This window comes from Mobula hypostoma, chromosome 4 (genome assembly GCF_963921235.1).
Source record: "Mobula hypostoma chromosome 4, sMobHyp1.1, whole genome shotgun sequence".
NCBI lineage: Eukaryota > Metazoa > Chordata > Chondrichthyes > Myliobatiformes > Myliobatidae > Mobula > Mobula hypostoma.
In genome coordinates, this window is record NC_086100.1 from 132,808,315 (window position 1) to 132,952,493 (window position 144,179).

The window sequence follows — 144,179 nt, forward strand, 5'->3', positions numbered from 1 at the left end:
ATGCATCCAACCCACAAGAGGTCCGGAGAGGTTCAGGTTGTGGAGAATGGGAGCAGTGATGGAGAGTGGTCCATGGCAGTAGATCAGTTTACCCTTGAGATAGGTGATTTTGTGAAGGTTGTGAGAGGAGCAGCAATTTGACTACAGTTTCTGATGAAATGGCAGTAGAAGTTGGAGAAGCCCAAGAAGTACTGTAGCTGTTTGAGGAAGTTCATTCTGGGCCATTCAACGATGGTGTGCATTTTCCCTGGGTCCATAATTACTCCTCAGGGTGGAAGGACATAACCCAGGAAGGAATTGACTGGAGTGTGGAACTGGCATTTCTCTAACTTGCAGTACACTTGGCTTTCAAGGAGACACAGAAGGACTGAATGGGCTTGAAGTGGTCTTGGGGAACCTTGGAGAACATGAGAATGTCATCAAGGTAGATAAAAAGATACCTGTATAGCATGTCTCATCGGATGTCATGATGAGAGGCTTGCATAAACAGCTGGACTGTTGGAAAGTTCGAACAGCATCTTCAAGTATTCACAGTGGCCAGTGGGTGTTACGAATACCATCTTCCGCTCATCCTCCGGCAGATGTGGAATCAAGATGTACACGCTCCATAGATCCAGTCTGGTGAAGATCTGGGCACTTTTTAGTGTTTCTAATGCCCAATCTATCATCGGAAGATGGTAGTAGTTCTTAATGGTGATTTTGTTGATGGAGAAACCCATCTTTCTTTTTGACAAAGAAGATTCCAGCACTGGCTGGGGACTGGGATGTTCGAATGAAGCCTTACTGTAGTACTTTGGTGGTTTAGTCATTAATGGCTGAGGTCTCAGTAGGGGATCAGGAGAATAGGTAACCTCAGGGAGGGGTGGTGTCAGGAGTAGGTCGAGTGGTCTGTGAGATGGCTGGCTTCCCTTTTACTAAAGGTAATGGCTAAGTTGTGGTACTCCTGTGGGAGATTGGTGAGGTCAGGGGTTTCCTCCATCTCCACGGATTTACGGGGTGAAGTCAACTGTGTATTCAGTTAGGTGATCCAGCAGGTTGGTCCCCAACTCAACAGTGAATCAAATGACCAGGTGAAATGAGAGCTGTGAGTGGAGATCCAAGGTCACCTAAGATGAGAGGCTTGTTGGGTGAGTCGATAAGGAGAGATTGGACGGACTTACAGTGCTCTCTGATGCTCATGTGTGGCTGTGTACTGACTATGACCATCCCAGACCCAAGAGATGCCCATCAATGGCCGTGATGCAGAAACGGTGAGAGATAGGTTCGGTAGAGAATCCAAGCTGCGCACATTGTACTCAGTTTGGAAAGTTGCCTGTGGCTCTGGAATCCACAGAGCCTCCTGTGCATGTAGAGCTATTGGGCTGTGGAGGAGGGCAGAGCGGGTGAGTCGGGCTATGATGTTATAATGAGGGGCTGGAGGGGGCAGAGAGCTTACGAGATAGATGGCCCCTTGTCTCTAACTGGTGGTACTATTTCTCGAATGCAGTAGGCATTTGATACATGAGTGATCGGCTACTTGCGGTAAGAGTACAAGTTGTTTCTCCACCGATGCTTACACTCTTGTGGGGTTATGGGTGTTCTGCCTGACTGTATCAGTTCTTGAGAAGATCCTACGGAGGTTCTGCAGTCTGAAATAGAACTGGAGTCATGGAGAGTGATTGAACAGGTTAGGACTTTATTCACTGGAGCATAAGAAATGAACGATGGACTTATAGAGGTGCATAAGATCATGAGGGGCATCGTCCAGGTAACTGTTTCTGAGGGTTAGATAACCAAGTACTAGACGACATAGGTTTAGTGTGAGTGGGCAGAGATTTAATGGGAACCTGTGAGGCACTATTTTTGCGCAGATGGTAGCCTTCATATGGAATGAGATGCCATAGGAAGAGGTGGAGGCAGCTCCATTGAAAATATTTAAAAGGCACTTGGACAAGTGTATAGATAGGACAGATTTAGTGGAACGTCAGTTAAATGTGAGCAAAATGCAACAAACTTAGAAGGGAATCTCAGTCGGCAGAGACTTGTTGGGCCAAAAAGTCTGTATCCAAGCTCTATGACTCAATGAGTCTAGACCGATTTTTGGTTCATTGCCATCAATGAGATTGAATAACCTGGAGGGAGAAAGACTAGTATTTGCTAATGTATATACTTGTTTGAATTATTTAATTAACAAATGTATTTAACTGAAATATATTTAAATGTATTTAATTATTTCAGTTAGGTTTAATCATTTAAAATATTTAATCACTTTAATATTTTAATTACATTTTAGTATGATTATTTTGAACTTTTATTGAATATTCTTCAATATTCATAACATTTCTGGATATGTCTTTTGACTGTTTTAACAGCCAGTATGATTATGGTATGGGTTGCATATTTGAGTTCAGCAGCACACACAAAATGCTGGAGAAACTCAGCAGGCCAGGCAGCATCTATGGAAAAAAAGCAGAATCAACGTTTTGGGCTGAAACCCTTCAGCAGGACTGAAGAAAAAAACCTGAGGAGTCGATTTAAAAAGTGGGGTGGGAGGGGAGAGAAAGACACCAGACAACAGGTGGAACTTGGAGGGGGAGGGATGAAGCAAACAGCTAGGAACTTGATTACTGAAAGAGACAGAAAGCCATGGAAGAAAGAAAAAAAGAAAAAGTGGGGGAGGAGCACCAAAGGGAGTTCACTGGTAGTTCAAAAGTCAAGAAAGTAAACTAAAAACATTACTAATAACACTAATAATTGGTGAAGTAAATTGTGGTAAAGTATCACCGCAAACAATGAAGAGGCAAGTGAATGTGAAGCAAATTTGAGGGAATTGTAGGCTAGACAAGGGAGATGCAGTGGATGTTATATATTTGGATTTTCAGGAGGCCTTTGACAAGGTGCCACACATGAGGCTACTTAACAAGATAAGAGCCCATGGAATTACAGGAAAGTTACATACGTGGATAGAGCGTTGGCTGATTGGCAGGAAACAGAGAGTGGGAATAAAGGGATCCTATTCTGGTTGGCTGCTGGTTACCAGTGGTGTTCCACAGGGATCAGTGTTGGGGCCGCTTCTTTTTACATTGTGCATCAACAATTTGGATTATGGAATAGATGGCTTTGTGGCTAAGTTTGCTGCTGATACGAAGATAGGTGGAGGGGCTGATAGTGCTGAGGAAACGGAGAGGCTGCAGAGAGACGTGGATGGATTGGAAGAATGGGCAGAGAAGTGGCAAATGAAGTACAATGTTGGAAACTGTATGGTTATGCACTTTGGCAGAAAAAATAAACGGGCAGACTATTATTTAAATGGGGAAAGAATTCAAAGTTCGGAGATGCAACAGGACTTGGGAGTCCTCGTACAGGATACCCTCAAAGTTATCCTCCAGGTTGAGTCAGTAGTGAAGAAGGCGAATGCAATGTTAGCATTCATTTCTAGAGGAATAGAGTATAGGAGCAGGGATGTGATGTTGAGGCTCTATAAGGTGCTGGTGAGACCTCACTTGGGGTACTGTGGGCAGTTTTAGTCTCCTTATTTAAGAAAGGATGTGCTGACGTTGGAGAGGGTACAGAGGAGATTCACTAGAATGATTCCGGGAATGAGAGGGTTAACATATGAGGAACCTTTGTCCGCTCTTGAACTGTATTCCTTGGAGTTTAGAAGAATGAGGGAACACCTCATAGAAACATTTCGAATGTTGAAAGGCATGGACAAAGTGGATGTGGCGAAGTTGTTTCCCATGATGGGGGAGTCTAGTACAAGAGGGCATGACTTAAGGATTGAAAGGTACCCATTCAGAACAGAAATGCGAAGACATTTTTTTAACCAGAGGGTGGTGAATCTATGGAATTTGTTGCCACGGGCAGCAGTGGAGGCCAAGTCATTAGGTGTATTTATGGCAGAGATTGATAGGTATCTGAGTAGCCAGGGCACCAAAGGCTATGGTGAGAAGGCGGGGGAGTGGGACTAAATGGGAGAATGGATCAGCTCATGATAAAATGGCGGAGCAGACTCGATGGGCTGAATGGCCGACTTCTGCTCCTTTGTCTTACAGTCTAATTGTGCTGGTACATTGTAGAATCGATGCAGATAGAGTGAGCTTGAAGAGGAGAAGCTGAGGCATTTGGAGAGAAGAAGCCGAGGCAGAGGAGTTTCGATGCCCGTACAGTTGGCTTGGGTGTGAGGTTGGATTGCTTTGGACAACGAGCCAATTTGGAGAAATTAAGAGCAGCTTCAGGCTAGGCAGCGAAATCAGGGCCTGCAGTGGTGCCCATGTCTTAGTGCGAGGTACGATACACTGGTTGGACAATTTAAACAATATACTGGAAAGGCAGGGCGTCAGGATTGGAGCTGAGAGTTGATTTCACTCGCTCTCCTACAATGTTCACTCTTCTCTCCATTGCACTGAGGCTATGAGGACTGCCCCCTCCTGCTGTGCTCTAATATGATGGACTGATACTGAGGCTTGGGCCTACTCCGGACTGCTCCGGGGGTCGGATCTAAAGACTTCACTTTGGTTTAGAATGTTCTTGCTCGCTTCTATTGCTTGCATGATTTGTGTTTCTTTTTCTCGTTCTCTACACATTGGGTGTTGGCTTTAATTTTTTAAAATTGGTTTCTTCTGCTTTCTTGCTTTGTAGCTGGCTGCCAATATGTAAACAAATCTTAAGGTTGTATAGTTTATACATTCTTTGATAATGAATGTAAAAATAGAGGACCAGTGCCCCACAAGACTGTGTACTCAGCCCCCTGCTGTACTTACTGTACACTCATGATTGTGCAGCCAAGTTTCCATCAAACTCAATATATAAGTTTTCTGATGACACAACAATTGTAGGCCATATCTCGGGTTATGATGAGTTTGAGTACAGAGAGGAAGTTAAGAACCTGGTGGCATGGTGCGAAGACAATAACCTATCCCTCAATGTCAGCAAGACGAAGGAATTGGTTGTTGACTTCAGAAGGAGTAGCGGACCGCACGACCCAATTTACATCGGTGGTGCGCAAGTGGAACAGGTCAAAAGCTTTAAGTTCCTCGGGGTCAATATCACAAATGACCTGACTTGGTCCAACCAGGCAGAGTTCACTGCCAAGAAGGCCCATCAGCGCTTTACTTCCTGAGAAACCTAAAGAAATTTGGACTGTCCCCTAAAACCCTCACTAATTTTTATAGATGCACCGCAGAAAGCATTCTTCTAGGGTGCATCACAACCTGGTATGAAAGTTGTCCTGTCCAAGACTGGAAGAAGCTGCAGAAGATCGTGAACATGGTGCAGCACATCACACAAACCACTCTTCTGTCCTTGGGCTCACTTTACACCGCACGCTGTTGGAGCAGTGCTGCCAGGATAATCAAGGGCACGACCCACCAAGCCAACACACTTTTCGTCCCTCTTCCCTCTGGGAGAAGGCTCAGGAGCTTGAAGACTCATATGACCAGATTTGGGAACAGCTTCCTTCCAACTGTGATAAGACTGCTGAATGGATCCTGACCCGGACCTGGGCCGTACCCTCCAAATATCCAGACCTGCTTCTCTTTGTTTTTGCACTACCTTACTTTCCATTCTTCTGTTTTATATTTATGATTTATAATTTAAATTTTTAATATTTACTATCAATTTGTAATCCAGGGATTGGGAAACGCAGAATCAAGTATCGCTGTGATGATTGTGCGTTCTAGTATCAATTGTTTGGTGACAATAAAGTATAAAGTATAAAGTACTTTGAATCTTTACTTTACTTGTTTCAGGTCTTAATTAATCAATTAGACCATAAGATATAGGAGCAGAATTAGGCCCATCAAGTCTGTTTTGCCATTCATTCATGGTTGATCCTTTGTTCCACTCCTCAGCCCCACTGCCCGGCCTTCTCCCTGTAACCTTTGAAGCCATGGCCAATCAAGAACATATCAGTCTCCACCTTAAATACACCCAACTACCTGGCCTCCACAGCTGCCTGTGGCAACAAATTCCAAAAACACACCAGCATCTGGTTAAAAAAAAAATCCACATCTCTGTTTTAACTGGACACCCCTCTATCCTGAGGCTGTGCTCTCTTGTCCTAGAATCCTCCACCTTGGGAAACATCCTTACCACATCTCCTCTGCCAAGGCCTTTCAACATTCGAAATGTTTCTATGAGAGCACCCCCCCCCCCCATCCTTCTAAGTCCCAGCGAGTAAAATCCAAATTCTTATATTCAGGTATTAGGATTGCAAAGTAGAAATTTCCAGGTAATTTTTCCAATATAGGTGTTCAATCATCAATAAATCTGCAAAATGAAATTGCCCTAGCAACAATGCCCACATGACTCTAATGATCATACACCATATAACAGCTTTACTATTATTTAAGGTATATAATCCAGAGTTCCTACAGAGTGTTGAATAACTTAAAATCTGGCCATAAATCCCCAAGGACTATCTTGTAAAGGAGACTACTATGTGGTTCCTTGTCAACAGCTTTATAATTAAAATTATGTTGATGAATTAATTGAATCATAGCAAATATATATCCAAAGGGATAAAGATTTTTATGGTGTAATACACAATTGACATGTTGAATTTCTGAACTATTGCAATAAACTGAAAGTTTGTGGAACTATTATATTCATTGACAAGCAAGCATGCCACATACCTCTGCTGTCAACAGGCGGACCATTAGAATGTTAATTCTTTTTCTATTTGAAACCCATATCACGACATTCTGACAATCTCTTCTCCATCAAGTTGTTATACCGTGCATCTCTCCTAATACTTCCTAGTGATTTATCTTCAGGTATTGTCAAGAGAATAGATGTGCATTCCTTCTCTTCAGCCTTCAAGTGAAGTATGAGCATCATCTGAGCAGCTTTCCAGTTCTAGGAACAATGAGAAACTGTGACATACATGAGCAAGGAGCTTGCAAAATTCAGTCTTCAATATACTGACTGACATCAAGGATGGCAGCTTGATATATATTTAAACCCTTTCCTATCTAGGACTAAATTAGCATCTTTTTTGAAATCAACAATTTTTAAGATGAGGTTAATTGATTTTTATTTTATTTGACCTGCTTTTTATATTAAGAGATGTGCAAGCATCCTCTTGCAGGCCACCAATTTGGAAAGCTTTGCCTTTTAACTCCATCATGATAATGCTTCCATCTATTAAGGTTATCAAAATAATTTGGTTCCAACTATCGAAAAACAGACTTCCTTAAATCTAGTGTCAACACCCATTGTCATTATTTTCATTAAAAAATGTTGGAAATATTTAACATGTCTGGCAGATCTGTGCAGAGAGAAACAAACCCTATATTTCAGGTTAACACACACAAAATGCTGGAGGGACTCAGAAGGCCAGGCAGCATCTATGGAAAAAAAGACAGTCGACGTTTCCGGCCGAAACCCTTTGGCAGGATTGGTTTCGGCCCAAAACATCAACTATACTTTTCTCCATAAATGCTGCTTGGCCTGCTGAGTTCCTCCAGCATTTTGTGTGTGTTGCTCAGATTTCCAGCATCTGGAGATATTCTCTTGTCCATGTTTCAGGTTGATGAGCTGTTACCAAAACTGTTCTGGTGAACAGCTGACAGCTTGGAACATCATATTTAGTTTGTGTTTACACTTAAGCTGCCTGGTCTGTTTTTATTTCAGTACATACAATATTCAATGTGTGTCTTTCCATTAAATATGGTGTTTAACTGGCATTACCAAGAAGGCAGGGCAGTGTTTTTCTTAGAAGTTTGCACAGATCTGACACGTCATCAAAAATGTTCATAGGCTTCTATAGATGCATGGTGGAGGGTATACTGACTGGTTGTATCATGGCCTGATATGGGAACATCAATTCCCTTGAATGCAAAAAACTACAGAAAACAGTACAAACATCCCAGTCCATCACAAGAAAAGCCCTTCCACCATTGAGCATGTTCGTAAGGAGCTCTGTCGCAGGAAAGCAGAATCCATCATCAAGCATCCCCGGCATCCGGGCCTTCTTTCATCTCACTGCTGCCATCAGGAAGGAGGTGTAGGAGCCTCAAACCCCACTCCACTAGGCTCAGGAACAGTTATAACTCTTCAATCATGAGGCTTTTGAACTCCAGGACATAACTTCACTCACCCCAACACTGAACTGATCCCACAATGCATGGACACTACAACTCATGTTCTCAATATTATTCATTTATTATTATTGTTATATATTTTGTATTTGCACAGTTTGTTGTCTTTTGCACATTAGTTGTTTCGTCTGTCTATGAAGTGTGCCATTTTACATAGATTCTATTGTATTTCTTTGTAGCTACTGTGGATGCTGGCAAGAAACTGAATCTCAGGATAGTATATAGTGACATCAATGGACTTATATAATAAATTTATTTTCATCTTTGAATTTATGGTGTTTCCCAGTTTGATTTTCTGAACAAAGTTTGGGAGAAACAACATTGAAGCTTTTATTTCAAAGGAGAATAAAGAAAATGGATTTTGTGGTAAAATTGATTGAACGGTCCCTAAAAGAAATTGAAAATATTTACTGAGCACCTTTTTTCATATCTCACAATGGTTTTTCATGTTCTAACTGGTAAAATGGCAATTCATAACATCAACAATTGATCTGCCAAATGTTTGTTAGTACACTTCTGAAGTTGTTTTGATTTTTTTTTGTTATCTGTTAACTGATGTCTTGTTAACCTAGTACAGCACTTGTGTTCATTGTTGTCTGTTGACTGTCACGTAGTATGGCTCCAGTGCGATCAAGGAAGCAGATCTATATTTATTTTAGAGTTCAAAGGGAAAAAAAACAAGGCTATTTGACTTAAATACAAATCAACAGGTGGAATGAAGACTCTTCATATTCATGGAGATTTGAATAAACAAAATCATGAACTAATTATTTTAAGGATTACAGGGAACCAACAGTTATAAAAGAACTAATTAATGGCATCAAACCAGACATGTGCATTTAAGTATGCAAACCTAGTTATTTGTTTACATAAAAAAGAATTATAGTACCAAAGATTTTCAAAAACATCTTCAATACTTAAATGCCGAAATGCAAAAAATACTTGTAGACAAGCCAACTCACACACAAAGATAGCAAGTCCCTCATATTGCACAATACTTTTACACATTATGTTAATAAATATAATCTAGAGACCGATTCCTTTAAATACAAATTTTGAATTCAACATAAAGTTTACTCTTCAAATAGCTTGGATGTGCACAATGGTCCATGGGTTTGTGTGGTGACATCAAATGCTATGCAACATGACACTTACAGTGATTTCTTTCCCTTCGCCCTTCTCCCTTTTTCAGTCCCTCATTCTGAGACCTCTCTTACCCCTTCTCTTCACCTCATTTGCCATCAGCTTCCTCCTTCCCTTTCTTCCATGGTCCACTCTCCTCTCCTATAAGATTCCTTCTTCGTCAGCCCTTTACGTTTCCCACCTTTCACAAACCAGCTTCTCACTTCATCCACTCCTCCCACACCCACCCACTTTCCCCCTCAACTGGTCTCATCTGTCACCTTCCAGCTTGTACTTTTTCCCCTCCACACCCCCACCAACCTTCTTATTCTGGCTTCTGTCTTTTACTTTCCAGTCCTGATGAAGGGTCTCATTTCAAAATTCAAAGTAAATTTATTATCAAAGTACATACATCTCAACATATACAACTTTGAGATTCATTTTCTTGCAGGCATACTCAATAAATCAAATAACCATAATAGAATCAATGGAAGGCTGCACCAACAGGGCAACCAGTGTGCCACAGACAAAACCACTGCAAATACAAAGTGGGGATCCCTGGTGATGGATGCTGCTTTCCTGCAACAGCAGTCCGTGTAGAGGTGCTCAGTGGTGGCGAGGGCTTTATCCATGATGGACTGGACTGTATTCACTAATTTTTTTTCCCTTCGAGGGCATTGGTGTTTCTCTACCAGGCTGTGATGCAACCTGTCTATATACCACTCATCTATGGAAATTTGTCAAAGTTTTAGATGTCATGTTGAATCTTCGCAAACTTCTAAGGAAGTAGAGGGGCTTCCATGCTTTCTTAGTAATTGCATTTACGTGCTGGGACCAGGACAGGTCCTCTGAAATGTTAACACTGCAGAACTTAAAGTCGTTGACTCTCTCGACTTCTGACCTTCTGATGAGGACTCAGGTTTCCTCCTCCTGAAGTCAATAATCAGCTCCTTGGTCTCGCTGGCATTGAGTAAGAGGTTGTTGTTATGGCAGCATTCAACCAAATTTTCAATCTCCCTCCTATATTGTCATTCATCACCATGTTTGATTTGGCCAACAACGTGGTGCCATCAGCAAATTACAATATGGCATCAGAGCTGAGCTTAGCCACACAGTCATGAGTGTAATTTGATTAGAACAAGGGACGAAGCACACAGTCTCCGTTGATGGAGATTGTGGAGAAGATATTGTTGCCAATTTGAACTGACTGGGGTCTGCAAATGAGGAGGTCGAGGATCCAATTGCACAAGTAGGTATTAAGGCCAAGGCTTATTGATTAAGCCTGAAACATCGACTCTTGATTCACCTTTATAGATGCTGCCTGACATGCAGAGTTTCTCCAGCTATTTATTTATCTGGTTTTCAAGCAACTGCAGAATCTCTTGTGTTCATGCAACAAGAGTTTTGATCATATTTCTGCTTTTTTTTTGTTTATAAGACTAGCAAATGCTGTGGCCACTCAATCAAAGCAGCTTCAAGTGGAGATTTGAGGCTTGCTTTAGTTATTGTTGCCCTAGCCTTTTGTGGTGGTACAGCAGAAACTAACCTCTTGCTGTCTTGGTGTTCACTTCTGTCATTCCCCACTTGAGTAATTAAAACCTATGGTAAATGTTTCGCCAGATCCCCTCCACCTTTACAATGACCTAAACTTGTGTCAACCGCCTACTCCATTCTCTATCCTATCCATCTTTGTTGCTCTATGCTTCAAAGTCATTGCTTCTAATGTGCTAAATTTGAAGCTCCCAATTTCTCAACCACCCCACAGCTGTCTGATTAGCGGTCTAACTTTGTCTACGTCATTTACCTGACTTCCCCTGCTGAGGCTGAAACTGGCAGAGGAAGTGGCAGCTTTTATGCCTGCAAACACACAAGGGCTGTTCTATCAGACATGACTCCTTGAACCTAATGCACAAATGGAGAAAACTGTTGATGGACAATAATGCAAACAAGGTGTACATTTGGACAGGTACTTAGATACAAAAGCAAGAACAGGAGATATGGGCATAATGCAGGCCAAGGGATTAGTGTAGATAGGCATTACAGTTGGCTTGGATGAGATAGTCTGTAAGGGCCTGTTTCTGTTATATATTTCTATGATTCTATTTTTTTAATTATATCTTTATCCATAGTTAAGATTCTCTAATCACACTGGCTCTTTCTTTTACCTCATTCATTATTTATATCTATCTCTAAATGAATTGCAATGACTGGCTCCTTTGTGTAAGCTCAGGGGTGGGGAACTGAACAGATGTGAGAGCTGCAAACACAGCATGACAGTTGTATTCCACATACCTCTCCAGACTGTTTCAACAAAGCTCCACAGATAATTATTACAGCCCAAGGAACAGTCAATCACATGATACTGTATTTAATGAGGCAGCAGCCTTAAAGGAACAGTCAGCATTTACAGCCAATGCCAATTGCATAAATAAAATTATATTAGCTGCCTGCAATTGTTGAGATATAATATCCAAATTCTCTTTGTAGTTCAAGATGTCTGAAATGAGGAAATTCAATCTACATCCAAAATATCAAGAGACCATAAGATCAGTACAGTAACATGGTTAACTCACAGCCAACATATATCTAAATTTTCCATGTATGGATTCTTTGTGCAATTATTATGTTATTATTTTAAATATTTAAATCCAGATTGTGAATAAAATGGTTTATTGGTTCAATATTTACGACAGCAATACTTCCAATAAATTGGCAAGTTAAAAACACAGTAATGGCACATTGAAGTAGTTTTGTATTTGATGGTCTGAAATGAAATATGAGGCACAAGCTCTGAACACGACTATAGCACTTCCTTAAATGGAGCACAGCTAATGTATCAGCTACATAGAATGTGGATACTGTGTATACTTTACATACAGTATGTCGGTACTTTGTTGTTTAAGCAGTCAAATGTCATCATTATAGTTTTGAGAATATAAATTTACAATTATGGTGTTAACTGTGTAAAGTTGCAGTAAATTAACTTGCATCTAGTGAGGAATTAGTAATTAATATTTGTATTTTCAGACCTCTTTCATCTGAAATTATTGCATTGGAGAGCTCTTGAAGCTGTAGAAATTGGAAAACTGGCAACACTGAAGCATCTTAATTTGGCATCCTATTCATTACTGCCAATTGGTTTCCATTTACTGAAAGCAGAAATGATCTCTTACACCATTATTGGCTCACAGAGAACACGCAGTGTCAATCAGAGGCTCAGTTTTCCTCTAGCCCTTCTCTGAGTTAATCAGCACATTACTTTGTATCAGTATTTTCTAGAAAGTGGTTTCAAAAATTTTGCAAAAGAAGTCTGGAATCTGAACTATATGCCAATTGGATATTCTGGAGGAAAGAAAGGTACTAAATCAGCACAAGGAGTAACAAATGAAATAAACAGCATAAAGCACAAAATTTAAGTCATTTATGCATTATTCATTTAGTTCACTGATCAAAGAAGGAAGATTCCACAGTAACTTCAATAGCCTGTAATGTAAAATGCTAGCCAATCAATTCATTTAATTTGACTGTCCAAAAACTTCCAACCACAGAAGAGCTAATGTCATTAAATGAGGCCAGGATGAATAGCCTTCAATGTGTTCAGAATCAGATTCAGAATTAGGTTTAATATCATTGACATATGTTGTGAAATTTGTTGTTTTGAGTCAGCAGTACAATGGAATATAATATAAATAACAACAACAATAATAATAGCAATCCAATATATTACAGATCCTATAGCAGTTTAACACAATCAGATTACTTATACAGGCAAAATCATGTGCAAATATTATTCTTCAAAATCTTGCTTTAAAATACAAACTCATAAATGAAATCATGCCTTGCTATACATACAAGCCTGATCCAGTATTAGAGTCAGAATACCACAAATTATATTATGACTAATCAGTTATTATGGATAAGGCAATCCATAATAACCGTCCAGATATAATAATACAGGATAAGCAAGCAAGAACAGCTTATTTAATAGATATAGCCAATACAAACACACAAAACTTACAAAAGTCAATAAGTGAAAAACACCAGAAATATTCTGACTTAAAAGAGGAAATTGAAAGAATGGGTATAAATTGTCCCAAAGGCACTACACAATAGCATTAAACAATTAGGGCTATGCAGCAATATCTATGTAAATCTTCAGAAAGCCACAATACTAAAAACCACTAGAATAGTCGAAAGTTCCTAGCAATTGACAAATGAGTCTGCTTGGTTAGGCCTGTACCTCAGGTTTTACCAGCTTGAGTAGAGAAGTATCTTCAGGCTCCTGTACCTCCTCCTTGTTGGTAGCATCAAGAAGAGGGCATGTCCTGCATGAAAGGGGTCTTTAATGATGGTTATTGCCTTTTTGAGGCATTGCCTTTTGAAGGTGTCCTGGATGCTGGGGAGGTTATTGCCCCTGATGGAGCTGGCTGAGTTTACATATTTCTGCAGATTTTTATAATCCTGAGCAGTTGTTCCTCCATACCAGACAGATATATAACCAGTTAGAATGCTCTCCTTGGTATATCTGTGCAAATTTGTGAAAGTCTTTGGTGACATACCAATTCTCCTCAAACTCCTAATGAAATATAGCTGCTGTCATGCCTTCTTTGTAATTGCATCAACATGTTGGGCCTAAGGATAGATCTTCAGTGATATGACTATCGACCTGTGGCTCTGACATCAATTACTATGAAGTGCTTCGAGAGATTGGTTATGACACACATCAACCACAGCCTACCGGTCAACCTCGATGTTTTGCAATTCGCCTACCTGAGCAACATGTCAACGGCAGATGCCCTCTCTCTGGCCCTACATTCCTGCTTAGAACACCTGGAGAATAAAGACATGTGTGTAAGGCTCCTTTTCATTGACTACAGCTCTGCCTTTAATGCCATCATTCCAAATAAACTGATTCCTAAGCTCTGGAACCTGGGCCTTAGCACTCAGATCTGCAGCTGGATCTTCCTCACAGACAGGACCCAGGCTGTAAAAATAGGGGACAAGCTCTCCTCTACGATCACTCTGAGCAGCGGTGCCCCACAAGGCTGTGTACTCAGCCCCCCTGCTGTACTCACTGTACACCCATGATTGTGTAGCCAAGTTTCCATCAAACTCAATATATTTTTGCTGATGACACAACAATTGTAGGCCGTATCTCGGGTAATGATGATTTTGAGTACAGAGAGGAAGTTAAGAACCCGGTGGCATGGTGCGAAGACAATAACCTATCCCTCAACGTCAGCAAGATGAAGGAATTGGTTGTTGACTTCAGAAGAAGTAGCGGACCGCGCAACCCAATTTCCATCGGTGGTGCGCAAGTGGAACAGGTCAAAAGCTTTAAGTTCCTCGGGGTCAATATCACAAATGACCTGACTTGGTCCAACCAAACAGAGTTCACTGCCAAGAAGGCCCACCAGCGCCTTTACTTCCTGAGAAAACTAAAGAAATTTGGCCTGTCCCCTAAAACACTCATTAATTTTTATAGATGCACCATAGAAAGCATTCTTCTAGGGTGCATCACAAACTGGTATGGAAGTTGTCCTGTCCAAGATCGAAAGAAGCTGCAGAAGATCGTGAACACGGTGCAGCACATCACACAAACCAATCTTTCGTCCTTGGACTCACTTTACACCTCACGTTGTCAGAGCAGTGCTGCCAGGATAATCAAGGACACGACCCACCCAGCCAACACACTTTTCATCCCTCTTCCATCCGGGAGAAGGTTCAGGAGCTTGAAGACTTGTACGGCCAGATTTGGGAACAGCTTCTTTCCAACTGTGATAAGACTGCTGAACGGATCCTGACCTGGATCTGGGCCGTACCCTCCAAATATCCGGACCTGCCTCTTGGTTTTTTTTGCACTACCTTATTTTCCATTTTTCTATTTCTATTTATGATTTGTAATATAAATTTTTATATTTACTAATTTTAATTATTTTTGATATTTAATATTTGTAATCCAGGGAGTGTGAAGTGCAGAATCAAATATTGCTGTGATGATTGTACGTTCTAGTACCAATTGTTTGGCGACAATAAAGTATAAAGTATTGACACCCAGGAATTTGAAAACTGCCCGCCCTTAACACTTCGGATCCCTCAATGAGGACTGCTGTGTGTTCCCTTGACTTCCTCTTCCTGAAGTCCACAGTCAATTCCTTCATCTTACTGTCTTTAAGTGTAAGGTTGTTTCTGGATAACCACTCAACCAGCTGATCTAGCTCAGTCCTGTACGCTTCCTGATCATCATCTGAAATTCTGCCAATAATAGTTATGTTGTCAGCAAATTTATAGATGGCATTTGATCTATGCCGAGCCACACAATCATGGGTGTAGAGAGAGTAGAGTAGTGAGCAAAGCACACATCCTTGAGGTGCACCACTTTTGATCGTCATCTAGGAGTTTTTATTCTAGCCATGACCAACCTCACATAGCACTTCATCACTGGAGATGGGAATGCCACTGGATATTAGTCATTGAGACAGGTCATCATGTTCTTCTTGGGCACTGGTCTGATTTTTATCCTTTTGAAGCAGGTGGGAGCTTACAACTGGAGCAATGGGAGTTTGGAGATGTCCTTGTACACTCCACCAGTTGGTTGACACAGGTTTTTTGCGACTCACCAGGTACACCCTCTTGAAAGATGTTCTGACTTCAGCCTCTGAGGAAGAGATCACAGGGTCACCAGATGCTTCAGGGATTCACCCAGCTATAGTTTTATTCTCCCTTTCAAAGCATGTGTAAAAGGAATTGAGCTCCAATGGGAGTGAAGCTTCACTACATTCATGATGTCTGGTTTCGCTTTGTAGGAAGTAATGGTCGATCCATCTCTAGTCTCAACCGGAATTGTTCATATGCTCCTAAAATAGCTTTCCATGGGTTGTAGCTGGACTTGTTGTATAGTTCTAGATCATTGGTCTTGAATGTCACAGATATAGCCCTTAGCAGACTATGAATCTCCTGGTTCATCCACAGTGTTTGCTTTGGATTATGTCTAATGTCACCTATGGAGATCTGATTCTTTCAAGTGACTGGAGGATGAGCAGCTGCAGCTGAGTAATGTCCGTCGTTGGTCAGAACCCCTGATAGAAAATAGAGGTAGAAATCGTAAACACAAAATATTCTGCAGATGCTGGCGTCAAAGCAAAACTCACAACACGCTGGAGGAACTAAACAGGTTGGGCAGCATCCGTGGAAACGTCGACCGACCTTTTCCACGGATGCTGCCCAACCTGCTGAGTTCCTGCAGCGTGTTGTGAGTGTTGCTAGAGATAGAGATTCCAGATAGAATTTCTAATTGCTGTCTTCAGCACTTATCTCAACAGTACAAGGGGTGATTGATAAGTTCGTGGCCTAAGTTAGACGGAGTCAGTTTTACAAAACCTAGCACATTTATTTTTCAACATAGTCTCCTCCTATATGTACACACTTAGTCCAGCGGTCGTGGAGCATACGGATCCCTTCTATGTAGAAGTGGTCCACAGCAGGGGTGATTGATAAGTTCGTGGCCTAAGGTAGAAAGAGATGAGTTATACAGCTCCCGTTACATGCACATGCAGTTCAACTCTTTGAGTGAAAATGCAGAAAGTTTGAAGTTAATAACTCATCTCCTTCTACCTTAGGCCTCGAACGTATCAATCACCCCTGCTGTGGACCACTTCTGGAGGTCCAAGACACCAACTTCTACAAAGAAAGGATCCGTATGCTCCACAACCGCTGGACTAATTATGTAAATGTAGGAAAAATAAATGTGCCTAGTTTTTCTAAAATTGACTCCTTCTAGCTCAGGCCACAAACTTATCAATCACCGCTCGTAATCTTGTATTTAAGTATATGTTTTTTTTTCTCAAACAAACTTTGAATAGCTGAATAGTATAATTTTACTGAAAGTCAGTGTGAACTCATAAAATGTAACAATTGGAGTCCAGTCATGACAAACTTGATCTCAAGTACCTAGTCCTCATTCCAAGTTTCACTTCAGAATATGTATTGCAATTTTCTATGATATGCTTTATGTTCGGAATGTTTGATGAGCCCTAAGACCCAGAACACAATTACCCCTTGCTTGGCACAAACTCAAATCTGAGAGCTGATAGATATGATGAGAGCATCTTTTCTTTGCCAGTGTTATATTAAACTGCACTTTAAAAGGACTCTACTTCCTTAGGAGTCCACAGAGATTTGGCATGACATCGAAAACTTTGACAAACTTCTAGAGGTGTGTAGTTGAGAACATATTGACTGGCTGCATCATAGCCTGGTATGGAAACACCAATGCTGTTGAATGGAAAATCCTACAAAAGGTAATGGATTCAGCCCAGTACATCATGAGTCAAGCCATTCCAACCATTGAGCACATCTACATGAAACGCCATAGGAAGACAGCTTCCACCATCCGGGCACTTTTCACACTGGTAGAAGGTACAGGAGCCTCAGGACTCACACCACTAGGTTCAAGAAAAGTTACTACCCCTCAACCATCAGGCTCTTGAACAAAAAGGGATAACTACATTCACTTACCCATCGTTTGAGATATTCCCACACAAATGATCTCACTTTAAGGACTCTTTATCTTTCTATCTCATGTTCTCATTTATTGCTATTATATATATATATTTGAATTTGTGTAGTATATTCATTGATCCTGTTATAGTTATTATTCTATAGATTTCTTGTGTATGCCTGCAAGAAAATAGATCTTCGAGTTGTATATGGTGACATGTACGTATTTTGTTCATCAAGTCAGGTGAAGTTCATTGTTATTTAGCACATACATGTATATAACGAATATAATGTGTATAGAAATGAGACAATGTTTCTCCGAACTAGGGTTAAAGCACAGTAGTACATATAAATACACATAACACGCGATAATTTATGAAGGTACGGATAAAATCTACAGATGAATCACACATAAATAACAAATTAAAGTACAATAATATTAAATATTGTAAGGTATTGTAATAATAAAATTTACTTTGGGCTTGGAACTTTGAGCAGTAATAATTCGTTCATCATTAGTAAGAATGAACAGGGAGAGTAAAAGCCACAAAAATGAATGGTGTTTGACAATATGTTAGCACAAACGAGCATGCAGGTAATTTTAGGGAAGCTTGTGCATTTACATGGATTACATGTTTAAGCAATGAGGAAACTCTTAAAGATTTCCAGAAGTTGGAAAGAGATGACTGGAGTGGTATCGCAAAACCCTCAGGAGCTTATATGCTGCTGATCTTTCACTCTCAGCATCTATAAAATGCATACTAAGCAATGTTTGCAGCTGGTGGCAAACATGGACAACAGATACAACAGGGCAACAAGCAATCTGCTGTAGGAACAGCAGGTCTACAACAGTACTACTGATAGAAACTTCTGAAAACAGTTGGAAAGAGAACTGGGGTGGAGGATTACGGCTCTTCTGATCAGAAGGCTTCCTGTGCAACAATGTGATCACTGATTAATTATTCTTTTTGTAGAAATCACAAGTTTGAATATACAGATGTTCAAAAGCAGTTAAGTGTTCCCATCCCATCCAAGTAGGTTGATATGGTACAGGTGCCTCACACATCTATCATTCCACTTGAATCTGCGTTCTCAATGAACACCGGAGTTAAATGAGACCATTTTAAATACAAAATAACCTACGGATGCTGGGATCAAAGCAACATTCGCAATGCACTGGAGAAACTCAGCAGGTCAGGCAGCATCCGTAGAAATGATGAGTTGACGTTTCGGGCCAGAACTCTTCGTCAGGACATGAGACCATTTTGCAGTTGCTCTGAGGGCATCCTGTTGTTCCTACATTTAAAAGATCCCAACAAAAACTGGTCACCAATAATTTTGCTCACATATTCTGTTGAGAAGATATTTGAAAGATGCTTTACTGAAAATTAAAAGCAGCCATTATTCATGGAACTTTTAAGGATTTCATAACACTAGTTTGCTGTAATTCAGGTGAGAAGGATTGTGAAGAAGGTTTGTAAAGGATGTTTATGAAATCTTAAAAAGATTGGTCATGAAAATCTTGTTTTGACACATGTTGAATAATACCATAATTCTTTCTCCCCAGTTTCTTATTACAATAATTGTTGCAAAACAATTTCAGTAAAAGTAGAAGAAAACAAATTACCTTACTAATACTGCACTTTGTGTAACAGAGATATAGCAGCAATCTCCTTCTTCTTCTCGCTTCTTCACCTCTCCTCTCCCCCAACTTCAGAACTAGTGATGGCTTCTTTCCCATTCAGTTCTGTGGGTTCTGAAGTGGCTGATTTGGGAACTAGACTCTTCCTCAGATAAAAATGTAAGAGTCTAATGGGATGAACAGGTGGGCAGTCTGTGAAGTGATGCATTCCCTCTGTCTTTTGAATAGAGCTTTGTGTACACCCAATGCATAGACTTAACATTCCCAGCACTTTCCCCAGTTCTCCAACTCCACTTTAAGCAGCTCCGTGCCAAGGAGCCCTTCAACTTGGCAGATGTGCTCCACATATTCAGGGAATCTTTAGGTCTTCCAATATCTAATAGGTTTCAATGAGATCCCCCTGCTCATTTTTCTGAACTCCAGCAATTACAGGCCCATAGCCATCAAACACTCCGCATACATTAGCCCCTTCATTCCTGGAATTATTCTCATTCACCTCCTCTGGATCATCTCAAATACCAGCACATCTTTTATTAGATATGGGGCTTAAAATGTCTGCGCTTTTATTTTTCTACCAAAGTGCATGACCATACACTTTATTACATTATATTCCATCTGCTATTTCACTGCCCATCCTTCCAATCCCTCTAAGTTTTTCTGCAAATTCCCAGCATTAGCAACACTAACATCCCTTTCATCTATCTTTGTGTCGTCTGCAAACTTGACCACAAAATCATCAAGTCTGTTATCCAAATCATTGGCATATAGTGTGGAAAGAAGCAGGCACAGCACTAACCCCTGAGGAACGCCACTGGTCACCGGCAGCCAATGAGAAAACGCCTCCTTTATTCTTTGCCTCCTGCCAGTTGGTCAATCTTCTATCCATGCTCGTGTCTTTCCTGCAATAGTATGGGCTCTTATCTTGTTAGGCAGCCTCACACGCAGCACCTTGTCAAAGGCCTTCAGAAAGTCGATGTAAATAACATCCACTGACTGTCCTTTGTCCATCCTGCTTGTTATTTCCTCAGTGAATTCCAACAGATTTGTTTCCCCTTAAGGAAACCATGCCGACTTTGGCCTATTTTATCATATGCTTCCAAGTACCCTGAAACCTCATCCTTAATAATGGACTCCAACACCTTCTCAACTACTGAAGTCAAGCTAACTGGCCTATAACTTCCTTTCTTCTGCCTTCCTTCCTTCTTAAAGAATAGAGTGACATTTGAAAATTTCCAGTAGTCTGGAATAATTTCAGGATCTAGTGATATTTGAAAGATCGTTACTAATACCTCCACAATCTTTTCAGCTACCTCGTTCAGCAACCTGGAATGTAATCCATCTGGTCCAACTGACCTATCCATCTGGTCCAGGTGACTTATTCAGACCCTTCAGCTTCCCAATCATCTCCTCCTTAGTAATAGCAATTCCACTCACTTCTGCCCCTGACTCCTTCAAATATCTGGCATACTGCTAGAGGCTGACACAGTGAAGACTGACACAAAATACTTATTAAGTTGTCCGCAATTTCTTTGTCCCTCATTACTGGCATCACTTTCTAATGGTCTAGTATCCACTCTCACCTCTCTTTTACTGTTTATGTATATGAAGAAACTTTTGGAATTTTTTTTATATTACTGGCTAGCTTACCTTTATATTTCATCTTTTCTCTTCTCATGGCTTTGTAGTTGCCTTCTGTTGGTTTTCAAAAGATTCCCAATCCTCTAACTTTACATTAATTGTTGCAGTATTACGTGCGCTTGATTTTACTTTTTATGCTGTCTTTGACTTCTCTTGTCAGTCATGGTTACATTATCCTGCCTTTAGAAAACTACTTCAGTTTTGAGATGTATCTATCCTGCACCTTCTGATTACTCTCATAAACTCCAGCCACTGCTGTTTTGCCATCATCCCTGCTAGATTCCCTTCTAGTCAACCTTGGCCAGCTCCTCTCTCATGCGTTTTTAATTCCCTTCACTCCACTGTAATATTGATACATTTGAATTTAGCTTTTCCATCTCAGACTGCCCGATGAATTGTATCATTTTATGTTCATGGCCTATCAAGGCTTCCTTTTCCTTAAGCTCCTTAATCAAATCTGTTTCATTACACAACATCCAGTCCAGAATTACCTTTCCTCTTGTCATTCAGCATTGAAGCAGTCTAAATCTGTACAAAGTTTTTCATTCTACCAACAGAGTTAGCTGAAAGATAAAGCAGAATGTGATAGCCATGCAGCATCCCCAGAAAAGTAAGTTATTTTTTAATCATATGAAAGCTGCAGGCATCTCTGCACAACAAGGATTTTATCACTGGCTGTTATTTGAACTGATGCCTTGCTAAGTAATTTCAGTGGGCACTTAAGCATCAATTATACTATATCTAGAGTTACATAAAAGCTTAATAGAGAAAAGGCAGCAGATTATCCTCTATAAAAGATACAAAGAAACCGGGTATATATTTTTAATAACTGTCCAGTATCTTCATAGTCATTATTGATATTACTTGTTTTTATTTTAAATTCCAAATTTAATTTCATTAACTGAAAACTGTTACTTTAAATGATTGAAGGAAGCAGAGGTGTGGATTGATCTTTGGGCAGACAAACTCAATTATGTCTAAACACATCACAAAGGTCACAGAGATGTGTCACAAGAGCAACCACACTGTGAAAGTGATAACACCTTTGGATGGACTGATCATCTCTGATTACATATTAGGGTCTTTGAGATGTGTCTGAACAAAAACTGCTCATAACAACATCAACCCGTTGAGATAAATTAATCATCTCCAGCTCCATCAAAAGGTCCATAGAAATGAGTCTCAAAGACAAAGGCATTGTATATGGGTGCAATCCATTAAACCAAACCAGTCATCAACTACCAAGCACTCAGTAAATCACTTACATAGGTGAAATAATTGGGAAAGGTGAAATTGGAAAATCACAGAATTTTGACTTACTGAAGGCAGAAGATAGCTCACCCAAATGAATCAATGAGTCACGTCTTGCTGTATATGGATTATTTGACCATGAATTGTATTTTGAGTCAAAGACTTTTAAAAGATCACAATGTAGAGTTGTAACAATTATTGTTTAGCTTCAATACATACATGTTCTGTTGAAAATAATTTAACAGGGATGTTTGTTCTCTCTCAAAAGTTCAGACAGGACAACGGGCACCTTGTGAGATGCAGGGACGTTGTTATTTCACTGGCCAGCTGAAGATTCAAGTTTCCCAGCTGCTGTTACAGGATTTGAACTCAGTCCAGGCTTTTGATTAGTCATCACACATTTGCTCTGTTTACCAAAAAACAGTGGCTGCCTGTCGCTGAACTTCGTGTTGCTTCCATGGTTACTTCTGGTGCGGAGATATCCAACTGCCATCTGATTGACATGGCAAAGCACAGGCTGCACTTAAAGAATGGCTTAAAAGGACTGTGATATCCCACTCCAGGCTCCCAATTGTCAAAGCTGTTACTTGGTGCCAAATGTCTTTGATATTCCGAAATATTGAAGTAAGTTTGGGTTCTATCAAAACATAATAATGATCATAATAAAAATAGAATTATTGCAACTTTAAAAATTAAAGCATTTGAGCATACACAAAACTAAAAGCAATGAAAATTATTTAAACTAATTCAATTGAATAAAAATCTCCTAGCATTTTCTCAGTAGACAATTTATTCCATTGATTGAGCAGGACCACTGTACTTGCATCCAATTCTTTCTGATTCACTAAGATCTTCAAGATAGAAAACCTCTCATTCTTACTTGGTCTGGCCTATAAGTGATTTCGGACCCATTAATTTGACTGACTATTAAATGCCTTTTAGTATGCTGCCAGTCATCTAGTGCAAAGGTATTGAGGTTTGGGCAACAAATGCTGGCTTTGCCCGTTACTATCACTTCCTAAGAGAAGAGAAGTCTACACAAAGTCATGTTTGTCCCATGATCACTGGGATACCAAAGGGGTAGCCAGCAATTCAGGCGCCAAGGTAAAAGATACCACTGGCACTATAAACCCTACCAGTGCTGGAAACCATTACTTCTCTGGAGAAATTCAAGTAAGTTACTAAATTTATGCTGATGTTGGTTCAATGGATACAACTCAACTGTTAGCATTTTGTCAGCTCTAAGAGTGAAACAACAGTTGGGAACTTGAGGGATTCAGTTTTGTCAACGTTATTAATTGTTATTTACCTGCATTTCTCCCCGTTCTTTGCTGTCCTATGGAAAGTGTCTTCAGGGCAACATGATCCAAGCTCCCTGTCCCACTTCAAAATAAAGAATGATATTGTTTGCATCCTTGCAACATGATTTTTTTCCAAAGATTCAGTTTCCTTTTAAATCCAAGGATCTTTTCACTTGAAATCAATGCATTTTCTCCAGGGTCTTGCAGAGACTGGTTCAACTGGTTCATATGATGAAAAACGTCTGCTCAGTAAGCTAGCTCCTGCAGCCATTCTTCATCTTCAAAGCATTCAGCAAAATCTGGCTTACTATTTTCTTGAAAGTACTCCTGCAATTCACCATTCAGCTCAAACGCCCTGTTGAAAGTTCCTCCTCTGCTAAGCCACCGGATTTCTGTATGTAGCAGGAGATGTGTGTGCTCTTTGTCCAGGTTTTCACACATTTTTAAGTGAACTGGTGTTTGTTTAATAAAGTTAACCATTTTCGTAGCATCATCCAGAACTTTATCATTTAATCTCCTGGAGTTTTTGACGTCAGAACCTGTCTGTGAAGAAGGCAGTGTGTTGTGACAATGTCAGGATTTTCCTTTTTTACAACAGCAAAGCAGTGGGCCAGCAGCTGAGTTGCTACATTTAAAAACTCCTTCTTTAGAATGAAAGTTTCCCTCTAGTTTTCTACTACACTGGTAGAGTTTGTTCGTTCCCATAAGTCAGTCGGCAGCACGTAAAGGGAAGTTGGGTGAGGTAAGTCAGGAAGGAGAGGCTGACGTCACAACCCAAGTTCAGCAAGTCCATTTAATGCTTGGAGAATGACTTCAGCTCCTCATCATCCTACCATCTTCCCCTCTGTGCAATGAAGCACACACCAATTATCAATGGCCTCCCTCATCTCGCATCAAAAACTGAGAATGGGCTCAACCAAATAAACACAGTCCTACTGCACACTGCCATGCTGGGCTGAGAGACCCAGATTGTTAACAGGGCTGCTTGGTCACTGCCCACCACTGTGAGTGCCAGCATTGTGCGTTGTGCGACATTCAAAAGTGAATGTTTAGTTTTTTTAATCACTATCTCTTGTGGAATCCTGGTGTAGAGTGAGTAGTTGAAGCTCGGGGGGAGTTAATGGCAATACTTTAGGTGACTGGGAAAATAAATGAAGGAATGGAATTGATCTGTGATCTGGCAATGATTAAATGAGCCAAAATGGTTTCCTTCTATGCAATAAGGAAATATGGGAATAGTACAAAGCAGAAGGGAAGCGGATTATTAGATTAGTTAATTAATTTCATCTTTTTCCTTTAAGAGACATTGGACATGACATTAAATAGACCAATCTGCTATGTAGTTGAAAAAAATACTTTCTTCAGTTTCAAAAGTTTACTAGTTTCATTACAAAGGGTTTGCAAATAATTAGGTCTGTTTCAGAGAGCAAATAGTTCAAGATGAATACCAAAATCAGCTCAACTACGCAAGCAGTCCAGATGAAGGGTCTCAACCTGAAATATCAAACTCCAGCATTCTGTGTGTTGCAACTGTGCATTTGATTGTGTGTTATTGAGCTCAAAGGGGAAAAAAAACAACAGCAATGTGTATTTTTTTCTGCTCTTGGTGTAACACTCGTTGGAGTAATTTTTGGGTTTAGGTCATTAACACTTAGTAAATGGCTTCAGCCACCAGTCTTCTGTTTCTTGACAATGTATTACCTAAAAGCTGTAAATATCAGAATCCCAGTCCATTCGTAACAATGCATTTCCTAAAAGCTGTGAATACCGGAATACCAGTCCAGATGCTGCTGGTGAGAAGGTGTGAAGTTTGCATGCAGTTTTAAAGGCAGCATTATCTATACTTTGTAAATAAGGATTGTCCTTCATGTTAAGCACGTAAAATACCAAATAAATGTATTGTGGATTCAGATTGGAACAAAGGATTCCTGAATACCAGTCCTGATGCTGCTGGTGCCGGTGGGATGGATGTAATCGGGAGGTGTGAAGTTTGCATATAGCTTCAAAAGAAAGCATTGTCTATACTTTGTAAATATGGATTTGTCCTTTGTGTGGGTAGCAAATAAATATCGAGCTCATATTGGACTACTGATAGGGTCTCCGTATGCCTGCTGTACCTTGTTTTGTCGAATAAAGAAGCTGCTTTGTATCTACCAGTAACTCTTTCTCCAGTGATATCATTCACTCAACAACACTTTCATTTAGTTTGCTTGTGCATGAATTGTAATTATGACATAGAAGCCCTTTAATCAGCAGAATATATTGGAAGTATGGTATTGTAGCATTTAGCACAACACTTTACAACATTAGCTGTGAGATCAGGGTTCAATTCCCACTACTATCTGTCCAGAGATTTTATGTTCTCCTTCTGACTGCATGGATTTCCCCCAGGTGCTTCAGTTTCCTTCCACACTCCAAAGTCATGCAAATTAGGATTATTAATTTGTGGGCATGCACTGTTGCTGCCAGAAACAGGGCAAAACTTGCCTCCAGATCATCATTGATTCTAGTCGACACGTCTCATTCATTGTTTCAATGTATATGTGACAAATAAAGTTGGTCTTTATTTTTCTTTCACTTTGTTATATTCATTGTAGAAAGTCTCAACTTAGAAGTAGGCATGGGTGCTGTCGTCACCATTTTTATTGGTGCATTTATTATTACCATGTTTCCTCTGTGAACTTAATATAAGTAAGGAATTTCTTTGTACCCTATTGTATTTGACAATATGTCAACCTGAATCTGTCTGGTCCTGGTCCCCAGTGTCTTTTTTAAAAGGGAAAATATCATAAAGGATATCAATCCATGAATACTTCTCCACATGAAACGAGCTGACTTGTTAGGAATTGGCATGAAGAAAACAAAGTTTTTTTTAAAACAAGAGAGGGCAATCAAATGCCCATTTATTACATTTAAACACTGCGTAACAACCAAATAGCAGCATGAATTATGAAATTGAATTCCTTTAAATCCATGCATAGTTTTTCTTTCTGGGCAAGCTTGTTTTTCAGTGGGAATCGCATCCTTCTTCAATCTCGAAACACAAACCAGAATGGAAGTTGTATTTTTTCCTCCCATTTTATTCTGAAAATGATGGTGATGACAGACACAAAACATCTGCTCCAGTTCCACTATTGTTGCCAGCACAGTCAAAGTACAACTGGCAGTGCAGCTGCTTCACTTTAATCTCGCAAAGGTCACACCTAATTATTGGCCAATGTCTTCTCTCTTCAGACGCTTCTTGACCTACTGAGCGTTTTCTATTTACATTTCAAATTTCCAATCTGCAGCTTTTGCTTTTGGATAAACAATTGCTTTTGAGAAACAATGGCCATGCTGCCAAATAAATATATTGTGGGCTTACATGGCTGTTAATCCTCCTTTGAAGCATTGATTTGAGGATTATGCAAAATAATTTTCTTCAGATACCCAAAAATGCAAAAGTTTACTTTGAAAACCTAATTCTGACATAAAATTACTGTTGGTTAGTTACTGCTATAAAATTTTACTTTGTCTCACATTCTCTCAAGAATAGGATGGTAAGTTCAGTGACAATTCCTGCCTGGTTTAACCTAACTGAGAACAATGGTTTCCTGAGAATAGAGCTGGAGCAGATGTCTTGTGCCTGTCATCAGGATCATTTCACTGTTTTAGAAGATTATCGCTGCTGTTTTAACACTTAAGTTAAAATACGTCTTTGATTCCCATCAAATCATATTTCTCCAGATTACACAAAATGCTGGAGGGACTAATCAGATCAGGCAGCATCTATGAAGTGTCAATATTTTGAGCTGAGACCCTTCATAAATATTTCCCTACTGACACTCCTAGCATTTTGTATATTGCTCAAGAATTCCAGCATCTTCAGAAACTCATGCATCTATATTTTGGTACAATAGTTGCATTCACTGTAGGTATTATCCAGTTATTAATATATGTTAGTGCACTCTGTCACCAAGATTGATCCCACAAAGCACTCCTATCAGAATCGGAATCAAGTTTAATATCATTGACATATGCCGTGAAATTTGCAGTTTCGTGGCAGCAGTACACTGCATTTTATCATAATTAAAACTATCAATTACAATAAGAAATATATTTTTTAAAGATTTAAATTCAATAAGAAAAGCAAAAAGAAGTGCAGCTTTTTCCAATTCTGTGCAGCAGCTCCTCCATACCAGATGATGATGCAACCACTGAGAATGTTCTCCATGGCTCTGTGTAAGTTTGTGAGTGACTTTGGTGACATACCAATTCTCCTCAAGTTCCTAATGCAATATAGCTGCTGTCATGCCTTCATTGTAAATGCATCAATAAATTGCGTCCAAAATAAATCCTCAGAAATGTTGACATCCAGGAAGCTGAAACTGCTCACCCTTTCCACTTCTGACCACTCGATCAGAACTGATGTGTGTTCCCTCAATTTCCCCTTTTTCTTGGTCTTCTGACATTGAGCACAAAGTTGTTGTTGTGACACCACTCAACCAGCGAATCTATCTCGCTTCCGTACATCTCCTCGTCACCATCTGGAATTCTGCCAGCAACCATTGTGTCGTCAGCAAATTTACATAGTAGATTGTGCTTGAACTGTGTCCAGCCATGCAATCATGGGTGCAGAGAGAGTAGAGCAGTGGGTTAAGATGTATCCTTGAGGTGCATCCGTGTTGATTGTTAGGAAGGAGGAGATGTTATTTCCAATCCACCCGGACTTTGGTCTCCCGGTGAGGAAGGGAAGGATATAGTTGTAGAGGGAAGTTCAGAGGCCCACGTTTTGGAGCTTGTTGATTAGAACTGGGGATGTAATTATTTTGAATGCTGAGCTGTAGTCAATGAACAGCAGCCTGATGTAGCCTACTGTCCAAGTGTGAGCCAGTGAGATTGCATCTGCTGTACACCTATTGTGTCGATAGGCAAATTGTAGTGAGTCCAGGTCCTTGCTTAGGCAGGAGTGGATTCAAAGCACTTCAACACGTTAAATGTGATTACTACTGGGTCGTCAGTTTCAGATGTACTGCGAAATTGCAGTTGCCAAGGTCGCCACAGACTGCTCTGGATGCAGTGTCTTGTTTTTCAAGCTTACAGGCCGGGGAATTGGGTACAGAGGTCAGCACATCTAATTTGTGAATCTTCCAAATTAAAATTAATGATCTCCTCAGTTAATTAGCTTTTCTGCATGCAATTCAATGATTATCGGAGTTGCAATTGGAGATGTGCAATCTCAAGGTTTATAGGATTGTGGAGTTATGGTCAACAGTGGTTATGGGTAAATTGTGGGGTTCATGTGTACTTCCGTCTTTTAAAGAGTTGCAAGATCTCTTAAATATCTGAAGATGAGTTGATGCAGTTATGTATTAGCAATGCAGTGATGTCATAAGATGCATTTGATCAAAATTTGTTGCTGTTGCATTTTTTAATAGTCCTCTTTTCCTTTTAATCCCAGCTGCAGAGTCTTGGGAATACCTTCTAAATTCAAGGAAAGTCTTTACAATCAAAAGGGCATTAAACTGCTCTCTCAGATAAAGTTCAATGTAAATTTTTTATCAATATACTACATTGAGATTCTTCTTCTTACAGGCATTCACCACAGAACAGGGACATACAACAGAATCAGTGAAAAATTCTACACAAACAAAAACTGGCAAATAACCAATATGCAAATAAAAATAAATAGACAGCTAATAGCGAGAACGCAAATTGCAGAGTCTTTGAAAGTGAGTCCACAGGTTGTGAAATCAGTTCAGAGTTGAGGTGTGTGGCGTTTACCCACGCTGGTTCAGGAGCCTGATGGTTGAAGGGTAATACTGTTCCTAAACCTGGTGGTGTGGGACCTAAGGCTCCTGTACCTCCTTCCTGATGGCAGCGGCAAGAAAAGAGCATGGCCTGGATGGTCAAGGTAAAAGTAAAGAATACACAGTAATGTTTGAAGAAAATCAGGGAAAATCCTGTAGTGTCTTGGCAAAATAAAGCCATAGTTTGTAAGGCATTTAATTTACTGCTTGTTATTTTGTTTTGTGTAAACTGGCCCTCGTATTTGCAAAGGGCACAGTGGTAAGTACATTTCAAAACCACTTTAATGGTAGGGCTCTTCATTGGGGTAGCTTGAGGACATGAATAGTTTTATGAGGATGCATCTACGTACTTCTCTTTTGTGGCAGCATTTTTCCCATTGTACTGAAGATTCATCTCCAATGACCACCAAGGTGCACATACCCCAAATATGAAAATACCCAAAATACCCCAATATGAAATACCCTGAAAATGTATACACCTTTACATTTGCTAAACAGATGTGAAACATATTTCAATGTGAACCACCACTCCCTTTTACTGAACTCTTCTACAGAGGGAAACAGCATTCCAAGTCAGATCCACACCAGCAGTAATGTTAGTGGTGTTCTTTGAAGTACTTTGCCTCGCAGCAAAATGGCTCACCACCACCATTTTGGACACAGCACTGCAGCCCGATGGCTTCACCATTCTCCACAAAGACAAAACAGCTCAGTCTTGTTATAGGTAGAGGAGGTGGAATATACTTTATGATTAACTCATCGTGCTACATAGACATGGGGGTTCTGTCTCAATCCTGCTCACCTGACCGGGAATATCTAGCAATCAAATGCCACCCATTTTATCTGCCGAGGGAACTTTCCACCATCATCCTAGTAGTGGTTTGCATTCCTCCTCAGGCCAACATCATGCAGGCATTAGAGGAGCTAATATCATGATTGACAGTCATGAAACAACCTCCCCAGGGGGACTTCAACCAGGCCAGCTTGAAGAATTCTCTGAACAGCTACCACCAAAGTATCACCTGTAGAACTAGAGGAGCCAAAAGAGGTGAACACTACTATACCACAATCAAGAACACTTGCAGTGCCATTCAATACCCTCACTTTTGAAAGTTCAGTTACCTGGCTGTATTTAAATTCCCAGCATAGAGGCAGAGACTAAACACCATAACACCAATGGAGGAGTACTCACAGGACTGCTTTGAGTCAGTGGAATGGACGATACTCAGGGATTCATCTTCAAATCTGAATGAGTATGCTACAGTTGTCACCGACTTCATCAAGACCTGCATGGATGAGTGTGTTCTTTTGAGAACATACCAGACATACCCAAACCAAAGTCTTGGATGAAACAGGAGATTCAAAATCTGCTGAGGGTTGCATCTGTGGCATTCAAGACCACTGATCCAGAACTGTACAAGAAGTCCAGATACAACCTATAGAAGGATATTTTAAGAGTGAGAATGAAATACCGATTGAGGTTAGAGATGGAATTGGATGCACGTCAGCTCTGGCAGGGATTGAGGCCATTACTTTCTACAAAGGAAAACCTAACATCATGAATGGCTGTGATACAAATGTCTTTTCTACATATTTTGAAAGGGAGAATAAAACTACACCTGTGTGAATTCCTGCAGCATCTGGTGACCCTGTGATGTCTGTCTCGGAGGTAATCTACTGCTGCCACAAAACAACAAATTTCGCCATGTGCTAGTGATACTAAACCTAATTCTGAATCTCACTCTGATTCAAAGTGGCTCTGTTTCAACCTTAAAATCTCATTCACCTGTATATCTAAATAATTGAAATAATATTATTTGAGATGCAATGAGTTCCATTATTATGGTTTAAATATCTAGAGTTTAAAATTGGTTCTGTGCATCACTTGTAGTTCACTTCAAATCTACCAACAACATTGGGATCAAATTATTTACATACCTGTTATGTGATGGTTCATTACAATAAAGGCCTTATAATAATTGTGTAAAATGACTTGCTAATGAGTGCTTCAAATTTTATACAACATGGCCATGTCTTAGGAGTAGTGTAGTGCAGTGGTCCCCAACCACCGGGCCGCAAAGCATGTGCTACCAGGCCGCGAGGAAACGATATGATTTGGCGATATGAATCAGCTGCACCTTTCCTCATTCCTTGTCACGCCCACTATTGAACTTGAATGCACGCAAGGTCATCAGTGACCCAAAATGCAAATAACCCAAGACATGCAAAGGAATGGGTCCGTGACCCATTTGTGAATGTTTCCGGTGAATCATCCATGTCAGCGCGGGAAGAAGATCAACTCCTTGAGCTTGCAAATGACGGCGGGCTGAAAAGTATGTTTGATGTAACATCTCTGCTGGCATTCTGGATCAAAGGCAAGGCTGAATATCCTGAGATAGCCAGGAAAGCACGGAAAACGTTGCTTCCATTTCCAACATGATATCTCTGCGAAGCGGTGTCTTCTGCAATGAATGCAACGAAAACTAAATTGTGGAATAGACTGGACATAAGGAACCTCCTTCGAGTATCACTGTCTCCCATCACCCCTTGATAGGACCGTCTTGCTGCAGGAAAACAAGCCCAGGGCTCCCACTGATTCAGCGATATTGGTGTGTTGTAATGATTCTATATGTTCATATGAGGAAAATATGCGCTGTGTGTTTAATATCCGAACGTTACTTAAAATGTTATGATGCTATTGACTTATAAGTGACTTATCAGTGGTCCCCAACCTCCGGGCCGTGAAGAATGCATGGGTGCAGCGGTAGCCGGAATGCACCCAGCACATCTTTAAGAAAAAAGCCAAAATAAACAAGCTAATTGATTAGGTGCTGCCAGGCACATAAATGTCGGCCTAGATCAGAAGTGATTGCCCATTGCGTTGCCTCTGATCTGGGCTGACATTTACGTGCCGGGCAGCACCTAATTAATTATCAAATCCCTTACTCACTCTTCCTTCAGTTAGTCCTGACGAAGGGTCTCGGCCTGAAACGTCGACTGCGCCTCTTCCTATAGATGCTGCTTGGCCTGCTGCGTTCACCAGCAACTTTGATGTATGTTACCTAATTAATTAGCCTGTTTATTTCGGCTTTTTTCTTAAAGATGTGCTGGGTGCGTTCCAGCCACGGCTGCACCCCTGCGTTCTTCATGGCCCAGTATCAGTCCGCGGCCCGGAGGTTTGGGACCACTGATGATTGACTTATCACTATATTCATGCGAGGAAAATAAGCGCTGTGTGTTTAATATTAAATTAGTTAGATTATCCCCTTTAGAAACGAAATTGAGTGTATTAGCCACATATAAGTGACTTATAGTTGACTTATCACCTATATTCCGGTTGTGATTAACACTCCCTCCCCAGTCGGCCGGTCCGCAAGAATTTTGTCAATATTAAACCGGTCCGCAGCGCGAAAAAGGTTGTGGGCCCCTGGTGCAGTGGTACAGATCTGCTGCCTGACAGCTCCAATGATCCAGACCTCTGACATTATCAGTGTCTGTGTGCTGTTCATACAACAGTATGGTGCTTCAGTTTCCTCCCACATTCCAAGGTTATGCAGCCTTATAGGCCACTTTTAAGCAGCCACTGTTAATTGCCCCTTGATCTGAAATAGGATCTGGGAGACAGTTGAGTACATGTGGGAGAATAAAATTGATGCAAGACCAGTGTTATTGAGTGCTTGATGGTCTATTTAGAGTTGTTCTACCAAAGGGCCTATTCCCATGCTGCATGACTATTTAACTTTTTATTGGTATCAAAAAGCATAACATATATATAAAGCACTTGGGAATAGTCATTGTATTCAAAATGTTACTTTCAGTTCTGGTTACTTCTATCATTTTGTCTTTATTAATATCTTCTGAAAGTATCTAGCCTCTTGACCTATGACGTTTTGGAGCTATTCAAAAAATTCCTCTTCTTTAGCAGTTCCATATGTTTGAGAACAAGTGACTTTCTGCTCCCATTCTATATTCTGAGGTGACCAAACAATCTTGGTAGAAGATGTACTTCCTGTCTTTCCAAATACTCCCTCTCTGTTTTGATCAGTGTTGGTTTATGATTCTCACAAGTTGGTAAGGATGTTATATATATTCAAGAACTTTTCAATAACATCTTTAGAGCACTTTCTCTGCCCTGAAATCTCTAGAGCTCCGAGTTTTACAAGCCTAGTGCAATTAGAGTCACTATATTTGGAAAGTTGCATATTTGTTTATCCTGTTAATGATATACTCCAGTGCTTTCAGCTCCCTATAATAATGGATTGCTGACCCCATAATCCACCACATTATGATTTTGCATCTAATTGTTCACCTACTCTGCACTTTCTCCATGGCTGTTATACTTTATTCTGGACTCTGCCATCATTTTGCCTTTTACTACCTCGATGCACTGTGACCCTAGTTTTCACAATATTGAGAGGATGAAGGGAACAGATATTAGAGAGTAGATGTATACGTGAATCTTCTCGATGGAAAAGAGAAAGAAAGAAGTGGAATTATCAGTGTAAGTAGGTCTCTGAAGATGACCTAATGCATATGAAGACAAGATAATCCATTTTGTCTAGGTAGTGGATTTGGCAAACACATGAAATGGGGAGAATGATAAACAAATCTGCAAAAAATAGTATTTCATTGAAAACAAATAAATAGAAAATCCTTTACAGATTAGATTGCTCTTATAGTGTTGATTTGTAACACGAATAAAGTTGATAACTCTATACATCTCATCCATAGCTCACCTGCAAATTATGATTCTGAAAGTAATATATTAGAGAGAGTAGATGTTATAGATACATGAAAATTCATGATGTAGTAACAATTTGACTCACCAAGGACAGGTGTCACACTCTCTGGAAATAAGATTATTTGTGCCGTAATTCTCTGCCCCAGCGCCAGTCACACTATAGCCTCGTGAACTGCTTCAGTGTAGCTCAGTGTAAACCAGAGGAAGAGTACCACATCCTTAACACTAACTTGAACGAGAGTAGTAAGACCAAACCTTTGTTGCTTGGAGTCTTGCACCTCTTTACGCCAGAGCAACTGGGATGCAATATTCAATCTAATTCCCAGCACAAAAGCTTTTGCACATTTTGTTCTTCCATGGCTAATAATCGTTGGTCCTCCATTTGGTAGGCCTGCCAATCCATTTGTCCTGTATTTGATGTCAGGCCTCCACCCCTTGAAGAGTGACTGATCATGAAACCACAGGCCTGCTGAAAGTGACTGTGACATGTTCTGCAGCGTGTGTGAAGGTAACCTGGTCCTGGTGGGGAACCCCAAGCACACATGATTGTGTAAATGTTTCATATAATCAGAAGACACTTCAGGGAACCTGAGAGAAAACTCTTTCACTCAGGCAGTGGTGTGAGAGTGAAACATGATGCCAGCAGAAGTAGTGGATGCAGGTTTGATTTCAACATTTAAGAGCAATGTGGATAAGTAATAGACAATAGGGGCATAGAGGGCTATGGTCTAGGTGCAGAATGATGGACTAGGCAGAACAACAAACTAGATGGGCTGAAGAGCATGCTTCTATGCTGCAGGGCTCAATGACTCTATGACATAGTGACATTATCATAAGCTGCCACATATATGTGCACTTCAGCAGAACTGATGGTCTATATTAGGATACATTACAATTGGTGACTAGGGTTGGAAAAGTTCCAAGAAAAAAAGCTATGTGAAAGTAATTTGTGCAGGAGCTTTTATTATTTCCTTGTGGGATCTGTGTAACCTCTGTGGGTTGAAGGGAAAGTGGCAACAAAAAGGCAGAAGGTAAATCGCAGACATTAAGTCTCCTAACTGCAATCTCTGTTGGTGCACCCTTCATGGGTTCTCTGCAAATGATGAGTATGCATGTGTAGTTATAAGCTGCAAGTGTTACAGGGTTTACTTCAGCAAAGCTGTTAACACTACTAATCTTGATGCTGCCTAAACGAGAGAGCACCATAGAGTCTTGCAAATATATAGCATGGTGACAACCCCTGCGGCTTGCTCGATCTGTACAGACCATCAACTGCCCATTTACAGTACACTATTCCACTTATATTCTCTCCAGTTTGATTCTCCCCAGTTCTATCACTTGCACATGAAGGATAATTAATCTACTAACACACACGTTCTTGAGATTTGGAAGGAAAACTGGAGACATGGAAGATGTATAACCCTTATGTTTACAAGGTGGATATACAATACAACCTCCACACAGAGAGCATCTGAAGTCAGAACCGAATCTGGGTCTCTGGTGTTGTGAGGCACCAACTGAAAAAAGAAGAGAAAAGAGGAAGACAACGTTAGAACCACTAGCTGAGCAAGTAGATGACTCAGCCACGGGACTGAGGTGAAGCTCACTAATTCTACAAAGCAATCTGCAATAATGTGTGTAAAGTATTGTATGAAGACTAACAAATAGTAATGCATGTGGACTACTGGATTTTTGGAGTTCAGGAGGTGCAAACTCCAGGAACAAATACTATCAAAAGAAGCACATAACTGAGAAGTGGTAGGAAAGCACATCGACAGATCAAGTCCACGAAGACTATGTGTGATTGTGAAAAGTAATTGCATACATTTTCATCAAAGAGTGTTGCTTAGTGGTATATATGCAACTATGTCATTGATCCTCTGGGCAAGGGACATAGTGACATCATTTCATATAGACATGTAACATAAATAGCTCACCGAGTGCATTCCTCGCTTTTAGAGTTGGAACAACCTATTTATTCAAAGCTTGTGCATCCCATAGTTATCACTGTTTATGGAATTTATCAGCACTCTAGGAGTGGCATGCATTACGACCACAGTTTGTCACTGCCATTGACGGGTAGATCCGTGCAGACCAGACAGAAAGAAGGAAGAATACAAAGTGCAACTGTGCAAAATGGGCCTACAGAGTTGAAACGAAATGTCACTGGCAGGAAGTGGCCTCAGTGATCACTTGGAACAAGTCAGGCAAAATCTGAGTGCAGTGCAGGAAAACTTCCTAAAGACCTCACTTGTTTTGTGAAGGCAAATGTTCTGTCCATTCTCAATCCAGCAGAGAAATTCAGCTTTAAAGCACAGATAACCCCTTTACAGCAGCAACAATCATACAGCTCATAGCTCACGACACACTCTTGCAGACACCTTTGGAGGAATAGATTCACCCCTTACAGCCACAGGACTCAACAGACCTTTACCCTTGATGGAGTTGAAGATAAGGATAAAGTTTCATAGCCATTTTAGAAGCCTTTTCCTCTTGTAAAGTGTCTGTGTGTATGTGTCTGTCATTTGGACATTCATCCTAACTGTGCAATGTCTTCCATCTTCCTTTTGTCTTTATTGTTTTCTGAGCCAAGTGAAAGATTAACTGTCTGGAAACTGCATTGCCTCCATCTCCTACCACCTGGATCCCCAGAATGAGGAACAGAGATGGGGGGGAAAGTGACAGAACTCTGTCAATGTGGCTGACACCATCAAACACCTCAGTGGTTGAACAGGACAGCTTTTCCTAGTTTTATATGCAGAGCAAGTATTAGTGGGCTGTAATTATACCCAAAGTTACAGGGAAGCTGTGTAGCAATTTACTGGTCAGATTACACATCAATTCTGCACTGATTGAGGGCAGTGATAGGAGTGTATAAATGGAATCTAAATCACAGAGGCATAAATTTAAAGTAATTGGTTTCAAGATTAGGAGATGAGGAAATATTGCTATCTAGAGAGTGGTAAAGGTCTAAAGCTCGCTGACTAATGTATGGTTTCAGCAGAAATACCAGTCAAATTTAAGTAGTATTTGATTATGTACTTCAACTGTGGGGCTCTGGATCAAGATTGACATAGTGCTAAGGCACTTACCTCACAGTTCTAGAGACTTAAGTTCGATGCTGACTTCTGGGGCTGTCTATATTGAGCTGGCATCTTCTCCTTGTGATCCCATAGCTTTTCCATGAGTACTCCATATCTAAAAGTCTTCCCACATCCTAAAGGCACACTGGTTAGTAGGCTAACTGGTAAATTGCCAGAGTGTAGATGAGTGGTGGAGGAATCAGGATGGAATTGATGGGCAAGTGGAAATAAATGGAAAAATAAAATTGATGGGATTGTTCTTTGTTGAGACATTGACATAACAGACTAAATGGCTTCCTTCTATGTTGAAAATTTTTGAAATACCCTCATTATGCATGATGTTAGGCATCCAGATGCAGGTTTCTCAATAATCTGCAAAGAACAGAAAATCCTCTGGCAAAAGCTTTGATGGGTGTTGTTAGGGCATATTCTGGTGTTATGGAATTTAGATGGAAAAAGACACCTTTACGAGACTAAACTAGGCAAGACACCCCGCCTCAGAGTACTGAAATGTTACGTTTATCCAGTTATGTTATATGGCTCAGAATGTTGGACAATATCTAGTAACATGAGGAAACGAATTGTAGCAGCAGAGAACAGGAGGAATTCTGCAGATGCTGGAAATTCAAGCAACACACATAAAAGTTGCTGGTGAACGCAGCAGGCCAGGCAGCATCTCTAGGAAGAGGTGCAGTCGACGTTTCAGGCCGAGACCCTTCGTCAGGACTAACTGAAGGAAGAGTGAGTAAGGGATTTGAAAGGTGGAGGGGGAGGGGGAGATCCAAAATGAGAGGAGAAGACAGGAGGGGGAGGGATGAAGCCAAGAGCTGGACAGGTGATTGGCAAAAGAGATAAGAGAGGATCATGGGACAGGAGGTCCGGGAAGAAAGACAAGGAGCGGTGGGGACCCAGAGGATGGGCAAGAGGTATATTCAGAGGGACAGAGGGAGAAAAAGGTCCAAAATGATAGGAGAAGATAGGAGGGGGAGGGATGGAGCCAAGAGCTGGACAGGTGATAGGCAAAAGGGATAAGATTTTCCAAAATGATAGGAGAAGACAGGCTGATGGCATGAACATTGACTTCTCTAACTTCCGCTAATGCCCCACCTCCCCCTCGTACCCCATCTGTTACTTATTTTTATACACACATTCTTTCTCTTGCTCTCCTTTTTCTCCCTCTGTCCCTCTGAATATACCCCTTGCCCATCCTCTGGGTCCCCCCCCCCTTGTCTTTCTTCCCGGACCTCCTGTCCCATGATCCTCTCTTATCCCTTTTGCCTATCGCCTGTCCAGCTCTTGGCTCCATCCCTCCCCCTCCTGTCTTCTCCTATCATTTTGGATCTCCCCTTCCCCCTCCAACTTTCAAATCTCTTACTCATTCTTCCTTCAGTTAGTCCTGACGAAGGGTCTCGGCCTGAAACGTCGACTGCACCTCTTCCTAGAGATGCTGCCTGGCCTGCTGCGTTCACCAGCAACTTTTATGTGTGTAGCAGCAGAGATGTGGTTTTTGAGGAGGATGCAAAGAATATCATGGACAAAACGAATATGTAACAAGGATGTCATGAACAGAGCAAACACAAAAAGAGAAATAATGTATGAGATCATGAAAAGGTAACATAACTTCATTGGACATCTGATTAGGAAAGCGGAGTTAGAATGCACGGTAATTTTGGGAAAGATTGAAGGGAAGAAAGCAAGAGGAAGACAAAGACAAATGATGATGGAGACAGCAGCCAGAGAACTGGAAATGAATACCAATGAATTGATCCACTTAACCCGAAACAGGAGTGTGTGGACCATGGCAGTCAAAGCTCAAACTAGGCATGGCATCTGATGATGATGATGATGAAATTTAGCAAATATTAATTTCAACAGATCTGAATGAGGAATGCAAATTGAATTTAAAATGCAGCTCAGAACAATGTTGTTCTTGGAGCTGCAGACTGGGGTCGATCACAAACCAAGAAGCATCCCATTGACCAGAGATGTCCACATATGCATGAATGCAGCTCAGAGATAGCAGTGATTAACATTCAGTTTAGGGTGTCTGAAGTGTTGGTGTGAAGTTCTAGGTGGTTGAATCAAATGAATCTGCATGAACGCACTGTAACTATAGAACTGTCTTGTTGTTACCTTTCATCTTTAGCATATATACAAACGTAAATGTGACATAGTGTTGGGTCAGGGAGCCTCTTCTGGGAATATCTCCAATGATGCCAACTTGTCGTGCTGAATAAAGGCTTCTATATCACCAGCTCCAATGCATCTCTGATGACTTTGATCACAGTCACAATGGGTGTAGCACAATGAATGCTTCAGCATAATGAATTTAATCCCAATAAATGTGAGATGATGCATTTTAGGAAGTTAAGTGATGACAGACATTTATCATAGAACCATAAGACTGTAATATGGCGGAGAAGAATTAGGCCATTTAACCCATCAAGTCTGCTCTGGCATTTCATCAAGGCTGACCCATTTTTCCTCTCAGCTCCAATCTCCAGCTTTCCACATGTATCCCTTCATGCTCTGACCAATCAATAATCTGTCAACCTCTGCCTTGAATATACATAAATACTTGGCTTCCACAGCTGCTCGTGACAACAAATTCCACAGATTCACTGCTCTCTGGCTAAAGAAATTCTTCCTCATCTCTGTTCTGAAAGGACACCCCTCTATTCTGACTCCCCCACCATAGGCTTTTCACGATTCAATAGGTTTCAATGAGGTCGCCCCTCTTTCTTATGAATTCAAGCGAATACAGGCCCAGAGCCATCAAACAGTCCTTGTATGACAAGCCATTCGATCCTGGAATAATCTTTGTGAACCTTCTTTGAAGCCTTACCAGTTTCAGAACATCCTTTCTTAGATAAGAGGCCCAAAACTGCTCGCAATACTCCAAGTGAGGCCTCAACAGTGTTTTATAAAGTCTCAGTATTACATCCTTGTTTTTATATTCTAGTCCACTTGAAATGAATACCAACATCACATTTGCCTTCCTCACCACAGACTCAACTTACAAAATAACCTTTAGTGAACCCTGCACAAGAACGCCCAAGTTCCTTTACACTCAGATTTTTCTATTTTTTCTCAATTTAGAAAATATTCAACCCTTTCATTTCTCCTACCAAAGCCCATGATCATATACTTCCAGACATTGTATTCCATCTGCCATTTCTTTCCGCATTCTCTGATTCTGTCTAAATCCTTCTGTAGCCTCCCTACTTCCTCAAAACTACCTGCCCCTCCACCTATCTTCATATCATTTGAAAACTTTGCAACAAGGCTATCAATTCCATCATTCAAATCACTGATATATAATGTTAAAAGAACTGGTCTAAACTCAGACCACTGTGCAACACCAGTAGTCACTGGCAGCCAACCAGAAAAGGCACCCTTTATTCCCACTCTTTGCCTCCTGACAATCAGCCACTGCTTTATCCATGCAAGAATCTTTCCTGTAATGCCATGAGCTCATAACTTGTTAGGTAGCCTCATGTGTGGCACCTTGTCAAGGGCCTTCTGAAAATCCAAATACATAACATCAATCGGTTCTCCTTTGTCTATCCTGCTTGTTATTTCGTCAAAGAATTCCAACAGATTTGTCAGGCAACATTTTCGCTTGAGGTAACCATGCTGACTATGGCCTATTTCATCATGTGCCTCCAAGTACCCTGAGACCTCATCCTTAGCAATTGACTCCAACATCTCCCCAACCACTGAGGTTATATTAACTGGCCTATAATTTCCTTTCTACTGCCTCTCTCCCTTGAAGAGTGGATTGACATGTGCAATTTTCTAGCCTTCTGAAATCATTCCAAAATCTGGTGATCCCTTTAAAAGATCATTATTAATGCCTCCACAATTTCTTCAGCCACCTCTCTCAGAACCCTGGGGTGTTCACAATCTTGTCCAAGTGACATATCTACCTTCAGACCTTCCATTTCCCCAAGAACCTTCTCTCTGGTAATGGTAACTTCACACACTTCATGACCTCTAACACCTGGGACTTCCACCATACTGCTGGTGTCTTCCTCAATGAATACTGATGTAAAATACTTATTCAGTTCATCCACCATTTCCTTGACCCCTATTTCTACCACTCTGTGTAAAAAACTTACCCTGATGTCTCTCCTAAACTTCTCTCCCTTAACTTTGTACATATGCCCTCTAGTGTTTGCTATGTGTGCCCTGGGAAATAGGTACTGGCTATGCACCCTATCTATGCCTCTGAATTTCCTTCTCGAATTTCAAAAAATGGTAGGATGCTAAGGAATGCTAATGAACCCATAGACCTTGGAGTTCAAGAACATAATTTTCTGAAAGTAACAACACTGATAATTAGCTTGTGTCCCATGTCTTTTCAGACTAAGAGGGTGTGCAGAAGGATGCAAGGATCCATGTCTTGGTTCATCCCCAGCAGCCATTTAACAGAGGACTCTCAGATCCAAGCAATGTTCCCAGGGATACACACTGAGAGAGACATCAATTTAGATTTAGATTTAGTATTAGATTATGAGGACATGCAGTCCTCTTTTATTGTCATTTAGTAATGCATGCATTAAAAATGATACAATTTGTTCCTCCAGAATGATATCACAGAAACACAAGACAAACCAAGACTAAAAAAACTGACAAAACCACACAATTATAACATATAGTTACAACAGTGCAAAGCAATACTGTAATTTGATGAAGAACAGACCATGGGCATGTAAAAAAAAGTCTCAAAGTCTCTTGAAAGTCCCATCATCTCATAGAGACGGTTGAAGGGAGAAACTCTCCCTGCCATGAGCTTCCAGCACCGCAAACTTGCCGATGCAGCATCCTGGAAGCACCCCGACCACAGTCCGACTCTGAATCCGTCCGAAAACTTCAAGCCTCCGACCAACCCTCCGACACTGAGTACTGAGCACCACCTCTGCTGAGCTCTTCAACCCCAGCCCCAGCAACAGGCAATAGACAAAGCCAAGGACTTGAGACCTTCCCCTCCGGAGATTCTCGATCGCACAGTAGCAGCGGTAGTGAAGCAGGCATTTCCGAAGTTTCTCCAGATGTTCCTCCATGCATCTTCACGTCTGTCTCCATCAAATCAGGATTGTGCACGGCATCCTACTTCACAAATACGATATCATTCGGAGCGGCCGCGCGCGCTGCATCGCACCGCCATCTTCTCCTCCCCTATATTCCCACTGGAAAGTCAGCAACTCAGTGAAAGACACACTTTAGTTTTCCCCAGACTTGTGGTCTTCCAGCACAGTAGGCTTTCTGTTAGGGAATGCTGCTGATTGGCACATACCAGGCTGCTAATGTACATGCTGAGAGATGCACTGAAGATTGGTGCAGCCAATGTAAAGGCTCTTTGGAGAAGGACCACAATATACGCTCCTTCCACTACATGACATAGAGGAGTTGAGTCAGGTGGGGAAGTTTCTCAGACAAGGAGAGGGCATATCACACCAGGGGGCCATATAGGAGGCAATGAGCTACGCTTTTAAAAAATGAGTCAACATCACTGAATTTAATGACTATGAATATAAAAGTTTTGTACTGCTTCTTCCTTTGAATATATATGAATAAAGATAACTTTTGATATATTAAAAAATCTAGAGATGTGAAGAAGACATATGGCATGCTTGCCTTTATAGGTTGGGGCATAGAATATAAAAGGAATAAGGCCCTGGCTATCTATCTCGCCTGGTACTGAAAACTTGTGCTGACCAACTGGCTGGAGACTTCAAGGAGATCTTCAATATCTCACTGCTGTGGACTGACATTCCCACCTGCTTCAAAGCAGCAGCAATTATAATGGTTCCCAAGAGCAGGGTGAACTGCCTCATTGACTATGACCAGGTAGCACTCACATCTGCCATTGTGAAATGCTTCGAGAGGCTGGTTATCACTAGAATTAAATCCTGCACCTGCTACAATTCACCTATCCCCACAGCAGGTCTATAGCGGATGTGATCTCTCTGGCTTTCCACTTGGCTTCGGAGAACCTAGACAACGGCAAAACAGAAACTATGTTAGGTTGCTGTTTATCGTTGAAGGCTTAGCATTTAATAGCATCATCTTTTCGGTATCAATCATCAAGTTCTACATCTGTACCTCTGTACCTTCCTCTGCAATTGGATCTTCAGTGGGAGACAACGCTAAGTATAGACTGTCTCGCTGACAATCAACACAGATGCAGCACAAGGATGTATACTTCTCCCACAGCTCTACTCCCTCTACTCTCATGGCTTTATGGCTAGGGAAGCTCAAATGTCAACTATAAGTTTGCTACTGACACCACTGTTGACGACAGAATCTCAGATGGTAATGAAAATGCACATACGATCGAGACAGATTAAGCGGTGTCGCAACTACGACCTTGCACTCAACGTCAGCAAGACCAGGGAGTTGATTGTGGCCTTCAGGAAGGGGAAGTCAGGAGAACATGCAGTAGCCGTCATCAAGAGGTAATTGTTGGAAAGCATGAGCAGTTTCAAATTCCTGGGCATCAACATCTCAGAGGATCTGTCCTGGGGCCAACACAGTGATGCAGTTATGAAGAAGGATTGTCAGCAGCTGTCCATCATTAGGAATTTCTGTAGACTGGTATGTTACCAAATTTCTGTAAATATATGGTGGAGAGCATTCTGATTTATTGCATCACAGCTCCGTTTGAATGTTCTAATGCCCAGGATTGCAAGAGCCTGCAGAGAGCTGTAAACTCGACCAGCTCCATCATGTGTACAACCCTCCCCACCACTGAGGGCATCTTCAAGAGATGGTAGCATCCATCATTATGGGCCCCCAGCATTTGTGATATGCCCTCTCCTCATTACTACCATCAAGAAGGAAGTACAGGAGTCTGAACACGGCACTCCACAATTCAGAACCAGATACTTCCCCTTCATCATCAGATTTCTGAATGTCCATGAAGCAATGAACACTACCACATTATTCCTTTTTTTTTACACAATTTATTTTGTAATCTATAGTAATTTCATATAATTTTACTGTTCTACTGCAATTCACATCATACAAAACTATAAAGTATAATTCTCATTCTCATTCAGAAAAGTTGGGGCATTATGTCACAAATTTATAAAACTCTAGTTAGGTCACATTTAGAATTTTGTTTGCAGTTCAGATCGTTCTATTTTAAGAAGAATGTGATGGCTTTGGAAAGGGTGTAGAAGAGGTTTACCAAATGCTGCCTGGATTAGGTGCATGTGCTGCAATGAGGAGTTAGAGAAACTTGTGTGGTTTTTCTGAAGCAGCAGAGGCTGATGGAGATCTGATGGATGTTTATAAGATTATGAAAGGCATAGCTAGAGTAGGGAGCAAGTATCTTTTCCCCAGGGTTGTAATTTCTAATACCAGAAGGCATACTTTTAAGATGAGAAAGGGTAAATTCAGAGGAGTGGTGCGGTGCAATTTTTTTACGGAGTAGCGGGTGCCCGGACACGCTGTTTGGGGTAGTAGTGGAGGTAAATACCATAGAGGCATTCAAGAGGCCCAGAGAAGGTGCAGGATATAAAAGGATATGGACACTGTGTAGGCAGAAGGGATTATTTTAGTTGAGCATTAGTTTACTAATTTTACCAATTCGCCACAACATTGTGGACCTGTTCCTGCGTTGTTCCATGTTCTATGCTCTATGAGATTCATCAATTCATCAAGATTCTAGATATGCAGAGCAAGTTTTAATTGTCAAGGCTTGTTTTCCTGGAGCAAAAGAAGCTGAGAGTTGACCTGATAGAAGTATATAACATTGTGTGAAGCATAGATAGGCTGAATAGTCCCCAAATGTCAAAAACAAAAAGGCAGATGTTTAAGGCGAGAGGAAGGAGCTTAAAGGAGATCCGAGGACTAAGTTTTTAAAGAGTGGTTGATAACGGAATAGGCTACCAGAGGATGGAATCAAATAACTTAAAAAGCAGTTACAGAGACATTTAAATGGCAAAGCAGAGGAGGATTATAGACCTATCTAATTCGGGAAAATGGGATTAATATAGATGGGTTAAAAAAAATCAGCGTTGATGTGGTGGACCTAAAGTCTCATTTCTATTCTGTACGACTCAGTAAATCTGTAACTCTATAACTCCCCATTCCCAACCACACTCCCTCAGTCACACACACCAACAATCTGTCTCCCTTTTAACTTTCCCACTTCTAATGAAAGATCATTGACATGATGGGTCAGCTTAACTTATTTCTGTTTCCATCCTCCAACAAATTAAAGTTAAGAAGCACCATATCTATTAATCTATTAAAAGATTGCATAGTTTTTACTATACTCGTTGCTACAGTCTACCCTTAACACTATTACTCTGACTAATCCTTTCTTTATTCAGATATAATTCATAAGAGTGATAATTGTGTCACTCTTATTCTACAAGTAGCCGGGGGTGCACCTGAATGACAGACTTGAGTGGAGCACAAACACAAGAAGGGCCAGAGTTGTTTCTACTTCCTGAGGAGACTGAGGTCCCTTGGAGTTTGCAGGCCTCTCTTCCACATGTTCTACCAGTCTGTTGTCATCAGCACAATCCTCTAGGTGGTGGTGTGCTGGAGCAACGGGCTCAATCAACTGATAAGAAAGGCTAGCTCCGTTACAGGAGTCAAACAGGACACACTGGAGGCTATGGTAGAACAAAAGACCCTGCGGAAAATCCTGGCAATTCTGGACAGTGTTTCTCACCCTCTGCATGCCACCTTGGCTGAACTGAGGAGCACCTTTAGCACTAGACTGTGGCAACAGTGCTATATGAGGTCATTTTTACCCTTGGCCATTAGGCTCTATAATGAATCAACCTATAGCTGAGAAGTAATGACCCCCTCCTGTTAGACTATTTGAGGTAACTTATTTTTTATTCATTCTTACTTGATTCTTTTTTTGTCTGTGACTCAGTCTCGGTAGTTCTAATAAATCCTTTTGTTATAGATATTGTATTCATTATTGTTCAAATTGTTTAACTTAAATTTCAAAACATTTGGTCTTCTGCTCCATTGCTCTGATTATTTTCGAGCCATTTAGAGGTATGTATTCCTTTGTTTAGCCTGTTTCATGCTCTTCTTCATGTTTAACTCATATTTAAGCTTACTTCATGTTTGATTACTTATAACTTGCTGCAGTGCTAACCACCTTTTCACTGGAGTATTGGTCTCACTCCTACTAAGGTGGAGCTTTTCCTTTCCCAATGTTCAAATGGGTCCCCCATGAAAAGTAATCTAACACCACTTCTTTAGCCATACATTAACTCTCTCAGTTTGATGGCAAGTGAGTTATACTGCAGTCCAATAGTTATTATGAAAAACGTTACTTTTAAATGTAGTCCTAGTTCAAGACACTCCGTCAACAGAACATCTCAGTCCCAGTTTCTACAAATAACATTTTTTTCTGAAATGGATGACAACGATTAGCTTTTCCCTCTTTTGAAACTTCTCATCCCATTCTACTCCACCCTCCCACCCCATCCATCCACCCCCATGGGTGGCCCAAACATCCTTAAGGATAGTCACGTTGTCAAATCATTACATTTTTTATTTAGTTGCCCTTGAGAACTGGAAAGAGGTATAGGAGCCTTAGATCCCACATGACCAGGTTCAGGATCAGTCATTACCCTTTAACCATCAGCTCCTGAATCAGTGTGGATAACCTCACTCACCTCAGCTCTGTACTGATTCCACAATCTATGGACTCACTTTGAAGGACACTACAATTCTTGCTCTTCATAGTATTTATTTACTTTGTTATTTTTTTACATGCACATCTGTGTATTTTTCACATTGGCTGGTTGCCAATCATTGTGCATAGATTTTTATTGAAGCAGTTGTATGGCTTTGTTTCACTGTGAATGTCTGCAAGAAAATGAATCTCGTGGCAGTGTATAGTGACATAAGCACACTGATAACAAATTTACTTTGCACTTTGAGATTGCAGTAAGTCAATAAAACAGGCCTTCTTTTGTCCTGGAACATCTGTTCTGCCAGCAGCCTGAGTGTGGTCATTGTCATGCAAACTAATTCCTTGAGAATGAGTCCCAGTTTAAACTCAGTGATACATCATGGGACCAGCAGATGTTGTAATCCGGAGCAACACGCAAAATGCTGGAGCACTAGACTGACGCAGGATCTCGACATGTAACTTCAACTGTCCATTTCCCTCCAAGGATGCTGCCTGACCCACTGAACTCCAATGTTTTGTGCATTGCTCAGGAAGGATCTCAGCCCTAAACAATGCCTTCTGGCATTTTGTGTGTGTTGCAACTCACACAAAACGCTGGAGGAACTCAGTAAGTCAGGCAGCATCTATGGATGGGGAAAACTAATTGACGTTTCTGGCTGAGACCATTCATCAAGATTTCCAGAATTTATTGTGTTTATATTTTATATGTGTTAATGAGCATGTAGTGGGTACAGTTAGCAATTATACAGACAACACTAAAATTGGCAGTCATTGATAGCAAAGAAGTTTCTTTTAGGATAGAGAGGGACACATACCAACCAGAAAGTAGGGTAGAACAGACTGAGATGGAATTTATTCCAGGCGGCTGTGAGGTAATGCACATTGGAAGATCAAATTCCATTTGGATATATAGAGTAAATAGCCCCTGAAAGTGGTGACACAGATGGACAATGCAGTGAAAAAGGCATTCAGAAAACTTGTCTCATAGGCGGTGTTTATTCTCACTGGAACATACTACGGGATATTGAAGGATGACCATGGAGACACTTAATCAGCAAGATGGGGTAGACAGTCAGAATCTTTCTCCAAGGTATGAAGTCGTAGTTTTAGATAAGAGGAATGAGTTTTAAAGTGGATGAGGGATTGTTTTTTTCCATACAGGGGGTGGTGAAAATTAGAAATGAGCTTCCAGAGGCAGTAGTGAGAGCGGATATTGATACAACATTTAAAAAGCATTCGGACAAGTACTTGGACAGAAAAGAAATAGATGGTACCAGCCTAATGCACACATATGGAATTAGCACAGATAGCATCACAGTTAGTATAGATGAGATGAGCTGAATGGACCGTTTCAGTGCTGTACATTTCTCTACTTCTATCATTCAATGGTTAATTACCAAAACTACATACTGTAACTCTGCCAATTTCCATTATTTCATCACTAGCTGTAATATGTATTTTTAATAATATTTTCACTGAGATAAAGATTACTTTTATTTGCCACATGTACATTGAAACATCATTTGCATCAACAAATATCGCAGTATGAGGACGTGATGGGGGCCAGGCCGCAAGTGCTGCCATGTTTCCAGCGGCAACGTAGTGTGCCCGCAAATCAATAATCCTAGTTTGTATGTTTCCAGCAGCAACGTAGTGTGCCTGCAAATTAATAACCCTAGTTTGTATGTTTCCGGCAGCGATGTAGTATGCCCGCAAAATAATAACCCTAATCTGTATGTTTCCGGCAGTGACAGAGCATGCCCGCAAGTTAATAACCCTAATCTGTATGTCTTTGGAGTGTGGGAGGAAACTGAAGCACCCGGAGGAAATCCATGCAATCATGGGGAGAAAATGAAATCTCCTCACAGACAGTGGTGGGAATTGAAGCCTGATCTCTCAGTTAGCACAGTGAAGTGTTGTGCTAACCGCTACGATACTGCACCTCCCATACATTCTGCTGATTAAAGAGTTACCCTGCCACAGCTACAATTCAAGCACATGCTGGCTAAATGAAACTGTCACACCAAAAGCGGTGAAAAATACACATTACTTTTGCTTTTGTTCCTTTGAGCTCAATAACACAGCAATCAAATACATAGTTGCAGCACACAAAATGCCGGAGGAACTCAGCAGGTCAAGCAGCATACTTAGAGGGGAATAGACAGTCAGTATTTCAGGTACAGATTTTTCGTCTGGGCAGCTTGCTTAGTTGACTTGGTTTTGGTATTGATCTTGATGCAACATAGCATGCCCACAGCTTAGTAACCCTAACCCATATGTCTTTGGAAAATGCGAGGAAAGAGGAGTACCCAAAGGAAACCCATACATTTTCCTAATTGACAGCAGTGGAACTGAACCTGCCTTTATGCTAACAGCTACACTACTGTGTCACACAGATTGTGGACCTCCACTTTGGTGGTTTAAGTACAACATCCCTGAGTTCATCAAGATCATGTCCCTGGAACTCCGCCTTAGGGTTCGAATGACCTTTTGGCTCAAAGTAAAATTGCTCACATTGTGTTATCCAGTGAGCAACCACACAAAGCAAAGGTATCAGGACAATGCATACACGTGGACAAGATTGGCACTAACTTTTGGCATCCTCTAAAGTGGGATAGTCAGCTCTTGTGAAGTATTCTGCCAAGCACTCTACCTAGAAATAATTGAAGTTCATCCAAGAATAGAGGCAGCCAGAATGGGCTATTATATAGAATGTGCATCTGTGGCATCTGACTTAACACCATTGCTTTTTCGATCATTGTAGGTAGTGTTTCTGTCACATTAGATCACAACTAAGTATCCCATTCACATGATTGCAAGAAATGACACTCAAAACAGCAGTCAGTTTAGTTCAGTGCAATTGTTTAACAAGGATTGTCTTAGGAGATTCAAGTCTGCTTCTCCTCATGATTTGAGCAGTGAATTAAAAACTCCAGATTTAAACATTCTCAAGATGGGAACATCAAACACAACCAAATATGGTTCATGTGGTCACAAACATTTACTTTGTTTGGCAAACATGTAAGCGTTTTTGGCAGGGACTCAAATGGCAGTTCCAGTTACATTCTGCCTTTATAGGGATTCACTGCTGCAAGTCTCATCTGTGGAATGAAAGCATGCTGCTCCTGTTTTGACTTTGAAATTTAGCTCTGCATTGTTTCAGGTGAAGCAGATAAATTTCTGGAAGTTTTCACTCTGATCGAAAAGAACAAATGCACATTTCCCTGGAGTATTAATTTATGGGTTATTTTTCATTCCGGCCAATAACTAAGAACCCCAAAGTGTAAGAATTTAACAATAAAACTTATTCGCATTGGCCAGAATTCATTTTTGTCTTATATTATTGGCAAGTCAGAATCTGAGTTTGCCAGTGGAGGAGGTGAGATGGTGGGGTGAGCTGTGACGGGATAAAAGTGTCTGGTTATCTAGGAGCCCAACTAAATGACCACTGGCAAAGCAAGGAGAGACTGAAAGCATGTCTTACCAATTCTTGGAATGGGCAACGATAAGAGAGGATGTTCAAAGTATCTCTCTGGAACCAGAAGGAGCAATTCCATTCCTTCTAAGGAGCTTTGAAGTATCACAGTGGCCATTGTAAATAAAATGGTCTGAAGACCTTACTGACATCATAAGGCAGTGATAATGAAACTTAAATCAACTCTCAGTGCTTCAGAGGTAAAATATTTTCTTTCCAGAGCTACGAGAAGTGAATGGAAGTGTTGGAAAGTGTTGGAAATATGTCAGAAACATATACTCGAATCTCCTACCATTTTCCTCCCCACACCTGCATATTTTCAGCAACGGGGTTTAAAATTGCCACTTGATCCTCACAAATCATCTCGTCTCAGAATTAACAACAGTTAACAACAGCTAGATGACAGTAGTTAATTGTGTAGTCCAAGTATCATCAGTCTAACTATCACCGACTCTGGATCTGTGGCTCAGAAGGGAAAGGTTGGGGGGGGGGGAGTGAGGAGAAGAGGAGTGCATCAGTGATTGGGAATTCCATAATTAGAGGAGCAAATGGCAGATTCTGTAGACATGAAAGAGACAACCAGATGGCATGTTGCCTCACCAGTGCCAGAGTCAGGGATATCTCTGATCGGGTCTATAGCATTGTAAAAGGGGAGGGTGAACAGCTGGAAGTCATGGTACTTATTGGTACCCAAAGATATACTGTAGGGAGGGAAAGGGAAGGGGTCCTGAAGGAAGAATATAGAGAGCAAAGTAGGAAGCTGAAAATCAGGACCTCCAGGGTAGTAATCGCTGGATTGCTGCTGTGCCACATGCCAGTGAGGGTAAGAATAAAATGATTTAACAGATGAATGCACGGCTGAAGAATTGGTGCAGGGGTCAGGGTTTCAGATTTCTGGGTTATTGGGAGCTCTTCTGTATGACCTGTACAAAAGGATAGGTTACACCTTAACCTGAGGAGGACCAATACAGAATCCTTGTGGGCAGGTTTGCTAGAGCTCTTGGGGATGGTTTGAACTAGTTGGTCAGGGGGATGGGAACCAGAGTGATATGGCTGAGGTTCGGGTAATTTGTATACAAGTAGATGGAATGTGTAGTGAGACTGGAAGAAGGGCAGGCAGATGATAGGGCAGCATTTAGTCAGTGGGATGACTTAAAGTGTAACAGGGGCCCAAATTCGGAACAGGTGATGAATACAGGACTGAAGGTGTTATATTTGAATGCATGCAGTATACAGAATAATGTAGGTGATATAGCACAGTTAGAGATTAAGAGGTATGATCTTGTGGCATTGCTGAGTCGTGGCTGAAAGGAAATTATAGCTGGGAGCTTAATATCCAAGGATACAGTTTATTTCACAAGGACATTCAAGTAGGCATAGGCTCTGTTGGTGAAAAATAAAATCAAATGCATTGAATCAGAAGGTGTAGAAACTGCAAGGGTTAAAAGACACTGATGGAAGTTCTAAACAGGCCTCCTAACAGTAGCCAGAATGTGGGCTACAAATTACAATGCAAGATAGAAAAAGCATGTTAAAAGGACAATGTTTCAATAGTCATAGGGGATTTCAATTTGCAGGTAGATTGAGGAAGTCCGGTCGGTGCTGAATCCCAAGAGACATAATTTGTAGAATATCTACAAGATAGCTTTCTAGAGCAGTTTGATGTTGAACCCACTTGAGAAACAGCAGTTCTGGACTGGGTGTTATGTTAGGACCCAGATTTGATTAGGGAGCTGAAGGAAAAGAATCCATTATGAAGCAGTGCTCATAGTATGATAGAATTCACCCTGCAGTTTGAGAGGGAGAAGCTAAAATCAGATGTATCAATATTACAGTAGAGTAAAGGGAATTACAAGGACATAAGATCTAGAACTAGGGGATATAGCCTCGAGATTCAGGGGAGTAGATTTTAGGATGGAGATTAGGAGGAACTGCTTTTCCCAGAGAGCGGTGAATCAGTGGAATTTTCTGCCCAATGAAGCAGTGGAGGCTACCTCAGTAAATATACTTAAGACAAGGTTGGATAGATTTTTACATAGCAGGAGAATTAAGAGTTATTGGAAAAAGGCAGATAGGTGGAGATGAGTCTCTGGCCAGATCAGCCATGATCTCATTGATTGGTGGAGCAGGCTCGATGGACTACTCCTGCTCCTATTTCTTATGAGGGTGGAGCTGGCCAAAGTAGATTGGAAGGAGACACCAGCAGGGAAGACAGCAGAACAGCAATGGCTGCAATTTTTGAGAGCAGTTCAGAAGGTACAGGAAAGATACATCCCAAAGCTGAACAAGTAAATATTCTAAAGGGACGGTGAGACAAACATGGCTGACAAGGGAGGTCAAAGACAGCATAAAAGCAAAACAAAGGGCAGAAAATACAGCAAATATTTGTGGGAAAGAAGAAGATTAGAAAGCTTTTAAAAACCAATAGAAGGCAACTAAAAAGCCATAAAGAGCAAAAAGATGAGAAATGAAGGTAAGCTAGCCAATAATATAAAAGAGGACTCAAACATTTTTTCAGATATATAAAGAATAAAATAGAAACAAGAGTGGATATTGGACAGCTGGAAAATTAGGCTAGAGAACTGGTAATTGGGGACAGAACAATGGTGGACAAACTTAATAAGTATTTTGCATCAGTCTTCACTGTGGAAGACACTAGTGGAATACCAGAAATGCGAGTGTGTTTGGGTGCAAAAGTGAGTGTAGTTGCTTTTACTAAGGAGAGGTACTTGGGAAGCTGAACAGTCTAAAGATAGATAAGTCATCTGCATCAGATGGACTACACCCAGGGTCCTGAAAGAGATAGCTGTTGAGCAATGTTAATGATTTTTCAATATTCATTAGGTTCTGGAATAGTCCTGGAGGACTGGAAAATTTCAAATTTTACTCTACACTTTAAGAAGAGAGTGACACTGAATAAAGGAAATTATAGGTCAGTTAGCCTAACTTCAGTGTTTGGAAAGGTGCTGGAGTCTATTATGAAGGCTGAGGTTTTGGGCTACTTGGAGGCTCATGACAAAATAGACCAAACTCAGCATAACTTCCTTAAGGGGAAATCTCGTCTGAGATGTCCATTAGAATTACTTCAAGAAATAACAGGCAGTGTAGAAGAAGGAGAGTCAGTGAATGTTGTTCACTTGGATTTTCAGAAGCTCTTTGACAAATTGGCACACATGAGGCTGCTTACCAAGAAAACAGCCCATAGTATCAGGAAAGATACTAGCAGGAATAGAAGATTAGCTGACTGGCAGGAGCAAAGAGTGGGAATAAAGAGGGGTTTTTTCTGGTTGGCTGCCAATGACTAGTGGTGTTCCAGAGAGCTCAACGCTGTAACCACTTCTTTTCACATTATATAGTATATTAATTATTTGAAGACCTGAATTGTTGGCTTCTTGGCCAAGTTTGTGGACGATATGAAGATAGGTAGAGGGGCAGTTAGTGTTGAGGAAGTAGGGAGTCTGCAGAGAGACATAGATTGGAAGAATGGGAAAAATGTGGCAGATAGAATACAGTGTAGTGAAGTGTATGGTCATGCACTTTTGTAGAAGGAATAAAGGTTAGATAATTTTCTAAATGGGGAGAAAATTCAGAAATTGGAGTTGCAAAGGGACTTGGGAATCCTTGTGTAGGATTGCTTAAAGCTTAACTTGCAAGTTAAGTCACTGGTAATGAAGGCAAATGCAATGTTAGCATTCATTTCAAGAGGATTGATATATATGAGCAAGGATATGTTGCTGAGGCTTTATATGTAACTGGGTGACAGTCAAATCTTATTCAATATCGTTAAAAGTGTACTTAGGTATCCATCCAGGTAATGCTTGAATAGTTGTCTGTGCCTTTAAGGGAGATGGTGATGTCATTACGCATGCGCAGAATAGCGGGGAGACCATTTTGCTGTCTGCTGAAGATGTGGTAGGGCATTGGAAATAGGATTCCTCCCAAGGCTGGGCATGGTGAGGAAAGATTTTCTCGAGTAAGTGACTCAACGCTGGATTGCGTGTCTTGGGCAAAGTTCCTCACCAGCCAAGTAGGATTGCCACTACCATATTTGTACCATATTAGTTCTGGTATTTTTATACTGCATACGCAATTCTGTCCATACACAAGGGTGTGGATCAAAAGTTAAACTGAGATTGTAACGGAAATAGCTGGTTGTAAACTCATTCGTTTTGTTTCGTGACCGTCTTCTGGCACTTAAACATCGAAAACCGATAAAAGAATTAAAACCCGAAAAAGTCTTTGTTGTCCTGAGCGGGTACTTTTCCCCAGGCTACATATAAGACATTGGTGAGATTGCACTTGGAGTGTTATGAGCAGTTTTGGGCCTCTTCTCTAAGAAAAGATGTCTGACATTGGAGAGAATCTAGAGGAGGTTCATGAGAATGATTCCAGGAATGAAAGGGTTCGCGTATGAGAATCATTTTATGGCTCCTGGCCTGTACTCGCTGGACTTTAGAAGAATGAAAGGGGATCTCATTGAAACATATTGAATATTGCATGGCCTAGATAGAGTGGATGTGGAGAGGGTGTCTCCTTTAGTGAGAGAGTCTAAGATCAGAGGGCACAGCCTTAGAATAGAGGAACATGCAATCAGAACAGAAAAGAGGAGGAATTTCTTTAGCCAGATGGAGATGTATTTGTGGAATTCATTATCACAGACAGCAAGGGAGGCCAAGTCATTTGGTAGATTTAAAGCGGAGCTTGATAGGTTCATCATTAGACAAGCCGTCAAAAGTTACGGGAAGAAGGCAGGAGAATAGGATTGAGAGGGATAATAAATCAGTCATAATGGAATGGCAGACAGAACTCCATGAGCAAATGGACTAATTCTGCTGCTATATTCTTTGGTCTTTTGCTTTTATAGCGCAGATTAAGTGTTCGCATATGTCAATCAGTTTCAGATTTATTCATCACATGTACATCAAAACACACAGTGAAATGCAATGTTTGTGGTAACAAACAACACACCTAAGGATGTGCTGGCAACAAATTTACTCTGAACTTTAAGTAATTAACAGCAAGCAAAATGGCTCAACATGTTAATAAATGGAAGAAATTTTAGTTAAGCTCTATTAGTGGCTGCATGAATAAACATATGATGTTGTCTAAGAGAAACAACAATCTGCATTTATTTGCTTTATTGGACATAATGAAATATCCCAGTGGGCTTCACAAAGCATCATTAAATGAAATTGATATTGTACCATGTAACAAGATACTATGACGGAGCAGCACAAGATTATTTAAAAAAGTAGGATTAAGAGAAAAACAAGAGAGTTGCTTACCATCAGCAGGTTCCTCTGACAATGAAAGTGATGTCAGTTTATGAAATGCAATACCATTCCAATACTTAAAGTATTCGATTTAAATTAAATGGTGCAAATATGCCAATAAGTTATTATAGTTAGAAAACATAAGAGACATTATTCTTTGAAATGAGTACTGACATTAATGAAATAAGATCAGGCACTGTGTCTATACAATGGATTACTTGTCACTACAGAATCCTGCAAAGAGAATGCATGTTGTCAAAAGTTTTAAGTTGAATTTTGGATCTAAATCTGGATCAAAATATTGTGTTGTTACTTGAAGAAAGTTATTGATAAAAGGCCTAGAGTAGCCCCAATGAAACAATCAGTCAATCTTTTATTTTACTTCCAACTGATGCTATGACTGATGTCTTTTTCCAGTGATGTTATGGGTGCAAAATTTTTCAACAAAAATAATAGTACTTATACTATAAAAGTTAGGGCACTAGGGAGTGCAATGGAACAGGAGGACCTTGGAGTATTGGTGCATAGCTCGTTGGAAGCAGTGCCACAGGTAGACGAAGTGGTGAAAAAAGAAATGTAGCATGCGGACCTTCATTAGTCAGGGCATTGAATATAGAAGTTCAGACTTTATGTTCCAATTGTATAAGTCATTGGTGAGGCCACACGTGGAGTACCATGTGCAGTTTTGCTCACCCTGCTAAAGGAAAGACACGTTTAAAATGCAAAGTGGGCTGCCAGGACTGGAAGGCCGGAATTATAGGGAAAGGCTGGCTAGACTAGGTCTTTATTCCTTGGAGAACAGGAGAACGAGGGGTTTATAAAATCATGAGTGAGACTGATAAGGTGAATGGGAGCGGTCTTTTTCCCCAGAATAGGGGTGTCCAAAACTAGGAGAAATAGACTTAGGGTGATTTAAGAAAGACTTGAGGGGCAACTTTTTCATGAAGGGGGTGTTGTGCATGTGGAATAAGCTGCCAGAGGAAGTGATTGAGTCAGAAACATTAGTATTGTTTAAAAAGCACTAGCATCTTAGAGAGATGTGGGTGAAATGTTGGAAATTTGTTCTAGATGGGTGGGCATGATGGTTTGCATAGAGCCAAAGGCTCTGTATTGGTTTTGCATAGACTTCATTTGTCGACAAAACTATACCTAATTCCTTGGGGATCCGGCAAAGTAATTTTGTGTTGAGTGGGTTATTTTATCATTGGTGTTGAATGCCTACCAACTTTGACATCAATGTTATAAAATGTTATTTGGTGCGATAGCAATTCACACAAATTTCTATATAAAAAGTTAGCTCACCCAAGTTGTTATGCATAGAAGTAGGTCATGCAGGTAAATCTGGAATTATTACAAAAAAATTTAATAACTAGGTTCAAAAGTAGACCTAATGAATAATCCCTCCCAATGTATCTTTGAAAACAGCAACGTAAAGTTAGCTCACTTCAACATTGCACTCTTTTCAGCATTATAGCTTGAAATGACACTATGTGAATGGACTATCCCCAATGGTCAGATTCCAGCCTTCAAATTACATGTGTGCAGCTGAGAAAAATAGAATGCGGGGACTGAAACTCATTGTAATAATATTCTTAGAGTGTGAATTGATTTATCTCTCTGTTGAACAAAGAAGTCAGAGACTCTGATATTGATATGGAAAGAGCTTCCAAGTAGGCTTTTTGGAGAGTGGGAAGAGATAAAAAGGATATTGTAGTACAGGACTTATGTGGAGAGATTACAGAAGTCAGCTAACTGCTGTGGAATAATCTATCATCTCATTATTCCTAGCCAAACTAATTTTGATGAGCTTTTCATATCTCTGATGATGCAACTTCATTGGACATGTAATTCGAAAAGAGGAGTTAGAATGCACAGAAATTATGGGAAAGATTGAAGGGAAGAAAGCAAGAGGAAGACAAAGACAAATGATGATGGAGACAGCAGCCAGAGAACTGGAAGTGCATACCAATGAATTGATCCACTTGACCCGAAACAGGAGTGTGTGGGCCATGGCAGTCAAAGCTCAAACTGGGCATGGCACCTGATGATGAAGATGATGATAATGACGACGATGATGATCCAACCTCAACTGTATGTAAGGAGGAAGAACACAAAGGTAAATTAATGGGTGAATGGTACATAAAGGCCAAAGGTGTAACCTGGCATATTAAGGGAGGTACTATTGTGTCCTGACTGGAGGAAACATACCTTCACCACTAATATACAGAAGAAATGATCTCTCCTTTCAAGAAGCTATGGTTGGTCATGCTGAGATAGTGAACATCCATTTAGAAAATTGATGCAATTAGTACACTCTGTAATGTTCAGATTCAAATGTATTTCCCTCACCGCCTTTTTTTTTAATTGCTCCTGCATTACAAGAGTAAAGTACAGGCAATAATAGTAAAGTATGGTGGATAGAGTTTTGTTTGAATTTTAGTAAAGCTTGATAAGATTCCCCATGGTACACTTGTCCAGAAAGTCCTGAGGCATGGGTCCATGGAACATGGCTGTATGGATTCAGAACTGAACGGCGCACAGAAGGCCAAAGTGGTAGTAGATCGATTGTATTCTGCCTGGAGGTTAGTGACTAGTGGTGTTCTGTGGAATGTCATAGGATCCCTGCTCTTTGTGAATTTTAGAAATGCCTTGGATGAAGAAGTGGAAGGGTGGGTTGGTAAGTTTGCAGATGGTAAGAAGGTGGCTGGTATTGTGGAGAGTGTGGAAGGCCGTTGCAGATTACGTCAGTACATAGACAGGATGCAGAGCCGGGCAGAGAAGTGGCAGGTGGAGTTCAATCCAGAAAATTGTCAAGTGGTGAACTTTGGAAGATCAAACATTAAGCAGATTTCAAGGTAAGTGGCATGATTATTAGCAGTGTGCAGGAACACAGAGATCTTTGGATCCAAGTCCATAGATCCCTCAAAGTTGCTGTGCAAGTTGATAGAGTGTTAAGGAATGTGTTTGTGGTGCTGTCTTCCGTTAGTCAGGGGGTTGAGTTCAAAAGCTGTGAGGCAGTGTTGCTGCTCTATATAGCTCTGGTCAGACCATAGTTTCACAAACAAGAGAAAATCTACAGATGCTGGAAATCTGAGCAACACACAGAAAATGCTGGAGGAACTCAGCAGGCCAGGTAGCATCTATGGAAAGAAGTACAGTCAACGTTTTGGGCCAAAACCCTTTGGCAGGACTGGAGAAAAAAAGCTGAGGAGTAGATTTGAAAGGTGGAGGGAGGGGAGAGAGAAACACCAGATGATAGGTGAAACTTGGAGGGGGAGGGATGAAGCAAAGAACTAGGAAGTCGATTGGTGAAAGATACAGAAAGTCATGGAAGAAAGAAGAAAGTGGGGGAGGAGCACCAGAGGGAGGTGATGGGCGGGCAAGGAGATAACATGAGAGAGCGACAAAGGGATGGGAAATGGTGAAGGGGGGTTGGAAGCATTACTGGAAGTTTGAGAAATTGATGTTCATGCCTTCAGGTTGGAGGCTACCCAAACAGAATATAAGGTGTTGTTCCTCAAACCTAAGTGTGGTCCTCTCCAATGTCAGCACATCTTTTCTCAGAGAAGCCCAAAACTGCTCACAATACTCCAAGTTCAATCTGACCTATAACTTACAAAGCTTCAGCATCACATCCTTGTTTTTATATTCTAGTCCTCTCGAAATGAATGCTAACATTGCAGCTACTCAGCTTTCAAGTTAATCATTAGGTAATCCTACACAAGGACTTCTAGGTCGCTTTGCACCTTTTATATTTGAATTTTCTCCCTATTTAGAAACTAATCTAATCTTTATTCTTTCCACAAAAATGCATGACCATACACTTCCCTACAGTATTCTCCATCTACCACTTCCTTGCCCATTCTCCTGATCTGTCTAAGTCCTTCTGCAATCTCCCTGCTTTCTCAACACTACCTGCCCTTCTACCTATCTTTGCAAACTTCACCACAAGCCATCAATTCCATAATCCAAATCATTGACATATAAAGTAAAAAAATATGCCTGAACACCGACTCCTGTACAACACCACTAGTCACCGGCAGCGAACCAGAGAAGGCTCTCTATATCTCCCTTGCTTAGCCTTCTGCCAATCAGCCAATCTTCGATCCATGCTAGTCTCTTTCTTTCTGGATCCCAATGATACAGAAATCTGAAACCCTGCTTCCTGCTCCAGTTCCTGAGCCACACATTCATCTGCCAAATCATCCTTTTCTTATCCTCACTCTCATGTGGTACAGGCAGCAATCCAGAGATTATTACCCTGGAGATCTTGCTTTTCAGCTTTCTACCTTACTCCCTATAGTCTCTCTTCAGGACATCCTCCCTTTTCCTACCTATAGTATGTTGTTGGTATCAGTAAGTACCATGACTTTCAGTTGTTCATTTTCCCCCTTTAGAAATCACGGCTCCAAACCGAGACATCCATGATTCAGGCAGCTGGGAGGCAGCATAATGTATGGTTGTCTCTTTCACATCCATAAAATCTGCTTTCTGCTCCTCTAATTCTGCAACCCTCTACGATTACTGCACTCATCTTCTCCCTGCTTCCCTTCTGAGTTACAGAGCCAGATTCAGTGCTGCTCACTGTGGCTTCTCCTGGTAGGTTCTCCTCCTTAACAGTATCCAGAGTGGTATACTTACTATTGAGGGGAATGGCCACAGGGGTCCTCTGCACTGTCTGCCTATTCCCTTTCCCTCTGCTGAAGGACCTACCTTCTTCAACTTAGGTGTGACCACTACCCTGTAGCTCCGACCTATCACTTCCTCATTCTCCTGTTTGAACCATAGATCATCAAACTGCAGCTCCAGTTCCATAACATGGTCTCTAAGGAGCTGCAGCTCAGTGGGTTCAATGCAGATGCAACTATCAGGGAAACTAACAACAAGGAGGTTAATACTAAGGGGCATAATTTTAAGATGATTGGAGGAAAGTATAGGGGTGATGTCAGAGGTAAGTTCTTTACACAGAGTGTTGAGTGCAAGGAATGCCTTGTTAGAGTAGCAGTGGAGGCAAATACATTGGGAGCATTAAAAAAACTGTTATATAGGTTCATGGATGTAAGAAAATGGAGGGTCATGGGCTTATTTTTGAAAGTGTGAGTTATGCAGGTACTCATCTGATTATTATTATTTTCAGTGTCAGTCACAAGTATATTTTTCGTATCGTATCTAGTTAATTAAAGATTGTTATTTTAGCTAAAATGATTCGGCAATTGGGCTATATGAAGAGATTAGCAGAGATGAAATTTTGTCTTCAGCAACAATTACAGGATGGGTGTTAAAGCTTTAGAGAGTGCAGAGGAGATATACAAGGATGTGGTCTGGATTGGAGAACATGTTTTATGTAGAAAGGTTGAGAGAACTAGAGCTTCTCTCTTTGGAGTGAATGCAAATAAGGGATAATTTGATAGGGGTGTATAAGATTATGGGAGGCATGGAAAGAGTGAACGTCAAGTGCATTTTTCCCAGAGCAGTAATGACCCATACTAAAAAACATATGTAACGTTCCGTTATATTGGCTCGTATATGACTAGGGGAAATCCCGCCCAGCACCTGCCTCAACACTTCCCACAGTGTCGGTCGCCGCCCGAATCAATCCCAAACATCAATCATCTGCCAGCACACCCAGTAAATTTTAACAAGTACACTTTATAGCTATTACTAATTCTATGACATTAATATAAATTTGATACAGAGAGGAAAGTAATGAAAAAAAAGGCGCCAACTCTTATCAAAGTCCAAGTTCTTCACGCGCTACCATTGGAGCTCAATCAATTCCTGACGACCACTCGAATCCTGTCAACTCACGGCTCGTGACCACCCTGAGTGATCGACCGGAGCCTCTCCACATGTCTGCGGTCCTCCCCGTCTCTCCTCCGACTCCTCGCCAAAACCCCGTCCACGGTCATATGATACAGCATTGTATCCGAAAACAAAACGATACATGACCACCCATTGGTTAATGGCACCCTGCTGTCTCTAATAACCCAAGCAACTGTCTAGTTAGAGACTGTCTCAGCATTCCCCAGTATAACATAACGAGAAGCCATTTTAAATTTAACAAAAAGAAAGACCCCGTACACTCTCCCCCCACCAATAAAAGCCATGCCCTCATGACGTTAACAGAGTTCACCAGTGCTCCTTGTAAAACACAAAACCCAACCCAGGTGCATAAAGCAGTGACATAACTTTCCAGGGCAGTAGAGATCACACCCTGTTCTCCCGGCGCTGTATAAGTCAGTCTCTCCGGGGGATGTCTACTTCTCTGAGGCCTCTGTACTTCCTCTGCTGACTCTCCCTGTTCAGACACCCCAGGTGACCCCCCCCCCGGGCCTATCTGTCGGACCCTCCCCCTCACCGGAATCCCTCAGCCCCTGTGAGGCCTCTGGCTCAGGTTCTGCCTCCACCCTCTCCTCCCCCAATCCCGGCTGTAATACAGGCGGCTCTGCAACACCCTCCCCCAATCCCGGCTGTAATACAGGCGGCTCTGCAACACCCTCCCCCAATCCCAGCTGTAATACAGGCGGCTCGGCAACACCCTCCCCCAATCCCGGCTGTAATACAGGCGGCTCGGCAACACCCTCCCCCAATCCCGGCTGTAATACAGGTGGCTCGGCAACACCCTCCCCCAATCCCGGCTGTAATACAGGCGGCTCTGCAACACCCTCCCCCAATCCCGGCTGTAATACAGGCGGCTCGGCAACACCCTCCCCCAATCCCGGCTGTAATACAGGCGGCTCTGCAACACCCTCCCCCAATCCCGGCTGTAATACAGGCGGCTCGGCAACCCCCTCCCCCAATCCCGGCTGTAATACAGGCGGCTCTGCAACACCCTCCCTCAGTTCCCCTAACTCAGTGATGGAAGGGCCAGGAGTCTCTTCTCCTGGCACCGGGGAATCAGCGAACGGAAACAGGTACCACACGTCCGAATCATCATCTTCCGAAGACGTATCCCTTTTTGAGGTGGGGACTGGCCCCGTCTCCTTCGCAGCGGGCTCTTCCCTCGCCCCACGCCCTCGCAGAGTCCTCGTACTAGGCGTAAACTCCCATTCGGACTCTGGGTCTACCTTCACCTCGCGACCCAGAGGCAACAGGTGGTTCCGATGGAGTACCTTGACAGGCCCCTTCCCGTCCTCGGGTCTCACCCGGTAAACAGGGAGATTCGGCATCTGGCTCTCCACCACATAGGGAGTGGCTGCCCGACGGTCCGCCAACTTGTGCTTACCAGGTAATCCTAAATTCCGGATAAGGACTCGATCTCCCGGCAATAGCTGGACGAACTTTACATCCTGATCATACCTCTTCTTATTCCGCTGGTTCTGCTTGGTGGCTGCCACCTCAGCCAACTTGTACACCCTTTTCAACTCTCTCCTCATATCGGACACGTACTTCAGACATGGCTTCGAAGGTATTTCACCTGCTTCAGTCCCAAAACACAGATCAGTGGGCAACCTCGCTTCCCGTCCGAACATCAGATAGTAGGGCGAGTACCCCGTAGCATCATTGCGAGTACAATTGTAACAGTGAACCAAATAGGCGATGTACTGACTCCACTTACTCTTCTGTCCAATCTCCAAAGTGCCAAGCATGTCCAACAGGGTCCGGTTAAAACTCTCGGACTGAGGATCACCCTGCGGGTGATAGGGGGTGGTTCTGGATTTCTCAACTCCAAGCATACCCAGTAATTCATGGATAAGCCTGCTCTCGAAGTCCCGCCCTGATCACTATGGATTCGCCGGGGAAGGCCATAATGAGCAAAGTACTTCTACCATAACACCTTCGCCACTGTAGTCACTTTCTGGGCCTTAGTAGGAAAAGTCTGCGCATATCTAGTGTAGTGATCCCTGAGGACCAAGACATTGGCGGTGTTGCTGGTGTCTGGCTCAATAGACAGGAAATCCATACACACCAGGTCCATGGGTCCCGCACTCTGCAAGTGGGATAACGGAGCCGCCTATGCAGGCAAGGTCTTCCTCCTGACGCAACGGCTACAGGTCTTACAGTATTCTTCCACCTCCCCCCTCATCCGGGGCCAGTAAAACCAGTCCTTGACCAATCCATAGGTCTTCTCTACCCCTAAGTGCCCGGAATCATCATGTAGAGCCTGGAGCACAGTCTTCCGATACTTCTCAGGCATGACCAGCTGCCAGCGCCGGGGGTGGTCCGGGGGGCGACGTGACCCAGTACAGGACGTGGTTCTTCAGCTTCAACCGGGGCCACTCCTTCAGTAGTAGGGGAACGGAGGCATGTTTCGCCTTCTCCACCTGCCCCATATCACCCCGGCTAACCGCGTACCAGATAGTGCCAATGCTTGGGTCATCACGCTGAGCCGCCCTCACTTCCTGGAGGCTCAACTCCGGCAGCTGCCTGTTCCTCAGAGCAGTCGCATTACAGTAAACAGCATCTATAGGAAGAGGCGCAGTCGACGTTTCAGGCCGAGACCCTTCGTCAGGACTAACTGAAGGAAGAGTGAGTAAGGGATTTGAAAGCTGGAGGGGGAGGGGGAGATGCAAAATGATAGGAGAAGACAGGAGGGGGAGGGATAGAGCCGAGAGCTGGACAGGTGATAGGCAAAAGGGGATACGAGAGGATCATGGGACAGGAGGTCCGGGAAGAAAGACGTACATCTGCTCTCACTCCATCCTCCCACCACCCCACTAGGAATAGGGTTCCCCTGGTCCTCACCTACCACCCCACCAGCCTCCGGGTCCAACATATTATTCTCCATAACTTCCGCCACCTCCAACGGGATCCCACCACTAAGCACATCTTTCCCTCCCCCCCCCCCTGCATTCCGCAGGGATCGCTCCCTACACAACTCCCTTGTCCATTCGTCCCCCCCATCCCTCCCCACTGATCTCCCTCCTGGCACTTATCCGTGTAAGCGGAACAAGTGCTACACATGCCCTTACACTTCCTCCCTTACCACCATTCAGGGCCCCAAACAGTCCTTCCAGGTGAGGCATCACTTCACCTGTGAGTCGACTGGGGTGATATACTGCGTCCGGTGCTCCCGATGTGGCCTTTTATATATTAGTGAGACCCGACGCAGACTGGGAGACCGCTTTGCTGAACATCTACGCTCTGTCCGCCAGAGAAAGCAGGATCTCCCAGTGGCCACACATTTTAATTCCACATCCCATTCCCATTCTGACATGTCTATCCACGGCCTCCTCTACTGTAAAGATGAAGCCACACTCAGGTTGGAGGAACAACACCTTATATTCCGTCTGGGTAGCCTCCAACCTGATGGCATGAACATTGACTTCTCTAACTTCCGCTAGGCCCCACCTCCCCCTTGTACCCCAGCTGTTACTCATTTTTATGCACACATTCTTTCTCTCACTCTCCTTTTTCTCCCTCTGTCCCCCTGAATATACCTCTTGCCCATCCTCTGGGTCACCCCCCCCCCCGTCTTTCTTCCCGGACCTCCTGTCCCATGATCCTCTCGTATCCCCTTTTGCCTATCACCTGTCCAGCTCTCGGCTCTCTCCCTCCCCCTCCTGTCTTCTCCTATCATTTTGCATCTCCCCTCCCCCTCCAGCTTTCAAATCCCTTACTCACTCTTCCTTCAGTTAGTCCTGACGAAGGGTCTCGGCCTGAAAAGTCGACTGCGCCTCTTCCTATAGATGCTGCTTGGCCTGCTGCGTTCACCAGCAACTTTGATGTATGTTGCTTGAATTTCCAGCATCTGCAGAATTCCTGTTGTTTGCATTACAGTAAACGGTGGGTAGCGTGTCATCGTCAGCCCCCAGTTGATCCACTGCCCAATACATTCCCATCTGTGCTCCTACTTGCCCATCGCTCCCAACTTGACACATGGCCTTTACTCCCGGGGCAGGGACACTCTTCCACTCCTCAGCTGTGCCCGACTCGTCGTGCGCCCGACGAGACAGGGCATCTGCATCCATGTTCCGACTCCCCAGGCGGTACTTCAGGCTGAACTCATAGGCAGACAAGGCCGCTAACCACCTGTGCCCAATGGTGTCCAGATTTGCCGAGGTCAGGATATAAGTGAGGGGGTTGTTGTCAGTTCTCACCTCAAACTGGGCAGGTAGTCACTCAACTTGTCCACCACCGCCCATTTCAACGCCAAGAACTCCAGCTTGTGAGTGGGATAGTTTCTCTCAGATGGCGACAAGCTCCGGCTGACAAACGCCACCGGCCTCAATCCGTTTCCCTGTTCCTGGTACAGAACAGCCCCCAGACCCTCGTGACTGGCATCAGTGTGTAGAACATACGGCTTCCGGGGATCAGCAAAAGCCAACACTGGGGCCTGCGTCAGCGCCTGTTTCAGAGATTGGAACGCCTCCTCACATTGAGCATCCCACCACAATCCTAAAGGCTCCCCCGGGTTCAAGTATCCTCCTACCTCCGGCCCTCGGTCTCCCTTCCTCTTCCTCCCCACAAGTGGATAGCCACACAACAGCTGGTTCAATGGATGACTCATTTTCGCATATCCTTTCACGAATCGCTGGAAGCACTCTCCTCTGCCCTTACCTCTCTAATCATCTGCCCGAATGATGGAGGGGGGCACAACTTAAATAACTGCCGGATACTCCAAGCCACCCTGTCATCCTCCCGGGAACTACATATCTGGCTCATCCTCAACTTCGCCACTTCGTCCGCCCTCACTACCCCTCGTCGCTGCAGCCCCGTAAGCTTCTCTTCCAGCCGGAAAACGTATTCTGAGAGCTTTTCCCCTCTTCTCTGCCCCATTTGTTGAAACTCCACTAAAGGTTTCCAGGGATCTCCTGACAGTCCAAACACTTCCTCCAAAGCCTCCAAACACTCCGATAGGGAAGCCGAAGGGCATTCCGCTCTCAAATCGCGGACCACATGCGCCCCGCCCCTTAAGTTTCCACCAATCACTGTCTCTTTTCCTCATCCGAAACTGTCCACACCTCTAACAACTGGGATGTATCCTCAACCCAGGTCTCATATTCCTCCTCCATTTCCGGGGTGGGCCTGGCTCCCGAGAAAATTCTCAGCTTCAGGCGGGGCCCCTCAACCCTTCTCGCCAGGGAGGTAATGGCAACCGCTAACTCGGAAGTCTCAGCACGTCCATGGAGACGGGGCCTGGCCAAACCTTCCCACTCCACACCTCCACTCCTGGCTACTGGCACCTCCCCTGGGGCCTCATCTAGCTCCTCCTCTGGCACCTCCTCACTTTCGTCCTCGGGGATGGTGTGGAGACCCCACGGCCCCGCCTCCCCCGGACGTGGACTGTCGCTGGTAGTTCCAACGTCATGACGTCGGCACTCGTCCGCATCAACATCCAGCTGGACTCCAGTTCTTTCCCACACCTTCCAGCTACAAGTTCTACCTGCCCGATACCTTTAATCAGACTCAACCCTCACACCAGTACATCTGCCAGAATGCGATAATCGACCCCGCTTACCACACACGCATGATTCACCGGTACCTCCTCCCATTCACACCAACTTACAATCTTATCTCGATCCATCGTCACACCACTTAACGCAATGACTAGTACAACTTTACCGAAAATCCAAATCCCGGACGAGCCCCGACTTGTAACGTTCCATTATATTGGCTCGTATATGTCGAGGGGAAATCCCACCCAGCACCTGCTTCAACACTCCCCACAGGGTCAGTTGCAGCCCGAATCAATCCCAAACGTCAATCATCAGCCAACACACCCAGTAAGTTTTAACAAATACACTTTATAGATATTATTAATTCTATGACAATAATATGAATTTTGATACAGAGAGGAAAGTAATGGAAAAAAAAATGCGCCAACACTTATCAAAGTCCAAGTTCTTCACGCGCTATCGTTGGAGCTCAATGGATTCCAGATGACCACCCGGATCCTGTCGACTCACGGCTCGGGACCATCTGAGTGATCGACCGGAGCCTCTCCGCACATCCACCATCATCCCCGTCTCTCCTCTGACTCCTCGTCTCTCCCCGACTCCCCGTCTCCCCTCCGACTCCCTGTCTCTCCTCCGACTCCCTGTCTCTCCTCCGACTCCCCCCCAAAAACCCAGTCCGCCGTCCTCCCCGTCTCTCCTCCGACTCCTCGCCAAAAACCCCCGCACGTCCGCCGTCCTCCTCGTCTCTCCTCTGACTCCCCGTCTCTCCTCCGACTCCTCGCCAAAACCCCATCCACCATCCTCCTCGTCTCTCCTCCGACTCCCCGCCAAAACCCCATCCACCGTCCTCCTCGTCTCTCCTCCGACTCCCCGTCTCTCCTCCGACTCCTCGCCAAAACCCCATCCACCATCCTCCCCGTCTCTCCTCCAACTCCCCGTCTCTCCACTGTCTCTCCGCACGTTCGTGGTCCTCCCTGTCTCTCCTCCGACGCCTCATCTCTCCTCCAACTCCCCGTCTCTTCTCCGACTCCCCGCCAAAAATCCTGTCCACCGTACTCCTCGTCTCTCCTCTGACTCCCCGCCAAAAACCCCGTCCACCATCCTCCCCGTCTCTCCACCGTCCTCCCCATCTCTCCACCGTCCTCCTCGTCTCTGCTCCGACTCCTCGTCTCTGCTCTGACTCCCCGTCTCTCCTCCGACTCCCCGCCAAAAACCCCGTCCATCGTCCTCACCGTCTCTCCTCCGACTCCCTGCCAAAAATCCCCGCACGTCCGCCGTCCTCCTCGTCTCTCCTCCAACTCCCCGTCTCTCCTCCGACTCCCCGCCAAAAACCCCGTCCACCATTCTCCTTGTCTCTCCTCCGACTCCCCGCCTCTCGGCCGTCCTCCCCGTCTCTCCTCCGACTCCCCGTCTCTCCTCCAACTCCCCACCAAAACCCCGTCCACCATCCTCCTCGTCTCTCCTCCGACTCCCCGCCAAAACCCCGTCCACCGTCCTCCTCATCTCTCCTCCGACTCCTCGCCTCTCCACCGTCCTCCTCGTCTCTCCTCCGATTCCCCCCCAAAACCCCATCCACCGTCCTCCCCGTCTCTCCTCCGACTCCCCGCCAAAACCGCGTCCACCGTCCTCCTCGTCTCTCCTCCGACTCCCCGTCTCTCCACCATCCTCCTCGTCTCTCCTCCGACTCCTCGCCAAAACCCCATCCACAGTCATATGATACAGCATTGTATCCGAAAACAAAACGATACATAACCACCCATTGGCTAATAGCACCCTGCTGTCTCTAATAACCCAAGCAACTGTCTAGTTAGAGACTGTCTCAGCATTCCCCAGTATAACATGACAAGAGAAGCCATTTTAAATTTAACAAAAAGAAAGATCCCGTACACATACATTTAAGGTCAATGGAGGAAAATATAGCGGAGATTTCAGAGATACCTTTTTTAAATGCTGTAATTAGTAAGTGACTGGAATGCACTGCTGGGGAAGATGGTAGAGGCTGATAGATAGGGACATTTAAGAGTCTGTCTGTTTGATAACACATGGATGTATAAAAAATGGAGGATTATGGGCTATTGTGTGGGCACGTGGCCAAGTGGTTAAGGCATTAGACTAGCTACCTGAAGGTCGTGAGTTCGAGCCCCAGCCGAGGGAGCGTGTGGTGTCCTTGATCAAGGCACTTAATCACACATTGCTCTGCGGCGACACTGGTGCCAAGCTGTATTGGTCCTAATGCCCTTCCCTTGGACAACATTGATGTCATGGAGAGGGGAGACTTGCAGCATGGGCAACTGCTGGTCTTCCATGCAACCTTGCCCAGACCTGCACCCTGGAGAGTGAAGACTTTCCAGGCGCAGATCCATGGTCTCGCAAGACTAACGGATGCCTTTTTTTTATGAGCTATTTAGGAGGGAGGGATTAAATTGATCATGGAATAGGTTTATATAGGTCAGCAGAACATTGTGGGCTGAAGGCCCTGCACTGTATCGTACTGTTTATAATCTGTACTTAAATCTGTTTCATTGGCTATAAAGTAATTTGGCACAATCTGAAAAGGTCATAAACGCAAGTCGTCTTTCTTTTTCCATCAGGTCAGTCATCAAATCTGTTAAATTTTCCACCCCGCCAAACCTTCATTTACATGCATTCCACCACCTCTGCACTTACTCACCCATGGTGGTTACTCACACTGGTTTGCATCTGTCTTTTAGTCACCTTCGCCACGTGTATCACATCAATCAGGCGTGTAATTAAATATGCCTTACTTTTTGTAGAAAGTGCACAAATAACACGTCAGAGACCAAGAGGAGACTGAAGTGGAATGGCACAACCTTCTCAGATAAGGAGTGCAAAAGAGGAAACCTTAAACTAATTGGCTCTTCTATGTCCCTCTGAGTCAGACTGGAGAAACGGGGAACTCAGACTGGTGACAGAATTACAAATTATCTCTGAAACAATATTGTTCATTAAAAATTGAACTACAGGAATTGTCAAGATTGTGACACAGCCAAATCATCTTTCTTGTCTTTCAATGATTTTGTAAGGGTCTATGAGGACACATCTTGAGAAAGCTACTTAAGGTGCACCATTAAAATCTGCAAATTTCCTGAGGTGCATTTTATCCTAATGTAGTCAGTCAGAGATCATTAAGATTTGAGCAAAGCTGTAACCATGCAGACACCAGCTGCCTGGGGGATCCTTAATAATGAGCTTTTTTTTCAATGGAGCAATGAATAGTTAATACTCACCAAGATTGCTGCCTTTGTTTTCTTGGTCAGTCATTTCAAGCCACAGGAACTCCTTCAAAGCAAAGTTCAGAGCCAAATTAAAACAGTTTAAAACATTTTCAATAAGATTTCCTAAGGAAGCTGGTTATATTTACATGCACCCGTCCACATCAAATCAGAAAGCACCTTACACTGGGAAGTATATTTCTTGCCATCATCCAGACAGCCCTTCATTACACAAAAACATTGCAGGAGTTTGCACTTGGTTGCAATATCACAAAGAAAAAACACATTTTTTTATGTCCTCAACTATTTCTGTCCTAATCATTCCTGGAAATTAAATTTCATGCCTTCATCTCTTTTTTTTGAAACTCTGGGCACAAGCCAGGTGAGTGGCAGGTACTCACTCACCACAGCTAAATATTCAAATATCCTGACCAGACTCCATCAAATAGAATGTTAAAGAAGCTTGTGGATGTATTAGGTTTTAGCCATTTGAAGTATCAGAAATTATGAACAGATTTAAGGGAATGCATTGTTTAGCTAAGGTACCTGTGACCCCTGTTTCCATCCAGGGGGTCAGTGTGGACATGGTGGAGGATTACAAATACCTGGGGATACGAATTGACAATAAACTGGACTGGTCAAAGAACATGAGGCTGTCTACAAGAAGGGTCAGAGCCATCTTTATTTCCTGAGGAGACTGAGGTCCTTTAACTTCTGCTGGACGATGCTGAGGATGTTCTACGAGTCTGTGGTGGCCAGTGCTATCATGTTTGCTGTTGTGTGCTGGAAAAGCAGGCTGAGGGTAGCAGACACCAACAGAATCAACAAACTCATTCGTAAGGCCAGTGATGTTGTGGGGATGGAACTGGACTCTCTGACGGTGGTGTCTGAAAAGAGGATGCTGTCTAAGTTGCATGCCATCTTGGTCAATGTCTCCCATCCACTACATAATGTACTGGGTGGGCACAGGAGTACATTCAGCCGGAGACTCATTCCACCGAGATGCAGCACGGAGCATCATAGGAAGTCATTCCTGCCTGTGGCCATCAAACTTTACAACTCCTCCCTTGGAGGGTCAGACACCCTGAGCCAATAGGCTGGTCCTGGATTTATTTCATAATTTACTGGCATAATTTACATATTACTATTTAACTATTTATGGTTTTATTACTATTTAATTATTTATGGTCCAACTGTAACGAAAACCAATTTCCCCCGGGATCAATAAAGTATGACTATGACTATGACTATGACTATTGATTAATTGGAAAATAACAGTTGCATTAAGCCTCAGAGTTGTCCACCCTCAAGTTATGAAACTAGGTTTATTTGGTTACAACTCCAAAAGCTCTGTGTCCTGATGAAGCGTCTTGACCCAAAACATGGACTGTCCATTTTTCTCCATAGATGCTGCCTGACCTGTTGAGTTCATGCAGTATTTTGCGTGTTGCTCCAGATTTCCAACATCTGCAGACTTTTTTGTGTCTCTCTTCCTTTCTCCTTAATTGAAGTCTGCACTGTCTCCTTTTATGGCTTACTTTAAAGTTAGTAAAAATGTCCAATTCATCACTGATTTAGATAAATGTCTCAACTATCCAGCTAATTTTTAGAAGAAAGGTAGCAAAATGGTCATACCTTCTTGTTGAGGTATCAAGCTAATTTCTGAAAGGCTTTTCAGAATCAAAATCAGACTTGTTATCATGGTCTTGTGTCATGAAATTTGTTGTTTTGCAGCAACGGTAGAGTGCAAAGTTGTACAATTGCTACAAATTACAGAAATGGATAAATAGTGCAGAAAAGGAATGATGAGGTAGTGTTCATGGGCATTAAGCAGTAATATGCTAGTGCCAGCTCGGACCCATTATCAGTTCTGTTGTGTACATCAAGAACTTTTGCTGCTCTATGCAGTGTTCCATTGATAGACTCTGTAATAGAGGACATAAGACCATAAGATTTGGCCATTCAGCTCATTGAGTCTGCTCCACCATTCAATCATAGCTTATTTATTATTCCCACTGAACCCCATTCTACTGCCTTCTCCTGTAATATTTCATGTCCTTACTAATTAAGAACTTATCAGCCTCTGCTTTAAATAAACTCAATGATATGTCATCTGTGGCAATGAATTCCACATTTTCTAGATAAAGAAATTCTTCCTGATCTCCATCCAAAGGGGATGGTCTTTGAATCTGAGGCTATGCCCTCTGTTCCCAGATTCTCACTCGACAAGAAAAATCCTCTTCACATCCACTCTGTCCAGTCCTTGTAATATTCAATAAGTTTCAATGAGATCCCACCTAATCCTCCTACACTACCGTCAGTACAGCACCCAAAACCATCAAATGTTCCTCATATTTTAATTTTTTCACCCTTGTAAACCTTTTTTGAACCCTCTCCTCTCCAACATCAGTACACTGTTAATAAGATACTGGGCCCAAAACAGTTCACAATGCTCCAAATGTGGTCTGACCAATGTCTTATAAAGCCTCAGCATTACATTCCTGCTTTTATATTTTAATCCTCTCGAAGTAAATGCCAACATTGCATTTGCCTTTCACACTGTGCATGTGTTGTACACTCTAAAGCAATATTGATGATGTGTGTAGAAACGCTTAACGAATTATTGACCATAACACAGATCAGAGACCCTTAACAGGCTCCACATGACTGCTAGTATAAACAATTATAAACCTATTCACTCTTACTCGTTACAAGTGTTTTTACAAGCAAAAATGAGATTTGGATGAATGGCTACAGGAAAAGATAACCAGGAGAAGTGAGCCATTGCCTTCAAAATGCTGGCATAGCTTTTGTTCAATTAAGAAAAAGGGCATGTGAAGACCAAGACCTCATACCTCATGGCAAACTCAAGACCTTTTGTGTAGCAGTGATTCCTCAACTCTTGTGTGTTTCTAAGACCAGGACACACAGGTCTGGAACACCTGGACAATGAGGTTTCACATGTCAGAATGCTCTTCATTAACTACAGCTCAGCATTCAAAACTATCATCCCATTGAAACTCATCACTAAGCTCCAAGACCTGAGCTTCATTACTTTCCTTTGCAATTGGATCCTCAATTTCCTCTCTGGCAGACCAAAGTCAGCATGGTTTGGCAAAAACATCTCCAAATCACCATCAACACAGTGGACCACAGGGCTGTGTGCTTACCTCCCCTGATGTACTCACTTTATACCTATGATTGCGTGGCTAAGTACATACAGATACAATGCTGTATTTAAGTTTGCTATTGACACCATTGTTGTTGGACAGATAAAAGGAGGAGACAAATCAGCATATAGGAGGGAGATTGAAGATATTGTTGTGTGGTGCCATAACAAAAGCTGACTTTCAATATAAACAAAATCAAAGAGCTGATTATCAGTGAGGAAGAAGTCGGAGGTCGAGGAGCCTGTCCTCTTTAGGAGATCGGAGGTGGAGATGGTCAGTGGCGTTAAATTCTCTAGTATTACCATATTAGAGGATCTGTCCTGGGACCAACAGATGCAGTACTATGCAAAGGTCTTAGGCACATATACAGTATGTAGCCACAGTGCCTAAAATGTTTGTACAGTACTGTAATAATTTTTATGTATTGCACTATATCGCTGTCACAAACAAAAAAAAATGAATTTCATGACATATGTGAGTGATGATAAACCTGATCCTGGTATGGGTCTGTATTGTGGATTGAGAGTGGGAAGGGGGCAGGGGGCAGGGAAAGGGGAATCATGGTTTGGAAAAGGGGGAAGGAAGAGGGAGAGTGCAGGAAGCACCAGAGAAACATTCTGTAACAATCAGTAAACCAAATGTCTGGAATCAGATTACCTTGCCAGGTGTCTCAGGGCTGGGTGTGTCTGCACTCGTGCCATCCCCTTACTCCTGGCACTCCTTCTCTGCCACCTGTCCCACGCCCCTCCAGTGGCACTCCATCCTCGCCAATCCCAGTATCCTTTGCTCCCACCAGATTTACAAGCTCACTCTCTGCTCCACCTTTACAAGTATAATACTGTTCAAAGTACATCTGTTGAAGCAATAGTACATATGAAAATACTAATACCTCTGCCGTTGAAACAGATTCTATTTTCATTTTCAGATCTTTCATATAATTCATGATCTTTGTCCTCATACTCAAAATAGGGAGACCAAATCTAGAGTTATCTCTAATTCTTCCAAAGATTAATTATATGTCAAATATCTGTTTATGTAACTATACTGTATATATAATGTCTCTCATGTTAAATGTTAATACATTTGAGGAGTACATTTCCTCAGAGCCATTTCTCTGCCTGAAGTGAGCTCTGCACATGGATTACACACCTATTCAAGGCAATCGAAAGTTCGCCTGAAATTGGGTTTTGGTTTTTGTTACCAATTCATGAAAACTACTGGTTTTACAGGTATCTCACCTCATTTGCATAGATCATTTGCAGACCACTTGAGTTTACATACACTCAACGTTAATTCCTAGGTGAGGGAATAGGGAAAGGACTGATTATAGACTGGTTTCATCCATTTCGAATCATAGACCATAAGAAATAAGGAGTAGATTTGGGCCATTAGGTCCATTGAGCCTGCTCCACCATTCCAATGCATTTTCCCTCTCAACCCTATTCTCCTGCCTTCTCCCTGTAACCTTTCACACCCTGACTAACCAAGAACTTATCAACCTCTATCTTAAACACACCCAATAGCTTGGCCTCTACTGCCGCCTGTGGCAACAAATTTCACCAATTCACCACTCTATGGCTAGAGAAATTCCTTCTCATCTCTGTTTTAAATAGATGTCCCCTATTCTGAGGCTGTGCTCTCTGGTCCTAGACTCCCCCACTATAGGAAGCATCCTCTCCACATCAACTCTGACAATGCCTTTCACCACTTGATAGGTTTCAATGAGCTCCTCCTTTCATTCTTCTAAATTCCAGCAGGTACAAGTCCAGAGCCATCAAACGCTCCTCATACAATAAACCTCCTCTGAACCTACTCCAATGTCAGCAAATCCTTTCTTAAATAAGGGGCCTAAAATTGCTCACAGTAGTCCAAGTGAGGCCTCACTAAGTGCCTTATAAAGCTTCAGCATTACATCCTTGCTTTTATAATATAGTTCTCTCAAAATGAATGGTAACTTTGCATTTTCCTTCCTCACTACCGACTCAACCTGCAGGTTAACCTTTAGGGAATCATGCACAAGCTCTCCCAAGTCCCTTTGCACCTCTGATATTTGAATTTTCTGCCTGTTTAGAAAATAATCTACACTTTTGTTCCTTTTACCAAAGTGCATGAGTGTACACTTCCTGACACTATATTCCATCTGCCACTTCTATGCCCATTCTCCTGATCTGTCTAAATCCTTCTGCATCCTTCCTGCTTTCTCAGCACTACCAGCCCCTCTAACTATCTTTGTATCATCCACAAACTTCACCGCAATACCAACAATTCTGTTAAACATATCATTAAGATACAAAATAAGAAGCTACAGTTCAAACACTGACCACTGGGGAACACCACTGGTCACTGGCAGCCAACCAGAAAAGGCTCCCTTTATTCCCACTCTTTGCCTTCTGAAAATCAGCCAGTCCTCTATCCATGCAAGTATCTTATCTTGTTAAGCAGCCTCATGTGTGGCAACTTGTCAAAGGTCCTCTGAAAATCCAACTACACAACATCCTCCAATTCTCCTTTGTCTATCCTGTTTGTTATTTCCTAAAATAACTCCAACAGATTTGTCATGCAAAATTTTCCATGCTGGCCATGCTGGCCTATTTTATTATATGTCTTCAAGTACCTTGAGACCTCATCCTTAACAATCGACTCCAACATCTTCCCAACCACTGAGATCAGGTTAACTGGCCTATAATTTCCTTTCTTCTCCTATCTCCCTTCTTCAAGAATTGACTGACATTTTCAATGTTCCAGTCCTCTGGAACCATGGCAAAATGTAGTGATTCTTTAAATATCATTACAACTGCTGCCACAATATCTTCAGCTACCTCTTCAGAGCCCTGGAGTGTAGTCCATCTGGTCTAGGTGACTTACCCACCTGCAGACCTTTCAGCTTCCCAAGCACTTCTCCCTCGTACAGTAGTCCCACTCAGTTCTGCCCTTTGACACTCTCGATCTTGTTCCAAGTGGATCCAAAATGTTTTTGGGTATGTCAGCTGTGGCTCAGCTTACTAAATGCGAGCTATTGATTCAGAGTGTTATGAGTTTGAATCTCACCCAAACAGCAAGTAAAGTAGTCTACTTTATAATGCAACATTGAGAGAGTGATTACTTACTGTGCAGCATCTGCCATTAGATAATCCTATGACCACGTGGGCCAAAGCCATATGTTTCCATGAACTGCATGCACAGCCATAGCACCTGTATGTGTCTGGAACTGCGTGTAGGATTTTTGGTGGGGGGAGGTTGTTGTTATTCCAACATAGGTCCTCACTGGCCATTCTCTTTCAAATATCACACGTATGGACTCTGCAGCAAAGCACTGGAGGAACTCAATGGGTCAGACCAACATCTGTAGAGGGAAGTGGACAGTCAATCTCTCAGAGCCTTCATCTCGACTCAGTGTGATGGGCATAGAACATAAGGGAATAACCATAATTCCACAATACTCTATGGTCAGACCACACAATTAATCCAATTTGACTTTCTTTTTCTTTTTCACTTGTACATTGTTCCGAAGTTCGACTCCAGATGCTCTCCCGTTCTCTTGCCCTCCCGTCAGACAGAAGATACAGAAGTCTGAACAGACATTCTACCAGGCTGAAGGACAACTTTTACCCTGCTGTTTTCGGACTATTGAGCAAATCTCCTATAGGATAAGATTCACCCTTGACCTCACAATTTACCTCCTCGTGGCCTTGCATCTGATTATCTGCCTGTGCTGCAGTTTTTTCCGTAACTGTAATGCAATATTCTGCATTCTGTTATTGCTTTTCCCTTGTACTACCTCAATGCACTAATATGCTAAATTATCTGAAGGAATGGTGTGCAAAGCAGTTTCTCTCTGTACCTTGCTACGTGCAAAAATGAACCAATTACCAATTATCAAGTCACTGGAGTCATAGGAACACTGAAGGAAAATATTTGGCACTGCATGTTGCGCCACAGTCTCGGAGAGACATTGGATTGTGCTGAGGGAGAGAGGGTTCAAAAGAAGTAAATGGGGACAGTCGGCACATTTTGTGCACCACTGTCCCAGAAAACACTAGATTTTGCAGAGGGAGAGAGAGTTTAAAAGAAGCAAACGGGGACAGTCGGCACATTTTGTGAGCCACTGTCCTGAGGAGATATTGGACTGCATTGAGGGAAGTCATGGTCCACGTTGGTACCAATGACATTTGTTGGATGGGTGATGAGGTCCTGCAAAGTGAGTTCAAAGCATTTGGTGCTAAGATAAAGGATAGGACCTTCAGCATTGTAATCTCCGAACTGCTACACATGACAAGTGCTTGTGCAGACAGAAATAGGAAGATCATACAGTATAAGAAGTTGCTGAAGGAAGGAGAGCTTCAGATTTTTGGATTATTAGGTTCTCTTCCAGGGAAGGTGAGACCTGTTCTCTTCCAGGGAAGGGAGAGTTTGCACCTGAACTGGAGGGGTGCTAATATCCTAGCCAGAAGTTTGCTAGTGCTGCACGATGGGGTTTAAACTAGAGTTACAGGGGAATGGCAACCAGTGTGCCAGAACAGATAGTGAGTGGTTGTGGAGAAGAATGTTGTTAAGCCAACATACAAAGTCAGGAATCAAAATCTGAAGCATTATGAGACTGATGTTCTGAACTACATACTGTATAGTTCAGTACAGGAAGTATTGTAGAAAAAGCAGATGATTTAGGGCATGGATTAGCATGTTGAATTATGATATTGTAGCTATTAGTGAGGGGCAGGGCTGGTTGCTCAGTGTTCTGGGGTTCTGTAATTTTAGATGTGATAGAACGGAAGGAGTGGCATTACTTGTCAGGGAAAATGCCACAGCAGTGTTCAGTCAGGACAGACTGGGGAGCTCATCTAGTGAGGGTTTATGTGTAGAACTGAGGAGTAAGAAAGGCATGACCACGTTAATGGGAATATATAATAGACCACCCAACAATCTGCAGGATTTAGAGGAACAAATTTGTAGAGAGATCACAGACTGTTGTAAGAAACATAAGGTTGTGATGGTAGGTGATTTCAGTTTTCCACATATTGACTGGGACTCCCATGCTGTAAAAGTGCTGGATGGGAAAGATTTTCAGGAAAGTGTCCTTAGTCAGTACAGTACCTAGAATTCTCAACTAGAGAGTGTGCGATACCAGATCTGCTATTAGGGAATGAGACAGGGCAGGTGACAGAAGCTTGTGTAGGGGAACACTTTGCATCTAGTGATCATAATTCCATTAGTTTCAAGGTAATTTTGGCAAAGAATAGATGTGGTCCTCAAGCAGAAATTCTATATTGGAGAAAGGCCAATTTTAATGGTATCAGAAAGGATCTGGGAAGTGTGGATTTGCACTCGCTGTTTTCTGGCAAAGATGTACTTGCTGAGTGGAAGGGCTTCAAGAGTTTGGATGTTCCTGTCAGAATAAAAGGCAAGGATAACAAGTTTAGGGAATGTTAGTTTTTGAGAGATATTGAGGCCCCGATTAAGAAAAAGAAGAAAGTGCATAGCAGGTAAAGGCAGACAAGAACTAAAAAGGTACTTGAGGAGTATAGGGAAACTCTGAAAGAGAACACTTAAGAAGGAAGTTGAGGGCCAAAAGAAAACATGAGGTTGCTCTAGCAGACAAGGTGAAGGAGAATCCTAAGGGCTTCCACAGATAAATTAAGTTCAAATGATGGCAAGGGACAAAATTGGTCCTCTTATAGATCGCAGTGATAATTTATGCGTGGAGCCAAAAGGGAAGGGGGAGATCTTAAATGGATATTTTGCATCTGTATTTACTCCTGAGATGGACCCAGAGTCTATAGATGTGAGACAATTGAACAGCAAGATCATGGGCCCTATTATACATTACAAGGGAGGAGGTGTTCGCTGTCTTGAAGCAAATTAATGTGGATAAATCCCTAAAGCCTGACAATTTGTTTCCTCAGACTCAGTGAGATGCTAGGGCAGAAATTGCAGGGATTCAATCAGAGATATTCAAAACATCCTTAGCCACCGGTGAGGTGCTAGAGGATTGAAGGATAGCTAATGTTGTTCTGTTGTTTAAGAAAGGCTCTAATAATAAGCCAAGTCATGTCTAACCAACCTTATAGAGATTTTTGAGGAAGTTACCAGCAAAGCTGATGAATGCAAGGCTGTGGATGTTGTCTACAAGGACTTTAGCAAGGCCTTTGACGAAGTCCCACAAGCGAGGTTAGTCAATTGTTGTTTGTCATCTATATCAACAATCTGGATGATAATGTGGTTAACTGGATCAGCCAATATTGTTCTTGTAGTGGACAGCAAGGAAGACAATCAAAGCTTGCAGCAGGATCTGGACCATCTGGAAAAATGGGCTGACAAATGGTAAATGGAATTTAATACAGACAAGTGTAAGGTGTTGCACTTTGGGAGTACCAACCAGGGTAGATTTTACATGATCAATGGAAGAGAACTGAGGAGTACAGTCGAACAGAGGAATTTAGGAATGCAGATCTATAATTTCTTGAAAGTGCCGGCACAGGTAGATAGGGGTTTAAAGAAACCTTTTGGCACATTGGCCTTCACAAATCAATTTATTCAGTATGGGAGTTGAACTGTTACATTGAAATTAGATAAAGCTTCGGTTAGTTTGGAGTATTGTGCCTAGTTTTGGTCACCTACCTACAGGAAAGATGTAACAAGACTGAAAGAGGGAAGAGAAAATTTACAAGCATGTGCCACGACTTGAGGACCTAAATTACAGGGAAAGGTTGAATGGGCTTGAACTTTATTCCTTGGCACATAAAAGACTGAGGGGAGATTTGCTGGAGGTATACAAAATTATGAGGGGTTTAGACAGGGTAAATGTAAGCAGACTTTTTCCACTGAGGTTGGGTGAGACTACATCTAGGGATCATGGGTTAAGGGTGAAAGGTGAAATGTTTAAGGGAAACATCAGGGGGAACTTCTTCATTCATAGGATTGTGAGAGCATGGAATGAACTGCCAGTGCGTATGACAGATGCATATTCAATTATTTTAAGAGAAATTTGGATAGATTCATGGATGCAAGGCCATGGAGGGCTATGGTCCAGGTGGCCGATGGGTTGAAGTGCCTTGTTTCTCTGCTGTAATATTCTATAATTCTATGGAGCATGTTTGTACCTTTGGAGATGGCAACCTTCTGCCAAGATGCTAAGCCATGGCTCTGCTTTGCTTTCTCAGTTTGATGTAAATGATCACAAGGCATAATTCACATGGCATGGTAGTGTAGTGGTTAGTGTGACATTATTACAATGCCAGCTGTACGATTGGAGCTCAATTCCCACCACTGTCTGTAAGTAGGATGTACATTCTCCCTGTAACTGCATGGATTTCCTCCAGGTGCTCCATTTCCCCCACCTTCCAAAGACAAACTGTTAGAGTTGGTGAGTTGTGACATACTATGTTGTCGGCCAAAGCATGGTGACAGTTGTGGGCTGGCCAGCATAATCCTCTCTGATTTTACTTGATGCAGACAACACATTTCATTGTATGTTTCAATGTACAGGTGGTAAATAAAGCTAATCTATTCTCAGTAGTAGAGCAGGAGCTGCTGCCTGATGCCCTGGTCAATCTTTATAGCACAATCAACATCACCATAAGAAAACAGACTTAAAACAGGGCTGCAAATTCAATCCATTGTGGTTGCTTTTGTTTATGTACTATTTGTGAAGCAGCAGTGCACATCTTATAGAGATTATTAGGCTACTTGTCAAATTGGACTGGATTGCACAGAATTGCCTACATTGCAAGCACAAGGAAAGAGAATGCAATGTACCTTCCAGTTGTTAGAAGTTTAGCTATATTCAGAATATAGCCCTGATAGTCCTGATAATGAGTCTCAGCCCGAAATGTCAACTTCATTTCTCTCCATAGATGCTGCCTGACCCACTGAGCTACTTCAGCATTTTGTGTGCGTTAACTATTTTGATGCACCTAATAGCATGGATTGTACAAATGTAAACTTGTAATTAGCTGAATGTAGTCTACCCAATTCCTCTGTCCTGCATTTTACAAGATAGTCGATGAAAACAGAGTGGTGATAACCTTCTGGTAAAACTAGAAGTGCCATGGTGGATTAAGAGTGGAATCTTTAAGTATACTGTAGACAACTACATTGTAGATCTGGTTCAGGAGGCAAATAGGACAATCTCTGGTGGGCAAATTGGTTGGAAAAAGACTGTAACAATCCATCTTATCTACATGTCTATGAGAGCATAAGACATCGGAGAAGAATTAGGTCATTTGGCCCATCGAGTCTGCTCTGCCATTCAATTATGGCTGATCCTTTTTTCCCTCCTCAGCCCTAGTGATTTGAATATTATTATATCCTAATTATAAGTTACAAATGATTGTCACAGACTTTTCCCCAAAGTAAGGGGGTCTAAAACTAGAGGGGACAGATTTAAGTGAGAAGGCAAAATTTAAAGTGTGGAGGATACAGGGAACAAGTTGCCAATGCGGATGGTAGAGGTGGATACTGTTAGAAGATTTAAAAGACATTTGGACAGGTTCTTGGATAGGAAAGGTTTAGAGGAATATAGGACTAGTTCATGTATGCACCTTGGTCAGACTGGACAAATTGCTCCTAAGGGCCTATTTCTATGCATTATGACTCTGTAACTCTATGACTAACCATAATAAAAGCAAGATACTGCAGATGCTGGAACCCAGTGCAAAAAATAACTAACTGCTAGGGTAACTCAGTGAACAGGCAGCATCTGGGAAGGCAACAGGATAGTCAATGTTTTGGGTTGAGACATTGAATCAGGACTGAGACGACAGAGAGAGGAGGAAGGATGTACAAGGAGGTGAGTGGGAGGGTTGTGGCAAGAGCTAGTACTGATTGGTGAAACCAGGTGAGGTGGAGAAGGATGGACAAATAGAATCATGTCAGGGAGAGGAAGGGTGGAGACAGAGACCAAGGTTGAATGGATCACAGAAGTGTGGGTTAATTGTACATTACATCCTTAACTCCAAAACACTTTGGATTGTCTTGAATATCTTGAAATTATGATAAGTGCTTCTGTTCTTTTTCTCTTTCCTTTAATCCACATGGCTAAAATAAAAGAGCTTCTTGATGGCTCATCCAATGATGGCAGGTCTGAGCAGAGCAAACTCAACATGCTTGAGTGCTCCTAAAATGGACATTATGGCCACCAGAAACACTTTCAAGGAGATGTAGCTAATCACTTTTGCTACAAAACATCAATGTTCCTAACATATGTCTGTAATAATAGACCAGATTCTGGTTCTGATTCTGATTCTGAATTCTGAATTCTGATTTGGATCCACTCTTGTGCTGGATAAAGTGGCTGAGATATCAAATATTAGGCCAGACATAATTACATACACTGGATGACAGGACCTTAATACCCGGTATTAGACTTCGTTGCTTTTCTGTTAGGCAAATTAACTTCTCCCACTTTGTTTCGTGCTTCATGACTTTCCAGTTCTGTTGTTTTTAGCTTATTTATTTCTGCTTTTCTGATATTTTCCTTCATTATTTTCTAAGTTTAATTTCAGTTTTATTTCTTTCACTCCCATTTACACCCCATCATCAATGGAGTCTGTCCAATTTCCTAATGTTAATTGTATGGAAGTATGGTTAACTGAATCAGAATCAGAATCCGAATCAGGATTATATCACTGACATATATCATTTTCCGACTGCAGCACAGTGCACACATAGATGTCTTTATATTACAAAAATAAATAAATAGTGTAAGAGTTGAATGATGAGGTAGTGTACATGGTTTCATTAACCATTCAGAGATCTGTTGGTGGAAGGGAAGAAGCTGTTCATAAAACATTGAGTGTGCACCTTCAGGCTCCTGTACTTCCTCACCAGTTGTAACATGGCAGGGAGATTAGTGGGGGCTACTGAGGTGACTTTAAACTTGGACTGGGTGAAACAGATGAAGAATTAGCTTCAGTGTGCACTTTCAGGCTCCTGTACTTCCTCACCAGTTGCAACATGGCAGGGAGATTAGCGGGGGCTACTGCGGTGACTTTAAACTAGAATGGGTCACAGAGGTACATAGACGGGAAGCCATGGACTGGGTGAGCCTTGAAGGAAACAGATGAAGAATTAGCTTCAGTGTGCACCTTCAGGCTCCTGTACTTCCTCACCAGTTGTAACATGAAGAGGGCTTGTGCCGGATGGTGGGAGTCTTTACTGATGAATGCCACCTTCTTGAGCCACCGTCTCTTGAAAATGTAAGTGACCTTGAGATGATGGGGAGGGTTCTGCTCCTGGTGGAACTGCAAGAGTCTACAACCCTCTGCAGCTACTTCTGATCGTGTGCATTCGAACCGTCATATCCAGTGGTGCCACAGGAAACCCTCCGTACATCTGTAGAAATTTGCAGGAGTCTTTGGTGATATACAAAATCTCCTCAAACTCCTGATGAAGTAGAGTTGCCAACATTCCTCCTTTATGATTGCATCAAAGTGTTGTTCCCAGGAACTTAAAGCTTCTCACTCTTTCCTCCACAGGCCTCTGAATGAGGAATGGTGTAAATTCTAATTTCCCTCTGTCACCGTGGCGGGGCATTGGGAGCAAGGGTGGACCCAAATGCAAGACACATCTTGTGAGGTTACTTAGGTTTAACTTATTGTACGATACCAGGAGAGCAAGACAGAAGCAGGAATAGCGAATAGGATAAGAAAAGACTATGACTAGGCTGGGACCAAGGGTCTGGGCTAGGACTCGGAATCAGCTCCCAGAACTAGAGGAGATCTAAAGAGGCTAGGGTATGGACTCCATGCCAGAGACTGGGCAAGGACCCAGTACCTGGGTCTTGCCTCGGGCTCAGACCCCAGAACCAGGCATGGACACGACATGGGCTAGGGAGAAGAGGAACATGGGAACACAGAGCCTCGGTCTCGGGAGAGCAGGTACATGGAACCATGGACACATACACATAACACAGAGTCGGGACCCCTCCTTGGGCACAGGACATAGGACCGGGACTCATACACAGAACAGAGAGCAAGGACCCCTCCTTGGGTACAGGACAAAGGGCTGGGACTCATGACCCTCCGCGGGGCAACGGCAAGACGGCCTGACTTACCCCACAGAGGCGAGGACAGGACAAGACAAGACATGACTCCCTGCAGGGCAACGGCAAGATGGCCTGACTTACCCCACGGAGGCGAGGACAGGACGAGACCAACATGAATGAACACCAGACAGTACCTATCTAGCTCCAGCGATGGAACTAGACCGAAGTGCAGGCGAGGGCTACAGACGAGGGCTAGAGGCAAGAGGGGCAGAGATGGGATTCAGACAAGGGGGTAGGATAGGAATCACAGACTGCCAGGGCCGGGACTTGACTCAGAACTGGGAAGCCACCAGGGCCAGGACTTGACATGGTACTTGAATGCCGCCTGGAGCCAGGACTTGACTTGGAGCCTCCGGGTAGTGGCGAGCTCTCGACTCGGCCCGGGAACAGTAGACAGCGATTCTTGATTCCCTCCGGCGGGTTAACTGATGGACCCACCTCGGTAAGGAAACTTTGCAGGCTCACTTTGGCGAGGTAACTTGACAGGGTTGCTCCGGTGAGGAGAGGCAAATTACCGGCACTTGCTTCGGCAGAGACTAGGCTTGCTCCGGCCAGATGATATTGGCACACTGTGACTTTGCAGACGCTCCCGCACCGAACGGCTGAAAGCCAGAGACTATAAACTACCGGTTCAACCGAGTGTTATTTGCCTCTAATCACCAAAGTCGAGGGACACGGGAAAACAGGGAATCAACGGTCTGGATCGTAACATAAACAAGCTAAATTTAAAGGGACCCCGATCCGGATCATGACACCCTCCCTGAAGTCCGTAATCAATTCTTTGGTCTTGCTGATGTTGAGTGCAAGGTTGTTGTTGTAATACCACTCAATCCACTAATCTATCTTGCTTCTACATGACTCTTCATCAGTATCTGAGATTCTACCAACGACAGTTATGGCATCAGGTAATTCATAAATGGCATTTGGGCTGTGCTTAGAGATATACTGTAATCATTAATGTAGAAAGAGCAGAGCAGTGGGCTAAGCATGCAATGTTGAGTGCGCTTCTGTTGATTGTCAGCAAGGAGAAGATGTTATCACTGATCTGCACTCACTGTGGTCTCTCGATGAGGAAGTCAAGGATCCTGTTGCAGAGGGAGATACAGAGGCCCAGTTTCACATCGGGTTGCTTGGTACTTGAGGAGACGATGGTGTTGAAGACTGAACTGTAATCAATAAACATCAGCATTGTATTGTCCAGGTGCTTCAAAGTCAAGTGGAGAGCCAGTGAGAATATGTCATCTGAAGACCTACTGTGGCTGTAGGCAAACTGAAGCAAGACCAGGTCCTTGCTCAGATAAGAGTTAACTGTAGCCATGAACAAACTGTAAAAGCACTTCATCACAGTAGATGTGAATGCTACTGAATCTGAATCAGAATCAGGTTAATATCACTGGCAAATGTTATGAAATTTGTTTTTTTTTCTAACAGCAGTACTTTGCAATGCATAATAATAAAAACATAAATTATGATAAGAAACATTTTTAATTAGTACAAAAAGAGAGAAAACATTGAGATAGCATTCATGGTTTGGTTCATTATCCATTCAGAAATCTGATGGCGGAGGGGAAGAAGTTGTTCTTAAACTGTGAATATGTGTTTTCAAGCCCCTGCTCCTTCTCTTCGACGGGAGCAATGAAAAGATGGGATGTCCTGGGTTATGGGGGTCCTTAACAATGTAATGCTGACTTCTTAAGGCTTCACCTTTTGAAGATGTCCTCAGTGCTGGGGAGGTTAGTGCCCATGATGGATCTGGCTGAGTTCACAAGCTTTTTCCAATGCTGTGCAATCACACCTCTATACCAGGAGGTGATGCAACCAGTTAGAGTCCTCCCCATGGTCCATCTGTAGAAATTTGTGAGAGTCTTTGGTATCATACCAAGTGTCCTCAAATTCCTAATGAAATATAACTGCTGTCATGCTTTCTTTGTAATTGCATCAGTACGTTGAGTGCAGAATAGATCTTCAGAGATGTTGACACCCAGGAACTTGAAACTGCTCACCTTTTCCACTGCTGATCACTTGATGAGAACTGCTGAGTGTTCCCTCAACTTCACCTTCTTGAAGTCTGCAGTCAGTTTCTTAGTCTTACTGATGTTGAGTGCAAGGTTGTTGCTGCGACACCACTCAACCAGCTGATCTATCTAAGTCCTGGATGTCTCCTCAACACCATCTGAAATTCTGCCAATAATAGTTGAGCCATCAGCAAATTTATAGATGGTGTTTGAGCTGTGCCTGGCCACACAGTCGTGGGTGTAGGGAGAGTAGAACAGTAGGATAAGCACACTACCTTGAGGTGCGCCAGTGTTGATTGTCAGCAAGATGAAGATGTTATTTCCAATTTGAAATAAGTACTTCCAATGAGGAAGTCAATGAACTAATTGCGGAGGGAGGTACAGAGGTCCACTTTTAGGACTACATTGATTAGTACTGAAGGTATGATGGGATTGAAACCTGAGCTGTAATCAACAAACCACAGACTGATTGGCATTACTTTTGTCCAGATGATCCAAGGCTAAGTGGAAAGCCAGTGAGGTGAATCCACTGTAGACCTATTGTGGTGATAGGCAAATTGCAGCAGGTCCAGGTCCTTGGTTAGGTAGGAGTTGATTCTAGCCATGACCAACCTCTCAAAGCACTTCATCACAGTAGATATGAGTGCACTTGGGCGATAGTTACTGAGGTAGCCTACCTTGTTCTTGGACACTGAAATGATTGTCGTCCTTCTGAAGTAGGTGTCAACCTCCAACTGCAGCAGTGAGAAACTGTTCTTGAACACTCCCACCAGTTGGTTGGCACAGCTTTTCAGTGCTCTACCAGGTACACCATCAGGGCTTGATACCTTGCAAAATGGTCAACCTCTCGAAAGATGTTCTAACATCAGCCTCCGAGACAGAGATCATGGGGTCACTAGATGATGCAGAGATTCATACAGATATAGTTTTATTCTCCCTTTCAGAGTGTGCATAAAAGGTATTCAGCTCATCTGGGATTGAAGTGTCACAGCCATTCATGATTTTAGTTTAATCTTGTCCATTGTTGTTCTGAAGCAGACGGGAATCCTGACTACAGAAGTGAGAGTTTGAAGATGTCCTTAAGCACTCCTGAGAAACACACACAAAATGCTGGAGGAACTCAGCAGGTCAGGCAGCATCTCTGCAAGGAAATAAGGAGTCAATATTTTGGGCTGTAAGACCCTTCATCAGGACTGGAAAGGAAGCGGGTAGAAGCTAAAATAAGAAAATGAGAGTGGGAAAGGAAAACAAACTGGCAAGTGATAGGAGAAGCCAGGCAAGGGAAATGTAGGTGAGTTGGGGAAGAGGGGGTGAAATGAGCATCTGGGAGATGATTAGTGGAAAAGGGAAAAGTATGAAGAAATCTGAGAGGAGAGGAGAGGGGACCATGGGAGAATGGAGAGGAGGAGGGTCACCAAAGGGAAGTGATGGGCAGATGAGATGAAGGGAAGGAGTAAGAGGGGATCCAGAATGGGGAGTGAAAAAAACAGAGAGCTGGAGGGGGGAGAAATTACCAGGTTAGAAAAATCAATGTTCATGACATTGGGTTGGAAGCTACCCAGACGTAAAATGAGGTGTTGATCTTCCAACCTGGGAGTCGCCTCATTGAGACAGTAGAGGAAGCCGCGGGCCAACATGGCAATTAGAATAGGAAGAAGAATTAAGATGGGTGACCACTGGGAAATCCCAACTGTTATGGCAGACGGAGCAAAGGTGCTCGATGAAGTAGTTCCCCCAATCAATATTGTGTGTCATCGAAGTAGAGGAGGCAGCACCTGGAGCACTGGATGCAGTTGATGACCTTGACAGACTTGAGGTGAAATTTTGCCTCATGTGGAATTACAGTTTGAGAGAAGGGCAGCTGTGTCATTTGTGCCTCCCCCTTCTCTCTTTTCTGGCTCCCCTCTTACTCCTTCTCTTCTCCTTGCCTGCCCTTCGCTTCCCTAGAAACTAGAGAAGATTCGTGAGATTGATTCCAGGAATGAAAGTGTTAATATATGAGGAGCATTTGATGGCTCTGGGCCTGTACTCTGGAGTTTAGAAGAATGAGAGAGGATCTCATTGAAACCTTTCAAAGACCTATATAGAGTGGATGTGGACCACAAGGCACAACCTCTGAATAGAGGGACATCCATTTAGAACAGAGTTGAGGAGGAATTTCTTTAGCCAAAGAATGGTGAATCTGTGGAATTCATTGCCACAGATAGATCTGGAGGCCAAGTCATTGAGTATATTTAAAGTGGCGGTTGATTGGTTCTTGAATATATCAGGGCATCACAAGTTATGGAGAGAGGTCAGGAAAATGTGGTTGAGAGGGATAATAAATCAGCCATAATGGGATGGCAGAGAAAACTCGATGGGACGAGTGGCCTAATTTGCTCCTGCAGCATGTCTTGTGGTTTTATGGTGCCCTTTCTCAGATAATCCACTCTTCTCTCCTATCAAATTTATTCATCTTTCGCCCTTTATCTTTTCCACCCGGGACTTCCAGCTCCTCACTTCATCCACCCTCCCAACCCACATGCCTTCCCCCTCACTTGAGTTCACCTATCATCTGCCAGCTTGCACTCCTTCCCCTCCTACCTCCTTCTTATTCTGGCTTCTTTCTCCCATCCTTATCAGTCCTGTTGAAGGGCCTTGGTCCAAAATGTCGACTGTTTATCACCCTCCGTAGATACGCAAAACACTGGAGAAACTCAGCAGGTCAGGCAGCATCTATGGAGAGGAGTAAAGAGCCAACATTTCCTGAAACATTGGTTCACATTCCTCTCCATAGATGCTGCCTGACCTGCTGAGTTCCTCCTGCATTTTGTGTGTATTGGTCTTGATTTTCAGCACCTGTAGAATCTCTTGTGTCTTTAAACACTCCAGCCAGTGGTTTGGCTCAGATTTTCATTACGTTGCCAGGTATCTCATAGATATCTGACACCTTGTGAGGATCCAGCCTGTTGAAGGATATGGAAATGTGTTGCTCATAATAGACATTTTTACCTTTTGTTAGTTCTGCAGCTTTTCTCAGTGCGACATGATCTATGTTTTTCAGTTCATGAAGCAATGATCCATGCACTGATTATTAATTTGCTTTAATGAATTGCTTAGCTTGTAGCAATGCTATACTCAAAGGCACAAGATCACAAAATTCTATGAAAGCAGCTCTCAATTGCACTGAATGAGAAAAATGATAGTAGAAAGACAATTAAATTGTTCTCTACATAGACAAAAAACTGTGAAAATGCCTATACTGTAAGTGAAACTGTAGCTAGAATGAAAGAATCAGCAATCACCTTGTAAGTATGGTGTGATCTCTTTAAAGGGTACTAATGACAGATGTCTTCCCATGTTATGTTGAGCAGTGGAAGTGATCCAAAAAATCTGCATAATGATCTGAGTGATTTAAATATACCACACATGTAACCATTTATTCTTCCACCTAAGCAGTAAGTTGCACGTACTGAAGATGTATATAGACCAGCATTTTCAGTCTGTAGAATTTATTTGAAAAATTTAAAAAGAACATTTGCTACGATAGCCCCAGTATCTGAGTCAATATCATCAAAGCCCAAATCACGTCCTAAGAAATGTGGCACTTGCTGAGAAAATCTTGTAGCTAGTCAAGCTGTCTACTGCTGGAAAAGAAAAGCGAAATTTCTCTCCCTGCTTTAATATATTTTACATGACTACAGGGAGAACCCATACTGAGTTCAGAAGATCCCTCATTATCTGAAGGGTCAACATTTGTATTCCCATCTGCCGGCCAGATGGAAAGAACAGCAATCGCCTTACACCTTGAAAGCAGAATTTATTCCAAGTCAAAAGGGATTTAAAAAAATCAATATCTCATTAGTGGTTACGAACATTTACAATTTTTTACACACGATGAATGTTCATTTGAAGGTTAAGAGGACATGCTCTGAGACTGTTTCTCAGATTTTATGCTCTTTGGAGATTCTGCTATCTGTTCATAAACTGTGTGTGTTTGTTAGTATATTGTGTGTGGTACTCTGTTAGTATACTGTGTGTAATACACTGTTAGTATACAACCTGTGATACACTGCCAGCACACTGTTAGTGTGCTGTGTCTCACGCACTGTTAGTGTACTGTGTGTAATATATACTGTTAGTATGCTGTCAGTGGTACATTGTTAATATACTATGTGTGATACGCTGTTAGCATATTGTGTCTGGTATACTGTTAGTGTGTTGTGTGTGGTTGGAATTGTTCTGTCATTAAAAGTTAGTTTCAATGGCCTATCATGCTCCATGATCTCTGCTACATAAATTATCTGGATATCAAATCTAGATAGATGTCTGTCTTAATGAAGGTGAAAACACTTAACAAATAGAGCTGTGAATAGATGTATCAGAAATTTAAATTGACATACATATTTTTAATATCATTTGAGTTCTTTTGAGTAAAAATTCTCATTTTCCTCATGATACTAATGTTACTTTATTAATATTCTATCAGCCCCAAGCCATTACGGTATTGAAGGAGTTTGTGATAATAGACTCTGAAGTTGAAAAGCTCTGAGCTTCCCTCCCCACTTCCAAATTTAACCAGAATTTCACGGTCGAGTTTGTAGCCTTGTACTAGAATGTTGAATCATGGGACTACAGGAATATCAAAGCTGAGAGTAAATCCGTAAGGATCACAAATTGCTGACAGAAGAACCACATAAATTGCAGCTTAGCAATATGTTCAAGAGAGAGAAATGAAAGGAATTTGTTATATTTAATTAGGAGATGTAATGCATTCCATAGCCATATTAAAATTTTAATCTACTCACATCAACACCTAATGATTAAGTTTTCCATATCAGTATTGTCTTTGATATCACTGTATACAGGAGTTCATCACACTTCAGATATGTGTGTCTACCTTCTTAAGTCTTCTAAACTCTTTTTAAGATGAAGTCAGATTTAATTGTTAAGTGTGCATAAGGTATGTAAAGTCTGACATAATTTCAATGAAATTTGCATTGCAGGATGTGGACATTATTGGTAAAGACAATCATTATTGTTTAACCATATCTTTAAACTGAGTGTCTTACTGGGCTACCTAAGAAACAAACAAATAGATGGATCTCGAGTCATTTACAGAACTGACCAGGTGTAGATGGATGATTATCTTTCCTGAATGACGTCTGTGAAATAGGTATGTTTTATGACTATCCACTAGTTTTGTGGTTCTTATTGCCAATGATTAGAATTTCTAAATTGAATTTCCAGACCTGTTGTATTGGGATTGGGATTGTTCAGTATCTGGATTGCTTAACTGGTGTCATAGATTAAATGATTTCTGCTTTAACTAAGCTTGCTTTATGTAAAGCACAAGGTGTACAATGCTTTATGTGAAGCATCATCACTTTCTCCAAATTCAATAACTGCATCTATAAAAGAATGGCCACTTTGATTTAGAATACTGTGTGATTTTTAAAAATGATATTTCACTTTCAGAAGTATTGGTTCATCATTATTTAAAACTACATTGCTGAACATAAAAGTGATATGAGAAAGAGAAAATATGTCGAAATGATTATTAATACTTCGCCCAGCTCATCTCTTCAAATGCATATTGTATTTTACAGTATATTTACATTATTAGGAATAAAATTTCTTACCAAGGCATTAAAATCTCCCTCCATATTACATCACATTACTAGGCAGCATTGTCTCCAGAAAAATAAATTTCTTGAAGAAGATCAGATATCAACATTTGCAGTATGGTGACATTTGAAATGGCAGATGCATGTGTTAGGGAGCATTCTGAAGTCATGTGGATATAGCAGATCTTATTTCAAAGAAGAGCTCATATTATAAATGTAAAGGAGGCTTGCAATTAGCCTCTAGTTCTTATTGTAAATTTCAAGCAATAAATTGAGTTTAAACCGGCCCATGGACTGAGAGGTTGCATAAGCAACAGCCAAACGTTAAGACAACGGGATTGTATTAATTGGCTTGAATCAAACCAGGCAACATCACTAAATTATTTGCACCATTGTGACTGAGTTCAAGTGGACAGACTAGACAGATGCTGGCACTTAACATATCAAACATAGTCACAGATAATGTTGTAATCAATGGCTGATCTATTGTGTATTCTGGCATCAGTCTCCCTGTTGTCAGAAGTTTTTAGAATATTTATGTCAATTATAGTTTCTCCTAGCAAAGGCATTTGAAACTTCAGAGGTGTCTTATCAATTACGAAGCGCTTCCACTATAAATATGTCTCAAAGGAACCATTTGTCAACCCAAAGTATTGAAGTAAACAATATCATTGTTACTATTGAAATTGTATTGAATCACCTACTGATATACTCTACCAGGGGTGTCTCCAGAATAATGCCTGCTTTTTGTAATGAATAAAGACTTCGATATCTCCAGCTTCGTGAAACTCTGGTGACTTTGATCACAGTCACAACAGCATGTACTCAGGCAACAAAGCAGAAGCATTAGAAAAGTATGTTAAAACAGATGGCTGCTGGGATCTTGTCTGGTGGTAACTAATAGTCAGGCATGAATCTGATGATTTGATAGACTAGAAATGCTATTCTTTACATTTACTTTTAAGGGCTGAAGGAGTAAGGGTAGCATCAATGGTGGAGGAAAGGAAACCCCAGATTGGTTTTGCAGGTACTGAGGTTAATGATGTCATTGTGGGAACTTATACTCTTGAACAGGTAAGGCAGATAGGTAGAGCGTTTGAGAGGAAGTCAGCTCCTTCCATGGCATATACAGGGCCTTCAGAACATAGAACATAGAACATAGAATAGTACAGCACAGTACAGGCCCTTCGTCCCACAATGTTGTGCCGACCCTCAAACCCTGTCTCTCATATAAGTCCCAACCTTAAATTCCTCCATACGCCTGTCTAGTAGTCTCTTAAACTTCACTAGTGTATCTGCCTCCACCACTGACTCAGGCAGTGCATTCCACGCACCAACCACTCTCTGAGTGAAAAACCTTCCTCTAATATCCCCCTTGAACTTCCCACCCCTTACCTTAAAGCCATGTCCTCTTGTATTGAGCAGTGGTGCCCTGGAGAAGCGGCGCTGGCTATCCACTCTATCTATTCCTCTTATTATCTTGTACTCCTCTATCATGTCTCCTCTCATCCTCCTTCTCTCCAAAGAGTAAAGCCCTAGCTCTCTTAATCTCTGATCATAATGCATACTCTCTAAACCAGGCAACATCCTGGTAAATCTCCTCTGTACCCTTTCCAATGCTTCCACATCCTTCCTAAAGTGAGACGACCAGAACTGGACACAGTACTTCAAGTGTGGCCTAACCAGAGTTTTATAGAGCTGCATCATTACCCGACGACTCTTAAACTCTATCCCTCGACTTATGAATGCTAACACCCCATAAGCTTTCTTAACTACCCTATCCACCTGTGAGGCAACTTTCAGGGATCTGTGGACATGTACCCCCAGATCCCTCTGCTCCTCCACACTACCAAGTATCCTGCCATTTACTTTGCACTCTTTCTTGGAGTTTGTCCTTCCAAAGTGTACCACCTCACACTTCTCAGGGTTGAACTCCATCTGCCACTTCTCAGCTCATTTCTGCATCCTATCAATGTCCCTCTGCAATCTTTGACAATCCTCTACACTATCTACAACACCACCAACCTTTGTGTTGTCTACAAACTTGCCAACCCACCTTTCTACCCCCACATCCAGGTCGTTAATAAAAATCACAAAAAGTAGAGGTCCCAGAACAGATCCTTGTGGGACACCACTAGTCACAATCCTCCAATCTGAATGTACCCCCTCCACCACGACCCTTTGCTTTCTGCAGGCAAGCCAATTCTGAATCCACCTGGCCAAAGTTCCCTGGATCCCATGCCTTCTGACTTTCTGAATAAGCCTATCGTGTGGAACCTTGTCAAATGCCTTACTAAAATCCTTATAGATCACATCCACTACACTACCCTCATCTATATGCCTGGTCACCTCCTCAAAGAACTCTATCAGGCTTGTTAAACACGATCTGCCCTTCACAAAGCCATGCTGACTGTCCCTTATCAGACCATGATTCTCTAAATGCCCAGAGATCCTATCCCTAAGAATCTTTTCCAACAGCTTACCCACCACAGACGTGAGGCTCACTGGTCCGTAATTACCCAGACTATCCCTACTATCTTTTTTGAACAAGGGGACAACATTCTCCTCCCTCCAATCCTCCAGTACCATTCCCGTGGACAACGAGGACATAAAGATCCTGGCCAGAATCTCAGCAATCTCTTCCCTCGCCTCGTGGAGCAGCCTGGTGAATATTCTGTCAGGTCCCGGGGACTTATCCGTCCTAATGTATTTTAACAACTCCAACACCTCCTGTCCCTTAATATCAACATGCTCCAGAACATCAACCTCACTCATATTGTCCTCACCATCAACAAGTTCCATCTCATTGGTCAATACCGAAGAGAAGCATTCATTGAGGACCTCGCTCACTTCCAGAGCCTCCAGGCACATCTTCCCACCTTTATCTCTAATTGGTGCTACCTTCACTCCTGTCATCCTTTTTTTCTTCACATAGTTGAAGAATGCCTTGGGGTTTTTCTTTACTTTAATCACCAAGGCCTTCTCATGCCCCCTTCTTGCTCTTCTCAGCCCCTTCTTAAGCTCCTTTCTTGCTTTCCTATATTCCTCAATAGACCCATATGATCCTTGCTTCCTAAACCTCATGTATGCTGCCTTCTTCCACCTGACAAGATTTTCCACCTCACTTGTCACCCATGGTTCCTTCACCCTACCATTCTTAATCTTCCTCACCGGGACAAATTTATCCCCAACATCCTGCAAGAGATCCCTAAACATCAACCACATGTCCATAGTACATTTCCCTGCAAAAACATCATCCTAATTCACACAGCATGTTCTAGCCTTATAGCCTCATAATTTGCCCTTCCCCAATTAAAAATGTTCCTGTCCTCTCTGATTCTATCCTATTCCATGATAATGCTAAAGTCCAGGGAGTGGTGGTCACTGTCCCGCAGATGCTCACCCACTGAGAGACCTGACCCAATTTGTTACCTAATACTAGATCTAGTATGGCATTCCCCCTAGTCGGCCTGTCAACATACTGTGACAGTAATCCATCCTGGACACACATAACAAATTCTGCCCTGTCTAAACCCTTTGAACTAATCAGGTGCCAATCAACATTAGGGAAGTTGAAGTCACCCATGATAACAACCCTGTTATTTTTGCACCTTTCCAAAATCTGCCTCCCAATCTGCTCCTCTGTATCTCTGCTGCTACCAGGGGGCCTATAGAACACCCCCAATAGAGTAACTGCTCCCTTCCTGTTCCTGACTTCCACCCAAACTGATTCAAAAGAGGATCCTGCTACATTACCCACCCTTTCTGTAGCTGTAATAGTATCCCTGACCAGTAATGCCACCCCTCCTCCCCTTTTTCTGCCCTCTCTATTCCTTTTAAAGCACTGAAGTCCAGGAATATTGAGAATCCATTCCTGCCCTGCTGCCAGCCAAGTCTCTGTAATGGCCACTACATCATAATTCCATGTATGTATCTAAGCTCTCAGTTCATCACCTTTGTTCCTGATGCTTCTTGCATTGATGTACACACATTTCAGCCCTTCTGCCTTACTGTCTTTACATTGTTTATTCTGCTTCTCTTTCCTCAAAGCCTCTCTACATGTTAGATCTGGCTTTACTCCATGCACTTCTTTCACTGCTCTATTGCTCTGGGTCCCATCCCCCTTGCAAATTACTTTAAACCCTCCCGAACCATGCTAGCAAACCTACCTGCAAGGATATTGCTCCCCGCTTCATGACTTCTAAAGAATCACACAGAGATCTTCTATACCTAGGTGCTACTTCCTGTCTATGGGCAGTCATGGTTCAGAAATTCCAGTCTCCTCCCTCCTGAGCTTCTCATCTCCTCATACTTTCTCCAGACAGTTTCTTCTTTGGCTCCTCACACTTTCTTCAGACCCAAGTGGTACCCCTGGTCCCCAGCTATGCCTACCTGTTTGTTGGCTACATAGAACATTCCATGTTCCAAGCATTCCTCAGTAATGCTGCCCAACTCTTCCTCTGTTATATTGATGACTGCATTGGTGCTGTTTCATGTATCCATGTGGGGTTCGTCAATCTCATCAATTTTGCCTCTATTTTCCACTCTGCCCTTAAATTCACTTGGTCCATTTCTGACACCTCCTTCCCCTTTCTTGATCTCTCTGTCTCTATCTCTGGAGACAAACTGTTGACTGACATCTTTTATAAACCTACCGATTTCCATAGCTATTTTTGCTATACCTCGTCCGACCCCTATCTCCTGTAAAAATGCTACTCTCTTTTCTCAGTTGCTTCATCTCCAGCGCATCCATTCCCAAGATGAAGCTTTCCTTTTCAGAACAACAGAAATGTCCTCTTTCTTCAAAGAATGGGCTTTCCCTTCCTCCACCATTGATGGGGCCCTCACCCATATCTCTTCCATTTCTCAAACATATGAGCTCATCCCATCTTCCTGCTGCATTAACAGTGATGGAGTTCTTCTTAACCTTACATACCACCCCATGAGCCTCTGCGTCCAACACATCAACTCTCTACAACTTCCACTATCTCCAAAGGATCCTTCCACCAAACACATCTTTATCCCGCCCCCCCCATCGCAGGAGTTACTCATTCCATGATCTCCTGTCCATTTGTCCGTCCCCACTAATTTCTCAGCTGACAGTTATCCCTGAAAGTGGCCAAAGTGCTGTATCTGTCCATTCACTTCCTTCTTCACCTCAATTCAGGACCTCAAGGCCTCAAACAGTCCTTCCAGGTGAGGTATCTTTTCACCTGCAGTTCTACTGGGGTCATTTATTGTGTCCAGCGCTCTCGATGCAGCTTCCTCTACATGGCCAAGATCCATCATAAATTGGGGAGCTGCTTCGTCGAGCACTTCTGCTCCGTATGCCCCAGAAGTGGAATGTGCTGCTGGCCAAACATTTTAGTTCTAATTCCCATTCCTGTTCGGTCCACGGCCTTCTCTTGTGCACTGATAAGGCAACAGTCAGTGTGGAGGAACAACACCTTATACCTGGATAGCCTCCAATCTGATAGCGTGAATATAGTTTTCTCCTTCTAGTAAAAAAAATCCCTTCATCCTCCACCACCCCCCTCTTCTATTTCCTCACTCTGGTGTCTTAACTCTTCTCACCTGGCTATCACCTCTTTCTGATGCCCCTCCTCCCTCCCTTTCTCCTATGGCCCACTCTCCTCTCCTATCAGATTACATCCTCTCCATCCCATTACCTTTCCTACTCACCTGGCTTCACCTATCCATTGTCCTCTTCCCCCTCCCCCCAACCTTTTTATTCTAACATTTTTCCCCTTCCTTTCCAGTCCTGATGAACAAATCAACCGTTTACAACAGGAATTCTGCAGATGCTGGAGATTCAAGCAACACACATAAAAGTTGCTGGTGAACGCAGCAGGCCAGGCAGCATCTCTAGGAAGAGGTGCAGTCGACGTTTCAGGCCAAGACCCTTCGTCAGGACCATGGAAGCTGCCTGACCTTTGAGTTCCTGCAGCATTTTGTGTGTGTGGCCTTGGACTACCAGCATCTGCAGAATTTCTCATGTTTCTCATTCGGGATGTTGCATTTCCTGAAGGAGACTTTGAGCACATCCTTGAATCTTTTTCTTTACTTGCTTGGAATCTCTTGCCTAGACATAGCTCAAAAAGAATATCTGTTGCAGGAGCCTGCTGTTGAGCATATGGACAATGTTGTCTGTTCAATGCCACAAACTCAGGGCAGATGGGACCTGGGAGAGAACACTGGGTGGGGTGTGGCTGGTTATCCTCTCACCCCTTCTTTCTTCCTCATCTACTCATCCTCTCCTCTTTATCCCCCTTCAGTGGTCCACTCTCCTCTCCTATTAGGTTCTTACTTCTTCAACCCCTTACCTCTCCATCTATCCTTCCAAACTTTTTACTTCACCCACCTTCCTCCACCATCCTTCCTCCTCACCTTGTCTTAATTATCACTGGCCAGCTTGTACTCTTCGCCGTCCTTTTTATTCTGGGTTCAGCCCCTTCCTTTCCAGTCCTGATGAAGGGTATAGTCTGGAAACGTTGACTGTCGACTGTTAATTAATTTTCATTGATGTTATCTCAATTGCTGAGTTCCTCCAGCATTTTGGGGGTGCTACTGTATCTGGATAAATCCGTTTTGCAGGATGAAAGTAAAGCTACCACGTATACAGGAACAATTAAGATGATGAGGTGTTTCATAATGGGGATAAATCCAGCTACTGCACCCAAATTGCTGTTCCACTTGCCAAGGGCCTAATTGCCAGCTTAAAGTCACCCAGACTCCAACAATGGGATTTGAGTCATGACAGTGTACATCAGAGAAGTCTTTCCCCCTCAATCATCTATGGCAAACTTGGACAGCTGACAAAGCCCAAACCCCAGGATATTGAATGTTCCTAGATGTCTCAATAAATACTTTACAAAATACTTTCCCACTGGGAGACCACGGTCAACACTGATCAGAAATAACATCTCCACCTCATTGATAAACAACACTGGAGCACCAGATGGATGTGTGTTTAGTCCACTGCTCTACCCTCTCTACAACCATGACTGTGTGGCCAGGCACAGCTCAAACTTCATCTATAAATTTGCTGACACAACTACTGTGGGCAAAATTTCAGATGATGGCAAGGAGGTGTACAGGGGCAAGGTTGTGTGCTGTTGCAACAACAACTTGGCCCTCAACATCAGTAAGACCAAGGAATTGATTGTGGACTTCAGGAAGAGGAAATTGAGGGAACACACACCAGTCCTCATCAAGGGATCAACAGTGAAAACTGTGAGCAGTTTTCAAATTCTTGGGTGTCAACATCTCTGAAGATCTATCCTGGCTTTAACATATTGATGCAATTACAAAGAAGGCATGACAGCAACTATATTTCTTTAAGAGTTTGAAGAGACTTGCTATATCATCAAAGACACTCACTAATTTCTACAGGTGTACCGCAGACAGCATTCTAACTGGTTACATCGGCATTTGGTATGGAAGGGCTATTGACAGGATTAGAAAAAGCTGCAGAAAGTTGTAAACTCAGCCAGCTCCATCATAGGCACTAGCCTCCATAGCATCTAAGACACCTGCAAAAGACGATGCCTCAAAAAAAAACAGTATTCGTCATTAAAGACCCCCAAAACCCAAGACATGCCCTCTTCTCAATACTACAGGAGGTACAGGAGCCTAAAGACACAATCAACGTTTCAGGAACAGCTTCCTCCTTTCCACCTTCAGATTTCTGAATGGACAATGAACCCATGAACACTACCCGACTATATTTTCGCTCTCTTTTCGCAATACTTAATTTAATTTTTAATATATATTTCTTATTGTAATTTATTGCTTTTCAATTATTATATATTGCAATGTACTTCTGCCTTAAAAAAAAATTTCACAACATATGCCAATGATATTAAACCTGGTTCTGATTCTGCAAAAATAGGTTACGAAAGACACCTCTGGGCAACCGCACAGGAGTGTCCATGCTAAGAAGGCAATTAGTCGAGATATAGTGGCTCACTTCACCTGAAATGCCAGTGTGATTGAAGTAGTCTCCAGAATTAGTAATTAGCCACGAGCAGCCTTGTAGCAGACAACAGATATCAGTAGTAAAAACAGAAAATGCTGGAAAAGCTGAGCGAGCATTTTGATTTCCAGGCATAATGTAAAATGTTAAGTAGCATTTCAGCTAGCGTAGTTAGAGTGAATGGGGAACCAAACTAATATACTTCAATGTGAGTGGCCATAACTGCCAAAAATGTGACCTAAGTTCAGCAAGCAATAATGGAAACAAATGCTGTAGAGCAGATGTCATCTCCCTGAGAGTACCCCATTCACATAATATCTGATATACACTCGCATGCACGCACAGCAGAGGTGTTGAGTTGAATATCACAAACTAAGTGATTTATATAGAATTTCCATTGCTTTGCAATTTACTCACAAAAATCTAAATTCATTTCCACAGCATTTAGAAACACAGCATGGCATTACCGAGAAATTTCTTTAGCCAAAGGGTGGTGAATTTGTGGAATTTGTTGCCACATGCAACTGTGGAGGCCAGATCGTTGGGGGTATTTCAGGCAGAGATTGATGGGTTCTTGATTGGACATGGCATCAAAGGATATGGGGAGAAGGCCGGGAACTGGGGTTGAGGAGGAGATAGGAAAAAATATCAGAATGGCAGAGTAGACTCGATGGGCCAGATGACCTAATTCTGTTCCTGTCTTATGGTCTTATGGCATGATCAAACATTTGTATTTATTTGTGTATTGACTAGCTCCAAACCAAATGGAACCACTACCTTAAGTTATTTTGCTTTTCATAGTGAGATTCAACAAACCATTAATGTAATCCTTATAGAATTATTTAAAATAAGTTTTGATGGTTGGATCTATTTACTTATTTTTAGCGATTAACCTCTATGTGTTGTAATTCATGAATTTCCATAGATTTAAAAATGACATTTTGTGCTTATTTCATGGAAGTGCAGATATTAGAGTCATTATTTGAAAGAAGGAAGGGATCTAAAGAGAGGCTTGTGAGTTTTATTGAATAAGCAAGTTCAGGAAATTATGATGGCAAGGAACAGGATGCATCTGAATTAATCCATTAAAAACTAGGGCAAGAGTACAACTGGAACTTGCTACTTTGATTTGATATTAAAGTTAATGTCAATAATCAAGTTTCACTTGCAGTTAATCATAATTATTAGAATCAGATCTGAATCTAGAAATTGTTCCACAACTTTTATTGACATTAAAGCATATTAGGGTGCTTGTGAACTGCCTGCTTTCTATAATGGCTTCAAACATGTGGCGCGATCAGCAGCTGTAATATCTGTATCGGACAGAGAGTATTGCACTTCCCCATTAAAAGCTAAAAGCACTGCTTTAGTTATGGAGCTCTTGTGTATGGGAGATGAGGTAACAAGCAACCTGGTTAGAACTGTGGTTAGGACTGTCTGGGCATAAAATAATGATATTGAGGTGGAATCATGAACTGTCAATGTGTTCTGGGACAGTACACAAGTTGGTAAAGCACAGTTGTCTTACTGTAATTTGCTCACATAGAATTAAACTCCCTCATTTGACTATTATTAGACAAAGAGCAATGTCAAGGAAAGTGACGAAAGTTTTTACTCCAAAATGCATCTTCATGACACCTTGCTGCAAGATAATGGGGAAATACCTTGTAATTCCTTCAAGAGAAGCCAATTTTGGTGAGGTAACTGAGAGTGGAAAGGTCTGGATTAGAGAGAAAAGAACAGAAGGCTGAAGATGGGCCAAATGGAGCATTCTGATGCTTCTCAAGCTCTTCATTGTTTATCACATCTCAAGTTTTATGTCAGCTGCAACGTTGAAAATTTTACCATGCACATCTTGATCAAAGTTATGCCGAAATAATCATGGCCTCGAGTACTAATCTTTGAAGAACACTAGTTTTCCATCATCTCCAAGTCTTATTTGGTTTTGCTCTTTGTACTTCAGACAATTTCCTGTCCATGCTAACATTAATCCTCCCATTCCATGGGCCTGATGGTTCTAACCATGGAGGCCAGAGATTTTCCAGTTGGACTGGGTCAAGCATTCTTGTTCATTCTTGCCCAAGGAAGTCATACAGCACAGAAACCAGAGAAAGCACATTGATCACCGAGCACTCAGTTACAGTAATCTTGTTATCCCCATGTTCCTGTCAACCCTCAAACAACCCCCAGCCTCACAACCACACCTCCAGATTCTACAAGTCTCTCGTACTCTAGAGTCAATTTAGAGTAGCCCATAATCTGCCATCCTGCATATCTTTGCAACTTGAGAGGATATTTAAGACAATCACAAGAACAATGTGTAAGCCCTACACAGATAGCAGTGGAGGTCAGGGCTGAACCTTGGTTACTGAAGCTGTGAGGCAGCAAGCAGCTCTACTATTTGCTGTCCTAAATTGAACCTTCAGACAGAATAATTTATCCAACATGTACCACACACACACTTCTATTCTTTATTCATTGGTTTTTATGTGGAAAGATACAATTCCAAAAACTTGTTATGAAGTTGATCATATTTCATTTTTGGTTGTTTTAATGCCACTGTATTTTGGTGCTAGATGCTATGTGAATTGCTTGTATTTAAAAATGCTGGCATCTATCTAGGGGCTCCCAAATTCCCCACCTCTGATGGCCAGGAACAGCAAAACTCCACTAATGACTGTACAGCCAATGTGGATCAGAAATAATCCTCACTGACAATCAACATAGGGGCACCTGAAGATTATGTGATTAGCCCACTGCTCTACTCTCTCTATACCCATGACTGTGTGGCCGGGCACTGCTCAAACACCATCTATAAATTCACTGATGACACAACTGTTGTTGGCAGAATCTCAGATGGTGACAAAGAGGCATGCAGGAGTGAGGTTGATCAGCTAGATGAGTAGCATTGCAACAACCTTGCATTCAACATCAGTGGTGGAGAAGATGGCGGCGCAACAGCAGCACGCGCGGCCTCTCTGGTGGAATGATATCTGTTATCTGTCAAGTAGGGTGCCGTGTACAATTTTGATTTGATGGAGACGGATGTAAGAGAATGGAAGAACATCTGGAAAACTTCTGAAATGCCCACTTTGCTGCCACTGCTACTGTGTGGTAACCAGAATCACTGGAGCAGAAGGCCCCGAATCCTCAGCTTTTTTTGTTTCAGCGGCCAGGGCTAGGTCAAAGGCACTCGGCAGAGGATGGTGTTCGGGAGGCTGTATCGGAGGGCTGGTTAGAGGCTCGAAGTTTTCGGACGGATGGACTCAGTGTCGGCTGTTGTCAGCTGCTTCCAAGGCACCGGCAGGTTGACGGTGCCTGGAGGTTTATGGCAGGGAGTTTCTCCCTTTTGCCGCCGCTTTCGGGGACTCGGGAGTCGATCGACTCGGGGACCTTGAGATTTTTTTTACCGTGCCCATGGTTTGTTCTTCATCAAATGATGGTATTGCTTTGCATTGCTGTAACTACATGTTTTAATTATGTGGTTCTGTCAGTGTTAGTCTTTGGTTTGTCCTGTTTTCTGTGATATCACTCCAGAGAAACATTGTATCATTTGTTAATGCATGTATGCATTTCTAAATGACAATAAAAGAGGACTGAGTGTTCTCATAATCTAAAACCAACATATTGATTGTGGACTCTGAGGAAGGGAAATTCGGAGAACACAAAGCAGTTTGCATCAAGAGATCAGCATTGGAAAAGGTGAGCAGCTTCAAGTGCCTGGAAGTCAACAGCTCTGAAGATCTATCCTGAGCCCAACGTATTGATGCAATTGCAAAGAAGGTATGACAGCAGCTGTACTTCATTTGTAGTCGGAGCAGATTTGGTTTGTCATGTCACCAAAGGTGCTGCATGGAGAGAATTCTGACTGGTTGCGTCACCATCTGGTATGGAGTCACCAACGCACAGGACTGCAGAAAGCTGCAGAGGGTTGTAAAGTCAGACAGTCCATCATGGGCACCAGCCTCTGCACCATCAAGGACACTTTCAAAGCCAAAGCCTCAAGAAGGCATCCATCATGAAGGGTCCTCACCATCGAGCACATGCCCTCTTCTCATTACTACCATCAGGAAGGAGGTACAGGAGCCTGAAGATGTACACTTAACATTATAGATACAGCTCCTTCCCCTCCATCATCAGTTTTCTGAATGGTCCATGCACTATTTTTTTAAATATTCTTATTCCAATGCATCATAATTTAAATTCATTGCACTGTACTGTGCCGCAAAACAACAAATTTCATGACATATGTCAGTGATAATAAACCTGATTCTGAATCTTACTCTGATCAGCAGTTGTTAACAGGGAAATGTATGGAGGGCCACCTCCACTTCTCCACCTTTGCCAAGTTTCATCTATCCTCTCCTCGAAATGCTGACAGATAAGACTAAGAGTTGAATATAAAAGCAGCTACCTACCCAATGAATGGACGTATTTAACTTGAGCGCCCATTAGGAAAAGACCGAATAAGGAAGGAGGAACATCAGAGTAGCAGATCTGGGGAAGTGAGAGGCTTTGGAAATGGACATTCTGGAAAAGAAACTCGATGCATTTTTTTCTCAGTTTAAGAGTAGAAATGTGTATTTTTGTCATCAATTGGCTGAGGGTTCTAAGAGCCAGGTACTTTACTGAAGGAGTATCAAACAAAGGAAGGAATGCAGCTCAAATGCAGATATCCAGGACTGAAGTAAATGATGGGCCAGCTTCAGGCTACTGAATGTCTATGTTTCGAAATGTCATTGTTTATTGGGTACTGTTTCATACTCCAATGATACAAAGGACTTAAAACACATGAGTAGGTCACTGGCAAATAACAGCTTACTGAAGATGAGGCCTGTTTCAAGTAGCTGTGCAAACTATAAATACAGTCAATATTTCCCCATTGACAGTAAAGGGATAATATTTTTCAAAGTTACTTTATTTTGACTGACATATTCAGTTATTCGATTTCGGGAGCAGTCGTATAATAAGTGCTTCAGTTGATTGACCCTGTATGCCCTCAGGTTTTATTGAATTCAGATACAACATCCATTGGAAATAAGCTTCTTCTTGGCCAAGTTATGTTAATACAGCGATAGAAAGCCGAAAGAAATTCAAGGTCCTTCTGCACTGGGAGAATGCCATCTCCTGTTTTATCTCTTGTGATACAGAAGAAAAGGCAACATTAATTCCCTCTTCTGTTTTTACATTCTTTAAATTAAATTATTTTAAAAAAGGCTTTCGGCTACAAAATAAGATTGCTGCATTTTCAGAGATGCATTATTGTTTACAAAATGTTTCAACTAAGCAGCTAGAATTAAAGTAAGAGTAATTATCAGAAATGAGCAGAATTTTTTTTAACCTCGTTTCACTGCCTCCCATGTTAATTAGTTTGACAATTTATAGCTCCTGCCTCACAGTAGGGGGACTGAAACAGCATTTGTGTTGGCTACATTTGCATTAGTTACAGAGGTTCACTTGCTCAGTTTGTATGGGTAACAGCTGACATGGCTGTGATCAGGACCTCGATGTAATCACCCAGTCTGCGTGGACCTATTGTGTGCAGCATGAAGAGCCTGTAAGAATAAGAATAAAAACACCATCTACTTATGATTTTACTATAGGTGAAAATAATAAAATACATTCAACAGGTTTTCATGCATATTAATAACCATATAAAAATCATAACCATATAAAATCGTAAATGTCTGAAGCCAGTACAGTGGGAGAGACAGTACTGGTGCTGTCTCATAACTCTACTGAACCAGGTTCAATCTTGCCTTCCAGTGCTATTTGTGCAGAGTTCTGCATATTCTCTTTGTGACTGCACAGGTTCTCACTAGGTGATCCTATTTGTTCCCTCATCCCTAAAATGTCTAGTAGAACAATTGCCCTGATTGTGTAGATAAGGAGCTGAATTTGGTGGGGGGGGGGTGGAAATTGATGGTAATATAGTGAGAAAAGTAAGGACAATTATTAAGGGAAATGGATTGCTCTGTGGGATAGCAGAGGCAGAATGGTCTGAATGGCCTCTTGCTATGTCAAAAGAAAACATGAAATATGGAAATATGGTTATGAGTATAGGGAAATGTAATGTGACTTATTGCATAAGGAATATTAAAGGTGCATGATAACGAATGAAAGTTCTACCTCTAATAACAGTTTATATAGTTTATATGATTACTAAAGACACAAATGAAATAATACCTTCATGAAAATTAATAAAAGAAGAAAAAAAGCAAAAACTGCTGGAAGCAATCAGGAGATCCAATTGCTGAGGGAAGTGGAAGCAGGTTGGAATTTACTGAATAATTTAACAATGTGAGGCTCTACATGTTTTATGTGCTGTTACTAAACTTGCAAGCATTTTGAGAATGTTGATAGGAAAGTTTTCCACTGGGGTATTGACGATTGAGGACAAAGGGGTATAACTGTGCTATTAGGTGAATTAGGAAAGACATCTAATATGGAGGCAAATGTTTAGAAATCTCCATGCACAAATCTGAGATAAGTAGATTTTTGCCAATCAAAGTTTTTAAAAGAAGTGGATGAGTGGTCATGAGCTCACTGAATGGCAAAAGATTTCTTGAAGTTCTCCTGTTTCGAAATTTTAATTGACCAGCACCTTTTGGCACGTTACAACATGAATATAATTGTTGCAAGCTGATACATGATTTGTGTCCCTCTATCATTAGCTCTGTGGAAGTGCAGTCATTTTATTTATTTATTTAGCAATACAGCACAGAGTAGGCCCTTCTGCCTCTTTGAGCTATGCCAGCCCAGAAATCCTACCAAACGCGATTAACTCTAACCTAATCACGGGACAATTTACAATGACCGATTAACCTACCTGGGATGTCTTTGGACTGTGGGAGGAAACTGGAGAACCTGGGGAAAATCCACTCGTTCCACTGGGACTCTCTACAGAGGGTGCCAGAATTGAACTCTGAACTCTGCAACACCCCCAGCTGTATTAGTGTTATGCTAACTCTGTGAGCTTCATGAAATTATTGCACTTCGTATTGTACTCAGTTAACATGATGAAGCTAACTGTAGTAATTTACAGCATATCTGCCCATTCAGAAAAATGAAATTGTGAATAGTTGCAAATCCATACCTCTGGCTTAGAAACAATTACAGGTAAAATATTCCTTCAGGCAGTGAATTGTTGTGGGAGATTTAAAGGAAACTTCTCACCTGTATATTATTTTCCCCTGGGCCCTCTCCTCTTTCCCTTTCTCCTATGGTCCACTCTCCTCATCACAGATTCTTTCTTCTCCAGCTCCTTACCTTGCCCACCCACCAGGCTTCACCTATCACTTTCCAGCTGGCCTCCTTCTCCTTCCCCCACCTTTTTATTCGGGCATCTTCCCCCTTCGTTTTCCAGTCTTGAAGAAGGGTCTTGGCCTAAAACGTTGACTATTCATTTCCATAGATGCTGCCAGAACTGCTGAGTATCTCCAGTATTTTGTGTGTGTTGCATTAAATGGTTAAAATATTTATTTTTCCTTTTTGTCTATTTTTCTCTCCTTCAGTTCAGTCAGTCCTTCACTTTATTTTCCTTTCTGTATCTATTTCGCCACTGAAGTGACTCTTATCTTTTTCACTTACTCACAACATTTTTTTCTGTCTCACTCCTAAATCTAACTGGTTACGTAAGAGCCTTGTTGATCCTGTTATTTGTCAAAGTACCATGTTAGTTATTAGCTCATATCAAGGACCTTCCTGAAGATAAATCCAAGGAAGGCGACGGGCCCAGATGGCACCCCAGGACGGGTTCTCCAGACTTGTGCAAGTGAGCTAGCTGAAGTGTTTGCTGACATCTTCAACTGCTCCTTGCTTCAGTCTAAGATCCCCTCGTGTTTTAAGAAGGCAACGATAATCCCAGTGCTGAAGAAGAGCAAGGTGGCATGCCTGAATGACTATCGACCTGTGGCTCTGACATCAATTGCTATGAAGTGCTTCGAGAGATTGGTTATGGCACACAACAACCACAGCCTACCGGTCAACCTCGATGCTTTGCAATTCACCTACTGGAGCAAAAGGTCAATGCCCGATGCCATCTCTCTGCCCCTACATTCTTCCTTAGAACACCTGCAGAATAAAGACGCATACGTAAGGCTTCTTTTTGTTGACTACAGCTCTGCCTTTAATACCATCATTCTAAATAAACTGATTCCAAAGCTCCGGAACCTGGGCCTTAGCACTCAGATCTGCAGCTGGATCTTCAACTTCCTCACAGACAGGACCCAGGCTGCTAAAATAAGGGACAAGCTCTCCTCTACAATCACTCTGAGCATCGGTGCCCCACAAGACTTTGTACTCAGCCCCCTGCTGTACTCACTGTACACTCATGATTGTGTAGCCAAGTTTCCATCAAACTCAATATATAAGTTTGGTGATGACACAACAATTGTAGGCCGTATCTCGGGTAATGATGAGTTTGAGTATAGAGAGGAAATTAAGAACCTGGTGGCATAATGCGAAGACAATAATCTATCCCTCAATGTCAGCAAGACGAAGGAATTGGTTGTTGATTTCAGAAGGAGTAGCGGACCGCACGACCCAATTTACATCGGTGGTGCACAAGTGGAACAGGTCAAAAGCCTTAAGTTTCTCGGGGTCAATATCACAAATGACCTGACTTGGTCCAACCAAGCAGAGTCCACTGCCAAGAAGGCCCACTAGTGCCTTTACTTCCTGAGGAAACTAAAGAAATTTGGCCTGTCCCCTAAAACCCTCACTAATTTTTATAGATGCACTGTAGAAAGCATTCTTCTAGGGTGCATCACAACCTGGTATGGAAGTTGTCCTGTCCAAGACTGAAAGAAGCTGCAGAAGATCGTGAACACTCTGCAGCAAATCACACATACCAATCTTCCGTTCTTGGACTCACTTTACACCGCACGCTGTCGGAGCAGTGCTGCCAGGATAATTAAGGACACAACCCACTCAGCCAACTCACTTTTCGTCCCTCTTCCCTCCGGGAGAAGGCTCAGGAGCTTGAAGACTCGTATGGCCAGATTTGGGAACAGCGTCTTTCCAACTGTGATAAGACTGCTGAACGGATCCTGACCCAGAGCTGGGCCGTACCCTCCAAATATCCAGACCTGCCTCTCGGTTTTTTTGCACTACCTTACTTTCCATTTTTCTATTTTCTATTTATGATTTATAATTTAAATTTTTAATAGTTCCTAATTTTTAATATTTAATATTTGTCATCCAGGGAGCGGAAAGCGCAGAATCAAATATCGCTGCGATGATTGTACATTCTAGCATCAATTGTTTGGCGACCATAAAGTATAATGTATACTTTCAGCAATATTGCAGTAAGACGTGTTCTGAAGTGAAAACCATAAGTACAAGTCCAACCAATGGGCATGTTTCATGCCAGCAATCTGTACCATTTCTTCTGAAATCAAAGGTGTGAAACTTAGGCATTTAAAACAAACATGTTAAGTTATTTGCATACAACTCTGGCTAAAAGTCATTTGTTGCTGTTTTATGAATATTAGTAAGAAGTGATGATGTTTGTGGTTGATTGCACGATGTTCAGTCTCAATCACTGCTCCTCAGTATATGAACCCGTCCATGCCAGCATGCAGAAAGGCTAAAAAAACATTCAGTTATGGACCAATATGACAAGAAACATTCATGCCACAAAGGGAGCTGGCAATGACAACAAAAAGGTCTATTTCCTTACCCTTGAAGTTCAATGGCTATATCACTTTCCATGCTCACCCATTGCCCTCATCAATATCCTGGATGGTCTCCATTGACTAGCCATATACTCTACAGATCATAGTTTGACTGGGTATGCGGTTAGGTAATCTGCAACAATGATGTAAGGCTTTGTATTTTTTTGGATGAGTATGGGTTCAATAGCTCTCAAGTAGCGTAAGACTCTCCAGGAGAGAGCTGCTCATTTGGTTGGTACCTCAGAAGCCATTGTGAAACTTCATTCCTTACACCATTTCTTTCTCTGAATCTGCAGTGTGTACCATCCACAATAAAAACTTCCGTTACTCAGACTGCTCCAACAGACAAGCTTAAGGCAGCAGCCACTTGGAGAAAACGCTACCTATAGGTTCCGCTCCAAGTTGTGCTGTATAACAAGATGCAAATATAATCCTGATCCATTATTTTTACTGAGTTTAAAACCTGAAACTTTTCCCCCAACATTACAGAGGGAATTCTTACACCACAAAGAATCCAGTGTTTTAAGCAGGCATCCCGCTATTTCTCTCTCTCTCACGGGCAACTAGGGGTTGTTGCTAAATTCTGGTCTTGCCAGCAATGCAGATTCTGAAAAATATAATAGAAAACACAAAGACAGAAGTATAAACAACAAGCAGATGTGCTATTAATCCTACGGGTTGTTGATTTGACACCAGCTCTTCAAACAGACGCGCAACAATGTAGCTTGCACCATGTGTTCTGTATATACAGGAAACTTGACATAATGACTCATTCCTGGTACAGGGAATGATTAACAACATGGATTAAGGGTCTACCAACTGAATAGTATTAAGAGTCTATCAACTAATTGGGACATGGATTGGGTTTGTAAAGGATTTGTTTCATTCATGTAAGACAACACATTGAAAAGCGTAAAGCTGCATCTGCTTTGGTAACCATGGGCCAACAGAGACAAGAACTGTCTATTGGCAGTGAAGATTCCAATCAGTGGAATCACCAGAGAGAATGGAGGCAACAGTATATGATGGAAACCATATTACTGTCATTAGAATCAACATATTGCCTGGAAGAAAATGAATCTCAAGATAGTATATGGAGACGTATATGTACTTTGATAATAAATTTACTTTGAACTTTGAAACCATAGTGGGTTGTGATATGCAGATTTAGATCTCTGGACAGCTTGGAGATGAACTGCAGGGAAGGTCTGACTTTGTCGTCAAGGGGGCACTGACTCTGTACAACACAGTTGGCAGAAGAACAAAGCAAAGGAGGAAGAAGGTTAGAGGAGCAGCAAAATACAGAGATGGACTCTTGGCAAGTGCCTTGAGTATCACTTTTTCTTCCAATGAAGCCCCAGGAAGCTCAGTGATTGAGAATATCTGTGCCCACCTGCAACAAGGCTGAGGAACTATGCAGAAGTGGATTGACAAGTGATCAGCACCTTCCACACCATGGAAATAAATGGTAATAGCCACCTTCAAATACCAAAATAACTTCTCTTCTTGCTTTTTAACTGCATCAGCATCACCATCTGCATTATTATCAATGTCTTCCAGTTGGCCATTGATCAGAAGTTTTCTGAATTAGACACTTAATTACTGTTACCTCAAGAGCAAATCAGTGGTTGGATATTCTGCAGTGTGAGGCTGCAAAATCATTACAATGCACCAAACAAATAGAAAACACCAGTCAAGACTGTGAGAGAATATTGGAGACACATGAGATTGAAGATGCTAGAATCTGGAGCAACAAAACAATCTGCTGGAGGAGCTCCACGAGTCGGGCATCATCTGTGCAAAGAAAGGAAGGGTCGATATTTCAGGAGTGAAAAATAAGGACAAGAATTCCCAGAGTAATTTGTGCAGGGAATATTGTGGTGTGGGCAGTTTCTTTAACACCTTCCATTAGAAAGCAGATTAAAGCCACATACAAAACACAATTTACATTTACACAGGCGATGCTGTAGAGATGAAGCTATAGACAATGGTTAAAACTCAAGTACTGTTTTTTCTTTAACAGGGTAACTAAATGGAGATTTACTGCCAGCTTTTAGCATTATGAAGGATATTGATTTCTATGACTCGGGCTATTTTTAATTCATAGAACAGGGACTGGCATGGCGAACCATTGCTTTCTACCTGTCATAATCCCTAATCCCTCTCGAAACTATTTTTTCATTAATGTTAATGACACCATTATCAGAGGAATAACCAGATTATGGATGTATCTTCTTGATAGGCAGATGTCCCACTCTGCAATCCCATGAGAAATCCACTTAATACCCCATCCAATGGAGCATCGCACCCTGCACAGTATGGATTTTTCATTCTCTGGCTATGCCAATATTCCTCTGGGGTAGAGGTGGGGGTACACAAGCATCTGCTGGAAGAGGATTTCACAGATAATTGAACATAATATACTGTGTAAAAACAAAACAAATCAAAAATAAATTACAACCCCAAACTATTTTCAAACGAAGTGCATTTATCTTAATCTGCATTTTACAAGGTTAGCAATTTTAATCAAACTGCGCTTTAATCCCTGATCACTGAGCCGTCAACCCTCCCTTCTTAAAGCGTGATTCTCTGAGAGACAAGGTCACCTAAAAACCTTATCAGGAATATTCCTTTATTTCAGAGACACACAAAGTGATTGCTGTGACTTTCTGTTCCACACTATAACTGCTCTAAAGAAAAGATTAATTGTGTTCAAGCAAATGGTGCTGCACAACCTCCTTAGTGTTGATTAAGTGTGTATTGGTAACCACAGAAACAAGGTAAAGGGAACAAATGTCTTCATGCTGCCTTTGGGAAATGACAGGTGGCTCTCAGACAGCAAGTTCAAAAGGTAGCACTGCCAATAATACTGGAGACAGCTTGACCTGTATCAGTATCTGTATTTTCCAGAAGCAGCAAGCCCAACTGCTGTGAGGTATTTTGGAGATAAATGGGAAGAAACACGTTTAATGACAAAAAGTGACACCATTGTGTAAAATACCTCTATTTTCTGTAAAGGCGATGAGATACAGACACTAAAATATTTCACGAGGAAGTCCCTATAGTATTTGCTTGTCTGTGAATTTCTGTTCTCATTGAATATCATTGTTGAGTCACAGCAAAGGCAAACAGTGTTGACACTGTTGCTTGGGTCATTTGGCCTCTTCAGCATCCATAATTTATGTCTCAAAGGTAACACTGATGTGCCTTTTCTGCACCAACTGAAATTGCTTTTAATAACTGTTTTGAGGGACATCAATTGCATCAGAACAAACAGAGCACTTCTCTCATTGTTCATGCAATGAACAGATAACGAGTAAGGAAAACACACAAGCTGCTCTTGTATCTGATGCCATTCACTATGCATCGTAAACCTTGGCTTAAGAAATAATATACAGAAGTCCAAAGCTCTGTGGTCGGTTGGAAGATGGTGTAGGTTCAAAGATCAAAGTTATCATAAACTACCTTGAAATTAATTTATCTTCTATGCATTTGCAGGAGGGAGGAAAACATAGAAATCTACAGCACATTACAGGCCCTTCTGCCCACGATGTTGTGTTCACCAAGTAACCCACTCTAGAAACTGCCGAGAATTTCTCTACCACATAGCCCTCTATTTTTCTAAGCTCCATGTACCTACCTAAGAGTCTCTTGAAAGTCCCTCTTATATCCGCCTTTACCACTGTCACTGGCAGTACATTCCATGCACCCACCACTGTCTGTGTGAAAAACTTACCTCTGACATCCCCCTTGTACCTACTTCCAGGCACTTTAAAACTGTGCCCCCTCGTGTCAGCCTTTTCAGCCTGGGAAAAAGCCGTTGGCTATCCACACGATCAATGCCTCCCATCATGTCATACACCTCTATCAGGTCACCTCTCATCCTTCGTCGCTCCAAGGAGAAAAAGCCGAGTTCACTCAACCTATTCTCATAAGGCATGCTCTCCAATCGAGGCAACATCCTTGTAAATCTCCTCTTCACTCTCTCTGTAGTAACCACATCCTTCCTGTAGTGAGGTGACCAGAACTGAACACAGTACTGCAAGTGAGATCTAATTAAGGTCTTATATAGCTTTAACATTACCTCATGGCTCTTGAACTCATTCCCACGGTTGTTGAAGAATGCTATAGAATTTACAGAAAAAAATTACAAACTACATAAACACTGACAGCAATCAATGTCCCAAAGAACACAAAATACTCTGCAGATGCTGGGGTCAAAGCAACACTCACAACACGCTGTCGGAACTCAGCATGTCAGGCAGCATCCATGGAAATGATCAGTCAACATTTCGGGCTGGAACCCTTCATCAGGACTGAAGAAGGAAAGGGCAGAGGCCTTATAAAGAAAGTGGGGGGAGGGTGGGAAGGAGAAGGCTGGTAGGTGCCAGGTGAAAAACCAGTAAGGGGAAAGATAAAGGGGTGGGGGAAGGGAAGCAGGGAGAGAACAGGCAGGAAAGGTCAAGAAGGAATAGGGGAAAGTACAATGAGTAGTAGAAGGAGGCAGAACCATGAGGGAGGTGATAGGCAGCTGGGGGAGGGGGCAGAGTGAAACTGGGATGGGGGAAGGGAGGGGAAGGAAATTACCTGAAGTTGGTGAATTCAATGTTCATATCAAGGGGCTGGAGACATCCCCGATGGTATATGAGGTGTTGCTCCTCCAACCTGAGTTTAGCCTCATCATGGCAGTAGAGGAGGCCAGGTATGGACATATCTGAATGGGAATGTGAAGTAGAGTTGAAATGGGTGACAACCAGGAGATCTTGTCTGTTGTGGCGGATGGAGTGGAGATGCTCAACGAAGTGGTCCCCCAACCTGCGAAAGAAGACAAACTGACCAAAAGAAGACAAACTGGGAAAAAAAATGAATACTACTGAGAACATAAGCTGTAAAGAGACCTTGAATGTGAGTCTGTAGGTAGTAGAATCAGTTCAGAGTTGAGGTGAATGAAGCTATTCACATGGCTTCAGGACTTTGGTGGTTGTAGCATAACTATTCCTGAATCTGGTGGTGTAGGACATTGGGATTCTGTACCTCCTGCTCGATGATAATACTGAAAACAGAGCATGACCTGGATGGTGGTGGTTTTTGATCATGGATGCTGCTTTCTTGTGTCAGTGCTTCAATAAATGTCTCAATGGTGGGGAGGCTTGTGATACAATGGGCTGTATCCACCACATTTTGTAGTCTTTTCTTTTCCAGGGCATTGTGCTTCCATGCCAAGCCAAGATGCAACCAGTTAGGATACACTCCTCTGTGTATCATAGAAATCTCTCAAGATTTTGGTGACATGCCAAATCTATGCAAAGTAGAGGTGCTGTCATGCCTTCTTTGTAATGGCACTTACAGTATGTGCTGGCCCCAGGATAGATCCTTTGATTACGATAACGCCAAGGAATTTAAAGCTACTGACTCCAGCACTTTGTATGTGTGTGTGCGTGTGCGTGTGTGTGTGTGTGTGTGAGTGTGTGTGTGTGTGTGTGTGTGTGTGTGTGTGTGTGTGTGTGTGTGTGTTTCTGGAGTAACTCCAGAAACTGGTAAAAAGAAAAACACCGGGGCCGGAATTCTTCCCTACTTAGTTTTTATGGGTTTTTTTGCCTTTCCCTTTTAGTGAGACACTTAGTTATGATGTGGTGGCATAATGACGTATGCCATTCATGTACGTTTGCATATAACCCATAATGAATTATGTACATAAGTCAAGTGCAGGGGTCCCAGAACAGATCCCTGCAGAACATCACTGGTCACCAACCTCCAGGCAGAATACCTTCCATCATCTACCACCTTCTGTCTTCTGTGGGCAAGCCAATTCTGAACCTAAACAGCCGGATTTCATTGAATCCTATGCATGTGGACTTTCTACCATGAGCCTACCATGAGGAAACTTGTGAAACACCTTAAATAAAATCTATGTATAACCCATCCACTATTCTACCTTCATCGACTTGTTATGTCACTTTCTTCATATTAAGGAAGTTGAAGTAACGCATTACAATATCACTGTTATATTTGCACCTTTCCAAAATATCGATCTTCTCCTCAGTATCTCCGCTGCTGTGGGGGGAGGGATATAAAATTATCCCCAAAAGAGTGATTGCTTTCTTCCTGTTTCTGACTTCTACCCACACTGACTCAGTGGATGATCCCCATGAATTCCTCTGCCTGCACCTATAATACTGTCACTAATTAGCAATGCTACTCCCCCATCTCTTCTGCCCTCCTCCCTGCCCATTTTGAAGCAACTAAACCCTGGAACACCCTGATATTCTTTTATTAAACTAGACACATTTCAACTCATCCAACTGATTGCAGTTATGCCCTTTCCACAGCCTATCCTTTCTCACAGTCTCTCTACATGTTTCATCTACCTGTACATCAAATGCTTCATCATCTGACCTATCACACTGGTTTTCATCCCCTTGCCAAAACATTTAAATCCTCCCCAACAGCTTTAGAAAACCTGCCCAAAAGGATATTGGTGCCCCTCAAGTTCAGGTGCAATCCATCCCTTTTGTACGGGTCATTCTTTCCCCAGAAGAGTTTCCAATACCTGAAACTGGGCCCCTTGGACTAATTCTTCTGCCACACTTTTAACGGCCATATCATCCTACTGTTATCCTCAGGACACATGGCACAGACAACAATCCCGAGATTACCACTTTTGAGGTTCTGCTTTTCAGCTTCCTACCCAGCTCCTAAATTCCCTCTTCAGGACCTTGTCCCTTTTCCTACCTATGCCATTGATACCAATATGTAGCATGAGTTCTGTCTGCTCACAATCCCCTGAAGAATATAGTGGACCTGATCTGAGACATCCCTGACCCTGTCTCCTGGGAGGTAACATACTACACGGGAGTCTCCTCCACATCCACAAATTCTCCTGTTTGTTTCCCTAACTATTAAGGCCCTATCACCACCACTCTCCCCCTCTTTCCCCCTTCCCTTCAGAGCAACAGAGCTAGACCCAGAACTGGAGATCTGGTCACTGCTGCTTTCCCCTGGAAGGTCACCCACCTCCCCCCTCCACCCCCAACAATATCAAAGCAATATTCTTGGTATTACTACTTGTGGGCTACCCTCTGTACATCCGTAGGTGTGCTGGTTTCAATGAAAGAAATGCATCTCACTATTTGTTTCGATGCATATGTGGTGAGTAAATCAATCTGAATCTTGAGGGGAATAGCTACAGAGATACTCTGCACTAACTGTCCATTCCCTTTCCCTCTTCTGACAGTTACCCAGCTACCTGCCTCCAGCACTTACCTCCCTGTAGCTCCTATCTGTCACCTCCTCATTCTCCTCAACGACATGTAGGTCATCGAGCTCCAACTCCAATTCTCTAACATGATTGGGATGATATGCAGACGATATACACACATGTGCCACAATATTTACTTCTCTCGCTTTGCTTGGGTCATTAATGCACTTGCATGTTTCAGTCCATGAATGCGACACCATTCTGAGCTTGTTGGTAACTTCCAACCATGCCTACAATGAATGATGTACATGCTTCCGTGGGGAAGGTGTATCATAGCAAAACATCGAGGGGGAGGTGTCACTAATACAAGGTGCAGGCTTTAAATGGTTGGATTCCATTCTGCCAATCTATTTTGGGCACTTGGATTGATGACTCACGCAGATTGCTACCCCAGCTATGTTAATTACTTGGGAAATATAGAAATGTAATGGTAATGTGCAGCCTGAGTCAAGAGATCACTGATTGGTATGCTGCTTGTAGGGTTGTGATTTTCCTATTCATCTGGGAACTCCCTGTTCCCTACAAGTAGGGCATTGAAATTCATTCCCTGAATTCCTACCAACCACAGAAATCGCCATCAGAAAATAATTAATCGCCTCACATCACTTTTCCCCTTCCCCTTTCGTTCTGCCTCCTCACCATCTCGACCTTCCTGTGTGCTGATCACTAATCATGATTCATCTCTTTCTGTGTCATGCTGTGTATAAGTGACAAACTATCTGCAGGTGAAGTCTCTCATTTGTTCTGCTGTCAGTTCATTTTATGTCCCCTCCAAGCTGCAGTGCAGCGCAGCTCTCAATGCTAACTGTTTCTTGTGACCCTCACATGAAAATGTCTTTCTAAAAAATAGCATGAACATACTTTTCTGACTCTGACTACAGTAGATTTTTCAAAATTTAATTAGTGGCATGCTACCTTCTTTGCTGGGGCGACCTTATTCTCTTCCCTAAAAATGTGGATGCTGCTTAAATATCAAAATGACACTTTGTTTAGAAGGGATAGCAGATCTCTATGGGTCAGCCTTTGACAGAATGGGTTCCCAGGGAGCTTGTTCCCCATCTATCAAAGGTCACATTTGATTTCATTGAAATGTTGCAAGTCTACTTGCCATGGACAACAGGCAAAGAATGGCTGTCAGTGTCCGTATCCGGAGGGACTTCTGGTGTGTCAGTGAGAGAGAAGGTGGAGCTTGGTGGTGTTTCGTTCTAGGCAAACCCCAAATAGGTAAAATATTATGTTTATCTACACAGTATCTCTTGTCTTCAAAGCAGTTATACAGCTGGTTCTTTTCAGGATATAAACTCATCATGGTTTCATTTAAACAATTATGAAATCCTAATAGATTTTCACTTTCTTTAAAGAGTTAATTGGAACTGAATCTGCAACATACAAACATTACTCGATTTCATCTTACTACATACACCATAAGGCAAATCTGGCCTTCTGTAAGCATCCTTCATTTCTTATTTGCAAAGCACATGCACAGAACCTCAGAAGAAACTTGCCAGGCCATGAGTGAAGAATAGGGAAATATGATTAATTAGTGAAATCCTTTGAAAAAGCTGAGCAGAAACTACAAGCTGAATTATTTCTTTCTGTTGTGCCTGCTGAGAGTCTCTTAGTTGTTTGAAAGAGTATGTTAGGAAAACATGCTGGATGAGTCTTTGGTCTCCAGGAACAATTATATGCCTGAATACCGATTGTTTTACTACAAATCGTATTCACTGTTCATTGCTAATTGTCATTCAAAATCTATTTTTCTAAATACTTAGATGTGGCAGCATCATCAGGCATTTAATTCACAAACCATATCTTTACATCAGTACTGGAGATCAACACAGCTCTCTGCAGAAATGTCTGGACACCACACAGTTTTAACCAAGATCAAAACTTTGATTAAAAAGAAGATTGCAGAACCTGTTAAACAAAGAACATTGAATGAACTTCATTGGCAAACATAGCACAACATGAAAAAACTTAAAATGTTCCCGTGCTGGCGACATGATATGAGAATAAATTTATTTTCAACATTTTTTTAAATTACTACCTCTGTAGCCATCTGCTTTTCTATGTTGTCTCATTACTGCAATGCAATCTATGAAATGCTTTCTATAGTAGTAGAAAATAACAGATGGTCAGGGATACATTCCTGAGTCATCTGTGATCCGTTGAGATACATCTTTGGCTTGTTTATGTATTTTTAGTCATGATTCACTTACAGCTAGCACTGAAGCCACTTTTGAACTGCATACAAAGCAATTCTTGCTCTTTTGTCAATGCAAAAAAGTCTGAAAAGATTTGTTACCTGAGATTAATTTTTATCATGTAAAAACATATTTGCTTTGGCACTAGTACAGTTTATCAATCACAAGATTTTATAGTGAATTATTTCAGTGCATTTTACTTCATCCTAGACCGCCCATATTTCAGTATAAAGGGCTAATACTTGCCAGCATCTCCAACTTTTGATACTCAACTTTTTACAATTGCAGATCAATGTCAAATGTGGAATCAAGCTGACTAGCAGCTAAGGGTACAATAGGGAGCAGACAACTCATCTCATTTCGGACTTCCATGCGTAAGTGCCCAAGCACAGAAGTCCTAAGCAGGGCTGGAACTCAGGTGCTGATGTTTCTACTTCCTGTCGCACCACCAGACTCACAGTTGGTCTGGTGATGGAATACTTGGTGTCCTGGAGGATGAAGCTAGGTACACTTCACATCCCCTAAACTTCAAATGAGGGCAGCCTGTCAGATAGGTAGCTGTTCCCTTCACTCTGTTCAAGAAAGGAAGGACTGAAAAATCAACCCAACAGAAATGGTAAGTGCAGAAAATGTTTTAAGTATTTAACTTCAATGTAAAGTTTAATTTTTTAATATTTTATTGCACTTTAATCAAGTGTATTACTTTATTTCATGTGTAATAATTTCAGTATACTTGAATACACCAGACATTTTAAAACAGTTTAAAATGCTTTATCAGACCAAGTTCTGTCAGGGTGTTATTAGATGGCCCACAGTGGTACACAATGCTACTTTCCTCTGGCAGCCTACTCCATTTCCTGTCCATCTAAGAATCAGGTGATTTACCCCATAACTTTTGGAAAAGTAATGGCTGGCTAGACCCAGCATGATCCAGGCTTTTAAGGTGAAGGGGACAATATAGGGTACTGTCAGTTCCAAATGAGATTCTAATTCTTCCCTTAATTCATAAGACCATAAGATCATAAGACAAAGGAGCAGAAGTGGGCCATTCGGCCCATCAAGTCTGCTTCACCATTTTATCATGAGCTGATCCATTTTATCCTATTTAGTCCCACTGCCCCGCCTTCTCACCATAACCTTTGATGCCCTGGCTACTCAGATACCTATCAATCTCTGCCTTAAATACACCCAATGACTTGGCCTCCACTGCTGCCCGTGGCAACAAATTCCATAGATTCACCACCCTCTGACTAAAAAAATTTCTTCGCATTTCTGTTCTGAAAGGGCACCCCTTCAATCCTGAAGTCATGCCCTCTCGTACTAGACTCCCCCATCATGGGAAACAACTTTGCCACATCCACTCTGTCTATGCCTTTTAACATTCGAAATGTTTCTATGAGGTCTCCCCTCATTCTTCTAAACTCCAAGGAATACAGTCCAAGAGCAGGCAAACGTTCCTCATATGTTAACCCTCTCATTCCTGGAATCATTCTAGTGAATCTTCTCTGTACCCTCTCCAACATCAGCACATCCTTTCTTAAATAAGGAGACCAAAACTGCCCACAGTACTCCAAGTGAGGTCTCACCAGCGCCTTATAGAGCCTCAACATCACATCCCTGCTCCTATACTCTATTCCTCTAGAAATGAATGCCAACATTGCATTCGCCTTCTTCACTACTGACTCAACCTGGAGGTTAACTTTAAGGGAATCCTGTACGAGGACTTCCAAGTCCCGTTGCATCTCAGAACTTTGAATTCTTTCCCAATTTAAATAATAGTCTGCCCATTTATTTTTTCTGCCAAAGTGCATAACCATATACTTTCCAATATTGTACTTCATTTGCCACTTTTCTGCCCATTCTTCCAATCTATCCGAGTCTGTCTGCAGACTCTCCGTTTCCTCAGCACTACCGGCCCCTCCACCTATCTTCGTATTGTCAGCAAAATTCAAATGAAGCTTATTTCAAATATCCATAATTAGTGTGTTTGTAGGGTGACAATGCATCAGCAAATTGACAACATACTTACATCATTAAAGACTGGTCTGAAACTTCACCTGGAGTTTACCTTATTTATCACAATCTCTAAGACAATGTCCTGATCCTTCAGTTCTGTCCAGACAGGACACAATACTTATTTTAGGGGGTCAACAGGAACTCAAGAATGTGTTCACACAAGCTCCAAGAGACTGCAGATGCTGGAATCTGGTGCATCTTCTGAAGAAACTCAGCAGCTTGAGCTGTACCTTTGGGAGGGGGTGGTGTGGGAGGATAGAATTAACAATTTCTCTCCCCTATCAGACGTTGCTCGACCCATGGTGTTTCTCCAGAAGATCACTAACACAGGATTCTTCAGATGCGGAAAATCCTGAGCAACACACACAAAATGCAGGAGGAACTCAGAAAGTCAGGGAGCAACTACAGAGGGTTGACGTTTAGGTATAACTAGTCACCCCTTCTCTTCTTACCTGCCCGTCATCTTCCTCTGGTTTCCCTCCTCTTAACCTTTTTTTTCCATATTCCATTATCTTCTCCTAATAGATGCCTTCTTCTTCAGCCTTTACCTCTTCCACCTATTGCCTCCCAGCTTCTTACTTCATCCTCACTACTCAGCCTAACCAGCTTCTTCCTCACTTAGACTCATCTATTATTTGCCAGCTTGTACTCCTTTCCCTCACCGACCCTCTTGCTCTGGCTAATGCCCCCTGCCTTTCCCATTCTGATAAAGAGTCTCGGCCTGAAACATTGACAGTTTATTCCCCTTCATTGATGCCGTCTGACTTGCTGAGTTCCTCCAGCATTTTCTGTGTGTTCCTTTGTTTATTGCTCAAGAAAGGGTTGATGTTTGTGAGATCAGTAATGTTTCTGCATTCTATGGTTTGCCCAAGTGCTCCACGTTCCCACATTCCAATGACATGCTGATTAATCAGCTATTCCAAGTAACCTCTTGTGTAGGTGGGTAACAAAAGAATTAGTGGGGGACGTATATGATGGCATGTATGAGAGAAAATAGGTTACGTGGAAATAAATGGAGAAAAGGAACTGATGGAAATATCCCCGGAACTGGTACAGACTTGATGGGCTGCATGGCCTCCTTTTACACTGATAAAAATATGAGAACATAAAATGAGAAATTACAACCAAGCATATTCCCACACAGTTCAGTTTCACATGTCTCTACTAGTTTAACCACAAAGCCATTGTGGATGTATTACAGAATAATGTTATGATTTGTGCTGTAAAATGAACTGCACATTAAAAGCACTTCTCACTTCGGATAGCCAAAACAAGAAAGTTTATTAATAACATATATAAAACACAATCTCTATTTTCTTTCATTAAGTGTAATAGAATTTGAAAGTGTTGTGCTATGCAATGTATCACATTGTCAGGATTTTCCTGAGAAATGACATTACTACCATGTGGAACAGTTGGCATCAGCTATGTATTTTGCATATTTTGGCTTCTACCTTTTATTTCACAGCAAGTTGCTGGAAATGTAACCAACTAATTTTTCAGCAAGCGAGAATGGGCATATGGTTGCAAAGAGAGCTGAAAATGCTGGAAATATGCAAGGAATATCTGTGAAAGAAGAAACAAAGTTAACTTTTCAGAATGATGAACCTTTTATTGCAACCATATACTCCCTTAGAACTTGAATTGATTCTAATGATAAGTCTTCAGTATGAAATATTGGCATTACTTTTCTTTCCTAAGATATAATCTGTGGCTGTTTTAAAAAAAGCAGAGATAATTGTCAGTGTTTGAATCCAGTAAGTAAATGTTAGCGTTATTTATATAATATAAGTGTTGCACACCTTCTGGGGGTCCGTGGCAGGTCTATGGGCAGTCAACAGAATGAGAGGTGGAAAATGATCTGAGGATAAATATCTTTGGATCAAGAGGAGGGACATGTTAGCCAGAAAGAATGACAAGCAGTGAACAGGAATGGACATGGACATTTTGTGAGACTGTCGTTGCAGCCACCATTTTGTGAGACTGTCCTTGCAGCCACTATTTTGTGAACTATTTGAACTGATTTCTTGTTCTGGAATAATTTAATCAGAGCAATGGAATGTGGACACAATGAGTTTTCTGCTAATGCTCAGCTAAACCTGAGACGATTCTCAGACAAGTGGCTATTTACTATGTAAAGTGGCAGGTTTGCAGAAGGAGCGATCTGTGATCTCGTTAGACTCAGTGGCTGGGTCACCTGGTTCAGCTAGTCAGAGCCAAAAAGAAAAAAAGGCATGAGGCTCAAGGCATAGATAGATAGATAGGTAGATATACTTTACTGATCCCGAGGGAAATTGGGTTTTGTTACAGCCACACCAACCAAGAATAGAACATAAATATAGCAATACATAAACCACAAAACAATCAACAACAAAATGCAAACTGTGCCAGATGGAAAATAAGTTCAGGACCAGTCTATTGGCTCAGGGTGTCTAGACCATAGAATGATAATGGTTGTAGCCCTGAATTAGAGCCAATAAGAAGGTGATCCAGATCGTTCAGCTGATCTTGAGCCAATAAGAGTAAAGCACAATATTTGAGTATAAAAATGAGAGGTGACAACTCTATGGATATCACCCACTGCAGGTGTTGAAGATCTCCACGGCAGACACATGGTGATTAGATTGGGAATATGAGAAACACCTGGTCTGCATAGACTTCTTTCCCAGGTATTACCTTTTCTAATTTTGATTGTTTGTGGAGGGTCAGGGAAATTTAGTAGGCATGCACGCAATAAGTTAGTTTGTCAACCCACATGCTTTTGAGCTGAGACAATAAAGATACTTGTCAATAAATACAGATTCTCTCTGTACCTAACTAATCATAACTAGCAAGGACTAATCTTTGTAACAGAATTGGCATCTCTGGGCAGGTGTCCATATTCCATTGCTCTGATTAAATTATCCCAGAGCAAGAAATCAGTTTAAACAGTTCACATAATGGCAGCTACAGGGACAGTCTCACAAAATGGCTGCCTCCATTCCTATTCAGTGATTGCCGTACTTTCTGACTAATAATATACCCCCTTGGAAATGGACCTGGTTCTAATGATGAGCATTCAGTATGCAATATTGACATTATTTTTCTTTCCTCAGATGTGACCTGACCAGCAAATTGTTTCCAACATTGAGTTGTTTGTAATATGTCCCTATACTTGTTTGTATCTAGCTGAAACTTTAAACCAATCCCTTCACAAAACTAAGAATGGAGCAACAGAGGATTAGGTGAAATAAATCCTGGCTAAGTATGGCTAATAAGGTTGATAAAAATGGAAAGAATATAATATAAAAAGTGACCTTTCAAGAAATATAAAAAAAAATTGTAAGGACTTGTAAAATACATAAAAAGGAAGATCAAAATCAGGTTTAATATCACTAGCATATGTTGTGAAGTTTGTTAACTTCATGGCAGCAGTACAATACATGATAAATACAGAGAAAGGAACTGAATTACAGTAGGTATGTGTGTGTGTGTGCGTGTGTGTATGTATGTGTGTGTGTATATATATGTCATCAAATTAAATAAGTAATACGGAGACAGAAATAAAAATAAAAGTAAGGTAGCGTTCATGGCTTCAATGTTCATTTAGGAATCGTATAAAACACAGAACACAGAATAGTACAGCACAGCACAGGCCCTTTGGCCCACAATGTTGTGCTGACCCTCAAACCCTGCCTCCCATATAACCCCCCAGCTTAAATTCCTCCAGATACCTGTCTAGTAGTCTCTTAAACTTCACTAGTGTATCTGCCTCCACCACTGACTCAGGCAGTGCATTCCACGCACCAACCACTCTCTGAGTAAAAAACCTTCCTCTAATACCCCCCTTGAACTTCCCACCCCTTACTTTAAAGCCATGTCCTCTTGTATTGAGCAGAAGTGCCCTGGGGAAGAAGCGCTGGCTATCCACTCTATCTATTCCTCTTATTATCTTGTACACCTCTATCATGTCTCCTCTCATCCTCCTTCTCTCCAAGGAGTAAAGCCCAAGCTCCCTTAATCTCTGATCATAATCCATACTCTCTAAACCAGGCAGCATCCTGGTAAATCTCCTCTGTACCCTTTCCAATGCTTCCACATCCTTCCTATAGTGAGGTGACCAGAACTGGACACAGTACTCCAAGTGTGGCCTAACCAGAGTTTTATAGAGCTGCATCATTACCCCGCAACTCTTAAACTCTATCCCTCAACTTATGAAAGCTAACATCCCATAAGCTTTCTTAACTACCCTATCTACCTGTGAGGTAACTTTCAGGGATCTGTGGACATATACTCCCAGATTCCTCTGCTCCTCCGCACTACCAAGTATCCTGCCATTTACTTTGTACTCTGCCTTGGAGTTTGTCCTTCCAAAGTGTACCATCTCACACTTCTCCGGGTTGAACTCCATCTGCCACTTCTCAGCCCACTTCTGCATCCTATCAATGTCTCTCTGCAACCTTTGACAATCCTCTACACTATCTACAATACCACCAACCTTTGTGTCATCTGCAAATTTGCCAACCCATCCTTCTACCCCCCACATCCAGGTCATTAATAAAAATCACGAAAAGTGAGGTCCCAGAACAGATTCTTGTGTGACACCACTAGTCACAACCCTCCAATCTGAATGTACTCCCTGCACCACGACCCTCTGCCTTCTGCAGGCAAGCCAATTTTGAATCCACCTGGTCAAACTTTCCTGGATCCCATGTCTTCTGACTTTCTGAATAAGCCTACTGTGTGGAACCTTGTCAAATGCCTTACTAAAATCCATATAGATCACATCCACTGCACTACCCTCATCTATATGCCTGATCACCTCCTCAAAAAGCTCTATCAGGCTTGTTAAACATGATCTGCCCTTCACAAAGCCATGCTGACTGTCCCTGATCAGACCATGATTCTCTAAATGCCCACAGATACTAACTCTAAGAATCTTTTCCAACAGCTTTCCCACCACAGACGTAAGGCTCACTGCTCTATAATTACTCGGACTATCCCTACTACCTTTTTTGAACAACATTCACCTCTCTCCAGTCCTCCAGTACCATTCCCATGGACAACGATGACATAAAGATCCTAGCCAGAGGCTCAGCAATCTCTTCCCTCACCTCCTGGAGCAGCCTGGGGAATATTCCATCAGGCCCCGGGTGCTTTTCCGTGTCTAATGTATTTTAACAACCCCAACACCTCCTCTCACTTAATGTCAACATGATCCAGAACGTCAACATCACTCATATTGTCCTGACTGACATCAAGTCCCTCTCATTGGTGAATACTGAAGAGAAGTATTCATTGAGGACCTCGCTCACTTCCACAGCCTCCAGGCACATATTCCAACCTTTATCTCTAATCGGTCCTACCTTCACTCCTGTCATCCTTTTGTTCTTCATATAATCGAAGAATGCCTTGGGGTTTTCCTTTACCCTACTCGCCCAGGCCTTCCATGCCCCCTTCTTGTTCTTCTCAGCCCCTTCTTAATCTCCTTTCTTGCTTCCCTATATTCCTCAATAGACCCATCTGATCCTCGCTTCCTAACCTCATGTATGCTGCCTTCTTCCACCTGACTAGATTTTCCACCTCACTTGTCACCCATGGTTCCTTCACCCTACCATTCTTTATCTTCCTCACTGGGACAAATTTATCCCTAACATCCTGCAAAAGATCCCTAAACATCGACCACATGACCGTAGTACATTTCCCTGCAAAAACATCATCTCAATTCACATCTGCAAGTTTTAGCCTTATAACCTTATAATTTGCTCTTCTCCAATTAAAAATTTTCCTGTCCTGTCTGATTCTATCGTTTTCCATGATAATGCTAAAGGCCAGGGAGCGGTGGTCACTGTCACCCAGATGCTCACCCACTGAGAGATCTGTGACCTGACCCGATTCGTTACCTAGTACTAGATCTAGTTGGCATTCTCCCGGTCGGCCTGTCCACATACTGTGACAGGAATCCATCCTGGACACACTTAACAAATTCTGCCCCATCTAAACCCTTGGAACTAATCAAGTGCCAATCAATATTAGGGAAGTTAAAGTCACCAATGATAACAACCCTGTTATTTTTGCACCTTTCCAAAATCTACCTCCCAATCTGCTCCTCTGTATCTCTGCTGCTACCAGGGGGCCTATAGAATACCCCCAGTAGAGTAACTGCTACCTTCTTGTTCCTGACTTCCACCCATACTGACTCAAAAGAGGATCCTGCTACATTACCCACCCTCTCTGTAGCTATAATAGTATCCCTGACCAGTAATGCCACCCCTCCTCCCCTTTCCCTGCCTCTGTCCCTTTTAAAGCACTGAAATCGAGGAATATTGAGAATCCATTCCTGCCCTGGTGCCAGCCAAGTCTTTGTAATGGCTACTAGATCATAATTCCATGTATGTATCCAAGCTCTCAGTTCATCACCTTTGTTCCTGATGCTTCTTGCATTGAAGTACACGCACTTTAGCCATTCTACCTTACTACCTTTACATCCTTTGTTCTGTTTCCCTTTCCTCAAAGCCTCTTTATATGTTAGATCTGGCTTTACTCCATGCACTATACTTGCAGTTCTCACATGACCTTTCTCCTCCTCCACCTCATTATCTGCTCTAACATTATGGTTCCCCTCCCCCTGAAAGTCTAGTTTAAACCCCCTGGAACAGCACTAACAAACCTTCCCGCAAGGATGTTAGTTCCCCTACAATTCAGGTGCAACCCATCCTGTTGGAACAGGTCCCACCTTCCCTGGAACAAGGCCCAATTGTCCAGAAACATGAAGCCCTCCCTCCTGCACCATCTCCTTAGCCATGTATTTAGCTACATTATCTTCCTATTTCTAGCCTCACTAGCACTTGGCACAGGTAGCAATCCTGAGATTGCAACCCTGGTGGTCCTGTTCTTCAACTTTGCATCTAACTCCCTAAGCTCTCTTTACAGGACCTCCTCCTCCTTCCTATCCATATCACTGGTCCCTACATGGACCACGTCATCCGGCTGCTCACCCTCCCTCTTGAGAATACTGAGAACTCGATCCGAGATATCGTGGACCTTGGCACCAGGGAGGCAACAGACCATCCGGGATTCTTGATCTCTTCCACAGAACCTCTTATCTGTCCCCCTAACTATCGAATCCCCTATCACTATTGCTCTCCTCTTTTCCCTCCTTCCCTTCTGAGCTGAGGGTCCAGTCTCGGTGCCAGAGACGCGACCACTGCAACTTGTCCCGGTAGGTCGTCCCCACCAACAGTATCCAAAATGGTATACCTATTATTGATGGGAACGGCCACGGGGGTGCTCTGCTCATTCTGTCTATTCCCCTTCCCTCTCCTGGCAGTCACCCAGCTACCTGCCTCCTGACTTTTAGGAGTGAATATCTCTTTGTAACTCCTGTTTATTTCTACCTCTGCCTCACGAATGATACGAAGTTCATTCAGCTCCAGCTCCAGCTCCAGTTCCCTAACTCGGTTTGTGAGGAGCTGCAGCTGGATGCATCTTTTAGAGGTGTAGTCATCAGGAACGATTGTGCTCGCCCTGACTTCACACATACTGCAGACGGAGCACTCGACTGCCCTAACTGCTGCCTCCATTACCCACTTTTAAGTTAATTAGATTAATTAAAGGAGCTTACCTGACCTTACCTCACTGGGAGCAAGCTCGTCCTCAGCCTCTGCTCGTCAAAGCCTCTCGAGCCAAAGCCTTCCTACATTGTCTCCCACTACTCTGTCGCCCGCTCCTGCGAAACCCGCTCCATTAATCTGCTCACTTTTTAAACTCTCCCGCTGTTCTCACAGGCCAACCTTCACGCGCTTGCGCAGTTGTGGCCCCGTTCAAACTGCTGAAGAAATGACCTTCCCCTTCTCAATCTGCTCGCTTTTTAAACTCTCCCGCTGTTCTCACTGGCCGACCTCTAAGCGCTTGTGCAGTCGTGCCCCGTTCGAACTGCCGAAGGAAGTATGGCAGAGGGGAAGAAGCCGTGCCTGAATCTCTGAGTGTGTGCCTTTAGCTTTTGTATTTCCTTCCTGACAGTAACACGTCCTGGTGATGCGCGACCTTAATGATGGACGCTGCCTTTCTGGGGCCCTGCTCCTCTGATGTCTTGGATACTATAGTGGGGCTAGTACCTATGTTGATGCTGACTGATTTTACAACTCTCTGCAGCTTACTTTGATCCTGTGCGGTAGCCCACCACCCACCCACCCCATACCAGACAGTGATGCAGCCTGCCAGAATGCTCTCCATGGTACATCACTAGACGTTTTTGAGTGTTTTAGGTGACAACCCAAATCTCCTCAAACTCCTAATGAAATGTAGCTGCTGTCTTGCCGTTTTTATAGCTGCATCAACATGTTGGGACCAGGTTAGATCCTCAGACATATTGACACCCAGGAACTTGGAATTGCTCTCTCACTCTCCACTTTGAATCCTTCTTTGAGGATTTCTTTGTGTTCCCTTTTCCTACCCTTTCTGGAATCGTCAATCAGTTCTTTGGTCTTACAGTTGTGTGCAAGATTGTTGCTGCGACACCACTCAACTAGCTGATATATCTCGCCCCTGTACACCCCCTCATCACCATCCGAGATTCTTCCAACAATGGTTGTTTCATCAGCAAATTTATTGATGGTATTTGAGCTATGCCTAGCCACACAGTAAGGTGTAGAGATAGTAGCAGAAGAAAATGTTCATACTTTAGGAGCTGAAGAAATAAGAAATAGTAGAGATGCCTAACAAGTATTTTGCATATGCCTTTGCAGTAACACTAAATGTACCCTCAGAATAGCACGTAACCATGAGACAAAAAGGGGGAAGGAAATTAAAGTAATTACAATCGCCAGAGATAAATGTATTGGCAAAATAAGCGACTGAGAGATCTAATGGCCTGCATCCAAGAATGCGGCTGAGAAAAGATAAATACTTTGGTTGTGACTTCCCAAAATTTCCAAGAAAACAGCAATTTATGAAAGCAAAATGCAAGAATTCTAAGAGCTAAAAGGCAGTCAGCTGAAAATCTACCATCATGATCATAAGACGATAAGACATAGAAGCAGAATTAGGTCATTTGGACCATCGAATCTGCTCTGCCATTCAATCATGACTGATTTATTATCCCTCTTAACCCATTGTCTTGCCTTCTCCCCATAACCTTTAATGCTCTGACTAATCAAGAACCTATCCACCTCCCCTTTAAATACACTCACACAGCCTCCACAGCTGCCTGTGGCAGTAAATTCCACAGATTCACTACCCACTGATGAAGGAAATTCCTCCTCATCTCTGTTCGCAATGGAAGTCCTCTAGCCTGAGATTCTGCCCTCTGGTCCCAGACTCACTCACAACAGGAAGCATACTCCCCACACCAACTGTATCCAGATGTTTCAATATTTGATAGGTTTCAATAAGATCTACCCTTTTTCTTTTAAACTGCAGCTAGTACAGGCCCAGGGCCATTAAACACTCCTCATACATTAACCCTTTCATTCCCGGAATCATTCTCATGGACCTCCTCTGGACTCTCTCCAATGTCAGCACAGCTTTTGTTTTAGATAATAGGCTCAAAAGTGCTCACAATATTCCAAGTGCAATCAGACCAGTGCCTAATAAACTCTCAGCATTACATCATTACTCTTATATTCTCATCCTCTTGAAATGAATACTGACATTGCACTTGCCTTCCTTACCATTGATTCACCCTGAGTGTTAACCTTTAGAGAATCCTGCACAAGGACTCCCTGTTTAGAAAGTAGTCTTTGCCTTTATTCCTTCTTCCAAAGTTTATGACCATACGCTTCACACTTATTTGCCTGTTCAAAGGTTTCAAAGGTACATTTAATGTCAGAGAAATGTAGACAGAGTACATCCTGAAATGCTTTTTCTTCACAACCACCCACAAAAACAGAGGAGTGCCCCCAAAGAATGAATGACAGTTAAATGTTAGAACCCAAAAGTCCCTCACTAGCTCCCCTCCCTCTTGCACATAAGCAGCAGCCAGCAACAACCGCTCCTCCCCCCACCTGGCAAAAAAAAGCATCAGCTCCCACCCCCAAGCACTCAAGCATGAGCAAAGCAACAGCAAAGACACAGACTTGCAGTACCCTAAAGACTACTTGTTCACCCAGTATTTGACATACCACAGGCTCTCTCTCTCCTTTCACAGCGAGCAGGGAGGTATAACAAACAACTCGCTGGTTACGATGTTAAAAGTCCGTTGCATTGTTTTTTCCGAGCTCTGTGCCCAAATATCTCGGGTCTCTGGGCACACAGCCGTAGATCATCCGACTCCCCCAACGACACACCGATCTCCTGCCGTGACACCGATCTTCGATCTACCTGTCTCCCGAGCCATGAGATCTCCGTCCTCCGAAGGCAAGTTGAGCTCTTAGGCTGAACCCTTGGTGTGCCAAACAACAACCAGTCGTGTAACCCCGAGAGCGGGTCCCATTCTCGCAAAGAACTGTAGTTAGTGTGTAACTCCAGGTCAGGGTCTTCAAAAAAAAAACCCTGAAAGGGAAAAATAGAGTTATTAAAGATGGAAATAGAGTTCTTTCCAAAGATGCAAGCAAAGGAATCGCCGTTATGTGCCATTAATCCCCCTAAGCTCCTCCTCCTATTCTCCCAATCTGTAAGTTTTTCTGCAAACACTCTTCTTCCACAATATTACCTGCCCCTCCACTTATCTTTGTACTATCCACAAACTTGGCCACAAAGCAATCAAATCCATCACCCATATAATTGACATATAATGTGAAAAGAAGTGGTCCCAACACTGATCCCTGCAGAAGACCACTAACCACTAGCAGCCAACCAAAAATGGTCCCCTTTATTCTATGCTTTGCCTCCTGTCAGTCAGCCAATCTTCTATCCATGCCAATATCTTTTCTGCAATACCATCGGCTCCTTTCTTGTTAACCAGTCTTGTGTGCAGCACCTTGTCAATGGCCTTCTGAAAATCTGAGTAAACAATATCCACTGAATCTCTTTTGTCTATCTTACCTGTTATTTCCTCAAAAAATTCTAACAGAATTATCAGGCAAGAATTCCCCTTGAGAAAATCATGCTAACTTTGATCTATCTATCATGTGCCACCAAGTATCCCAAAACCTCATCCTTAATAATGGACTCCAACACCTTCCCAACCACTGAAGTCAGGCTAACTGGCTTATAATTTCCTTTCTTCAGTCTCCCTCCCTTCTTAAAGTGTGCAGTGGCTTTTGCAATTTTCTAGTCCTCTGGAAGCATTCCAGAATCTAGTAATTCTTAAAAGATCATTACTAATGCCTCCACATTCTCTCCAATTACCTCTTTTGAATCCTGGCGTGTAGTCCATCTGGTCCAGGTAAATTATCTACCTTCAGATCTTTCATATTGTCAAGCACCTTCTCCTCAGTAATAGCAACAACACTTACTTATGACGCTTGACACTCTTGCATTTCTGGCATACTGCTAGTGTAGTCCATAGTGAAGACTGACAAAAAATACTTATGAAGTTCCTCCACCATTTCTTTGTCCTCCATTGCTTCCTCTCCAGCATAATCTTCCAGTGGTCAAAAATCCTCTATCACCTCTTTTCTTACACTTCATATATCTCAAAAAATGATTGATATCCTCTTTTATATTATTTGTTAGCTTACCTTCATAGTTCATCTTTTCTCTCCTTGTGGCTTTTTAGTTGCTTTCTATTAATTTTTAAAAGCTTTCCAATCCTCTAACTTCCCACTGATTTTTGCTATACTTTATGCCCTCCCTTTTAGTTTTATGCTGTCTTTGTGATGTGGTCAAACATGCTAGAATCCATTATCAAGGAACAGGTAACATATCACTTTAAATAGCACAATCAGAATCACCTTTAATGTCACTGACATATGTTGTGACATTTGTTCTTTTATGCTAGCAGAGAAATGCAAGACAAAAAGAAATTACTACAAGTTACAATAAGAAAATAAATCTACAGTAGCTGCCTGATTCATGAAGACAAAGGCAATGGAGTATCGGAATAAAAGGTCAATTTTTGTTTGACAAACTGTAACTACTGGGATCTGTATTAAGCCTCTGGCATTTACAGCTTATATCAGAGAAATGACTCGGAAAGTAATGTATCCAAGTTGTTAAGAAGATCAAAAAAAGAAGCTACAAAGGATTACAGACAAGTTAAGGAAATAGCAAAAAAGATAAGGGATGAAATAAAGAATAATGAAAGCAGAATATGAAAACGGATTATCATATTAAGCTCTGCACTTGGAGAGACTGGGTTCTCTCATGCAGGAAAGTCAGAAAGCCAACAGTCTGATAGAGCAAGGAATTTGGAGGATAAATGGAATGCTGTCCCATATTGCAAGGAAAACGGAGCACACAAGAATTTGTTGAGATCACATCTGGAGTTCTGCCACAGCTCTGGTCCTATTTAAGGAAATGTATTCTTGCCTGGGGGGAGTGCAATGCAGCAAATATTAACTAAATTGATTATTGGAATGAGGGCTTCAGTTATGAGGGAAAAAATAGCAGAATGCATCTATTCTTTGGAGTTTACAATGAGAAATCATCAATGAGCATTGATGTTATATTTCAAAATATCAATCTGTGAAGTTTGGAGTATAATTTATGTTTTAAAACATTTAGAAATATTACCCCATTTACCTTTGTGACTATTACAATAACAAAATAGTCACATTATGTGCTTGTTTTTCTCATAAGCAAATACACACCACACACACACACACACAACACAAAAGGATTCAGTGCCAATAGACACCAAACATAAGACAATGATGGTTGAATTCTAGGAATTTGACTAAGTAAAAAAATGGAAATAAGCCAAGTATATCTCCATTTCATTCTCATATTGTTAAGTAATTCACAAGAAAAAAAACTAATCATACATTTGATTATCATGGATCATTATTCCATCATAAATAAAATGCTACATCAAGATTTATTTCAGAATGATTAAATACTGGCTTGCATCCTGATTAATGCCTGAAACTCATTTAACAACAATTAACCTGAATGAGGTACATGAACACATCAAAACCTTTTCACACTTGGCTAATTATGACTGGGCTTCTTTAACCTTCTGCTCCATTGCTACATTAGATTAAAGATATTCCTGACCTTTAGCTTGTATTTAATGTTTTAATCTCCTTGCACCTGTATATCAGGATTTTCACAGTTTGCTGCAATCTTTATTTGTCTCTTTTCACTTTTATGTGTATTTTATGTTTCCCCTAAATCGTATTTAGTTTTTACTTTCAGTGTACCAAATTCTTATTTGTTAACCATCTCAAAGACATATTAAGAAGGCACCTGTGTTGTGTTCAAGTATATTGATGATTCAAAAACTTAATTGTTACCAAGCATCTTAGAAAGTCAATGGTATTCTGACTGTAAAATGAAAATGTTTCATTGTGTGATGATGGTAAGTGACGCTCTCTGTCATTAGTGTACACTTGAAAAAATCAGTTCAATGTGTCTTTCACACGTGACATTAAGGAAAGGTCTTGTTTGCCTAATTACTGTGTACATACATCTACTGATGCTTCTGGACACATCTTCAGTGATGTTCCTGGAATCATCAGGTGTTTCGGATCTTTCAACATCATACAACCTCCTCCAGGTGACCCAGCCGGGGCTGATCAGACCCCAGCTTGTGTCCAGATGGCTAGCTACTTATGACTCCATGGCTCCCCTCTTTTGAGCCACAGCCATCTTGAGGCCCTCTCTGCCACATCGGTGGTACAGTGGATGGCTCTCCTCTTCCTCTCTCCCTCGATGCCCAAATTGCTGAAGGCTCTAACTAAAGAATGGGCTGCAAATCCCCTACAACCAACCTCCACTGGGAGACTGTGATACTGACAATAATCGTTGTCATGGTTTGCAGCTTCATATCAACCCCTCCCTTCCCCTTTGCCTCCAGAATTTGGTTAACATCTTCATCAAACTGCTTCCACAGAGAAGTCATGTTAGCTGCAGGCCATTTGATCCGCCTCCTGTTAGACTTAGACAATAGACAATAGACAATAGGTGCAGGAGTAGGCCATTCGGCCCTTTGAGCCAGCACCGCCATTCACTGAGATCATGGCTGATCATCCACTATCAGTATCCAGTTCCTGCCTTATCCCCATAACCTTTGATTCCACTATCTTTAAGAGCTCATTCCACTATCTTTAAGAGACTTCATGTTAGAGGGATAATTTTGCAACACTTGGAGGTTCCAGGCACTATGGGGTGACTTCGGGCCTGGCCCCTCCTTCGTCTCACCAGGTTGGACACCTGTGCATTGTGCTGCTCCTGCTCCCGCCAAACACTTCATCCTCGCTTGGTGGATCTTCAAGCTGCGATCGTTCTTGCAGATTTTGCCACATGCACACTGCTTCCTCATCGTCGTTTGTTCATTGCCTGGGTCTGATGCCATTATGTCCGTCTGACTGGGATGCTCTTCCTCCCCTCACCCCCTCACCTCGGGCACCCCTGGGGGTATCTTTCTGTTAGATTCATCGTAGCTTTTGTAGGGGTCCTCCTCTCAGAGGACACAGATTGGGTGGCCAGCCCGTTCTGCCCCAGTTGCCGTCTCTCCGGGCTGTCACTGACTCTCCAGTCGTCACCACTCTGACAAATAAATATAAAAGAAACTATTGAAATATTTGAAGAAAAGGATGTTAATCAAAATTTCTGGCCAATGTAAATTCTTCAGTCAATTCTGTAAGAATTGAGTAAATTGACATTCATTGTTACCTTTTGGATATATTACAGTGCCATATTTATAATAGGCTGCCATATTTACATACATAGTAATTATAATTATATATTATAGATATAATTATATCTGTTGATTTTAAGACAAAAAGCATTTTGAAGATAAAAAAGATGCCACAAAGTGCTTCAGAATCAACTAATTAAAAGAAAAATAGATTTCCATTTCTAAGGAGAGTAATAAAGGGAACCTGCTTTTATATCAAACATTTCATAAGAGGACATAACACATTTTTACAGAATAATGAAATGAAATACATTAAATTCTAGAAATTCTTAGCAAACCAGGTTGAAGCAATGGGAAGATAAACAGTCAATGCTTCAGATCTAAGACTCCTCATCTCAACTAAACACTGATCTATAATTAGACCTATACCAAAGAAGGTCTTCACCCTGAAACATTAACACTTTCTCTTTCTACAATGCTGCCTGACCTGTTGAAATTTTCTGCAAATGCTAGAAATCAGAGTTTTTACTTCATATTTATAGCATCTTCAGCATGAAGTATTTTTGGCATGTACCAGTTGCTGTAATGCAGAAAGCACATTTTCCAAATAATCCAGAACAAACCATCTGATTAGTTGGTTTAAGTGACATTTTGCTGTGATCTTATTACAGTGAGATACTGCTTGAGAATGGAATGGGCAGGACTTGCAAAATAAAAATGTTTACGTAGCACACCCTTGATCAGAGGCAAAACTAGGCTGTAGCAGGCAAATTGGATATTGTGTTCAAATTGGCTACTACACTTGTCTACTTAACAGGGGTCACATTTCTAAAAGTACATAATAACAGCAAAAACAACCTGGATTTCTATGTAGCCTATGTAACCAAGACATATGGAAGGAAACTCGGGTGGAGCACAAACCCTGACATGAAATAATTGGTTAAAATGGATTGGTTTCATGCCATACTCCTGTTTCAACTGAGAGCAGTGGAAACAAGAAACCAACATACAAGTATCTCTTATGTTCCCAGAAGCAAAGATATGCTGCACATCATCATGGTGTCTTCCTGCACAAGCAGAGAAATGTAACATGGCAGCAGATAGTTCCAGAGGAACAGAAAGAAGGTCCACGTGAATTTGTTTCTCTTCTGCACAATGAGAGGGATGTGCAAGCACTCTTCCCAAAATTCACACCTCCCTTTATATCACCAAAATATTAGGAAGACATCAGAGTGGGACACCTATGACTTGGGTTTTATTGGCTGAGTCAGGTGACATTGAAAGAATGGTAACGTTTGCAGGTGCAGCATATTTAGTGGAGGCTGCTCAAAATGAGGGTTCAAGACATTGAGGTCTGCACTCACATAGCGAGTAAGTTGCCACTGGGGTAACCTGTTCACCTGTGCCCTTCAGTCAGCCAACCCAGAGTGCCTTTCAGTTGGTCCTTGGCACCCGTTTGAAGCTGGCCCATTTGGGCTAGTTTCTTATGGGTCTTTAAAGATACTTTTGTGGGTTCACAGTGAGAGAAATCAAATTTTCATCTGACAGTCTACAATCATGCAGGAAGCATTGAAACCCACAAACAAGGTTGACAAAGGGAAAGGTACCAGAATATGAAAATTCAGAAGTAAATGTTATCATTTTCCTTTGATGTGTTAATTTGATTTTTTTTGTTAATTTTCAATACACTTAGAATGTTCAATGTGTTCTCATTTCAAGTGTATAACATAGTTCTGTGTAAACACATTAGTTTCCAAGTTGGGTCAGTTGCTGATATTACTGCATACAGACCCTCGCCTTGAAAAGTTGTTGGTCTGGTGCTTGTCTTGCAACCACTTAAGCAAATTCCTGATTGGTGCTAAACAACAAGTGAAACTTTCCCAACAAAAGTGATACATTGGCAAGACCCGTCGTAAATTGGAGGACCACTTTGTCAAGCACCTCCCCATTGTCCGCCACAAATGGGACTTCCTGGTGGCCAAACATTTGAACTCCGATTCCCATTCCCGTTCTGACATATCAGACTATGGTCCCGCTTGTGTCAAGTTGAGGCCTCCCTCAAGGTGCAGAAACACCACTTTATGTTCCATTTGGGTACCATCCAACCTGATAGTATGAATATCAATTTCTCCTTCTAGTAAACAAATTACCCCTCCCCCCCATTCCCCACTCTGACCTTTTACTTCTTCTCACCTGCCTATTACTTCCCCCGGGTCCCCTCCTCCTTCCCTTTCTCCGATGGTCCACTCTCCTTTCCTATCAGATTCTTTCTTCTCCAGCCCTATACCTTTCCTATCCACCTGGCCTTATCTTTCACCTTCCAGCTAGCCTCCTTCACTTCCTCCCAACTTTTTATTCTGGCACCTTCTCCCTTCCTTCTCAATTCTAATGAAGAGGTTTGGCTTGAAATGTCATCAATTCATTTCCATAGATGCTATCTGTCCTGCTAAGTTCCTCCTGCAAGTTGTATGTTTTGCTTTGGATTTCTAGCATCTGCAGAATTTCTCATGTTTATTATTCCCTTTTGCACAATCGTTCTTTAGATTTCTTTGTTTCTGCATATCAAATTTGAAATGTTGTAATTTCCTTCCACTTGCACTTTTCTCTTTGTGATTGGATTGCTAGCTTGACAATCCTTTAATACCATTCATTGAAATTTAGTTGAGTGCTTGCCCTGGTCTACAGGAGCAGGGAGGTACTACTGCAGTTGTACAAGGCCTTGGTGAGACCACACTTGGAGTATTGTGTGCAGTTTTGGTTCCCTAATCTGAGGAAGGACATCCTTGCCATAGAGGGAGTACAAAGAAGGTTCACCAGATTGATTCCTGGGATGGCAGGACTTTCATATGATGAAAGACTGGATCGACTAGGCTTATACTTGTTGGAATTTAGAAGATTGAGGGGGGATCTTATTGAAACATATAAAATCCTAAAGGGATTGGATAGGCTAGATGCAGGAAGATTGTTCCCGATGTTGGGGAAGTCCAGAACGAGGGGTCACAGTTTGAGGATAAAGAGGAAGCCTTTTAGGACCGAGATCAGGAAAAACTTCTTCACACAGAGAGTGGTGAATCTATGGAATTCTCTGCCACAGGAAACAGTTGAGGCCAGTTAATTGGCTATATTTAAGAGGCAGTTAGATATGGCCCTTGTGGCTAAAGGGATCAGGGGGTATAGGGGGAAGGCTGGTACAGGGTTCTGAGTTGGATGATCAGCCATGATCATAATAAATGGCAGTGCAGGCTCAAAGGGCCGAATGGCCTACTCCTGCACCTATTTTCTATGTTTCTATGTCTCAAATGCTAATTTTCCCTCATTGTAACATTATCAATAACTTGCTGTGCAAAAACGTTGAAAACTGGTGTGTAAGTACAAATCCAATCAACAGCAGATGACATTAGATGTCATTCCACTGCAAATTATAACCTATTACTGTAAGTCCCAGTTATATTCGCAACATATTCTTATAAATAATATTTGACAATATACGTACATGAAAGCCAATGAAGGGATGTACTCAAACACTCCAGCAGCATAGCTCCTTGGATGGATTGTTAGGGAACGAGTGATGTCTTTATTGTTTCACCATTACAACAGGTGAACGGAAATATGCATAATGGTTGGAAGTATTTGAAATATCTTACATTTATAGAAGCATGAATGAAATGCTCAGGAGTTAAAAAGGGAAGAATTGCGGAATGTTCAAATCACATGCAGTAGGATGGAAAGAAGACAACAAGGGCTAAAGGTTAGATGTGATAAAATGTGAAAGGCAGGAGAGATTGAATGACAACTTGGATAAGGATGCAAGACAAACAAAGATAATAATGGTACAAGAGGAGAAACAGAAAACTGGTCTAGAGGGGCAGTAAATGAGAATAAGGACTGTCATTGCAACCAATGCTACCAGGGAAAAAAAAATAGAAACAATGGATCTGCAGATGCTGAATTCAACTTTGACCTTGGAAGTCTGCAAAAGAAGCATCCTGGGCTCACCAAGCATATGAGGTGGAGAACTCTATTGACAAAATTTGTTCTGGTTATTTGTTATATAAGACCAACTAAAAGTATTGTTAATGAATGACCTTCATTAATGGCTTCATCAATGTGAAGAATTGAAATTGCATTTTAGTGCAACTCTGTACACAGTCTGATTTTCCTCGAGCTTCCACTTTGCCAGCATCCTCATCCTGGATGACCCACTCCATATGTACACCATTGTTGCTATAAAAACTCAAAAATGTTACTGACAGTAACAGGACTCATTTTGAGGGAGCTGCCTTTCGGATGAATCAATGTAACTACCAAATTTGTAAAGATTTGGGTAAAGTCCAAAAGGAAATGTAGCAAGAAAGCTCTTCTGTGAGATGTTGATTAAGTGTTGCCAGTTTAAATCAACACGGGAGACGTTTCATTTAATTTAGTGATGGCTCTGTTAAATGATGTAAATGGAAAAAAACATCAGCTGTCTGTGATTGATTGGTGAGTAAAAATAGCTGTATTTTCCTGTAATAAATAAAGCACCAACAGAACAACCAACACACATCAAAGTTGCTGGTGAACACAGCAGGCCAAGCAGCATCTATAGGAAGAGGCGCAGTCGACGTTTCAGGCCGAGACCCTTCGTCAGGACTAACTGAAGGAAGAGTGAGTAAGGGATTTGAAAGCTGGAGGGGGAGGGGGAGATGCAAAATGATAGGAGAAGACAGGAGGGGGAGGGATAGAGCCGAGAGCTAGACAGGTGATAGGCAAAAGGGGATACGAGAGGATCATGGGACAGGAGGTCCGGGAAGAAAGACGGGGGGGGGGTGACCCAGAGGATGGGCAAGAGGTATATTCAGAGGGACAGAGGGAGAAAAAGGAGAGTGAGAGAAAGAATGTGTGCATAAAAATGAGTAACAGATGGGGTACGAGGGGGAGGTGGGCCCTAGCGGAAGTTAGAGAAGTCAATGTTCATGCCATCAGGTTGGAGGCTACCCAGACGGAATATAAGGTGTAGTTCCTCCAACCTGAGTGTGGCTTCATCTTTACAGTAGAGGAGGCCGTGGATAGACATGTCAGAATGGGAATGGGATGTGGAATTAAAATGTGTGGCCACTGGGAGATCCTGCTTTCTCTGGCGGACAGAGCGTAGATGTTCAGCAAAGCGGTCTCCCAGTCTGCGTCGGGTCTCACCAATATATAAAAGGCCACATCGGGAGCACCGGACGTAGTATATCACCCCAGTCGACTCACAGGTGAAGTGATGCCTCACCTGGAAGGACTGTTTGGGGCCCTGAATGGTGGTAAGGGAGGAAGTGTAAGGGCATGTGTAGCACTTGTTCCGCTTACACGGATAAGTGCCAGGAGGGTTGGAGGAACAACACCTTATATTCCGTCTGGGTAGCCTCCAACCTGATGGCATGAACATTGACTTCTCTAACTTCCGCTAGGCCCCACCTCCCCCTCGTACCCCATCTGTTACTCATTTTTATGCACACATTCTTTCTCTCACTCTCCTTTTTCTCCCTCTGTCCCTCTGAATATACCTCTTGCCCATCCTCTGGGTCACCCCCCCCCCGTCTTTCTTCCCGGACCTCCTGTCCCATGATCCTCTCGTATCCCCTTTTGCCTATCACCTGTCCAGCTCTCGGCTCTATCCCTCCCCCTCCTGTCTTCTCCTATCATTTTGCATCTCCCCCTCCCCCTCCAGCTTTCAAATCCCTTACTCACTCTTCCTTCAGTTAGTCCTGACGAAGGGTCTCGGCCTGAAACGTCGACTGCGCCTCTTCCTATAGATGCTGCTTGGCCTGCTGCGTTCACCAGCAACTTTGATGTGTGTTGCTTGAATTTCCAGCATCTGCAGAATTCCTGTTGTTTGCGTTTAAAAACAGAACAACCAGCACTTTTGAAATTAATGTGAATGCAAATAAGCTAACGATTGCTAGTTTTGTTGAAGGACTGCTCTTGGAAATTGCATTTGGTGGGGACTGTATGACAATAGAACCAAAATTACTCTGAACTGGCAGTAATTGCCATGGAGTTGATCACTGATGTATCCACGAATGACCTATCTCATCATTTCACCACTTGGATACTTGTCAGGTACAGGTCTTTGTACTGTAACAATCTCAGATCCGGCTCCTAAATGAATTAGGCAATAAATTGAAAGTAATTATTAAATAATTGACGGAGCAGCTGGTGTTTTAAATAAATTATTGGTACATGAAACACAGGTGGAGAAGAGATTGGAAAATTTTTAACTATACCCTACAAACACACAACTTACCAAGAGAGAGGTAGATACACTCTTGGTTGTTTGCACTGTGCAGATAACAGAGTGGCATTTGTGCATGGTACTTCTCTTCCAAAATTCAACTCTGTTGACTTCAATAAATTTTTACTATTATTCATTCTCCAGTAAATGGTGGATGGGAGCAATCATCACCTTTCGAAATTATAAACACAAGAGATTCTGCAGATGCTGGAAATCTAGAGCAAAACACACAAAATCTGAGTTTTTCCTGAATTTTGCATATGTTACCTTTAGAAATAATAAGTGAAAAAAGTTAAAATAATCAGAATTAGTTAATAAATACATACAACATTCACACAGTTAAACATTTCAACAAGCTAAAAAGGCAAATGCAGAAAATAAGAAGGGAGTTCCCAAACTTGCAGTCAGTGGTATATGTATACGGATATGGTCAGTCTGTATATGTAAATGGATATGGACAGTCTGTATACGTAAATAGATATGGACAGTCCGTATACATAAATGGATATGGACAGACTGTATACATAAATGGATATGGTCAGTCTGTATATGTAAATGGATATGGACAGTCTGTATACATAAATGGATACAGTCAGTCTGGATGTGTATATGGATATGGTCAGAGAGTATATGCATATGGATATGGTCAATCTGTATATGCAAATAGTATGGTCAGTCTATGAATGAATATGGTCAGTTTGTATTTGTAAATGGAAAGTAAACTTGTGCTATTTAGGGTGCATCTCCTTTATTGGAACAAAACAGTAAAATATAAAGAAGCATTTTTAGAACAAAAACAGGAAATGCTGGAAGTGCTTCGCAGGTCAAACAGTATCAGTGAGAGAAAATCAGGGACAACATTACAGGTCAAGGACAGGAAAAGTGAGAAAACAAGAATGTTGCGTTGTAGAGAGGGGGAAGGGTGGACCCATCATCTTACTGATACTACTTAACATGCTCTGTGCTTCCAGAATTTTCTGTTTTTGGTTTGAATTTCCAGCATCTGTATTTTTTGATCCAGTGGACATTTTAGAAAACTGAAGAGAATTACAGACAAACAAAAGGGTAGAAATAAACAACAGATAAGAGATAATCTGCAGATGCTGGAAATCTAAGCAACACACAGAAAATGCTGGAGGAACTCAGCAGGCCAGGTAGCATCTATGGTGAAGAATACAGTCAACGTTTTGGGCTGTGACCCTTCAGCACAACAGATAATAGATTAAAGACTTGAAGCAAGGAACTTAAGCAGAATTGGAGAAGGTACACTGCAACAGATCCATCAGCATCAAAAAAGGAAACTTTATCTACCTACAGTCAGAGAGTGTTGGGCTATAGAACCTCAAACCACTGGAAATTCTGACACTCTTTTTATATTACTGTCCATCCTGTTTTCCGAAAGGCTTGCCCATGGACAGCAGTGTCACTTTTCCTCTAATGGAGGAAAGTAATTGTCTAGATTTCACGTCAAAACTTCCTGGGGAGTGTGATGGAATAGAATTCTGAGAATACAGATCCCTAATTCCTTGAAAGTGAGGTTGTAAAGAGAGCTATTGGCATTTATAAATCAGAGTACTGAGTACGAGTTGGATGTTTTGTTAAAGTTGTATAAGACATTGGTGAAGCCTAATTTGGAGTATTGTTTTGGTCCCCACCTACTAGGAAGATATCAGTAAGATTGAGGGAGAACAGAGAACATTTACAAGGATGTTGCCAGAACTTGAAGACCTGAGTTGTACAGAAAGATTGAATAAGTCTGGCTTTTATTCCCTGGAGCATAGGAGAATGAGGGAACATTTGATAAAGGTATACAAAATTATGGAAGGGGATATAGATAGGGTTAAGTGCAAGCAAACTTTTTCTACTGATGTTGGGTAAGACTAGAAGTAGAATTCATGGGTTAAGGATGAAAGGCTAAATGTTTAAGGGGATCATGAAGGGAAACCTCTTCACTCAAAGGGTGGTGAGAGTGTGGAACAATTTGCCAGGAGAGGTGGTGGATGTGGGTTTGATTGCAATATTTAAGAGAAGCATACATAAGTACATGGATGGTAGCATTATAGAGGGGTTATGGTCCAGATGCAAGTCAATAGGACTAGGCGGAGTAATAGTTTGGCACAAACTGGATGGGCTGAACAGTCTGCTTCAGTGAT